We start from the raw sequence: 131,569 nt of genomic DNA, 5'->3' as shown, positions 1-131,569 counted from the left end.
TTTAGAGATGTATGCTCGCGATCACAATTTTAATGTGAGTGATCAGTGATTGTCAAAAATGCTTCTGCTCTGCCAGAGATTTATACCCCTGCTGTTAAGCTTTTCGGTTGTACACCGCTCTGATCCATAACACATCGCTGTTCAGCTGTCATATCTGCTGCTCGTATTTCCTCTTTATCTAAGCAACACATCATGAACTGAGCTGTTGGCTTTATGAGCTCTTTAACTACCCCACTGTTAGCGCTTATTGGATTCATTTCTCTTTTTAGGCTGGGTTAAGGCTTCATCCTGGGATTATTGCATCAGTCATCTTCGTCTCAGCGGTGGCGATAGCTGCTCTTATATTGATCACCCGAAAGTACTGCTTTGCAGTCAAGTAAGCAAATGTTATTAATGAGCCTTAATTAGATTTAGTCTAAATGCACCATGCGGTGAAAACACATCAACCGGGTCTATCGTCTCTAACTCCATTTCAGTGATGTGACATACAGATACTCACTGCTGAGGCGGATGGAGGATCAGAGTTCAGCGGTGACAGATGAGGATGGCGACAGGGGGCTGTGCACAGTGGGAGAGGAGTCAGACGAGGTCAGTGCTTCCTGATTTTTCTGTTTGTAGCATTCACTGTCATCTGTCGTACACTACAGGTTAACGCACCTGTAACCTTCCTCATCACATCACACGCCATTTGTAACGTCCCTTTTTCTTGTGACAGGATCTTCTGGAGTGATCTCATATCAATGGAGAACGGAAAGAAATAATTGTGAATTTTTTATTATTTTTCCATTCACTTGGTGTGTTCAATGTCACTGAACGATTTAGATATAACCAACAAATTCTGCTTTAATTTGAGGACAAGATTATATCATTTTTTGTGTGTCTTTTTTTGCTGAGCAAAATCTAATTGGTTGAAGTAGTTAAATAGTTGGGGATAAATTTTTTGTCAATCGATTAAATACTTATGCAAACCGGTTGCAGCTGGAGTCCAGAATATGCTTCAGAATTTGCATTGATCATCTGGCTTACATTCATGTTATCTTGAGCATTATCTCTTTATGCTTCATGCTTATTGATCTTAACCTGACCTTAAAGAAACACATGTTGCAAAGAATGGCATGAAAAGAGACGAGCAGTCTGGGAAATGGATCTGAGTATTTCCCTGCCTCTATAACTCTCCTGCATCTCCCAGCTTTGTTGAGGTTCATGACCGGCAAACTAAAAAAGCTTATTATCTTGTAGATGTCTATTTATGTACATAACACATAACACTCACAATGTCTTTATAAAGTTACATGAAGAAAAATGGCTCCTGGTCTCACTGAGCATCAACAATGCACTGATTGATTTCATTTCAGTGTTGAAACACAATCTACTTAGTGTATTTTAGCCTGCACTTGAATATGCTTAAATATGCCTCAAAATAATAAATCAAACTGCCTAAACACTATCAGAGTAGTAGATGTCATGAATTGGCCCTTGTTGTTTCAAAAGTAATGTACACCTTTACATTTAATTGTCGATCAGGCTATCACCAAATAACATCAACTATCAGCTATCAAATACATGTTATGAGAAAACATCACATGGAGATTTGATATTTCAGATATTTAAGGCACTTGAACTGACCCACAGGTAAAATTGGTCTCACCAACACACAGCAATCTACTAGTTGGCCTGCTCCCTTTGAAATCTATTTCCCATGTCATGCTCACGTTCACCTGCTTAAGATAAATTTCCTTCAGAGTCCATTGATAGATAAATGGAGTTCTGCATTGAGTGACGCTGCTGGATACGCTTTGGCAGTGACTTTTGCCGCAAAAACAACAACAACAACAGCTAAAAATTACGAAAAACAGCAACTCCACCTGCTAAGGAGTCATCATTATGTGCCACAGGATGCCAGCGACAGCTCAAACTGATTAATCACTCATTGTCAGATATCATTTCATGATGGTTTTTTTTAATTATTGTTAGTAGGATTAAAAAATTATGCAGTGAAACCACTTTGTCATCAATCTGTTCTTCTTGTCACTCTGAAGTATTATTAAAAAATTTTCAGATATCCAATGAAAGTGTTTGCTTTACTGTTACTGATGGTGGGGTGCATGATACTGATGACTAATATTTATAACCTTTAATTTTGTCATACATTTATGAAACGTGTGATGAGAATAAATTATGTTTGTCCTGTGTACTGACTGATGTGTTTAGATTGCACTTTATTTAATTTCTTTGTGTCTAATGAAAACTTGCGCTGGCAAGAAAATCTGTCATTTTTAGAACTATGACAATTCTGGTCAATTCTCAGTAGCAGATGTGCAATGGAGTGAAGGAAGCAATTTGAAATTTATATTGTTATTCCAGTCAAACTGAACATTCTTAACAAAAACATAACAAAACATGGATACTTACTGTTCTGCTCATTTCCTTTCCTTTGATTCTCCCAATCCTTCACATTTTATCTGACATGTAAACGGTGCACAAAGACCCTCTGCTGGTTCTCTTTGGTGTTGCATCAGGTTTTTAAAGCCAAACAGAGCCATGAATTAATTAAAAAAACAATAATTAAAGAAATCCCTAACTGGGTGTTTACCTGTCAGGACCAGTTCAATGCTGTTCCAGGATCATTAGGGCGGATGCTGAGAAAACATGAGAGTAGACCTCTGCTTGTAGTTAAACATCAGTAACCACTAAATCCTCTGCAAACAGCGTGACCTTCAAGTCAGAGCTGCATTAAAATACCTTATGTCCTCACCAAAATACTGAATCCCATTTCAGTCTATTTATGTCGTCTATTTCCAATAATTGAAATTACGAGAATGCTTTGCTTGATAAATGAGTTCCTAATTTGATTAAATTCTACTACTATTACTACTTTAATTATTTCTTCTTCATGGAGCGTTTGTTTGTGTCTGTTACACGCTGACAATGTTGAGACGCACGACAGAATGTTTTGTCTTATTTTTTTCATGTATAGTTTGAAATAAGAGATTTATGGCCTCTTTCTCTCCTTGTTCTCCAGGTTTCCTGTTCTTGTTTACACAACAGCCAAACATAATATGCTCTTCATAAATCTTTTGTTCACCACAAAACAGTATCCGCTACTGGTGGACACCCTCCCATATTTGACATTGCAAACAAGGGGAACATTGTGCTCTAGTTCCCAGTGGGTGTGTGAATATCTGAAGCCACATCGTTTTTATATAACAAAGGTAAATATATTTTGCTTAACCAGACCTACAAGGTCTAACTGTGGTAATTACAGGGGAGTTGACTCGCCACAGCTCCTTCTTTTAGGATCAGAAAGATCTGATGTTGCAGATATGAGATATCAAGGTGAGCTTTTCCAACATATTTAAAAAACGGATGGTCCATTCTGTGTTTGTAAATCTGCATTTATGTAATCTTTGTGGTTGATAGCTGTTCTGTACCATGGTGCTGTAATGGCTTTTCTCCTAATGACATGGATCATCGTCAACAACTTATCTGATCAGAAAAAGTTTGTAGGTGAGCGTTGTTTTGTTTTTTCTTTCTTCATATTTGATCTTAAAACCTGAGCTACAGTTTAATTTGCTGCTTCAGTTGCTTCCTTTTTATGTGACATTGTCTCCTCTCATTTATTTCAGCACTTTCCGGCAGAGATAAAATGAAAGAAAAACTCCAAAGAGGTACGACAGACGTTAGGTTTTTTTTGGCCCACTCACATGAGTGATTAATCCTCTTTCAAGTTACATTCGATAATGTTACAACTCATATTTGTAACACTACACAATTCCAAACTGCATTTTTGTTTTGTTTGTTTGGGTTTGTTTTTCTTTTTTTGTTTAGCTGTGGTTCCACAGAGGCCAGAGTGCAATGTTTCCAAAGTTTGCCTACCTGACCATGTTGCTTTACACATCAGGAGTGGAGCAGCTAATGTTGTTGGACCAAGGATCTGTTTTGCTGGTAAAATGTACGCATTCCTTAATTAACCAAGGATGAAAAGTTGGATTAACAGTCTTGAAGGGAAATTAAACCTTGCTGGTATCTCAACAGCATCATGAGTCATGTTATGAATAATGTGGGACCAGGACTGAACATTGTGGTAATAGAAGGTGAGAAAAATACTCTCTGACATTGCCTCAATGTACTGAAAAACCAATCTTATAAAGTCCTAATTAGTAGTAATATAATTTTACAAGTTTCTGATCACGATTCATGTTATTCTGCAGCAGATAGATTTTATTAACAAGTAAAGTTTTCATTAAATTTCTATTTCAGGAGAAAGTGGAGTTGTGGAAAAAGCTGGCTACCTTAATATGAGAAGTGGAAGTAGGTTTTTTTGTGTTAAAAACAACACCAAAAAAAAAAAAAAACTCAATCCTATTTCAAAGTTTCTGAAGCTGTTAAATTAGGTTGATTTTTATTGTTATTTTTAATTATGCTAACAAAAGACCCAGAAGACATACTATCGTACCTGAAGGAGATTAAACCTGGCAGGATTGTTTTGGTGGCTTCGTTTGATGATGTGACAGAAAAGTGAGTCCAAATCTCAGTGATTCAACTGCTAAAGCTATTTAATATCACGCAGTGTGACCAGCTCTGTTCGTTTGTGGCAGAATGACAGATGAAATGAGGGAGATATTTGTTGGAATGGGAAGCACTTTGATCAAGTCTGTAAAACAACGAGACAGCTGGGTGTTTGCGGGAAAAGCAGGGACAGAACACAAAAGCCTCTTTGAGAAGGTTCGTGCTCCCGCTCGTTGCACTTTTTGTTCTTTTGTTCTATTTGTCAGGAAAAAAAGAAAACACATCTATTTTACAATATGCCAAAAGTTAGAACACATGATAATTGATGGAAAACTGAACGTTTTCCTCCCTGTTCACCTGACAGCATGTTGCTAATGATGAAAAAACCAACATTTTTGAAGGATGGCCAGAGGTGGTGGAGGTCGCTGGCTGTTTCCCAAAAAAAACACAACCAAACGGATTGAAGACACTACAGACCTGAAGAACGCTACTTAGCTACTTCCATGGAAAAACAATGTCAAGTTCATTCATTATTACGATGGTTATTATAAATTAAGCCTTTTTCTGCCCTGTCAAATTTTTCACACATAAAACTACAGAAGTTCTTTGTGTGTTCTGACTCTCAAATAAAGAATACCATTCGAAACACTGACAGTGCAAATCTTTGCTTATTTTGGTGACCTTTGACCTCTGGGTCTTAGTACAACTGTTACAAAGTAAATTATCTCCCTGATTTGCTGACTGTGGCAGAGATCGCCAACTAGATCAAGCTCCTTTAAACGGAGCCAAGCCAATGGTAGGAATGCAAAGTCTGAATTTTAAAATTAACCAATAACTAGAGTTGTGAGATAGAAAGTACAATATTCCCATCTGAAATATGAAAAAGTAGCAGTATAAAGTAAAAGAAGATCAGACATACTGAGAGTACATGTACCTTATTGTTCTGCATAAATAAAGTAGGATTTGAGTAAATTTGCTATGTTGTTTTTCTACCAACTGCTGCGCTCTGAATATCCCCACAGCCCTTTTGGCCTGATCTCCAGGGTTTGTCTTCCACTTGGTTGGTGCTTCCCTAAGAGCATAATCATTGGTCCAAACACAGCACAGCTTCCTCTATCTGGTATTCTTCACTGCCAGAGTATGCATTCACACACACACACACACACACACACACACAATACCCTCAAATGAATTGATGAGACTGTCCTCTCTGGGGCAAGGAAGTGTGCAGATCTCACACTGAGGACATGGGAGTCACCTATGGAAAGAAGGTAAGAGATGAGATTTTGCTTCATTTTCCTCTAACACATCACTTCTCATGTCTCATTGCAAGAAAATCTGCAGATGTATCTATTAAGAAAATATACACCACTTTTAGCCTGCTGTGTCCTTGAGAGAGTAAAGAGAACGGTAAACATGAAAAAGCAGACATTGTTGGATCATCTGTCATCATGGAAATATTATTTCTATACACCCAACTGTACTGAAGCGTTTTTCTGTTACTTCTAGTTGATCTCTTTGCATTATTTCTTCCCGGAGAGAGTGAATTCTTGCGCCAAATGCATGTCTTTATTCATCTTTAAAAAAAAAAAAAAAAAAAAAAAAAAAAAAAAAGAGCCTTGCCAGCAGTGAAGAGTGGGCCTTGGAGACTGTTTATCCCGTCACGTCCTATTAATTCTTCTCTGCACAATATCCACAGTGCAAGATTTAGCTGAACAGCAGGACTCTCCCCTCATCAACTACACAGCAGCTGGCAGCAGAGTTGTCATTTAAAATGCCTCACGCAGTTCGCATGTTTCTCAGCATACCCAGAAACTGCTATCCTGTCTTCCCCTACTACTGTATATGAAGTTCTGGATTTGGACATATTTATTCTTGTTTCCATTTTTATTTTTAAATTTTTGCATGCAGCTGAGATGGAATTGATGCCAAGACTACAACATTATCCTGCAGATGAAGCTGAGAGCGAGCGTCCTTTTTGTGCCACAAATTTTAAAGCAGCGATTCTTGTTCTCAGCGATTGTTAATTCTGCTCAAACTCCAGCTAATGAGGAACTGGAGTGGGAATCAAAGTGTGTTTTGTCTGATGCTGTCGTTAATGAGGTGAAGGCCTGCACTTGGCTGTACATGTGGAACAGGACCTGACACTTCATTTGTCCGTCAGCATCATAATACAGCTTTGTGCTGCTTGAACTGTATTGTTGACCTAACTGGGAGATTAATTTATCCATATATGTAAATGAACATGTAAATGTATATGTACATAGGTGTAATTTATGAGGAGGAGGGGGGGGGGGGTTGGGTTGCAACCCACCAAATAATCCAAAGCACCCACAACAGCCCCCGTAATGTCACATTTTAATGATCAATAATGAATGTTAAGTATTATAAACATGGCAATGTGGTAGATTCTCTCAGTTTAGCAGGGAAGAAGGAATAGAGACCCCCCCATCTCAGACCTGTGAGTCTCTCCCCTCATGTAAACATCAGTGAGCCTGACGGCGACACAGTGTGATGGAAAGAGCAGGAGTAAAAAAAGAAAGCCCAACAACCAGAGGGACAGAGTACACAAGGTCACTACTTCAGTACAAGTACAGACACTCCTGTCAAATATTATCCCAATACAATTAAAGGTAGTTTCGTCAAAATATTACCAGTGTATATATATATATATCAGAAAATACAGGAAACTGGCTTTATTGTCTGATGTGATTCTACAGACATGTCTCTGGAGGGCCACGGTCCTGTCCTGCTCCAATTGCTTCATTGGTTAGGAGTAATGGGGGATAATGTAAGATAAGGTGCCCCCCAGAATGGAAAAGAGAATAAGAAAATAAAGGGTTTAGAAATTTTCTGAACAAATGGAAAAAAAAAAAAGGTGACGGTGAAGCTGGGACCAGAAATGGTCAGAAACAGGGCTGTTAGCTTGTAACGTAAGCTAACTGTCCAGCTCTAATGCTAACGTCCATTAGCCTAGCTTGTATTAAAGCCCGACACAAAACATTATCTTTGACAGAAACAGTTCGGTAGCTCCATCAGAAAGGAAGAGACAGAGAGGAGAGGGCTGCAGCTGCTGTCATGTCACAGAGACAGTGACATGGGGGGCAGAGGAATTTATTTAACTTGTTGGCTTTATTTCTGCACAAAGGTATTGACCGCAAATTTAGAAGAAGTACTCCACCGCTTCAAACACAACAACACATACAGGGACCGGGACATTACTCGTTGTTAATGTGTGAGTGTGTGTGCAGAGAGACAGACCTGTATTCAGCTGTGAGTGATGAGGAGTTTGACCTTGTTGTTGTCAGTGATGTCCACAGAAGACATCCAAACTCTGGATACAAGCTAATGCGTGTTCAGGTAATAATACGGCCACGATGTATAATGAAGAAGGAGCCGATCGTTATGGAGAAATAATCCAGGTCGGATGAGGATTATACATCGTGGCCATATTCTTACCTGGAGCACACACACAGAGGTGTGTGTGTTACAAAAACAATTACAATTACAACAATGAACATTAATGTTACACTAACAAGAACAACAATAGAAATGTTGTGGAGTAAAAAAGTACATTTGTCTTTCACATGTAGTGAAAGTGTGTGAAACAACATAACAACAACAGCAATGATTATTGATTAATTGATTAATCTATTTCAATTTTTTAGTTGGAAAACATGTTATGAAAAAAACTTAAATAAATGAAGTTTATGTTACTAATTTGATCAAGTTTTCTTTTATTCCTCAAAAAAGTATTGAAACCCTAACCCTAACCCTTAATCACACATTCAAACTTGAAAAAAAAAAACAAAAAACAAAACAGTTTTAAGGGGCAGCGTATCTGACAGGGGCCTCAGTATCCTCAAACCTGGAAATCTCAACCCCCCCCAATGTCTAACTCAAAGTTACGCCGTTGTATGTGTATAGTCTTGTATTTTGAAGAAGCAAATGAAGAACTTTGAGCTCTACTATGTTCTCTGTGATTTTTCATTAACAGCGAGACCTGCAGCAGTTTCCAGGTAGGAGTGAGACAAACCCAGAAAAGTTGGGTGAGAAATCTTTTTTTTTTCATATGATATAGATTTCTGGGACACCTTTAACATATTCAGTCCGATGTATCTGATATAACACATTATATGGAGTATTGTAATCTTGTGCATCCTGCTGTTTAAATGTCCTGTAAGCCTTTTGTCGTGATGCAGGTATGAATTGCATGTTGTCGTTTTTTCCTTTTGGCCTCAGTGATGCACGCACACCAAAATCAGCAGGAAGATCAATACCTAAAGCTTCAGGCTTTTCCGCAACAGCTTCAGTATGAGGTGGAGAAGGTTAACCTCATCACACCAAGAAAACCTCTCAGCCCTTTAATTGGCTTGAGGAGCCACCAAGAGCTTCACAAAGAACTGAAGATGACCCACAATAGGTTAGACAGACACGCACTTATCGTTCAGCCGCCTTGTTTATATAAAAAGTAAAATTATTCCATGTTTCTACCAGGAGATTGTCTCAGGAAAGAAAAACGGAACTCCAGCGAGCTCTAGAAGAGAGGAAATGGGGCCAAATGAAGAAAGCAAGCAGGGACCAGGAGGAGGCGAAGAAGAACAGATCACCGCTCCGTCAAGAGCTGATGAAAAGACATCACAGGCTACAAGTAGTGTGTCCCGAAAACCACCGGGGATAGCTGTCTCCTCTGAGAGCATTATTGTGGTGATGATATTATTGTATCTTATGAGATGTAAAGAATTTATACAAAGGCCCGAAATCAACACAACAATGACGTTGTTCTGTCGTTGGCCAGCAGAGAGCAGCGCAGACAGTCTGTGTGCCAAATCCATTTCTCTGCTGGACATCACACATTCATCACCGCCTTCTCTGCTTTAATGCAACTTCCTGTAACATCACCTTTTGTGAAGATAATCAGCATTTATGCTTATGGAGCTTCAGGGCAGGGTATTTACAGATGTGGAGGACTATGATTTATGTGGCTGAGTGCACGCATAATATCTGTATTACATCTGGTGGAGTGTGAATGTTTTTTATATTTAATATTCATTTGCAAAGTAAGTTGGAATAGAAGTATAAAGTGGCCTGTCATGGAAAGGCCCAGCTGAAGTCTGAATATCTCAGATGATTTAACTGCAGTACATGTAATTAACCCTATTGTAGCGGTGCTACACAACTGGCTGTAAAGTATCTGTGAATGTGCTCGTTGATTTTTTCATATCTCCACAGCTGGAGAGAGAGGAGCAGCGAGAGGAGCCAGAGTTCCTGCGAGTGAAAGAAAGACTGAGGAGGACGGCAGTGCAGGATGCTGGAGAAAAAGAGGCGTGACTCTTATGAATGGTGACAGCATGTTCTCTGTTGGACCAATGGGAAGGAGGATACAGCACTGAACTTAGCTTTGGTGGAGCAGCAGTCTTCACTGTAAAAACCTGTAGAATAAATATCACCGCCTTCTCCGCTTTAATGCAACATCACCTTTATATGAGGATAATCTGATACTCACTCCATGAAATATGTATATTCCTGTTAAAAACAAAATAAATCATAAGGCTCAATTACTAACATGGAAATGTGTTTTTATTAATTTTATTGATTACAGGAAAAGACTCCACGTTTTAGAACCATTCAGATGATGTTTATGAAGTGTTAACAATAATATACACCTGGTTATTGTACTGTGATTATCGTAGATAATATTTTTTCAATTACATGTGATAATTGTGTCGGCTATACAGCTAACATGATGGTTTTTGCATATTGTTTCCTCAGCACGATAGTAGAAGAATTAGTTAAATAACAGAAGTGGTAAAGACGGAAGAAGAAAGTAAATAATTATACTTTTTTAAAAAAGTTTTTTTGTTTGCTTTTCTGAAGACATTTGTATTCACCCCATTTCATGTGTTGGGGTTTTCTGGGTAAAGTACATCTAACTTATTGAGCAATGACAGAACACACAATGCATAGACAAGTAGGTTTTATTTCATTTCCTGCAATCATATCTCTGCGGGTACAAATCCTTGTATTTTCTTACATCTTGTTCAATAACCCATGATGCATTGCATCCATACATTTGTAGCTCAAAACAGCTTTTACAAAAAAGGATATACAATATATACTTATATTTATATATATAATATACAGGTGTTTTTATGCATTTAGATGTGTTATTAATGGGTAAAATAAGCTTTCTTTAAAAAAACAAAAACAAAAACAACCCAAATAAATAATTAAAAAATAAATGTACAGCCAAATTGAAAGAAATCCCAAGAAAGGTTCAACAGAAGATCATTACCAAACAAAATAGAGCTAGATTATCAAATTCATCAACATTGGCTAGCTAACAGTTAACATGAAGCCCTTCAGACACAGTTTGCATATTTTCCATAATTACAGTCCTGTAAATCCAGAGTGGTCGCCCTCTGCTACTGTACTAAGGATCTGTATGCATCAATGACAGATCTATGGACTCGGTTTAACGTTGGCAACAAAAGTAATCAAACTGAACAAAATGCTACAAACTGGTTCTCTACAGCAAAATAATAACTAATACAGTCATATGTCATGACGTACCTTAAATGAATAATGCTATGGTATGATTAATATCAGAATTAAAGTACCTTTCTCGACTAGTTGTCTCATCTGTCTTTTCTGTGCTAAACCTCTTACAGAATCCTTCATCTGAGTCGCCCCAAAAACTTTCCCACTTCTCTGTCTAACTTTAGTTACTGCAGTGCTTTAACCCAGGATGACAAATGGAGAGTTTGCACACTGGCGGACAGGTGCTGTTTCCAGCATGATAATTATTTCTGTCATCTTTTGTAGGGTGCTTGGAACATTTTAAAATTGGGATATGTTTTTTTTTTCTCTCTCTTTTTGTGTCTTGGTATCAGTTAGGAATAAATAGTTGGAAAGACTCTACATGAAAAAAAAAAACCAAAACAGATATAAATAATTACCCTAGATTTAAATAAACATAGTACAGGAGAAATGTCACTCAGGTAGACACTTGACTATCAGAGTCAATGCAAATGAAAAGTCCACTGTGCCGTGTTGTACTTTTGTCAACAGCATTACTTCTGGTGTTACTCACTTCACATTATATAGCTCAAAATTACAGTATTACATCTTTTTTTTTTTTCAATACAACAGAGTAATAATAATCATGTGTGTTTATACTAATTGATCATCATTCATGTAAACATATTTAACCAGGTCATGCAAACAGTAGACCAAAACTTCTTCCACTAGAGGTGCACAGCACAGAGCAGGCGGAGTGCCCAGACTGAGATCCCTCTGACTCAGTGTGAGACAGGCCTGAGCTTGGCCGAGAGCCTGAGAGCCGGCGGATTGTCAGGAACGGAACAGGGAGGATGAGTGTGACGCAAGTATTAACCTTTTTCCCCCCCCATGCATTGTGGATTCATAGCTTAACTCTGCCTTCAAAATACCTCCTCTCGCGCTGGGAGGAAGGTCAGATTCTTGTGTTTGACAAACGAACAGGGATCTCAGTTTGTGCCTCTGATAACAGAACAGCCATACAACAAAAACAAAACAAAAATAAGTCTCCTTTTGATATTCATACATTTCTTTGTTTTCCCCAACAGAAGCATGCAGACACTCCAGGTCAGAACCACTCTTCACAAACCCAGTCTGAGCCAGAATATAGAGTCCATAACCCCCAGAAGTACTCTCCACTTTCAAGTATCTCTTTTCCAAAAGGGATTTTAAAAAAAGGAGTAAATATGGAAACACTTAGTAATGAAACCCAATGAAGAAAAAAAAAAAGAGCGATCGACAGAACAAATGGGCAGGTGGAATCAATCGATGCCTTGAGATTAACTCTATTCAACTAAACAGCTACTTGGTTGGTGACCGAACTGAGCCACATTGATATGTAAAGCATTTAAAGACATGCAGGCGCAGCTTTCAGCATCGCTTCCCTTTAAGAAGAAGTTTTCCCCTCTTCCATGTGCCCTGTCTGGCGAGATATTTGGAGTAAGCTGCCAGCAATAGATAGAGTGTGTGGGCCAGATGGATGTGGACACAGAGTAATTGGGATAATTGTGATTAGAGGTAGATGTGACGGACAATGTGAGAACAAAAATAATGGAGGAGACTGCCTTTAGGCCACTGTCTTGTCTTTCATTAAGACCCCAGAGGCTCCGATCCTTCCTGAGGGCAACATCCAGAAGTCCTTGTGGTGATGTACATGCCGCCAAGTTATCACTGTCAGCTACAGCTGCACAAAGGACAACCACATGTTAGGGCTGACTCTGGGAGGGGGAGGGGGGGGTTATTTCAGGATAATCATGCAGACAACCGCACCCCCACTTTTTTTAAATCATAAACTGTCTGTCCGTTCGGAGCTGCTGTGCAAACTGTTCAGCGTCAACGTTACAACATGTGTATCTCTGAGTCAGGATGTGGTTTTGGACAAAGACTTGGACGGTGAGTTTCCCCCACAACATAACAGTGACCTGCTTGCTGTGGATGTACTCTGGTGGATGTTACTGCCTGATAACTACTCTGCATTCCTGGCCAGACTGGGCGGGTGGGCTCTGAGTGCTTCGGGGACACAATGTCACCAATGACGATGGAGGGTTGTGCTCAGACGCGACTGGCCGGCCTGCAGCAGTAGGTGCAGCTCCTCAGGCTGTCCTGATCTGTGCTGCCCTCATTGCTCCCACGCCGGCCGTCCTCATAGTGAGACACTGAATATTAAACCAAAACAGAGGGGATATTAATATAAAGGGAAATTCCAAGCTGTGGGAGAGTGGACTTAACAGATAAAGCAGTATATACTGGGGCTCCTCTTGAGTTTTCCTAATAAATGTTCTCAAATGCTTGTCTTTGAAACCAAAAGTAAAACAGCCCCCTGCATTAGATAATGTTTCTAACTGTTTATTTCCAGTATAACAGGTCACCAAACCAAATAGTTTTTCCTATCATTTTTTCATCTGAGAGCATATAAGAAAAATACTGCAATGGTTGGGCAAGTAAATAGAGGATGTCATTTTACTTCACATTTTACAAGGTTGTCGGTTTTATTTAGTGGTGCCAGAGTTTGAGGAACAGCTACACTGGAAAAGTGATAATGGCTGTATATCTAAAAAAAAAAAACACCAAAGACATTGTTTAATTTAACCAAGTTCAAATCACCCAGAGTCTTTTAGGAATTTTTTGTAATATCTGTTTAACTCTCTTCAAATAAATATGTATGTCATGAAAGATAATAAAGCATAACTGTTCTTGGTTAAGTTATGGTAAGGATCTGAGTCATGGGTAAAGCTGTAGTGTAAAATATCAGTTTATTTAAAAAGAGGCTTCGACAGACATGGTGCTGTGAGTCTTCTTGAATTTCGACCACACAAGTGGGAAGCACAAAATGAGCAGGTCCAAATGTTTCAATTATGAGTATCAGTGTTTTCCAAAAAACACCTGACTATCTATTATAATTAGGAATAAATGTAAATGCTATTTACCTGTCAAAAACTGGTAGTTATTGGAACTGCAATATATGGGGAATATAGCTTAAGTCTATCATCCATCCATTCATGTATGTCAACTGCTTCCATTTAATTATTAAATGGTTAACCTCAAGTTGTTGTGGGATGTCCCCTGCCTTTGAGTTCAGCCATGCGTCAGAAATCGATTCAAAGCGAACGCTTTTTCATTCACTGTGAACTTACAGCTCTCTTCCTCCCCATTTCCCAAATCATCGTCCTCCTCCTCCTCCTCCTCTTCCTCTGGGAGCAGATGTCCATGGCAGGGACTGGTGGGAGTTATCTGACTAGGTCCCTCGAGGCTAGTGCCCAGCTGCAACTTCCTCATGTGGCGCACCACCGCGGTGGCATTAAATGCTTGCTACATAAACAAAGACGTCGAAGTTAAAACAAAAAACAGAACAAAGAATGCTTCACATCCAACAGCCACTTAGAGAGGAACAGCAAAGACTTCTTCGATCTTAACTCTGCTCTTTCAGCAGGTGGCTGTGACCTAGCCAAGGAACTCACCTTCCATTTACTTTTGGCAAAGTTCTTCTTAATTTGAGCGCTGACGGATTCATGGATATTCTTGTCCAGAGCTGTGTCTCCACAAATCCTGAAAAGCGTGTTAGAATTCAGCAATATTTTTGTCTACACTGATAATTATTCATCAACCATTTTGAAAAACCTGTCGATCATTTTTCAAGCAAAAATGCTAAATATTGGTTCAAACCTCTGAAAAGTGAAGATTTGAAAAAACTGTCCTTTTTCGTCTGACAGAATTTAATAAATATTAATTTGATAGCTGCAGTTATATTGTCACTTATTTCATCAAAATCATGCTCAATGTGATGTCCAAGTGGCAAAAATCTATCCGCAATTATAGAAAATGCAAAACTTGTAAATCCTTCGTTGGCACTAGAAAACTAACCTTGTTTTAACTGAGAGATTGGTGACTTTCTTACCATGGATGCTGGAGGGCCTGCTCACACGTGTATCTCTTCAAAGGGTCTTTCTCCATCAGGTGACAGATGAAGTCTTTGGCTGTGGACACAAAAAAATGCACTGTAAATGTAACTTCTTCGCTTTTAGTGTTGGATCTTCAGAAGATATTTGTCGTAACTGATTGTACCTGAATCTGAAATGTCATCCCAGTACGGAGAGTCAAATTCATACTCTGCTTTCAGAATCTGCTCAAATAACTTGGCATCGTTTTCGTCATAAAACGGAGGATATCCACATAACCTGAGGGGGAGATATTGGAGCCAAATTAAAAATATAAAAGTATCCATTTTCACAGTTCCCAGGAATGAATGAGTGCAGACTTACAGAATATAAGAAATAACTCCTATGGACCAGCAATCCACTGCCTTGCTGTACGGCTTCTGAGCGAGCACCTCGGGAGCTATGAAACACAGAGAGAGCACATTCCAAGAGTAAAAAATAAATATGAGCAGCAGCACAGCACTGAGGGGGAACTGAAGTAATCTTCAGCTTTCGGTAATGCCATGTGATCCGTCATGTAAAAACAGGTAGAGAGTACTTTGGAAACACTTACAATTGACTCAGTTGTGGTTCTCGGTTGAAAGAACCCCTCACAATGCAATGAATAGAGAGGATATCAGCTGATACGGAAAGAACTACGCTCACACAATAGAGAGAGAAGAGAAGTGAAAGTCTTACCTACATATCCAGGAGTGCCACAGGCTGTGGACATGACACTGCCTGCCCCTTCGATCTTTGACAATCCAAAGTCACTGATCATGATCTTGGAGTCCTCCTCCATGCTGTAATACAGCAAATTCTCCGGCTGCAAGCACAAGAGGAGAGGATCAAAGACGAGGGAATGGGAATGGGGGATGGATGGCCAAACCGTAAGACAGATTGACCTGCGATATTTCTGTCTCTCCTGAAGTCCAATACCTTCAAGTCTCTGTGGACGATCCCCATGTCGTGAAGGTATTTGACTGCGTCTAGAATCTGGTGGATGAGCTGGCTGGCATCTCTCTCTGTGTAGAAACCTTTCTCCACGATCCGATCGAACAGCTCTCCTCCAGAGACCCTGGCAGGTGAAAATCAATATATAGCTCTTTAGAACAGTTTTTATAAATAAATCATCAATAACAAATTTCACATTCGGACAAAACACTGATAAAAATCTCCCTTTCACAATTCTAGAGGTTGAAGTTACTCATTGAATTTGCTGTAATTAAAATGAAAGCAGTATAAAGCTTATTCAACACACAAACAAGAAAAACAGCAAACACTGCGGTGGCTTTGCTTGACTTATTGAAATGAATTTACTTTTTATCACAATGATTGTAAAAATCTAATGTTTCATCTCTAATTTATATAAATGGCCCTTGTCTAAGATAAAGAGGGAGGAGGAGAACTCACAGCTGCATGACAAGATATAGATGAGATGTACTCTCGAAGATGTCCTCAAGTGAAACAATGTTGGCGTGCTTGATTCTGAGGAAAATGTGCACAGAAATCAGTCAAACCAGTCAAAACTGTGCTATTCTTGTGTCACCTTTCTTTGGTGTTTACTGTCAAACAGTCACCAGATGGCATTCTTGTTGCATAATTCAAATTCAGAGAGCCTTTTCCGTCTTTTTCTCTCTTTTTTTTTTTTTTTTTTTGGGGGGGGGGGGGGGGGCATGTTCCCCATAAATACAAAATGACAAAACTGTGAGAAGAAATACATCAAAGGTACAGATGGAAAACGTGAACAGAATGACAGTGACTGGCACCTACAGCTGCACTGGAAACGAGTGGCTTTGGAGATTATACCAACAGCTTGACAAAATGGCAGTAAAAAAAAAAAAAAAGAAAAAGAAAAAAGGGCCATTCTTGCATACAGTAACTAGATTTGGATCACTTGTTAAAAAACCAGTCAACAGACCATCAAGCATCACTCTTTGCTCTTCAGAGCTGAGCTGAGAGCGTGTGAACTAAGCATCGCTTTAACACAGCAGCAGCTGAAAGGTCTAATGTGGGTTTTTTTTTTTTTTGCTTTTGTTTTTTTTTTTGAATGAGAGAATCCATCTCTGTTTCTCTCTGATTATTTTTTTATAATTATAATGATTTTTTTGTCTCCTGCTCTCCCAGCTGTCTGTCGAATCTGTTTGATATGGACTTGGGTTGTTTGGTTAAACTCCATTCTTCCACATATTTTTCCTTCTGTCACCCCACCACCACCATTTCTCCGCTCTCTATGTCTCTTTCTTTTTCTTCAATACACTGCTGCGGGGAACTCCACACCATCTCCGCCTCTGTGTGCTGTTACCCTGGCAACAGGGACACTAAAAATAGTTCTATCTTCTTTACTCCTGACATTTCTGGTGCACAATCCTACTGTTTCTACTGGCACCATGTATTTAGTCACTCATACAATTGACCCCTTGCACGTATATTCTGCAATTCTACATGCATTGTTGTATGAGGCTGCACTGACTAATTCCTGCTGGACGTGAAGTGACAGCCGAGGCATCTCGGACTGTTTTCGAGGCGGCATTACCTGTGCAGTACGGCAATCTCATTTTCAATATTGTTCTCTTTGCCTTCCAATGCTTTCTTGGGGATGCACTTGATGGCCACCAACCTCTGGGTCCTCTTCTCCTCAGCTAGAACCACCTCAGAGAAAGCACCCCTGAAAGAGAAGCAGTGGAAACACAAACACACAAATGTTAGTGATAGAATGAGAAATGTGTGGGAGTGTGAGGTGAAAGCTTAAAGAAAGCAGGACTCATTCTTCCTCAGCTGCAGGCCATGACAGCTTGAGAGCGATGCACGAACGCTTTTAAATATTTTTGTTACCTCATGAAGCTGATTCTAAACTAACCCTAACTTGCATTTCTCCTATATGTTGCAATCAAACATCTGTGTGTGTGGTTGTGAGATGAATAATTCAAAACAAGGACATTACTGAGAGGTTTTTCGAAAAGAGGAAAAAGGCACGGGAGGTGAAGCAACAATCACATAGAGACATTTATAGCAATAGCAGTTGCTTTGAAAAAAGAAAAAAGAAACTATTTTAAATCCATTCAATAATAGAAGCAGTAAATGTAGTGTGGCTGTTTCTGAGGGAGACTAGACTGCATTATGGATCATGGTCTGGTGATGATGAGAGCGAGAATAGTGTGTATTTACACAGTCTCCCCACAGGAACGTGGGAGGAAGCTCAGGAGGAGGCCTGAGCACACCAACATTGTCAGCAACCACAGGGATCCTTTACATGCGTATGAAAAAGCACTGTCATGCAATGCACAGCGGACGCTCCGAGTAGCAAATATTTTACCTTCCTTTCCATTTCTCTCACTGTGGACCATCTTAACTTAACACTTAAGTATGCGGACTTACTGTGCCAGTAGCAACCCTAAGAGTAGAAGGCAAACATCTCTCGCTTAGTGGTTAGTATCACTTAAGCTGAAGAATTATTTTTATCGTGGAACCTGATGGTTAGAAAAATTAATTTCACGTCACCGTGTATAATAAACGCTCTGTGTGAATCTTTGCTAAAAGGTTGAAATGGCTTTGTAGCGTGGCCATCTTGAGAAAGATTACTCTCACGCATTCGTTCTTTCTTTTTCTTTTTTTACACAGTTCTTAAAATGATCACAAAAGCAGAATCACATAAAGCTCCAATTCCCTTATACCCATAAAAGCATTTTAATGTGTTTATAACAGTAGCTCCTACAGCCAGAGCGCCAGGAGAGCCCAACTTCTATTATCGGTCAGTGATAATCTCTTTAGTCTTATTGGCTGTTTGAAAAAGGATCGCCAGTGGGCTGAAACATGGACTGAAAGGTCTGAAGGTGATGACTGATGTGTGAATATATCATCAAAATTGCGGAAACAAAATCTCACTGAAAACATCATTTCTGTTGTTGGAAGATTAAATCACCGACAGATATGTCTCAGATAGAGAGGAAGTGATCCTTGTTAGCCTTTCAAATTTTGATTAAGAAAAATTATATTAGATTCATTCAAGGCTGAAAAATGGGGCAATGAGAGCAATGAAATTATCAGAATGCAGCTAGATTTTGCTTTCATGCTACCCCTGCGGCTGGCCTGGAGAAATAGTAATGTGAGTCAGCCCACCATATTAGTCCCGACCTAAATATCTCAACAGCTGCTGGATGACTGTTGATGACATTTTGTTAAGATATTCATGGGAGGAGGGCTGCTCTACAACTGTTATTTGATATCCACAACTTTTTATAAGGACTGTGTACATCCACCCCATCCTAAACTGTGATGATCTGGACCAACGCAGATCTAGCATGTTTATTCTCTGCCTTTTGTGTGGACATCATGGTGAACGATTTATTTCAGTGAGGATATAGAGATGAGTTTCAAATGAACAGATAATTCTGATATGGAACTAAAAGATGTCTAAACAGGATTTGTCCCCATTAAAAGAAACATGAGTCGTGGATTTGGCCGCATCTGTGGCTGCATACTTAATTATTGTGCAAAAGAACTGAGCCTGCAGGGAGAGAATGTAGGCAAGGTCAGGACGGATGACCTTAATACTGTCACTGATCTTAGACCAGTGCATAATATAACTTCATAAAATTTACAAATGAAAGTAGCTGAACTTAAGGTATTTAGATCGATATGTCTGCATCAATTCATACTATACTTGTGACAGAATGACTGAGAGCATATGAAAGAACTAAGAGACACACACACATGCATTCACACACACTTTTCTACTGTTGCCGTGAGACACACTGTAATTAACCATCCAGTTGCTCATTTCTCCTTGGAGACGTAGCGGGGGGGGGTGTTCTCAGCGGGTTTGGGAGAGGAACACAGAATCATGGAAGAGAGGACGCTACTGTAGCTGCTACTCTGAACTAATGAGGTTTCATGAAGCACTGATGTGTACAATGTCTGCATCAAACATGAGGAAAATTGGTTGGTGTTAACACCAAGCCATGGTCTCACATTAGAAGGCACAGTCTCTTCTATCCCACAAGATATTGACAACAAGCCACTGAGATTTTTTTGACACATCATATAATCTATTTTATGCCAGGAGAATCTTGGCACGCATGTTAACCTGCTGCGAATAAATTTAAATAAATAAATTTTGCATGAGTCACTGGTCTCAAGACTCATATCTGACGCATCTGTCAGCTTGGCTGTTTCGATGGACATGAACAAGAAGCATCTTCAGAGAATAGATAGATAGGTAGGTAGATAAATAGATAGATCTAGGTGCATTGGCTCATAAGTATAAAGTATGATAAGACAAATGAAAATACTAATCAGTTAACTGGGGTACTTATTCATACTATCAGAAAAATTAGTATATTTAGCACGTGAAGTTTGGGGAAAATACCTTCAGGCACCTATCACGTGCTTCAGCAAACAAAAGGAGAGGCTGAGCAGGATCTGACCCAGCGCTCAAATACTTTGCTCTAAAAGGAGACTTTTTCAACATGTTACCTGTGACTCACTGATCGGCATGTACAGTATTATCAAGCTAGTAATAACTCTGTTAGTTATATCATTGAGTTACACAACAGTTCCAGCTGTCAGTTAAACGCTCCAGGTAAGAAGTAAGTGTGTGGTTCGCAGATGTTTGGTTCATGGTGAACGTATAAAGTGCAACTCCTCTATGCCCTCCTGTCTGTGTTTAAAAGCGTACGCAACAAAACCACTTCAGTAACTGTGAAGGAACCATTGTGGTCTTAGTTAAATGATCATTAACACGTTTTGTCTGAAGTTGTTCAGAACTTTTTCTTTATGAGGCTATGATTGTAAGGCATAGTGTTTCTGACATTATAACACTACAAAGTTTGGCGTTATGATCAGCTGCTGCAACACACAATCAAGAGTGTGATGTAATTCAAGCCCACAGCAACTCACAATGATGAATGTTTGCTGCAAATCATAATTTTATTACATTTTTTGCATTAGAGAGATGTGCAATCAATCAGAGGGAGTCAGGCCAGTTGGACCTGCTGCAGACAGCCTGGACCATCCATCAGTGTATCGATCTCGTGATGGCGAGTGCACCCTACAAGCCTAACATGCCTCCAAGTCCCACAAAAAGCTTTCTCTTTTTAATCCATTTTGTGTGTATGCTCTGGTTGGAAGTTGTGCCTGCGTGTGTGTGTGTGTGAGTCTGAGTTGGAAAAAGGAGTGGTCTTGTTTATGTGTGTATGTACTCCATGTTGCTCAGGTCTGGGACATCCTTTGTATAAATGCATGAGTTTCATCTACTCTGCTAAAGTCACATGTAGGCCAAACCTTTAAATATTACCACGTTACACACAAAAAACTACCTGCTCTCCAAGTGTTTAGTCCTGCACAGACACACTGTTTATGTCCCTATACACAGTCCACTTGGATCTAAGTAGTTGTTGAAATTGTCCTACATACGTTTTGGGTCTTTTTATAAACTAATGACATTAAAGAACAAGTATTTAGGTATCCTTTAGTTTACTTTTAAATGAAACAGCAACAGTTCAGCAGCTAATGGCTGCTGGTACTGCCAATCCTGCTGAGAACACACACCAGATTCTGCAGTTCTCTGCAGTTTTTGTTGTTGTAGGCTCATTATTTTGTGTGTTCACGTTACTTTGGCCCTGTCACAAAACTAAAACTCGACAGTTTTGTGATAGAGAATTCTGATAGGAGACTTGAGCATCAGCAATACGCTAACGAAGTACTCAGCTGTGGATGTCCTGCTGTGTTTCAATCTGAAGTTGTTTCGTTAACGGACCCCTCTCTCCTCATTTCTGTCAGACAAGCTGCCAACTCACCAGCATATCTCTGTCCACTGGACTTGTAAACTGAACTAATGTCTGCGCATCAATGCCACGACTCCTAACTAACCCTCTGAGTACAGGAAAACACCAAACAACAGAAAACGTTATGATCTCTTCCAAGATGCGTTTAATGAAATTGAAATATTATCGATATTGATGACGGTGCTAAGACAAGTAATTAAACTGATAGCACCCAGCAGTGATGGGTGAGTTGATCCACTTTTATTGTACCTAAAGCAAGAAGACCGTGTTAAAATATAGTATATGTCGCCTACTATTGTCAATGGCCGCAACTAAAAACTGCTGTTAAAGTGTGTAAATCTTACTGAAGCACAATCCCATGCTCCCAGAAACACCTGGTGACTCTCTCCAATGAGAAACAGCACAGATTTGTTCAAAGAGCTGCCAGATTTGTCACTAGGTGTTCATTTGTAAGAACGTTGCTCAAAGGAGTCTGAAAAGTTGGTAACTTTGCCTCGAAACACCCCAGATGACGTAATAAGAGTTATGCCTCCTTAGGAGCAATGAGGTCTCCATGTGGAAAGTCCTACCACGCGAGTTAATATATCTTCTTTATTGGAATAAAAACAGAAGTGTAAAACCTTTTCTGACAGGTTGTGGGCTGTGCTATTTGTGGTGATGACAAGACTTCCAAAATGCTGAGTCAATCCTTTGATTGTCAGTCACACACCACAACAGCATAGAGGTGCTTATAGATGGTATGCATTACCTTTGGTAACTCCATCAAGCGGTGTGATTTACTTTGCAATTACAATAATCGGATCTCGTAACTTCCAGCAAGAAAGCACATTGGGAAGCATTTTTACGAAGATGTCAAAACTTTGCTCTAGCAGTTCTAATCAACAATATTCATTATTATTATGATAGAAACGTATTGATTCACTTTAGGCCTTTAATGATCTGTGGTCCTGAAACATGTCTGTAGTAAGGTAGTGAAAACACTAAAAAGAGTTTAATCAAAGCTGTGTGTTGTACTGTTTATTACCTCCCTTAGCGAATAGCATTGTTAATGAGCCAGTGTTAACCGGAATGACAAAGTAAAGTCAGAACATGTGTCATCAAAGAATGACAGTCATGATAGCTGAAGGGCGAGGGGATAGTTTTCATTTGCTCACCGCACCTTTAGGACAGCATGTCCTGAAGTGGACTCCATACAGCTGTGAGGATTAGTCGGCTCTCAATATAATATTTCAACATAAATCAATTAACTTCACATTCCTGGATAAAGCTTCCCTGTAATCTTCTCTCCGAGCATAAGGAGCTTTCCGTCAACACATTAATTCTGCCCTATGCCAGGTCCAGCTATAGTGACAGAAGAGAAAGAATATTACGGCAGCTTTTTCTCTTCTTTTTTTTTTATTTAACGAGAACATACTATCGTAGCAATTGACTCTTTCAATCCTCGTTACATAATCCTCAATATCATCCTTCTAAATTACAGTCTCTTTTTTAACTTTTTGTAAAGTCTCAGTGGAATCATAACAGAAGTTATCAGTCTTCAGCAGCAGTCATGAATTCTCAAATATACAGTTTGCTGGGCAAAGAGCAGTGCACACAGCATGTGCAGCTCTGAGACAGACTGATGGAGTCTTCTTTGCCGTCCTCCTACAGGACTCAACAAAACCAGACAGCCTCATCTACCCACTGATATTTGGCTTTTCCTGGATGTGGACCAGAGTTGCACAGTCATTAATATCTGATTCTGTGCTGCCTCTCTGGGGAAGCAGGTGTGATTCCAAGAAGTAAGAAAACAACCACACTCCATATGGCACACTCATGTCATCACAGGTGGACAAGCGCTAGGTCACTTGTACTTGGTTATGGAGAGTGGGGTAAGGGGGGGGGGGTTGCCCATCGACCATCTGGGCTCAAGCCTACCCCCCTAGAGCCTGCAGTCACAGGTCTGTGTGAATCCCAGCCCTCATCATTAGTGTCTGCAGGGAAACCCTCCCCTAGCTGAATGTAGATTTGTTTCGCTTTTCAATAGAAGAGTCCAAATTTTAATGGAAATATTTACTTTGGATTCCAGATTGCTTAGCAACTAAGCACACAACAATAAGTTGCCACCAGGTTTTATGGATTGAACTGGAATTTCTCAGGCAGATTTCAGACAGCGGTCACACAAGCAGGTCTGTGTCCTCTTTAATCCAAACCGTTCTCTGGAACAGTTTCTTCCATGGTCCCAGTCTATCCCCATGTGATCAATCGAAGGTGTAGCTGCTCCCCACAAACAAAATCTGTCATCTGTCACTCTGTCAATTTTACCAGTTCACTTTAGACTTTAAGGAGTATAATGACCATAAGTTTGGTTTAATAAAAACACAATGCAATTGGCCACAAATACCTGCATGTACAGACACAATGTTGTCGTTTTTTAAGTTCTTGATCAAAAACAGCAATAGGATCCAAGCCAGGGCAAAAAAATAAAAAGAAATAAAAAACCCTTTTATTTGTTTACTTGTAATTACTTTACATTATAACATAGCTGGAATTGAACTTTTGTACCTCTTAGAGAAAAGGTAAGTTGGCAAGAGCAAACAGATGAAAAGAACTGCACTTTTGACGAGTGGGAAATAGCTGAGTCAGCTTCAAAGAGCGGTTAAGAATAAAAAGTTAGTATGGACACAAGTGAAGGGCACATCAGGAGTGTCTGTCAAGTTTCTTGCGACAGACTCCAGAGCTCAGATTTAAAGTCTGCTGCCCCGGTAGCATGGACAGATGGGGAATGATTGAGTGATGAGTCTGTTTTGACTCCTTGGCTTCTTCAGCACCATGTAAATGGCATTTTGTGGGTTCAGGGATGAACCCATGGCAGCTTCAGAAACCAATCAGTGTGAGCACATGTGTACTCTAACTGTTCTTAGGTTTACTGTTTGTCAATTTGTCAGTCTTTGTGTTAAAAGTCTAATCCATGTAAGAACAACAAATTTCACAAAAACATGGCCCTCAGACTAACCCATATTTTTGTTTGTTTGTTATGACAACACAAAAACATTGTTATGTTGTTAGTGTTTATCTATTTATGTTTTTGATTATTCCTCAAGCTTCACTACTGAAAAGAAGATCGCGTCTTCGCATAACGGAATCAGTCTGATGAACATAAATGGTACGACACTGACAGGCACTGACAGACACAATGTCCCAGTTATGTAATGCACCAACTGACACCCAGTGAGATCACGGGCCCCTGAGGGTCCGGGGCCACTGGTAGCCCCCGTTGACCGGGCTTGTACTGATAGCAGTGCTAAATTTACAGCAAAAAACTTACGTTCCCAGCACTTCTTTGAAGTCATAATGTTCTTTGATGTCTGATGTCTTCTTCTTCCATCCATTTCCATCCTCTCCAAGAGGCATCCTCTAACGCTGATAGGATTCGCCACACTACAGCTAAGGGGCAAGAAGAACAGAGCAGAGAAACTTTGAGTGGACTACATGAGCTTTGTAAGAGCTTTTCGTATCTTTGAAAGGGCATCTGTATTGCAAATAAGATTCCAACACATAGTGGGGACGTCATTGATCAGACCTGATTTGAAATATTATACCACAATTCACTCGCGCTCTGTTTAATGTGCTTAATTAATAGTATATAGATTGAAAGAAATATTCTGCCTCTACCTCCGTTCAATGCACCCATTACAGTTTGACTGATGTGACTGTAAAAACCTGCCCTCATTAAATAAATCATTGATTTTCCTGATGAAGTGCTCTGGTCTCTGCATTTAATGCATTTTTTTTAACCATTAAGTTGCCCACATTGAAGCTGTTTCTTGCTACATTTTTTAAATATATATTTGCTCTTCAAATATTTAATTTATCACAGTTTGATAAATCTGAACATCATGTTGATAATGGTAAGAGCAGTGACAGAAAACAGACATTGATAAGAAAAAAAAAAGCAACAAAACAAAAACTTGCACACCGATTGACATACATAACCCCCCCCCATCCTAAAAACAACAACAACAACAAAAAACACAATACGGGTCAAGAATATATTTCACTGCAGCTGAGTACAATGAACAGAAACAAATAACAGGCTGAAAGTAGGGCAAATAGTGCAGCAGAGACAGTCGCAAGAAAGGGACCATGTAGTCTGTCGTCGCAAAACAAACGCGTGGTCAGTAGAAGCAGATACCTGTGCTGTGTTTAACAATTGGACATTTAAACTTTGATCTTTGCTCTCAAGTGAGTCGAAAATAACTCAAAATAGCCAAGAACAAACTGTTTTCCAGTGAGAAACACTGGATGACCTGCTCTGCACTGAGGCTGCAGGGCGTGAATGACAATCAGGGAGGGTGGTGATGGTGGTGGTGGGGGTGCTCTAAATTAAGGGTTTTCTCGGTGCAATTTATCTGCAACGTGAATTTGAGTCCGTTTTTCTGTCGTGGTGATCGTGCAAGTGAGCTCCGGTGCAGAAAAGAAGGTATGGGTGTGAGCAGCACAGCTTAGACCGCAGCGCTCAAGGGTACGGCAGTCAAACGGAGGCAGCATCCTTAGGTTGGATCAGGAGGCTGCAGACATGCGACACCAAAGCGCACCCTGAAGTTTAGATTGCTTCGAGCAAAATGAAACAAAACGCCGAGCTGAAAGGTATACCTGGAGGAGGAAACGTACCTAAATGGCAATCTGTGGCTGGGATGTGCTCGCCTTCCCTCTGGGAGCGATGTGGTGCTTGGGCTCGGGCGCAGCGCTCGGTCCGTTCAGACGTCTCCTGACGTCAAGAGAAGCAGACGTCTGTGGACGTAGTGCAGCACAAAAATCACTCTGTGCTCACCTCATCACAGCCCAGCCTCCCCCTGTTGCTTCTTTTTTTTTTTTTTTCTTTTCTTTTGTTGATTTTAAAATGGTTACTTATTTTTAACACTTATTCTTGCTGTCCCTGTGTGTGTGTGTGTGTGTGTTCTGAATAACCTGTCCCTGTGAGGAGCTGATCACTGACATTAACAGAATGTAGACAGGATAGTTGTTTTCAGGTTCATAATGCAGTCTATACTGTGAGGTCCAATTGGATGCTTAAAAACAAAAACTATCAGGGATCTATTTCCCGAAGTCCATCAGAGCTGTGGGCGGACTAATCATATGATATATACAGAAGATGGACAAAAGAAAAGGGAGGAAATCTTCATAAAGTGTAACATAACACGGCCAACCCAGGATGTGGTCTTTAACGGGGTGTCAGTAGTAATAATTCGTGAACGATTAGTTTTGTGTGACTCCAGAGTAAGTCATGTCAGTCTGTTATTTAGATCTAGTCTCCAGTCCCTGGAAAGGTCTGGTCTCTGTGGAGGGGTCCGGCAGCAGCCCCCGGTTTCCAACAGGTTGTCCCCACCCGCTGAAAAGCCGGCTGTAGCGATCTGTGATTCTGTTCTGAGGAACGTGAAGTTAGCGACACCAGCGGCCATTAACGGTGTGAACATTTCGTTTATTCTGATCTTTTTTTAATGACTCGGGAGTAACAAGTCATCTCAGTGGGCCATTTGCTCGTTTTTGTGTTTTTTTTTTTTTTTTATCCGCGCATGCGCACTACAGGCTCAGATTCGTTCACGAACGGGTCTTTCTGCCGCACATTCTCTGTGCAGGAATGGCTGATTCGTTCATGACTCATAACTACGGGTCTTCGGGTCCGATTCTCTCGTTCACTTGTCACATGACCCACGGCCCATCCTCGGTGTAGAAATTGGTGATTCGTTCACGACTCATAACTACGGGTCTTCGGGTCTTGTTCATAACAGCATTGGTCAGGTTACTGCTGTAAACACGTGAATATGTTTACAGCAGTAACCTGACCAATGCTGGAGAGCTATCTGACGTTAACGTTAGCTATGTAGCTATGGGACGGATGTTTAATTTGCCTTTCTGTTGGAACAAATTCATACACTACAGGTCTTCATTTACCAGGTAGGCTGAAGTGAACAGCCATCACAGAATGAGAAATTTTTAATGATAGGCGAAGCGCTCTCCTACTGGAAAATCAAGAAATCAGTCATTTTAACTTCATTAGGCTTTGGCCCAAAAGGGTGCTCAATAGTTTAACCACTTCCTGTTGTATGACAATATAACACTGTAGCTTACTTACGTGTTGAATTAAAGCAACTTGATTGTACCCAGATCATACTTTTGTTGGCTTTGATACTTTTAATCTTTTAATCTACTTGACATATTTTCTCATATAAAGCAGGTTGTATGTTTACATTTGTCACTCCTTTTATAGTTGCAAGCCTGCAAAGCACTTTGTAAACTTATTAACTCATATAATCAAGAATCATTTTTTTTAACACCAATAGCTGAAATGTGTTTTGCGCTCCACTCAATAAACCACAGCGCCTTGGACTACATATTCTGTTGGTTACCACTAGCCACTGTGTTCATAGTTTACGCAGCCTTTTACACTTTTCAAACTTGTTAAAGGAAGAACAATTCTTATCGCTGTTGCTGTGAAAACTTCCTGGCTACCTGTTCCTGAAATGATTTCTTATACTTTGGTTTACAAGGCAGTGGCCAAAGACAAATTTCTTGATCTATCTCTATATAGTCGTTTATTGCTTTTATTAGCATTGATATGCATTTTTATAGTATCCAATTTCTGTATTTCCTTAACATATTTTTAAATGCCTCTCTGTTGTTAAATTGTGTTTTACAAATAAACTTACTTCAGCTTCAGTGTTATAATGTTCAATAGCCACAGATTCTTTCTGAAAATAAAATATTATGTAAAATCTAGAACTCCACTTTAATAGAGCTGTTGAAACTTGCATGAAAAAGAAAAATACACAGGCCTACTTTTTTCATTTTAATTGTGCACACCTACCGACGCAGCTCATATTAGTGGGTGCAGTACCTCTCCTCGCCTTCGGGGGCAGCACCAGCTCACGAGGCGCTTCACTTCACTTCCGGACAGGAGTTTTCAAACAAAACTAGCTAGCCAAGTAGCCGCTACACATTTCTGCTCAGGGAACTACGACAAACTTCGCTGCGCTTTGGGTAAGAATTAAAGAAATTACGAATTAAAAAAAATATTTTCCTTCTTTCGATTAAATTAAAATCACCCTTTACCCCGAGTCGCACGTCTCTTCGCCTACTTTGTGTTATTTGGCTGGCCTGTTTTGGCAGGAAAGCGACAAAGCAGCTAGGTTAACATGCTAACAGCCGCTCGTCTGTTTGCTTTGTTTCATACATTCAGGAGATGCTATCAGCGCCCTCACTTCGCACTCGTCCTGTTTCTTAGAGATTGAGAGATCCGTCGACATGCTCTGACACTCTTTAGTCAATTGCGCTTGAGTCTGATTAAAATTCAGAATGGGCTTTACTTATTTTGTGTTGTTTTCCAGCTAGCGGGCTAGCTTGTTGTTGAGCGATGTCAGCCAGCTCTAAGAGGAGAAGAGCCACTTCGCCCTCTAGCAGCGTCAGCGGAGGGGGAGACCTCGACGATGCCTCCTCCTCCACTCCTGGAAGTGGCAGGAAGAGAAGAAGGACCTCTAATGTCCCCTCTGTTGATATGGTAATCACATTTCCACGCATGAAGGTTTGTGTGCATGTCTCTCTCCTCCATTTGCACTGTGGTCTCCAATGGCTCCTCTCGTCCTGTCCAGATCGCTGTATGCCATGAGTTGTTTAATGCTGTCAGGGACCACAAGGATGATCAAGGACGACAACTTTGTGATGTTTTTCTAAGAGCACCAAAGAGAAGGTATCTTGGCGCCGAAATCAGATAAAACATCACAGTTAACGTGAATACAGACTGTTGCAGGAGTTTCTTATTAATGCAGAAATTTGGCTCGTGAGTGTATATTGCGCCAAATCTCGTAAATAATTTAGTTTACTTTTGTTTCCTCTTGTTTCTTTTTCAGGAATCAGCCTGATTATTATGATGTTGTGACGCAGCCTATAGATATGACAAAAATTCAATATAAGCTGAAGTCAGAGGATTATACTGATGTGGAACAACTCACTGCAGATTTCCAGCTCATGTTCAACAATGCCAAATTATTCTACAAGGTAAAGAAAATCACTTTTTTCTCACTTGGGAGTATTCCAAGGGTCAAAGTGTGTATTTCCATTTTGCTTAGGTTTATAGTCCTGTGATAGGTTTATAGTAAAACTGTGCAGTGTTAGTGTTGTTCATTTCAATAAATGCCAATACAGTTCATTCACAACTGTTCATACTTAACTTCAGTATTTCATAAGAAAATTTGTTTGTTTTCTGGGTTGTTAAAGGGCCTCCAATTTACAATTTTAAAATTTTCTATTTTCTTTTTCATGTTCAATAAATCAGAGTGATAGTGAGGAGTATCAAGCTGCATGCAAGCTCTGGGAGGTATATTTACAAACAAGGAATGAGTTTGTACAGTCTGGTGATGGAGATGAAGATGATGAAGATGGGGATGAAATGATGGATAATCAAGGAATGTCAGCTGAGGATGAGGTGAGTGGCTCTAACATTTATAGACCTGTGGTTAATTTAAACAAAGACCTAGCAACTAAACATGTAGAAAAGTCCAGGTTGGGGGGTCTTTAAATGTTATAGATTAACATACTTATAATATGCTTTTGTAGAAACTTGCATGTATTACAATCAGTAACGAGAACTGCAAGAGGAGGCATAAATTGTGCCTATTTATCTTTTAGACCTCAACTGGCAGTTTGAAGGAGGTGCTGGAGCAACTCTTGGAGGCAATAGTGTCCCACACTGATTCCTCAGGGAGACTGGTCAGCGAACTATTTCAGAAACTGCCTTCCAAAGTGGTAAGTACCCGTATATGTTTTTGGCTTTGGTAATCAAAGCTAGGGGTGGGAATCTTTTACTATCTTATGATTTGATTCGATTCCGATATTTGGGGCTACGATTTGATTCATAATTATTTCTGCTTCAATCTATGTGTGTGCAAAGGATCCTCATGATCTATTCCAGTATGCTTTGCAATTGTTGCATAAAAGCAATATCTCACATTGCTTAAGTTACAAAAATAAAAGTGTCTCTTTATAAAAAAAAAATAAATACAAATAGTGCAGTTAAACATGGTTTCCCGAAGTGTGTAATCCTCATTTTGCAAACCTTGGACACTATTAAACTCATGTCAAGCTCAGTCTTTCTGGGCACTTGGTAAATAGGGCCCTTTAAAATCCATGATCATGAAAAAAACGAAATCCATTATAAACATGGAACTGGCCAACATTTTACATAAGCGTTTTTTTTTTGCGGGGGGGGTTCCGAAAAAAAAAATCAATGTATCTGTTGGGAAAATGATCCGAGGGGGGTCACTAATGCACTCAGAATGAATAAATAAATAAATGTGGTGGCTAGAGAGTAGTGGGCGTGGTTCGATTCCCAGTGGGGGCATCTGAACGTGTCTAAGTTAATTGGTCAATTGGTGGCGAGTAAGGGACAGGGATTTTAAATCAATTCTGAATCGTCGTACGTGAGCATCACAATTCTTAAATGAATTGCTTTTTTGGTACACCCCTAATCAAAGCCCTCGAACAACAGCCTGTAATCCATGAACCATTAATGAAGTTCCACTCTGCCAGAGCATTCAATTCAGATTTTTACTATAATTGCGCCAGGCATTATTTATTTATTTTTTTTATGCCAGTGTTCATGTTCTTTTTTTTTTTTTTGTTTGTTTGTTTGTCTCTCTTTTCCAGCATTACCCGGACTACTATGCCATTATCAAGGAGCCAATAGATTTGAGAACAATCGCTCAGAGAATACAGGTAGTCAATTGACTAAATTCACTGATTGGAAAAACTTTATGAATTTTAAATTGAACCATCACTAATGTGTTTCATACTCCATAGATTGGATTCTATAAAAATGTTAATGCCATGGCCAAGGACATTGATCTGATGGCCAAAAATGCCAAAACATACAATGAACCAGGATCTCAGGTTTTTAAGGTAATCACTATTGTTATTTTTTTTATATAATTTTTTATATAAAGATTTAACAACTTAAATAATAGTTTTTCAATTGTGTAGGATGCTAACACCATAAAGAAAGTCTTCATCCAGCGCAAGACTGACCTTGAGCACAGTGAACCCACGAAATCTAGTATTCGTATCAGGTATTAAAATAATATTTTAAGATACATGGATTATGACAGTTTGTATTTCTTTATTTCATTTAATTTTTATTACAAGTCACCACATTTTACGATAAAACAAAATTTATTCTTTAAAGATTTACGTGTGCATTGCGTCTTTATTGTTACCATTCAGAAATCGCAGGTCTGGCCAGGGGGATCGGCTTTCTGGAGTCAGCGTATCTCTTCACTATGGTTCAGAGAGTGAGGATGACCCTGTTCTCTCTGGTAAGTATGTTTGCAAAGAAAGTAGAAAAGTTACTTAGTGTTTAACTTGTTTAACCAACTAACTGTATACCTCTTTGCAGGCACTGTGTGCTATGATGAGGGAGAGTCAGAGGCTGAGAGTCAGAGTTCTAGTATGGAGATGAGCAACCCAATCTTCCAGCTGTATGAAGCTGTGAGGGGTGCCAGAAATAACCAGGGCCAAGTCTTCTCTGAACCTTTCCAGCAACTGCCCTCTCGCAGGGAATATCCTGATTATTATCAGCAGATAAAACAGCCCATCGCCCTGCAGCAGATCAGGTAAGGATCAGTCATGCAATATGTTTAATCAGCATTGTGCCAGAAGGCAAAATTGTGGATGAAAGATGTCCTAACATTTTGTGTGGGGTTTCTGTTGTGATATGTGGTATCTTGTAAGAATTCACCAGTGCTATCCTAAGTTTAGGTGTCTAAAACTTTTGGTTCTATTTTAGGACAAGGATGAAGAATGGGGAGTATGAAAGTGTGGACCATATGGAGGCTGATCTTAATCTGATGTTTGAGAATGCAAAACGCTACAACATGCCTAACTCAAGCATTTACAAAAGGGCTTTCCGGCTTCATCAAATCATGCAGGTAATAACTTGTTCTGAATTATTCTGTTAGGTTTTACTGGCAGATGTTTTCACGCTACAGTCAAGCCAAACCGGGGCATTCTGCAGGCATACATACATACATACATAAACAGGTGTCTGCTGAGGAACTCTATTCATCAGCTTACTTTTTTTTTTTTTTTTTGTGTAAAGGCAAAAAAGAGAGAGCTTCTAAGAAGGGATGATGAGGACGGAGACAGCATTCTGTCATCTGATGCTGGGAGCATCAAGAGGAAAAGGTATATTGCTTTTTCACATTACTCTTAAAAGGTATTTTGTATTCTTGCATTTACTGACTCTATTCTGCCACCAGCCCTTATTCTTTGATATTTCTCTTTCTTTTTCAAGCCACAAGAAAAATGTTAAAAAGAACCGAATGAAAATGCTATACGTTGCTGTGACAGATGCCAGGGAGGCAGGCACCAATCGACGTCTCTGTGACCTTTTTATGGTTAAACCATCCAAAAAGGACTACCCTGACTATTACAAAGTCATTCTCGAACCAATGGACCTCAAGACCATTGAGCACAACATCCGAAATGAGCGCTATGTCACAGAGGAGGCTCTGATGGAAGACATGAAGTTGATGTTCCGTAATGCACGACATTATAATGAAGAGGGATCTCAGGTATACAGTGAGAATCTGTTCGGGGAAAAATATAAAACTTGAATTTTTGCTTACTTCATGCATAACAAACTTGTAATGCGCTAACTTCTGACACCCACATTTCATAAGGTATACAATGATGCTGATATTCTTGAGAAGATACTGAAGGATAAGCGCAAGGAGTTGGGACCTCCACCAGAAGAAGAAGATGTGGGATCACCGAAACTGAAACTCAGTAAGTTTGTTTACATCAATTGTTTTTATAGTTGATTTACCAAAAACTACCTGGACTTAGTAAAACGTGTTATTTTTGTGTATTTTAATGTGTTTAGGAAAAAGCGGTGTTTCTCCAAAAAAGTCCAAATACCTCACCCCCCTCCAACAAAGGTTGAATGAACTCTATGATTCTGTACGAAACTTCACTGATCGCCGAGGACGGCGGTTGAGCACCATCTTCCTCCGTCTCCCATCTCGTGCTGAATTGCCTGACTACTATGCTACCATCAAGAGGCCAATTGATATGGAGCGCTTGCGAAGCCATATGGCGGCAGGTCGTTACCAAGATGTTGAGGCCTTGGTGGAGGACTTTGCTCTCATGTTCAACAATGCCTGCATCTACAATGAGCCTGAGTCACTGATCTATCGGGATGCCCTCGTGTTGCATCGGGTGCTGCTGGAGACACGTAAGCAGCAGGAGGGAGGTGAGGACTCTGGGCCTCCTGCTGTGGGAGCCACGGTGCGAGAGCTGATCAGGAACCTGTTTGTGTCTGTGCTGGGCCACCAGGATGAAGAAGGGCGGTGCTACAGTGATTCCCTGGCAGAGATTTCTGCTGTGGATCCAGCTGCTCCTGAGAAACCACCTCTTAACTTTGATATCATCAGGATGAACGTGGACAGAGGCCGTTACAGGAGACTGGACGTTTTCCAGGAACACATGTTCGAAGTGCTGGAGAAAGCACGAAGGTTACACAGGTACCCAAATTATTTTAGAAAGAGGATGTGATATAAAAATAGTTGGGAGATAAATGAATAAAATCATTGTTTCTGTCTTATAATTTCACAAGAAATTTTGTTCCTTAAAACATTTTCAGGTTACATTTTTAATCCCCTTTTTCATGTTTGCAGAACTGACTCAGAGATATTTGAGGATGCGGTGGAGCTGCAGCAGTTTTTCATTAAGATCAGGGATGAGCTCTGCAAAAATGGAGAGATTCTGCTTTCATCTGCTCTCAACTACACGTTAAAACACCTCCACAGCGACGTGGATCAGGAAAGGAGGGAGAAAATTCCCAAAGAGATTGAGGAGGACAAGAAAAAGAAGGAAGAAGAAGAGGAAGAAAATAAAGGTATTAAACTTTTGGAATAGTAACAGCAACAAGTCACAAATGTTGATGTGGTACTAATTTGTAACATTGCACACATTCTCTTCCAAAGATGGTGAGAAAGCAGAGGACATGCCAGAAGCATGGCAGTCAGAATCCGAGACCGAGCGTGTGTACAGTCAGAACTGCAGCTTTGAAAACAGCACCTACCATGTTGGGGACTTTGTCTATGTGGAGCCATCCGAGCCAAAACTGAAGCCACACATTGTTTGTATTGAACGTCTCTGGGAGGATGAAACGGGTAAAAACTCTTTCTGCAACTTCATGCTATTGTAGATACTAAACAGCAAATAAACTTTTTTTATGCTGCAATCAAATTATTATAATAAAGGCTTTTGAAATGTGTATAGCTGGTGGTTTGTTTTTATTTTACTCAGCAGATATTGAGATGTTTACAGATTATCCTTTTTTTTTTTTTTTTAACTTATACTGACTAATCGCTTGTTTTTGTGTTTGCAGGTGGGAAGTGGCTCTATGGTTGCTGGTTCTATAGGCCCAGTGAAACTTTCCACCTCGCCACACGCAAGTTTTTGGAAAAAGAAGTCTTTAAAAGCGACTACTCCAACAAAGTGTCCATCAGTAAAGTCATGGGGAAATGTGTGGTCATGTTTGTGAAGGTAGGACTCAACCACATTCAGAAAACAGCAATTTAGTTTAACGCAAAAGTCCTCAGGCTATCTAAAAAAAAATCTAAATTTTTTTCTGTATCCTGTAGGATTATTTCAAAATGCAACCAGAGGGCTGCAGAGCTGAGGATGTGTATGTCTGTGAATCCCGCTACACTGCCAGGAACAAGTCCTTCAAGAAGATCAAAATATGGGCCATGCCTGAGAGCTCTGTGAAATTCATGCCACGGGAGGTGCCTCTGCCTGTTGTTCGAGTAGCCTCCATGTTTGCTAAGCCTGACCAGGACAAGCTGGCAATTCAGTCATATACAGAAAGTGGTTTTGTGGATAAGGTAACAACATTGTTTCATCAGTTCATACAATTTTCAAGTTATGATAGATTGATAGGTATTTGAGAAGAGGAATTTATAAATACCGTATTTTGCGGACCATAAGGCGCACCGCAGTATAAGGCACAATATCAATGAACAGGTCTATTTTCATACATAAAGTGCACCGGGTTATAAGGCGCATGATAAAACATATATAAAGCGAAGCACAGCATGTACCGGTATTACAAAAAATGGCGGAGGTAAGCGTACTTTTCTCTGTTTGCTTTATCGTTGCCAGCGATAGCAAACACCTGAAGTTAGTGTGACGTTGGAAAAATGTTGTAAAACATTTTTAATTATAATTGGATTATGATATGAATTTGAAAATTGGGTTTACGTTAAAAACCTAACGTTGGCTTGACATCTAATTATAGTAAGGGAACACTAACTAAATGTTGAATGGTGGTTGGTTGCCAGCACTACATAATTAGTTATCTAACGTTGACCGATATTGCAACCCCTTTCCAACCAGGGACCAACGTTAATACAATGTCCTTGTGTCAGTTGGGAATGCTCCAACAATCCAAAAGTCCCACTAATACATTTTGACAGATTTTTGAGCACAGTGTACCACATGGTTTGAGCTCAGTAAACACAAGAATTCATACATAAAGTGCACCTGATTATAAGACGCACTGCGGAATTTTGAGAAAATGTAAGGCTTTTAAGGGCGCCTTTTAGTGCGAAAAATACAGTAATGCCTTGTATTTTCTTTGTGCTGCTCATAATCCCAAGACAGCCTGTTAATTTTACTTCTGTGGGTCATTGTAGCAGCAAAAACACCAAAAACAAATTATAGGCATAGATAACGGGCATGATACTAGACTAGATTAGTGTTGAGATACCTTAGGCTAAATCCCAAAAGGCCAAGAGAATAGGGACACCTTCCCTAAAGTCAAATTCAGAGTAGAGGACATGGAGATATACCTAGAGTTCAGGCATAAATGATCGTAAATCAAATCCACCCTGTGTTGTTGCCAAGCAAAGGTTTTGCTGCTCCTTGGTTGTTGGCGTATCATGACAAGAATCCTGGTGGCATGGGAGATAGTACTTCCAGGTAAGTTTGTCACAGTATAAACAAACACCTGGGTCCTCTTGTGTGTGCATGTTTATTCATTTAGGAGAGAGAGGATGTCCCCATGGAGATAAGCGGAGCTGAGCCTGGCTGTCAGTATTATGAACAGTTGCGGTACAACAATGTGTGGTTTAAAGTGGGAGACTGTGTTTACATCCAGTCACATGGCCTGTCAAAGCCCCGGGTTGCCAGGTGGGTGAAAGTGCATTTTGTTCCCTAATGTAAAGAGACCTCTTAGTGAAATGTGGTCTGATGTGACATACGTGCTTTATGATTATTATTGACTGTTGGCAACATGGCTGCAGGTTAGAGAAGCTGTGGGTGCAGAATGGAACTACTTTCTTCTTTGGACCAATCTTCATTCATCCTGAGGAAACGGAGCATGAGCCCACAAAGATGTTCTACAAAAGAGAAGTTTTCCTGAGTCACCTGGAGGAGACCTTGCCCATGACCTGTGTCATAGGTATTACTTCCTACTACTTGTTCTCAAACATCACAGTAAACCGTTACATCTTTCATATAACGTACTTAAATCAATAAGAAGAATTATGGAAAAGAGCAAAATCTTCTGTTAAGGAGGAAAGTTAAAAATGGTAGTTTAGGGTGTATACTTGTGAATAAGATGTCACAACAATTTGGTTCCACTTTAAAGCGGTACTTACATTTTGTTTTGCACTTTATTTTTACACATGAACGGTGGTGGCCTCTTCCTGCTAAATTGAACTTTGAAATTCATCAACAGTACGATCACTGAACAAGTTTTATTCTTCCTTTCTGCACAGGCAAATGTATGGTTTCCTCCTTTAAGGACTACCTCTCATGCAGACCTACAGAGATTTCAGAAGATGACATCTTGCTGTGCGAGAGTCGCTACATTGACTCTGAGAAGCAGATGAAAAAGTTCAAGGGTCTAAAACGCTTCTCATACTCTGCCAAAGTGGTGGAGGATGAGATCTACTACTTCAAGTTAGTTGGAGAAGCAGAAAACTCATTTATACTAATATTCAATCTTTTAAAAATTGTAGCCTAGTCTGAATGTCCAATGCTTTGCTCTGAAATCTTCCGAAGGAAACTGATTGTGCCACAGAAGGAAGCCTCACCCTTTTTAGACAAGAAGATAGATGAGCTTGAAGTTAAGTTGGCAGACATGGAGGATGCAGATGATGATATGGAGGATATGGATGATGAGGAGGAGGCTCCAGAAACACCTTCAATGCCTCAAACACAAACACCACTTATAAACGATATGGATATAATGCCATACACCCCTTCTCAGGTACCCCAACAACTTCTGTCTCCAACTCCAAATCTGTCCAATGTTTTCGAAACCGTTCGACATATATTAACACAAACACAACTTCTTGGGGTGTTTTTTTTTTTTTTTTTTTTTTTTCTTTTCCCATGCAGTCCACTCCCAAAGTGAAGGGTCTATCAAAGAAGGAAGGAGCCAAGAGAAAGATCAACATGAGTGGTTACATCTTGTTCAGCAGTGAAATGAGAGCAGTCATCAAAGCCCGACACCCAGACTTCTCCTTTGGGGAGCTGAGTCGGCTTGTGGGGACCGAGTGGAGGAACCTAGAAGCTTCCAAAAAAGCAGAGTATGAAGGTAAAATGAAACACTACATGGATGACGGAGGAAGTCCTCCTGGTGTGAGGGGTTAATATCATTAAATTTCTTTGATTTTTATTTTTTTTTTTTTTTCCCCCCCAGAACGTGCAGCTAAAATAGTGGAGCAACAAGAACGCGAGAGGCCACCTCAGAAGCAAGCATCCCCTAGAGCAGGTACCCCAGTGGGGGCACTGATGGGGGTGGTGCCTTCGCCTAGCACTATGGGAATGATAAACCAGACCATGACACCTGTGTCAGGTAACCCCTCTCAGAGACAGCACGAGTGTTTGACAACAAGGCAGCAGGGAAATGAGGCCGGACTTTTAAAGACTGTAATCCTCCAATTTTCTAACCATGTTAACTCAACGCTACAAAAGACATTTTCTTTCTTCTTTTGCTGATGTTTTAATTTTTTTTACTTTTTTAGTTCTATTCCCACTAGCTTCATAACTGAATTGCATGATGTTGACTGCATGATTTTTTTAATTTGTTTTTTTTTTTTTTTTACAACAAACAACTTTTTTATTAGGAATTCATTTTACTTTGATGCTTGTTTGGCTAACATTCAAACCCATTTTTATTGCATGCCTCTTTCACACACTGAACCTCTCCAGTCAGTTGATTTGGTAGATACACTGCTTTTTATCACCTATATCATAGTGCATACTGTGCACATGTTTCTTTTATCTTTTTTGGAGATGGACAGCTAAAGTTGCAATAGAAAGTCATAATGATTTTTTTAGTCTACACAAATTATTACTTTTGATCATATCAACTCTTATTACATTTATGTAAAATTGCATATACATTATTTTACATAATCATGATTTTGTAACTATTATTCTGGGATATTTTCTAATTCTGTTTCCACTAGAGTTAGTGACACATTTTGAGATTTCTTAGTATTCATGAGCAAACATGGAAAACAAGCCAAACACAGAAAATCTACGACTTTTGGTGCATGTGTGAAAGAGGCCACTGTGTACAGTAGTAGTGCATGTTATTTTAGAGTCAGCTGCATGTGACTTATGCATGGATTTGTTGTTGTCCTCTCCTCGCCTTCTTCCCCAAGGCATGATGGGAGCTTACGGCCCACCTTACATGCCCATGCAGGGCCCCCATGAGGGCTTGTTGAGTGTGGCCCCAATGCCACCTCACCCTGCAGGGGGGGCCCACCTGCCTCCTCACCATCTACAGCAAGGTATGCCTGGATACCCTGGCATGCCCCATCAGGGTAAGGACCACTGTCCTAGCCACACCTGCTCAGTCACATCCAGTCGTGTCTCTCCTGCTGGAGGGGTTTACCTGGTCCACAGGCTGCACAGCCTGATCCACTCAGCGAGCAGTCAGAGCTCTCTGGTCTACCACAAACTCTTTCACTGTATTTATATCCAACACCTAACACATACAGGAACCATGCACACCTTGACATAACGCATGTGAATACTGGTGCCAAAAAAAAAAACAAACTAACATTCAACTGGTACTTAAACTAACATTTCCATAAGGTATTGAGAAACATCGCTGTAGATCTTAACACAAATAAAACCAGCTTGCATTTACTATAGTTATTAAATGCACAGGAACTTAAAATTGTCATTTAACAGGTATGATGGGGGTTGGTATGAATGGCATGGCAGGAAGCCCTGCACCAGGAAACTATATGCAACAGGTGAGTGTTACAAGATGGAGTAGAAATAACAAAATGAGAAAAGGGAAAACCTCATGGTTCATTATACATGAGTTGTGCATGTTTATTAAATTGGTATTTAACGTACTATTTTGGATACATTTATATTTTACCAATTGTCCATGTGCTAAAAAGTGTTGTCACTGTTTTAGCCTGGGATGTTCAGCCCAGGACAGCATGCTCCTCCTCCATATCCAGGACAGGGTCAGTTAGGCCAGCCCTCACACCTGCAGCCCACCACCCCCATATTTGTGGCTCCACCACCAAAGACCCAAAGGGTGCTCCACTCTGAGGCCTACCTGAAGTACATAGAGGGCTTGAATTCAGATTCCACTACTGTCAGTAAGTGGGATCAAACACTTAAAGGTGATGTACAGTATTTCTTTTTTTTTTTTAATGTTTGTTTTTAGTCACTTTCACTTTTTATTTGTATCACGGGTGTGAACAGAAGATTGACAATATTAAAAATATATTTTTACTTGATTGCTCCTCACATATAAATCAAGTTATTTTAAAATGTACCTTAATAATTAATTCTATTTTTCTAAAGCAGCTCAAAGGCGAGATGCTCACCTGACCAAAGAGCAGGAAAGCAGACTGCCAGCTCACTGGCTAAAGAGCAAAGGAGCCCACACCACCATGGCAGATGCATTGTGGCGCCTGCGTGACCTGATGCTTAGAGACTCTCTAAACATCTGTCAGGCATACAACCTGTAACCCCTTAGGACACCCAAACCACTATAACCAGCTGTCTCACTGCTCCTTTTCCTCAAGCTGCAGAGTCTAGGAAGGACCATAGAAGCTAGAAGCAATATTTTATAGTGAATCATGATCAATTTTATATTTATTAGCTAACATAAGCTTGATAGTTATTTGTGTGCATTTTGATTTATTTTTTTTTTTACACCATTTAATGATTTAATTATGCTGTGTGTTGGCTTCTTGATACTTCTCAAATAAAATTTCCGAATACAGTATTCACACCTTTCTTTTGACTTCTAAGTGTGTTTGCACTCACATCTGCTGTATTTTGAAACTACTTCCTGTCTGGGGACGTCACTTCCTGAGGAGAGAACCAAGACTGGGCCATTCTCTTTAGTGTTTGCCGTGTCTTCCCAATGCCCACCTCCTCACCGCCCGCATTTTGACACCAAAATAACACGGACTGACCCCTGAACCCGGCCACAGACGAAAGGATACGTTGTCAAACTGCCGAGTCCCATGGAGTAACTAAAAATTGAACGAAGGGACGGCCGAGGTGAGGCTTATTCCGCGCTGTGACTGCACGGGGCTTTTTAAGCTAGCTAGCAGTTTCACCGGCTGTGTCCAGACTCACGGGAATTAATGAGAGACACGTCCCGGATTCACTCAGTAAACTCATGTCAGGTAATGCAGTCTGTCACCTGAAAGCTCATCGGCCTGGAAACACAGTTGTCACAGTTTTGTTTTGTTGTATGAGTGAAGGAGTCCGTTTCTGCAGAGGCTGTCTCATGATTTCTCTCCAGCCCGACCACTGTAGCCAGGAAGCCCGCTAGCTAACGTGTTCGTCGGGGAGAAAGCCCGTAAGAGTCACCCGGCGGCCTGGCTCGGCTGAGAGCCGGGTAATGTCACATCGGCAGTGAATCCTTCATTGAGATGGTGAAACCGTTTGGTAATAAAAGTCAAGCGAAGCGAGAGTTAAACGTCCAGCGGTCTGTTCTTCGTGTTTTGCACCAGCTAGCTAGCTCGGTGGGTTGCAGCGGTTATTAAAACAAGCTAAAATTTGAGTTAACATTGCCTTGACAAGTTTGTGCATGTTGTCAGGAAAATATTATTCAGCGGAATGCACGTTGTAAAATCAGCGCATTTTACTTTAAATTGTTCGATCACGGTTAGCAAAGGCTGTAATGGCTCCTCCAACACCCAGTCAGGGACCGACACATCCCAACCCTGACTGTGATTGATGAGACCAAAAGGATATTCGGGGTTTTGGATGTTTGTTGATGTTTGTGAGGAAGCCGTTCAATCTCGGCTGTCAGTGCGGGTGGTGTCTCTGCAGACACACAACATGCAGTGTTGTTGCTGACACACATCTGGCTGCATTGTTTGATTGTCCTTGTCGGCTGTGACTGATATATGAGGCCGACCTTTTAATCTTCACACGATGAACTGACTCAGTAGACACACTGTGCAAATCACTGCTGTGTCGATTTGTCCTTTATCAACAAAGTGTGCATTGTCTTTAAATACCTTAACTCATGTTTAATGCAAAGTTTATAAACATTTGTAAAGGCCAGCTAAGCAGATTTATCATATGGCCTTGCGTTTCTGTCAGAAGGAAAATTAATATGTAAAACCTATTGTGCAGCAACTGAGGTCATTTTGAATCTTCTTACTATTACCTTAGTGTTTTTTTTTTTAGTAGTTAGTAAAAAGAAGAAACCAGAGCAACACTGAAACATAAATTTAGTATTTTTCCCATTTAGCTTACAGGTTTGTTTTTTTCTGGACTGTCTAGATATTCAGTCTAGATATTCATTGCACTTGATGGTTCCCACTTTATTTTAAACAATTACAAACAGTCTTAGTATTAGTTTAGTATTTTTGATAATGATTTCAGTTGCAAAGTACCAAGGTCGAAAGAAAACTGAGCTTGCAGAAGCGCAGTGGGCCCAGTGGGGAGCATTGTTGTTTCACAGCAGCAAGGTGCTGGTTAGAAACCTGATCCCACCAGCAGAGGCCTCTCTGTCTTGATTGCCGATGTTCTCCCCATCTCTGCATCATTTTATTCCAATAATCAAAGTGCATTCACTGTGTAGTCCATAGATATAGACATATAAATGTGGTTGTAGACGCAAGGGGGGGGGGTAGATGGGATTCATAGAAATATTGTAACTTACCCCCCTTTTTTGTAAAAACTGCTGTATTTTTTCTTTCCCTTCAGGCAGAGTTTACATTGGGACCTCCTCAAGCAGCAGTTCCTCCAACTCAAGCATTCAACATTGCGGCACAGAAAATTTCTTATCTTGACCACAGCATACTAAGCTAGACCAACAGGGATGTCGCAGCTCCAGTTTCAATGTCCAGCTAGCCCCATTCCTGCTGCTCCTGCCCCACTGCAGCTGGGGCAGCCACAGCCTGGCTACAGCATCCCCTGTGCCTCGGGCACTTTGCCCTCAGAGAGCGCCAGCCAGCCCATCAGGAGCTCTGCTCTCCCTGCGGGCTCAGCCACTCCCTACAGCACCACCACAGGTCTGTTTGGACAGAAAGATTTTTTTTTTTCTTTTTAATTTAGATTTTAGTTTGGATGAACAGTAAATTGGTATTTTTTTGTTTAACCCATTGAGTGGTGGTTGTAAATGCCGCGTGCAATGTTTTTATTTGTGTTTTTTTTTTACTCAGTTTTTATAAATGTAGCATTGTGAATATCCTCCCCTTGAAATATTTCCAATATTATATAACTTTTTTGAAATAATCATCAAGTTGTTGTATCTCCTTCTCTGAAGACTGTGCTTTCCCCCAGATTTTATAAAGAATAGCTGTGTTTTTACACATATGTGCTTAGTTGGAGCATTTTGGATGTGTTTGTGTTGTAGTATCTAACATGGCAAACCCTAAAGAGAAGACCCCCATGTGTTTGGTGAATGAGTTAGCCCGTTTCAACAAGATCCAACCTGAGTATAAGCTGCTTTGTGAGCAAGGACCAGCTCACTCCAAGGTATGTTGAGAAATAACATTAACAAATGTATGACAAGATTTAATCTTTGCTGGCCGCTTACTTTTTAGGTGATGTAATTCATTGAGAATCTGTTCTGTGTCAGATTTTCTCAGTAAGGCTGACATTGGGAGATCAACACTGGGAAGCAGAGGGGACAAGCATCAAGAAAGCCCAGCATTCAGCTGCTGCTTCTGCCCTCTCTGAAACCACACTACCCAAGCCCACCATCAGGACTCCCCGTAATACAGGCAAGAACCCAGGTGGGCTGTTCCCACTGTCTCAGTGTCTTACTTGAGCTTTATATGATGCTTTGTAGAAAAGGGGTTTGTTCATTTCTATTTTGCATACGTTTATTTTATAGCTGATGGCATGACACACATGATGGAGCTGAATGCACTTTGTATGAAGCTTGGTAAAAAGCCTATGTATAAACCTATTGACCCATACCCGGGAATGAGACCGCCAAACTTCAACTACAGCGTCCGGGCTCCAGGGCCTTACCAGCGCTCTATGCAACAGTGAGTTTCCTTTATTTGGAAATTAAATGAGAACATTCAACCTTTCGTTCCAGGTCTTTCTATAGTTTCATTAATTCTTCGTATGAGATGGAAAAATGAGCTTTCTCGTGTATCTAGGTACTACTACCCATTTCCTCCAGTGGGACCAATGTTATACCACATGGAGCTCTCCATCGGAGGCCAGCAGTTTATAGGGAAGGGACGCACACGGCAATTAGCCAAACATGACGCTGCTGCCAAGGCCCTGAAAGTGCTGCAGAAAGAACCAATACTGCAACAGTTGCCAGTGGTGAGAAAAGAAATTTATATTTAACATAAAATGGTTCTTTTTGTGCATAATTTTTTCCAATAATCGAAAGTGTATGGCTATTTTTGTAAAATGCATTCTTCTCTTGATAGATGAACGGAGAGCAGGAGGAAGAAAATCTCAACAAATCAGAAATCAGTCAAGTATTTGAAATTGCACTTAAGCGCAATTTACCAGTCAACTTTGAGGTGATTTCTACATTTATTTTTCTCTAAGTTGATAATAGACATTATTTCAATAAAATACAGCTCAGATGGCAAATATCTGGACAGCTATACATTCTCTTTGCCTCAGCACAGCCCAGTTGTCCAATTAGTTTTGAACCCTTATAATTGGGGCACTACATAGCTCAATATCTGACACATTTTTTTCTATATTGAGCAAGGCTTTAATTATTTATTATTGTTATTTCAAATTGAATGGTACACAGAAAACTTTGGTAAACAGGTAGTTGACCAAATACATGCTTTCCTTACTGTATGTGGATCACATGCACGACTTAGCCCAGTTTTTTATCCAGTTCATTTATAGAACATCAGTGCTTTGCTATCCCTAATTTGAGAAAGCTGTTTCCCAGGTTTTAAAGGAAGAAGGCCCTCCACACATGAAAAGCTTTGTAGTGCGTGTCACAGTTGGGGAATTCACGGGTGAGGGCGAGGGAAAGAGTAAAAAGATTGCCAAGAAGCTGGCAGCTGCAGCAGTGCTGAGGGAGTTGAAGAGGCTGCCTCATATACCCAGTGTGGAAAAAACGCTGCCACGCATCAAAAAGAAAACCAAGTCCATCATCAAGGTGATGCAATCAGTCGGGTGGAATGAGGCTGTTTAATACAGATCTAAAGACTGTTGAGCAACTAATGATCAATCTTGTCACACCAACAGCTGCAGACCAGTCCAGAGTACGGTCAGGGTATGAATCCTATCAGCCGCCTGGCTCAGATCCAGCAGGCCAAAAAGGAGAAGGAACCAGAGTACAGCATGGTGACGGAGAGAGGACTACCACGGCGCAGAGAGTTTGTCATGCAGGTTAGTCAACAGTGCTGTTGGCGTGAGGCTGGAATAATGTATGCAGTTTATAGCTCCGTCTTCCTCAGCATTCGCATGTTGATTTCTCTACTATTCACTTCTTCGCATGTTGCACTTTATGTGGTCCAGGTGACCGTGTGTGGCCAGTCTGCAGAGGGAATGGGGCCCAGCAAGAAGGTGGCCAAAAGGAATGCAGCAGAGAAAATGCTGGAGCTTTTAGGATACAAAGTGCCTCAGCCTCAGCCCCCTAAACCGGCACTCAAAACCGAGGAAAAGGTACCACCAGACCTTTATCAGGCAAATATTGTTGACAAGGCACACATAATGTGTCCTGTGTTAAACTTCCATTTACGTTTATTGTGTTTAATTCTTAGACTCCTGTGAAAAAAGCTGGCGATGGGCGCAAAGTGACCTTCTTTGAACCTGGCTCTGTAGACGAGGTGGCATTAGGTAAACGTTTTTCTTTTTTCTTGTTTTTTCCTTGTTTGGTGCTTGTCACCGATTTTTGATGTGGTTTTTTAAAAATGTTCTTATTAGTTATCTACTAATTTTAATAAATGCACTTTGCCTTTGAAGGTCCTAAGGAGGAGGACTACCGGCTGCCTTATCTGAGTCACCAGCAGCTGCCTGCAGGTATCCTGCCCATGGTTCCTGAAGTGGCTCAAGCAGTCGGGGCCTGCCAGGGATCCCAGGCCAAGGACTACAGCCGAGCTATCCCTAACCCTGGCAAAGCCACGATCACTGCCATGATTGCAAACGAGCTGCTTTATGCAGGGACATCTCTGACTGCTGAGACTATCCTAAAGAACAAAAATAACCTGAACCAACTTCCCCACGGACCCCTCACCAGGCCTTCAGAACAGCTTGGCTATCTTGCATCTGTGCAAGGCCTACAGGTAACCAAGAGCTTGCTCCGCTGTGATTTGTGTGCATGCACTTTAGACTAAATGACAGCTCACAGAAATATTTAATTTGCTTGCAGGTGGAATACAAAGATTTCCCCAAAAACAATAAGAATGAATTTGTGTCACTGATTAACTGCTCCTCCCAGCCACCACTCATCAGTCATGGGATTGGGAAAGATGTAGAGTCTTGTCATGATATGGTGAGCCTTTCAACATCTACAAAATGTGTTGTCCTGGTTTTTTCATCACATTCAACTAGCAAGCAGAACTAAGCAGCAGCACATACTTCGCTCAACTGACAACTGCAGTAACTTTAATATTTCACCTTTTGCAGGCTGCACTGAATATACTGAAATTGCTATCAGAGTTGGACCAGCAGTCAAATGAAAGGACAGGAAATGGACCAGTCTCTGGGTAAGCTACAACACAATCTTTCTAGCCACCAATATGTGTTTGTACTAAACTGTTATGTGTAATAGCAACTCCATCGTATTAAAACTACATCTTAAGTTATGAGTGCCTCAACCTGAAAGGCATTTTAATCAGTTTGAAAGGGGTCAGTCAAGCTTATTAGAACTTAACCAAAGACACTCTGTTGAAATTCTGTAAAAATATGGAAGTGAGTTGCTCTGTAGCTACTTCTTGTCACCGTCACTTGTAGACTGGTGGCTTTAGGCTAGATTAGCTGCAATTAGTAAAACTCATCTGAATCTCCAACCACGTTTAAGTTGTATTGAAAGACTTAGTTTTATACCTCTTTTTTACCTGCAGAAGTACTTTCACACTGATTTAACATGTAGACAGTGACACTAAATTTAACCTATTTTTCACAGGTGTGGCAAGCAGGAAATCGAAGGTGACATGCACATCAAACAGGCTAACTCAAGCACATTGGCACAGACCCTGGATGGCACTGTTTAGCTGATCAGGTTGTCTGGTAAAAGCACTAGAGAAAACTCAGACACTGTGTTCTTTGTCAGTTTTAGATTTCTTCAGAAAGCCTTGGGCTCCACAGGCTCTAAAATTCATACACATTGTTCACAGTTAAACAAGACTGATAGGTAACATAGTTTCTTCTCCTTGACGTCATTTAATTGTTCACATTATTTATTTTTTTGCTTTGTAGGAAAACATAGCTGCATCCTAGTCAACGAGTTTGGAGTTTACTTGGCGGGGGGGAATAACTGTGAGCTCTTCTCTTTTGCTAGGACTTGTTTACTCTCTGTGAGACCTGCGAACTCTTGTTTTTAAGTGTTTTATGTTTTATCCCCTGCTGAAATGGTTTATTAATCGTTTTGGTGTTCCGGATTGGACATCGTCTTTGTCTAGGGTGCAGCTGGTGAACCTCTGTTGATTTTCCTAGAGTGCTTTATATCAACAACCACAAGTGAAGTGTTATCAACATTACCATGTAGGGGTGGGAAGAATTTGTGACTAAATGTTGCGTGTTATGTAATGTGATATTGTCTCTGCCGCGTGTGGCAGGGATGTTTCCCTGTTGATACTCCTGTTCCCTCCCTTATGTCAGCCCCCCGATCCCCGCCCCCACCCCTGCTCCACATGGTAATTAAATGTGCTTTCATGCACAAAACAAACACTTTCCGTTATCTTGTTTGTTGCTTTATCTATCAGTGGGTGAGTATGTAGATAATCAAAGGCTGGGTGATTTGATCTTATAATTTACCAGCTCTCCTTGGTATCATCATATTTTAATGATATAGTCGCATTGTGTCAACATTTATAAAATACCCACCAAACCATAGTACTAAGCAATGTCTGAGTAAAAGCTAACATGAGAAGTTACCAAAGCTAAACCAGCCTCAACCTTTGCTGCAGCATCGTCTGGTCAGTTCCCTGTGTTGGCCAGTATAATATATGTGAGCACACTTTCAGTGGATTCATTTGAGACAGGAACTCAATGTTTTTAATATGGACCTCACGAAGAAAGAGAGTGCTGACTCCAAAGTTCGAGCATTTCAAATTCACCTCTTTTTTAGTTTATTTGCTTATCCTCCGCAGTTAAAGAGTGAAACACTTTATTTGCTCTGTTTACAGCAGTAGTTTTCTGTCATTATATTTTTTGTAAACATGCCCATCTCTATTTTGATGGATCCAGGATTTAATCACTGCTCTGTCACTTTACAGCTTTGTGGTGAAAATGTTTGGAAAGGATTTTGAACTTCACTGAACATTGAAATCTTTTCGGTGTGCAGATGAACACTTGGCTGAGTAGTCATCGAGTACAGACTTCAGAAAGATCAGTTATAAAATCTAAAGTCCCTTCTGTTTGGCAGCTATTGACTTTCCTTATGTTGTGACTGAATCCTGGATGTTGCTAACCATTTCAGCCACTGCTAGTCATGCAGGCAGAAACTTTTTTTTTTTCCATGAAAAACTGTTAACCCTTATTCTAATAAAACTGTATGTTTTTACCCCCCAAAGTTGTTCTAAATGTACTTAAATATGACTATGCAGCCGTAATGGAGCTATTAGTCACTTGTTTCCTCATGGTATCAATAAAGGGGTACATGCACTTGTCGGAGCCCATGAAGCGATATACAACCACATTGGATTCCCATGGCAGCAACCTGAAAAGGAGCGTGCGCAATTAAACATGTGACAATAGAGCAGAATAGTGTTCAGAAATCGATGTATTTCTGGTTTTTAATAAATGTGATGATGCGACTTTGTACTCACGCTCTGGAGAGGAAAGGCAGGTAGGTGAGGCGGGGGATGCAGACCAGGGGTTGGTCTATCAGGATGGCGTTCATGGCCTGCTCAACACAGTACTGAGGCTCCAGAGGAGGCAGGAGCAGTTCCATTTCCTCCCTAACAGTGGCACCAAAGCATTATCAATCAGAGTGGGACATCAGTGAAGTAGGTGTAGCTGCTGCTCCTATGACAGAGTCCACAGCTGATGGCGTTGGTTTTTTCAGTCACTTGCAGTATTTTAGTAAATTGTCACAATGGTTAGATGAATGTTGTATTGTGATGTATGTTTGTTAGCAGAGTATCTTCAATTTGAAATACAGATGCTGCTCGATATCTGTCTTTTATTCTAATAATAGTTTCAACTTCTGTTCAGTCAGTCAGTCAGTCCACCCAGAGGAACTACTGAAGCAAACTGTGGTTGACTACGCTGACTCCGTACCGTATCTTGCAGCCTTCGAACATGCCGGTGTCGACGATGTAGGGACACACCAGAGTGGTCTTCACTCCTTCAACCTCCTCAGCCAGCAACTCATGGGCCAGAGACTCGTGAAAGCCCACTGCAGCAAACTTACTGGCACAGTAATCCTGTCAAAAATCAGACAAGAAACGCGGGAGAGTTTGCAGTGAACTGTTATTTCCATTTTTCAAAAACCCTGTCAGAGTGCGATAGGCAATTTAAGGTTGTTTCAGGATTTGTAGGCCTCCGCTGAGAGTTGTGTTTAAGGGTGTATCTGTAAAGCTGTCATATCTCTTAGTGTCGCAGAGATGTGTTCCCTCCGTGGTTTACCTCCACACAAGCCGTGCTGAAGAGGCCAAGGACGCTGGCAATGGTCACGATGTGTCCGTGATTGTGGGCCTTCATCTGGGGGAGGAAGGCCTTCACTGTCTGAGAAACACACACATTGTTATTTTGCAGTAAGTTACGAGGCCGCGCGCCGTGCGACGTTCATATGACTTGTGGTGACTTAAATATTGCTCAATATCGGGAAAGCTTATGTCGCACGAGCAGCTTCACATTAAGAGGATTTATGTGGGAATCCTATGGTCCATAGTGTGAAGGGGATAAACCGAATGCATTTTACATGCCACGTGTCGCAACACACAATAACCTACTGTTTCACATCGTAACTTTTACATTTTGCAATTCCAATGCTCAAGCCAGCTTTTCAAATTTGAGTCAGTCTTATACAAATAGGTTTCTATGTTTTCCCTCATGACTGCACTAATAATTATGCTTCAGTACAGGTGGTCCACTGCCAATTTGTTTGGAATATTTCTTTGTCATCATAGCATCAGCTACTGTAAATCTGTAAATGTGGATGATTAGGAAAAACTCCAGAGGCAAATTTTCTTCTCAATGAATTGATTCAGCAAAACAATTTTAGAAAAAAATCCCATTGCATCCATGCTGTATTTCATAGAAAATAATCCAAATGAGAGAGAGAGAGATATCTAAAAATATAATAATTTAAATGAGTTTAGTTTCAAATACTGAAGGTGGCATACAAATCAGTTCTCTTCTTTTCTTTTACTTCATACGCCAATGCCACATTGAGTTAAGAGTTCTCACCCAGAAAAGGGCATGGCAGTTGACTTTCATCGTCCTTTCCATCAGTTCGTCCGGACAGTCGAGCATCTGCTCCCCGGCCACCACTCCAGCATTGTTCACCAGTATGGTGACATCTCGGCCCAGGTCCTTTCTGACAAGATCGGCGCTGCGATACACTTCCTCCCGGTTGGTCACATCCACCGTGTAGGTGTACGCCTTGCCCCCCATCTCACGCACCAGCTTGGCTGTCTGCTCATTGGAACTGCTGCTGATGTCCCATAACACCACGTCTGCTCCGTGCTTGCTGAATTCCTGAGCAAAGAGGCGACCCAGGCCGCCACCAGCTCCAGTGATCAGCACCAGCTCGCCGTCAATCGGCTTGGTACGTGGGCGCATGATGATCCGCACAGAGTTGCGTAGGATGAAATAAATCACATCCAGCAACATCATTTGGAGGTCCATTAAAAAAATCATTTTGATCTAATTTGAGGTTTCTGGTGGTCTTGATGTTGTGGGAAAAAAAATGGCTTGGACTTCACACCTGCGACCTGTGATGGTTTGTGTCCTGCTGCCAGTGTTGGATGAGTGCTCTCCCTCTGTGGCCCTCAGCCTCCATCCTTGGTTCATTTAAAGACTCTCCTCCTGGATTAGAAATATCTAAGCTCCCAGTAAAACCACTTTAACTGTAAGCTGTGGATGTTTGCATTTTCATCATTACTGAGGAAAGCAACATGCGCAAGATTTCATTCCAGCTAATTCTTCAAGTTTGAAGGTCATTGTAGGAAACCTTTTATGGTTCACAGCTTTGACTTACTGTACACGTGAAACTTTCCGATCTACTAGCTCCAATCACAGCCCCCGTAAACGATATAAAACACCAATCATTTAACTGTTGACTGTCAGTTTCCATTATGGGAAACAGAAGCAAATCAGTTGCAACCTGGAAAGTAATTAGTAAGTGTTGAAAATTAATTTGCTTATTTAAACCTCTTTATCTGATGACAAAGTGAAACTAGGAAGTTATATGAACGTCAACCAACAGCTTGGATGAAAGGACATATCAGTGACTCGGAGGTAATTTGTGGTAAAGGTGACGCAGTGAAGTCAAATTTGATTCGGTGTTCAGCGAGGAAGCACCATTAAAGGATAAGGTTTGGTCCCATCCAGCTCCCCTGCTGTAGTCAGAATCATATCGAATGAGAACTTAAGGAGATTATGAATATACACTGTAAATCTCTGCATTGTTAATTAAGTTCCAAGAAGGCTTCTTATTGTATATCACGTTCCTGTTTTCTAGGTGAACACAGCCGGCCTTGTTTGCTCACAGGGTCCTTATGTGAGGCCGAGTTATCGGTCCTTACTGGTGAAAGAGTATGGCAAACTGAATATCGGGGTGGGCCCGCAGCGCCTGAGGGAGTGCCAGCCGCCTGCAGGTGCTGCTGGACAGAAACACTGTGCCAGAGACAGAGAGGAAAATGTCCAGGCCAGGTAAGAACAGTATGAGACTGCAGAATGTGGCTCACAACAACATAAGCTGACATGTTTCCTTGCATTATAACACGGGCGCAGCAGAACTTACTGCTTGTTTTCTTTCGCAAAGACTTACATTTAATTGAGCTTGTGTTATTCAGAAAATGCAATGACCATAACAGCCAGATAAAGTGTTTGTTTTTAAACTCAGCTTAGAGCTTATTCAGCCATGAAATTAGCTTGAAGATCACCATATGAATAAAGAGTGACCTCTCCGTCCCTGTGGCACAGTTAAAATATCAGCTAAAAACAGCATGTGTCACAGGAGACAATCAAATCACGCCCAGTATTACCCATCCGTCACGCACATCTCTTATTCTTAAGCAGATATGATGATGAAAAGTAATGAAATAATGACAATAATAAGAAAATCTGCTTCTGAACTATACACTCTTGGCAACACGCTTCTTCGGAAGTGAAACACTCCCTAATGAGATACCTGTTTTCTGGTTCCTACTGTGTCCCCACAGTAGGAACTCAGCATTTTGTTGTCGACTTTGGTTCGAAGATTTATTCCGCTCTCACGTCTGCACAACAAATGTGATGAACCTGCAGGCAGCTGGTTAACTTATCTTAGCACCCAGACTGGAAACTGGGTTAAATCGTACTCACATTTATCAAATCCAAATTCTTTTATTTAGGGTTAAATAAATGAAAATAAACCCGGTCCTCCACATGAGAGGCGGTGACACCGTCCACCAATGTTGGGCGAAAAGTCATTAGTTATTGTGACTAGTTACTTCTCTCAAGAAAAATTGAGTTAATAGCTAAGTTGCAGCATTATAAAAGTAACTCGTTACCAAGGAAAGTAACTATTGCATTAGAAATGTTTTAATTTACCAGTATTTTTTTTTTATTATTGATTTTATTTTTTTTTTGCCCTTTAATGGAACTTCACCTTGGACAGCTCAGCCGGTCATTCACAGGGCTGACGAGCAGAGACAACACATTTACGCCTACAGACAATTTAGAGTCACACATGGGGACTGGAAGGAAGGAAGCCAGAATACACAGAGGTTAGGACCCAGGCCCCAGGCCCCAGAATCGAGCCCCAAAAAGTCCTTACTGTGCAGCGCCGGCACTAACCTCTCATTCTTTCTACTTCGCTGCATGCCATTGTATTCGCATGAGTGCATGCATAGTATGTGCTCCCGGTGGTTATATTAAAGTTTATTCTTTTTACAACTCATTTCATTTTTATTACTCATATTATCTTTCTGAATCAGCACCATTAATTATAATTTATGCCCCGCAGAGTCAGGTTGGCTGTTTCCATTAAGCTAACGGGCTACTGCATGTGACTTCATATTTACCATTCAGACTTCAGAGTAATAACACTTCTTATCTAAAATCACGGCACAAAAACAGAATGGAAAGTAGATTTCACAACAGTTTTTCTAAGGATGCACTTACTGATCATTTGTAATTTTTATTAAGATAACCCTGTCCCATTTACTGTATGGCACGCCTGCAAAGCCACATGGCTGGACAAATATTTTTTCTGTCATTTAATTGTTAGGAGAGGAAACATGGTTTTAGCTTGCAAAATCTTTGTATTGTATAGATTGTTGAAAAACACAAAAAGGTATGCACCAGGTGGAGGCCCTGGCATCTGCTGAAAGCTCAGCACTTAAAACACTGCTCTTTTATACAAGATTGAATTGTGTGCTTTGCACTGATATCAGGCAGATCTAAGTCCTGTAACAAAGAGAACAACCACTAGATGGCAACATTGCTCATCACATGAATGAAGGAGGACTCTTGTGGGCACTGACCAGCCTTCCCTTCTCCCTCCTGCTTGCAGAGGTGTGTGGAGACTTGGGGGGGTAGACAGGAAGTCTGCTCAGGCCCAACAGCCCTCAGCTTTCTCGTCATCTGACCTCCTCCTCCCTTCTGTTAGACCCCATCCTTTACATATTTTCCAAGAACAACTTCTGACTCTCATAATTACGCTTGTATATTCCTGAGAATATAACAGATCTTCTATGTGTTACTCCACAAAACAAGTTCCTTTCTCCTGCAATTCAAAAAATGTAAAAATAAAAGTCAGTGATTCCTAATCAAAATGTAAAGTGATCTGATTTATTTCATTTTGAGTCAACAAAGGGAAATGTTGCTTTTCTTAAGAAATAGAAATATCTTGGGACATTGAGACACTTTATGTTTTCTTAACATGACCAATACTGGCTCTGTGTGAATCACAACCAGTTACAACGCCAAAGTTACAACATGCACTGAACAATAGAACATTTATACAGAAACAACAGCATAGAAAGTCAACAGGTAAAAATGTTTTGTTTGTTTGTTTTTTTTTTGTTTTGTTTCATTTTGTTTTTTTGTTTTTTTTTTACAAAACAGACAGCCTCGGGACCTACAAACAACATTATATAAGAGCTGGCAAGGGTCGTTCAAATATCTTTTTTTCAATTCCCTGGAAACAGTGTACTTTACAAAGACTGATGGCTTAGGCAAGGTTGGGGTCAATTCCATTGAGAACTTAAAATTTAGTAAAAATATAGTTTAGATTTTTTTTTTTTTTTTTGTTCTAGATTTAATTTGACTCGTGCTCTAATACTGGTTTATCTCATGGTATCATGTGTGATGTGAGTTTTACTTAATCAAGGCATCTTGAATAGACCCCAACCCTGGAATACAGTGATAGATTCCGAGTGTGTGGAATTGGGCTACTAAAGCAGTGGATCTCACTGGGTTTTTCAAACTACCACATGTCCCTGAAAGGGTCCTATGGGGAACTAAACCTAACCCTAAGCCTAACTGAAGAAGACTTGAAACTCTTTACACTTAAATTTAGCAGCAGGTGCAACAACCAAATGTCAGCTAAATGCGTTTACTGTACAATTGGGAGTCTTTTAATGGAAAACTACGAGAATCTGTGCTCTTTGTCCTAGTTTGTATCAATAAATGAGAAATAAAACAAATCACTTGATTGTGTTTTCTCCATAAAAGATGATGGTTTAGTGCTTTGATTCATATAAGCGTTTTTCCACAGGGATGTCAGTGTGTAAATTTAAATGGGCCCCTTGTAAAATGAAGGGGAGTAAAGTGCCCAAGAAAAGAAAAACAAAGAATGACTTGTAAAAATAATTGTTAGTTTTTTTTGTGTTGTGTTGGTAACATATCACAGTATCGCAGTCTAGGTATCAAATCACAACATCATGCTTGGTGTTTCTTTGCCCTAACCTGCCAGAAATCTGAAAATACCTGTACTAATGTCAACATTTCACCAACCTGTGTGTGTATGCACATGGCCGTACGTTTGTGTACTATGTGCCCATAATGAATAATCTCTATTCTCTACAGTAGTGTTTGCTGCCTGTTCATGAACTATTGATTGTCATCATTTTTGAGAGATATTCCAGTGAATAATGGTCCCTGACTACCGTAATATAGTAAACCTAGATGATGGGACCGGAGCTCACAGGATGCTTCAGGAGAGGGTTGTATAAACTGGCTGCCCTTTACATTAGAGTTTTTTAAACGATGTTATGCAGTCAGAACAAAATCTGAAAACCTTTTGACGTCGGTGCAGATGTAACAGGGTAAAACATGATGAAATGTTTGGCATACATTGGCCTTGACTTTTCATGAGGTACAGATAAACATGTAAGAGAGAGAAAGTTCATCAGAAAAACCTGACCCCAATGTTCTTCTGATCTCATCTGAACAAAACAGAAGTAATTTTTTCATTGTGGTATTGAACCCATAGCACTCCAACCTCACAACAATATATGAAGAATCATATATTTTTTCATATCAGGGAAAACATTAAATCTTGCATGAATATGAAGGAGCAACTATTAACAGCATGTTTTTTTAGGGGAGACTTTTCTAGAGACTGTCTGCACTCAGCTAGTTAGCATGAAGATTTCATTTTAGAACACCTCTTTACAGACGACACCATAGCTTATGTTTTAGAAATCCTCTTGAATGTGATTGCAATTCTTTTTTGTGAACTTTGCCTCTGAACACTTGGGTTTTATTTTCAACCAAGAATAATCATAACTAATTTCACTTGCGCACATAAACGAGGTCACAGTACAAAGCTGCATAAAATTAATTTCTCTGGCTCCAAAACATCCAACCTTGCGTAATTATTTGTGAATTAGTTTTGTTGCTAAATAAAAACACTCCTCCTATCCCTTTATCCTGAGCTGTAAGTGGAGCACCACTTCAAAAATTAAATGTGTGTGAAAGTAATGTTCATTTCTCATATGGTTAGCGTTCTCTTGGTAATTAAATCTGCTACAGATGCATTTTACAGCCACCACTACAGCTGGAGTTTAGAGAAAACAAAAGCAGGACTCCCCACCAACATGATTATGTTCATCCCAGAAACACTTCATTCTTTTACATCATTATATGGCTGCCACGCTGCTCTAATGCCCTGCCTTTACAGCAGTCACACACACAGCTCCATCTGCCTCTCACAGTCATTGCTATTCCTTTCACACCCTGGCTTCCCTCACCATGGGAGAGCAACATGAAATGGTTCAACTCTGTGATTAAAACAGGAAATAGAATCAGGGCTTGTGATAGGACTCTTAACCACAGTACTAAAAAAATGTTTGTCAACCACCTTCCGTTGACTCCGAACAAACATTTGGAATAGTGCAACTACTTCTTTGATAGCATCCTCTACTGTTGTATTTGTGCCAAAAGGTGAGCTGGCAGTGGAAGAGATTGTAAAAGTTCAGGTGTTGAGAGAGAAACTGTATTTGTAACTCTGTTCATGCCACAATGTCTTTCATGGACATAAACAAAATCAATGTTTATATTTCACTGAAAATGATCAAGATGTGTCTTTAATGTGTTCGTAAAATGTATTTTGTTGCTGTTCTATCTTACTTCCAAATGGAATTTATGCTCTTCCCCTTCACAGGAAGAACATGTTCATACTTTGGATACCAGTATAACAACTATGCAGTTTTTTTTTTCCACTGTGCTAACATACACATATATGTAATATAAGACTGTTTCTCTTTGCAGTGTGGTGATATAGAAAGACAAAAGAGAATGCATTGTGGGTTCCTACCAGCCAAGAAACTCAAACTCATTTATATCATTTATAGTATGCTGAATTATGAGATGTCACAAAGATTTAAGACAAACATGACAATGTACAAGGTCCTCAGATCCTAACTCTGCATTTACACACCAGTTATGAATGTGCACAGTGAGCAGTTGCTCTGCTAACATGTAACTACTGTGTATACTGTTGACATAATGGATGCACGCCTGTGTGTGTCTGTGTATTGTATGATGAGCACACATTACATGCAATCAGACTAACCTGCCCCAACCAGCGAACCATTGGTGCACCGCTGTCACCATGGGAACTAAGTATATCTATGTATGCTGCAGATCGTCTACGAAAACTGTACGTGTCTTCTGTGGGAATGAGCGTGTGCTCAGTTCTGATGTTACAGCTGAGTTACAGTGAAGTTATCCTGGTTAGGTATATTCAGTGCTATTGGACTTTATTTTGACACTTTGAGGATCATAGTAGAGGTGGACAACTGTCCTGCTTCGGGTAAATTGTACACAAACAGTAGCTTCCTTTATCAGAAGTTTCAAGATCTCTTTGGCTGCTATTGTGTTGGTTAAAGGAAGGCCAATGCATGCTGAACATCTATTAATGGAATCTAAACTTCTTGTCAGTAAGCTGTATATATAGATATATATATCTATATATATATATAGATATATATTAAAGTATTTTCTCATACTTAACTATTTCTTTAGATATGAAGAACAAGCAACTTATTATGTTTTTGTGTGTTGGCCAGTTGGGCACGAACATGCTTCGTAAATTTGCACTTTATGCAGCAATCAAGAAAATGATGTGTGGCTCTTATGTTAGCCCTTATCAGAAATTCTTGGTCCACCGCTATTAACCTTGAAGATAACACTCGGGTAAGACAACATTAACGGGCAGAGATTTGATAGACATGGTAATATAGGGAATAGGAAACTACTGTTCAAGGGGTGCGCATTGTAATGGATGATAGGCTGAAGCCTCTGATAACTGCAGCCTCTGTGTCAGGACATTGAACCTTATACAGGATTACTCTTCACATATGATTAGGACACAGGAGACTAGCAAATCACATATTTCTATAAGGAGCTTTCTCTTAGCTATATAAAAATAAATCAGGTAAGACAATCTCAAGAGTATGTATACAGTAATTATAGTTACATCACTCATTGGCATTCACACTCTCTCACACATGCACGCACAAACAAATAATCACATCCTAACAAATGTAAATGACTAAGGCCAGGTTTGGGAATGGAGGGCACAAGTAAGTAGCTTATAGGCTTCTAGGTCCTCTCCTGTATCTCTGTGACTATATAATGAGCCGACTCTGTAACGGGACAGTCAGGAGCTGGGATAGTTTCCCTCCTGGAGAACATATAAATAACCCCCTGCTGCTGAAAGCACATCATCCAGTTGGGTTAGACCAGTTTCAGCCCCAACACTGGATTTATCTGACACACCTGCGTCCAGGGGGATTTCTGAAGAGAGCTTTTGGCTACCAAGGAGTGCTCCTTTTTTTGTGGGTGTGGAATGAGCTGAAGGAGGGGCAGTGACATCGTCCAATTTTGAAATGTTTTTCTCCCAGAGTATTTATCACACCTATTCACCTTATTATGGCATTGGGGCTATCGCCCAATGGCATGCTCAGGTATTTGTGGAACATTTCAGTGAGACCCTTGTCTCTCCCTCTTCCTTTGTCTCTGGCTCTGGACTGTTTTCAGTCTGTCTAATGCTTGTATTACACCCTGGTCCCAGGTTCCCGCTTGTTTCTGCTCCACTTTTACCTCAGAGATTTTTATCCAAAGCATTTTGACGCCCCCTCTCAACCTTTGGTCTACGTGCTACCTCGTGTCCTACATGGTTCTCTTGAGCGACCCCACGAATCCCTTCAAACAGACAATTCTGGCCCAACATTTTCTGGGCTGCTTCTAAATGGTTGGTGCCCCTCTGGTAATTTATGTTGACGCGTTTTGGGCTTGACCCCGCCAACAAACGCTCCGAGGGACTTGCATCAGAGTTATCACGAAGGTGCTCATCATCATCTGTATCAGCGTCAATGTATTTGCTGATGGAGGAGTCATGGAAGGTGAAGACTGTTGGTGCCAGGGCTGTGTTTTCTGGAGACTTTGGTGGTGTCCTGCTGCTGGCAGTTGTGTAGACCGACACCTCAGGACTCAACAGGGAGTGGTCTGACATGATTGAGTTGTCTGAGAATGGGGACCGGCCTGACTCCCCGTCACTGTGACAGCCTCCTTTAGGGATAAGGCTTTTTGAGGAGTTGCCAGAAAAGAAGAATTTCCTCGCGTTCTCTGCACATGAAGGCTTTGTGACGGACATAGAAGTCAGCATAGGCTCACGTGCTCCAGTGGGCTGGTGGCCTGTTTTCGTGGCAGCATGCTGGGACAAAGCAGCCATCGGACTGTGGGAGAACTGGTTGCCTTCCTGAACACCAAGTTCGATTGCTGGACTGTGGGAGAAGCGTGGATTCTCCTGGAAGTCTGTAGCACAACTTATGTAGCTGTCAATGCTGGACAAGCTTTTCATGTCCCCGACCCCCTCTCTGGTTCCAAGGACCGGTGGTCGGTGGTCTTGGATGGCCCCCATTTCTATCTCATCCCTCTGTTTGCTGACTCGAGAGCCTCTGTCTTTAGCATTGAGGTTAGGTTGTGACTGCGTCTTTGCCATCTGGTTGTACATCTCTTCTAGCGTCTGAACATTTAGCCGCTGCGGACTGTTAGCACGGCCCTTGCTTGGAGAGCCTGACTCTTGGGCGTTGAAGGAACGGTTTGAGCTTGTTTCTGACGCAGCCCTCTTGGGGGTCCATTTCCATCGACTTGGAGACAGGTGGTTGTCCTGAGGCCTCTCACTCTTCTCTACAACCACATCCATCAGTTCTGCACTACGAGCAAATGCCTCTTTCAAGTTCATTGATACAATGCTACCGTTTCTCTTTGCCCTTTCCAGGGCCTCTCTTCTTTTAAGTGCTTTTTCCTGCCTCTTCTGCTCCTTATAGAATTCAGAGAAATTATTTACAATAATGGGAATAGGCAGGGCAATCACCAGTACTCCAGCTATACAGCACAACCCACCCACAATCTTTCCCAGAAGAGTTTTGGGGTAAATGTCTCCATAACCAACTGTGGTCATGGTAATTGTAGCCCACCAGAAAGAAGCTGGAATGCTTTTAAACTTTGTATCCTCCTCGTCTTTCTCGGCAAAAAACACCAGACTGGAGAAAATCATGATGCCCATGGCCAAGAAGAGAATGAGGAGGCCCAGCTCGTTGTAACTCCTCCTCAGGGTAAAGCCCAGAGACTGGAGGCCTGTGGAGTGGCGTGCCAGCTTCAGAATACGCAGGATACGCATGATCCGAAAAATCTGAACCACGCGGCGGACGTTCTGAAATTGCAGCACACTTTTGTTGGATTCTGTCAGAAAGATAGTGACATAGTAGGGCAGGATAGCCAGCAGGTCGATGACATTTAGAGGCCCTTTAAAAAACTTCCACTTGTTGGGAGAGGACAGGAAGCGAAGCAGGTACTCCATGGTAAACCAGGCGATACACACAGCCTCCACGTGGGCCAGTTGTGGGTTGTCTGTTGAATGGCCATATTCATCTGTGGCTTGTAACTCTGGAAGAGTGTTCAGAGACAATGCAATGGTGGAAAGCACGATGAAGAGTATGGAGATGATGGCCAGGATCTGAAAAACAAATGTAGGTAATATGAGGGTTGAGACTGAGATTGTAGGAGCAGAGAATAACATCCATTATGTATAAGTCTAATATCAGATATCAAATACATACTTAGTATATATTAATAAGCATATGTTTCCAATTCTGATGAGATAATTACATCCTATGCAAAGTAAGACCTATGGTGCATTTATTAAAGATTCTGATTACAGCATGAAAGTACAGACAGTAAATGAATTCCAATAACCTCACAGGAACCTTCAATAAATCTCTTACTAAGTAGGTGATTGGCTCAGCACTAATGGAGCGAACTGACTTAGAAGACTTAATTATTCATGACTTATTTATCGGGCTTATCCCCATGAGTAACTTGCATTGAGTGGAAAATAACATTAGGAAATCAATAAACAAAAGCAAAAGGACACAGAATACAGAATATCTGAAATTGGTATCAGTACACCGTCAGTGACGGTGACATTTTCACAGCTATTGTCACTGTACTTTTTATGTTCACAATAACAACGCGAATGCTGATTATCAGCGGGTACAATGTTTACAATGTTAGCATGTTGGAACTTTGCTGACTTGCGAAAAACAAAAGATACGGCTGAGGATGATGGGACGTTTGCTTTGAAGGTATTTTTAAGTTTAGACAAAATGAATTTTGACCTCATGATGGTGCTAGAAGAGAAAACAGGAGTTCACCTGAAAACCTCTACGATCACCGACAGAGCTCTCGAATGACCTCTTTAACATCGTCTCATTATCTCAGCTAATCAGAGGAGTACTCCGTTTCCGCAGAGTGCTGACCCTGCTCACTAGTTAGTGACCCAGCAGGCACCGGGCTTCATCGTGATGTCAGAAACATATTGGACAGACGGTAAATTTTGGTCGGATAAAATAATTAGTTTGGTGTCAAAGTCCACTGACTAATCGGAATAGTTATGGTCAAGCACTGTTCGGTTTCGCTCATAACTAAAATATACATAATCATGTCACACAATGACATTAGATTTTGGTCACTGAAGAACACAACTTAAAACCATCATCATGCGGTTGCTAAATATTATCTTCATGCAGTTTCACACAGCTTTCAACCTCCAGATTGAGAGGAAAGGGGGCTGTCACTGTCCGTCACTGCTCCGACTGTTGTGACAGCACAACATACAGAGTTGGACATGCAAAATCACGTGTTTTAGGAATTTCACTAGGTGATGTCTTTACAATATAAAGAGCAGATAAGTGAGATGTCTGTCAGAAAACATCATTGCAACATCAAGCACAAACACACACCACCTACACTCTACCAATCATGCCAACAAGCAAGTTCTTGTTGGAAGACTACATCTCTTTTATGACAGATCCCCTGCAATCACAGCAATTACTTTGAAGTTTTTTTATTTTTAGGCTTGTGTGATATGAATAAGTGACGACTCTGTTATACAACAATGAGCGATGCCAGCAAAAAAGTTGCATTACTCTTCAGTCCTTCAATCGTGTACTTCCATCCATTATCTATACCGTTTATCTACAGAGCCTCTCGGGGAGCTGGAGCCAATCCCAGCCGACACAAGGAGAGGGCAGGCTTCACCCGGCAATGGGTAGTCTATCAGAGGGTAAAAATACGGAGACAAACAACCACACATATTCACACTTAGAGTCAGTTCCCCTAATGTGCATGTTTTTGGACCCATGCAGACAAAGAACATGCAAACTCTCCACAAAGCACAAAAAGACCTGTGAATAAAGGTATATGGTCTGATATTCTGTTTCCCAATCATTGCTACACAATATTAGAATCTGCTCCTTTAGTGGACAAAGGACAGAAGTATTTCATGAAATAACTGTCAATACTTGTTCTAAACATCCGGAATGACTCTAAAATATTCAGATACAGGACTAAACAGCACAACTTAGAGGACGTGTGGGAGGATGGATTTGGAACACAGATCCTGTTTTGGCAAAAGCCCACACAAATGAGGTTAGGGTGTTATATGATGAAATAAATCACAAAATGTAGTTTTATAAGACACCTGCGACACTTAGAAAGTGACTATTTGATTTGAATTAGAAACCAGAATAATAATTTCATACTTGGTCAAGCTCGACCACAGCCTCGTCCATGAATTGTTTACACTGGTCAAACAGTCATTTGTGTAAACAAACGGAGCGGAACACGTGATGCAGGGTTTCCCCATAAACTGTCCAGAGGAAATGAAGGCACACTGGCAGAAATAAGGCAATAGCAACAGTTGTTAGGAGGTGATTGACAACATGGGCTAATATATTTGAAATCTATATTCCCAAGAGTTAAAGTGATGGCAACCTTATCTATGACCAATCAGAGCAGGAGGACACTGTTGCCATAGCGTCATGGCAGACATGAATAATGACCCTATCTGTTTATTTCCTTCCCTTTGTGCTCCTCTCCTTCAGCCCTGGAGGAAATCTATTTGAATCAAAGAGTTGAAGAGCAGAGAGGTGCTGGGGTCGGCACACTTATGGTGGAGCTGACGAGGGCTGCATGAAAATGCAGAGGGAGAGAATGGACAGTACTGTCAAGAAGAGAAAAGAATGTGCTAACTTACAAAATAATTAACAACCTAATAAAATTCACTCCTAGGGTACGAAGCACACGCAAAAAAATATGCAACGAGTGAGAAAAAATAGATAGAGATGCTGCTGACGAATCCCAAACTTGAAGCCAGGGGAGATCTTAGCTATTGCAGAACAGGATGAAAAAAGGGCAGCGGTAATAGGATTGTGATGCTATAAAAAGGTCGCTAATGAAGGCACACTGATGCTGCTGTGTAGCATCATGGTGATGAGGTCAAGTTCCACAAGGAATCCCTGCACATTTCCCACTGGTCTACGTCCCTGTTGACTCTAGCTTCTTCTTTCTTTTTTTTTTTTTTTTAAATCCTGGATTGTTTAATGTGGTAATTTCATGAGACCGTTGCACTTCACATATGAAATAAAGCTTTCAGTGCACATAAAAGAAGCCACAAAGAAAATATATGATGAGCAAAAGGTCGAATGGAGTCCACATGGGATAATGCATACAAGTCATGGCATCAATAGGATTACTGGTTATTTATAGACTCAGTGGAAACAGTATGGCACATAACAAAGCATATGCTAATAGTGTCCACACACAAGAATATGTCTTGTATGTTTTGCCAGAACTGCGTGATGAAGACTTATAACCCGCCCCCCCCCCCCCCAAAAAAAAATAAAAAAATAAAAAAATTGACACTAAGTGTGTGCCCATGGAGGGAGGGGATATTTTTCAAGAGGAAAGGAAAAGATGATTAAGATAGACAGAGAGCAAGAGAGAGCACAACCTGTCAGGAAATCACTCTTTCACAAACAAACAAAGCCAGATCGCACCGGATTTTGTCTCTCGTGGCTGGACAAGGTGATACCTACTTTCATTACGCTATCTGAACAGATATCTTGGACAAGAATTGGAGTGAGGAATAATACCTAACCGCCTCCCATAAAAAAAAAACCCAAAACAAAACAAAAGCACACACAGCCCTGTGCTGTGGACTATGACATTCATTACACAGAATGGCACATTATATATATACAAAGCAAATTACCCAGAGGCATCCACACTTGAGACTCAAGAGAGGAAGAAAGTGATTTGTAATGATTCCTGGGCAAGTGAGGTTGTATTTGTTGTTTGCTCTCTCACCAGCGTTTTTACTTTCAGTGGCCTGTTTTTATGTTGGCTACGTCCCCGCAGATGTGATTAATTTTCTTTGTGCTGGTTTTGTCAGGATTGTGTGTATTCATCTGTGTATCCAGTGCTTGTCCAACAAGGATGGAACCTTGAACCTTGCTTTTTGTTGGTAGACTTATTTGTAATATTTACAAATGTTAGTACTGTAGCCCCACAACAAGAAGGTTACAGGTTCACTTCCTGTGCAGACTTTGCATGTTCTCATGCATAGGACATGCATATTTGGGTTTAAATGGTCTGTAGGTAGTGTGTGTAGTGTGAGTGTGAGTGGTTGTTGGTCTCTGTCTGTCTCTATGTGTTGGCAATGTGATGGACTGGTGATCAGTCCAGGTTTTACCCCGCCCTCACCTAATGTGAGCATGGATTGGCTCCAGCACTTCCACGACCTGGAAACAGATAAGCAGTAGAAGATGTCGAATGTTGATAAGAAGAACTCCTAAAATGTCAGCATTCTGGTCCAGTGTTTTTGCTTCTTGGCCGCACAATTAGCTGACTGAACGATGAAACTATAAAAGCAGTATTTAGAAAATGAAAATAAATGCTGAACCAGAGCAATTAATTTAGAGAGTGGCTACTAGCACTCTTAATGCTAGCCACACATAAGATTTATGTGAACCCGCTGTTCAGGTTGCTCAGGAATTCCCAGACTCCCAGCAGAAGACATAATTTCATCCATTTGTACTTCTTGTGCTGTTATTTCTGTGCCGCTAAGGTTAATGTTAAAACTGTGAAGAATACGCAGCCAGAGCAAATAATATGAATTGGTGATTTGCGTTTACGTCTAGGTTGATTGTGCATCGATCGTTCAGTAATGCCTCAGTGCTCAGATAAGGGAAGGCGCGCGCTCCTCTCCCTCAAGTTCAGTGCAGCAGAGTGTGTGCGTTTCTTCATCCTGTCGTCTCACTATTTTCTCCATTTTCAGGTAACTACTGTACACAAATCACTATTAACCTAGCGACATATGTTGTTTATCGTCACTAGCAGTATTGTTCACTGTGAGAAAGACGTTGTGTAACTTTTATTGCGTTAAACCACTTCGGGTTAGCTCCGTCACCGTGTAAGCTAAGCTAGCTACTGATGTCGTCCGACTGTAGTTTCGTCATCGTTTGTATTTCAGATAAGTTACTGTGACTTTCTGCGAGGTGCTTAAAACCAGAATGTCATCGCATTTCAAGTGTAGTAAGTCAGCTAACGTGTCAGCTAAAATATGCCAGTTAAAGTAAATGTAACGTATTTCATTGTTTCAGTTCATGTTGTGTATACAGTTTAAAAACCCAATTTTCATTATGCAGAAGTGTATAAGGATAGCCATGGCCCTGAGACTGACTGTATTCGCAGAGGCGTTTGGATTTATTTGTAGTTAATGTGAGCAAAATACATTCAGTGCAGACGAGTGAAGGCGAGAGCTGTGTGTGTTTTCATCCCTCTCATCTCACTGTTTTCCTGTTTCAGGGCACAACACAGGCACCTCTCTCACAAGTGCTGTGCAGTGGAAGCTCCTGTTCCTGTGAGTCCTAGCACCGTTGTCCCAGCTCTCACCATCACATCATCACATTTTCCTGATCATGACAAGTCATAAACCTCAACTTCTATTTGGCAATTAAATAGCCATGGCCTGATAAGGTTTTGGTCGTGGTGCGTTCACGCTGAGGTGAATAAAATTATTAACACTAAGACCCCTGACTAGTTGACTCGCTATCCCATCATCCCCTGAGCCACATCTGAGACCACAGGGATACCATGCAACACTCTCCAAGCCCTGACTGCCAGCCACTGTCACCATGACAACCCCCTTGAAGCTCGACAGGAGGTGGCTACGTGGACCTGCTTGTGAAAAGCAAGTCTGACAGAGTCTCCTTCTCTCTGCCTCTCCCACCCCCTTCTCTCTCCTTCCCTCAATCCCTGATTTGTACCTTATTTGAAGCTCACCCAGCCTTGAACCATCTGTACTGTTCCAGTCTCCAGGATTTTCTTTTATTTGTGTCAGACAGTTTGCGTCTCGGTTGCTGGGATACCTTGTTTAAGTGCTGGATGGCTTATCAGTTCAGTTGGTTAACATTGATCAATGGCACTTTGGCTTAGTTTCTCATATTAAAGTAATATCCCTCATTACAATCAGAAAAGGGAAGAAATACTTCATGAAGAAGTCTTTAAAACTGCCCGACGCCCTCCTCAGGTGCAGCTGTTGCCATACATTCATACCACTTGGACAAACAGGCATCGCATGACGACATGATGGATCTTCATCAAGACGTTAATGTCAGCGGTTGGCTGTGTGTGTATAATATTGTGAGCATTGAATAATGTGGAATAATTCACACCCCTGATTCTGAATGTTGAAGGGCTCTGCCTCTCTGCCTGTGAAAGAGATGGGGTTTCCATGGAGACGGGAGGAGATTGTGTCTTCCACGTTTCCCCCAGCATGATAGCTTGAAACACACACGCACTTTTGCAGTGGCTTGGCTGTATCCTTCCCACCCTGCATCACTTCTGGCTCCAACTTTGAGCTGCAGGCTCATGTTTTTCTAAACCGTCCCACAACATCTTTCCAAAATGAACAAGTTGTACGTGATGACTCGTCACAGGAGATGTGGTCAGTTTTGGCTGGTCGATGCAAGCTGGTGACCTGGTGGTCATGACATTGCTTCTCTAACATTCAGGCGACTACATTTAAAACCTTGTATGTGTCTTTTTCTTTTTAACCCTTTTGCATGATATTTTTCTGAAATAATCTGCACATGAACTCAAAATCATACTGGTGTGCTTGATTTGTCATTCGGACCACTTAATGAATTTAGGAAACAGCCCATTTAACCTTGTTTCCACTAACACACCTGACACACCTGCAATATTCTGTCGTTTATGATTTTCACAAGATTGAAAGCAAGTAGGAGCATTCAAATGATCACCAACATTTAGTAATACATTAGCTCTCTAAATATTTATTCTGTCATTCAACACAATCTAAGGTTTGAGGCCAGGGAGTCTGAACAAGCCATTTTTTGGGCTTCCTTCATCAAACTTGTCCCTCACTCATGCAGACCTTGCATGCACAAAGCACACTGCAACCCCATTCAGCAAACCATTAATGTAGGTAGGAAATCTATGCCTGGACATCCATCTCTTGAATGAATCCCACCTCATCTCCTCTCCCTCTCAATTATTCATGCATTTCAGAGAATCCAGACTCAGCATCTATATTTAAACTCAGCCTGGTCTATGGTGACTGTATAAATAGAAACATCATAGGGCCTGGTCTGGAACACCAAAGGAGACTGTTTTCATCAAGAATTTCAACTTGGAGTACAGAGCATTTTTGAGGACTGCAGAGACGTGAAAAACATTGCGGACATTGTTGTGCAGGGGCATATCTGAATTGAGGAAAATGTATAGAGAGCTATTGGATATAAGGCAATGTGTGAAAAAGATTGTTTTGCTTCAACTGGTCATTAAATGCAGGGGAAAAAAAATCCCAATGAAAGCTCCCCCACTGCACAAATAACTTGTTCTAGACATGATGAGCAGTCATATTTCACATCCGTCAGGGCTACTGCTATGATATTGTGTAATAATGAGTCATGCAGTCTTGCAGTCCATGAGAGTTTACATATTGCAGAAATCAGCGAATGTCATGTTGAACTCTGCATAGCACAAAGTAGCACAGAATGAAAAAGGAAAAATCTGAGAAATTCAAAGAAAGGTAAAAACTGAGAATGTGCACTGTATAAATCCTTTACACACATATGTCCACGCAGATCCAACTCCAAGTTTTTGTAAATGAAGCACCACTGTAAAACCCTTCTCTGATAAAAAAAAATCTTAAAAATATTAAATAGATGTAGATATATTTAAATAAGTATATTGAGCAAAGATTGACTTCACAAATGATAACTTGATTATATCATCATACTATCTACTCAGGCTCTAGTAGAGGAGATGAGTAGATGCATAAGCCTTGTCCATAATGTAAATTATGGACTAACTCAATTTAGCGAGCAAACATTGGAAGTGGGTGGAATACACACACAGCAAGGACAGCAAGGGCAGCAAAGAAGTCAGGAATGCGGAAGGTTGGTTGGGCGTAAATCTTCGGTTGAAAAATCCGTAGAAATGATGTGATGCAATTGCTTCAACACTGACCAGGAAGGAAACTCTAAAGTAAGAATAACATTTTCCAGAAAATATGCCACATAGAATTGGTGTTGGTGTGAGTCTATAACACTTACACATCTTGCATTTTTGGATGCAATTCAATAATAATCATACTTCCGATCGTCATCTCATTGTCATCTGATTTTCTTATTGTGTGAACAAAAACTAGCATGCAGGTAAAGTTTGTGTTTCTATTTTTCCAACAGAAGACACGTGTACCTACCACTTTGGAGTGCATGAACGCACAAGGATAAGTATAGTACTGACACGTTTTAAGGCCTAAAGTCAGTTGTGGGTTGATTTCCAACCATAAAACACTAATCGGTGCAGCATTTGGTTATAAACCTGCAGCTTTGCACTAATATTGCAAAAAAAAAAAAAAGAAAAAAAAAAAGAAAACTGTCTTCCTGTTTCTTAAAGTGACTTGAAAGAGTGTTGGACACCAGCTCTTGCTCACACACACCCTGTCAGGCAACAATGATGCCAGAAAAGAAGACAGCTGCAAGTCTCAGCATCACAGAAATGACAGTTGCCATGGCAATAGTGACAGCAAACTTGTAAACAGGTTGGTGATGGCAGCTGAAGGGAAATTGAGAGAAATGGGAAGAGGACAAAAGCATGGGGGGAAAGAAAATCATACAATAAGACAAGTCTTGAACAACTTCCACTGGAAGATGTGAACATGTCATATTGGATTCGCAGAACAAGAACAAGGTTAGTTTTGACACCCAACTCAGCTTTCTTGGTCAAATCTGAAGGAGCCTGCAAAGTGGGACAACTTATTCATGCTGCTGTGACACAATCGGTCATCACACTGCCCTTGGAAGAGGGGCCCCCTGAATTAAGACACAGCTAAGGCATGATGGAAAATACTGTAATTGTGATGATGTAGTGCGTGTTTGCGTGCGTGTTAGAGAGAGAAAGACAGCATGTGAGTGTCTCCGCATTTGGGTGTGCAGAAACTTGAAAGCAGTCCCAGAAAGTGCTCATCAAGGTGAACGGCTTCTCGCTCCAGCAGTCAAGTGCTACTCTCACAATCAGCTGCTGGCATGATGGATGCTTCTCCTTCACCTTAGTGGATTCTATTTCTGCCTCTGGCCTTCACACTTTCCACAATGTCATTCATTCACCTTTCCACACAACCTGCACGGTGCAATAAAATCCGCCAATGATCCACCAGTGGCAACAACAAGTGGAGCAGCTTCCAGACCAGTGAGTTCAGATTTACAGCCTGTGTTGCTCTGTGCACAGATACACATGTTTAAGATTGGTTATGGTGTGCAGGAGTGTCACAGTAAATGTGACGTGGTCTCTGCAGCGCCACTCATGTTGTGTGTGTAAGATATGATAAAGGGAAGAAAGAAAGAATTTATATTCACTAAATTACCATACAGCACATAGAAAATGTCATAAGATGCACTGGGGCCCTCAACTTTTATGCTCGTACTCATTTGCAGCAATATAACAACACAGATACATTTTTTTTAAGTGGTAGTTCAAGCTGTATGAATTTACAGTGTTTTGTGACTTTTTCCAGGGAATTCAGAATACCCTGCAGGCGTGTATGAAGATACTTACAGTGACAGAGGCAGGATGGGAGAGAGAGGGGAAGACATGACAAAAGGCCACAGGTCCAACTCGACATGTAACCCTTAGTCCCGATTCTACATAGTACTTCCCCTGTATGGGCCTATATCTGTATCTAACATTTCCCTGTTCCTTTTCAGTTTCAACCTTCATCCAGTTCCTCGGCTTTCTCCTTCTGCTTCCAAACTGATGGATCTAACCGCTCAACTGGATCTGGCTCACGCACTGGGAGAGACATAGGTCAGCACGCACCGCACGCAGTTCAGACTGGCACAGCAAAATAGCCTACTTTTTCTATCACAATATTGTGAAGCTGCAAAAAGTGTGTAATCAGTGTAGCCCAAAATGCCAACAGCTCAGTGGGAATTCAACAGAAGCCCCGTTTACCACTAAAATTGGCTTTTCATTTTCATTTGATTTGAAAACATTGCCATTCAAATCTTCCTCATATTCCTGCGCAAAGTCGCACCTTGGTGTATAGCTTTAATTTGCTATTTGCATCTCCGTCAGTGAGACAGAGAAAACCAGTGCTGTCTCGCCAACCAGCAATAGTTGTGAAATCCACATAACTCAAACTCTCAGTTTCCCGACTGACTGTCAGAGTTGGGAAGATTGTTGCTCAGTCATAATGGCATCAGAGTTTCCCTTCATACCATCATGGGTTGGTGTGTGATTCAGCAGCTGTGACACGTCGACGTGCGCTCTCCTTGAGGCTGAGCCGAGCTTTTGCAGAACTGACAGAGAGTTTCCACTGTAATCACTCACTCACAGACTTCGACAGCATAGTCTGTGTTTCATTGTACAGTATGACCTATGCGTCACTCCAATTGTACGATTAAAACTAACACATCCGCGATAAAACGTAAACTACCCATCACACAGCCAAGAAGAAAGAACGAAGGTTGATCACTGCTTTTTATTTATTTTTTTGGATAGATTTTGCAATGTATCAAATTTAGCTGAGACATAGAAAGGAATTACATAAATCTTCTTTCCTAAACTCAGATTGCTTTAGAAGTCTTTTCTCTCACAAAATGCTGAATATTTTACAATTATTTTAACTATGCATGTTTTCTCTACAGGGCATCTATGTTCTAACCTGACTTTGTAGCAAAATATGCATCTATAGAGACACCTCATAATTAGAGTGAATTTTTGTGTTTTCAATGCTGCATTTTTGTTTTTCACTCTCAAAGCATTAACAAAATACTAAACAGATGCTTTTGTTCCTGTAGCCTCTGGGAATGTGTCCTGTGTTTGAGCATGATTCTTTACAATTTTATTTGGTTTGAAGGCAAACACAGAATCATATGGCTAGTTTTCTCAATGGAAGCAATTCATTAAATTTCCCCCAAAGTTTTTAGGTCATTCGTGTTCAGCTAACTCTAATTTTTGTGTAGCTGTTAAACTTGGTCAAGTGATCTTTGAGGTTATGTCCCATTTTGTGCCGGTTTTTCTGTTTCTTTTAATTAATTTCAATTACCTAAAGACATTTGATATTATGAATGCGCCTCAGAAAGCAGAGTGAGTGTTTCATTCCAAAATTAAAACTGCACTGTACTAATCCTTATTATAATATTTAGAATTGCGACCCAATGTGATGACAGGTGTTGACTCATGCCGTGCAAATTGCAGCCACAACCTTATGAACTAGCAACCTGGAATTTGCAGATCCTTCCGGAGGCTATAAGAGTGAATGCTCAATAGTCATCTTCATCCACTAGTTTCTAGGTTTTTCCCTGAGTCATAAACCATCTTCTTCATTTTATGTTTCTCTGGATCAGATTCAACCAACACGGCACACAATTATTTTCTCTTTTGTTTTTACATTCTCCATCTCTCCAGATCTTTTGATCTAGCTTTGTTTTTTTGCACTCACACTCTTTGCTCCTCAGGCTTCCCTCCTCTTGGGGACGGTGATGTCTTAGTGTCTTTCACTCAGTGCTCACATAACCACTCAACGCCAAATTGAATGAACAAAGGAGCCGTCTAGCTCTGCAGATGCAATGCAGGTTTCTTGACCTGCCCCTGTGTCTCACTGTCCACGTCACAAGATGTTTTTTGAGCAATGATGGTGTTTTCAGCGATTAAATCATGTTTCAGATTTAAAATACATTCTTATTTTTTGTTAAGCCTTTCTTTTCAAATACTCTTTGCAGTCACTTCGCTATTTGACCTTCATTGCTTTGACAACTGATATTTAATTCATGACACATGCAACCCATATTTTTCGCAACCGAATAGTTAGAACACATAGACCTCATAGTAAATGAGGATGTAACACAAAGAACAGAAACCTGTTCTGCAGCAGTGAAACGTACCATAACAGTGCCCAAATGGAAACTAGCAAAGCTGAGACAACATCACAACCCTTGATCTAATCTCTATGGAATGCATGACATGACTTGTAGAATGCTAAAAAACACACATCAGCCGTGAGAAACTAAATGGTGAGTGAGCACCAAAATATTGAGCTCAATGTCAAACCAGCTATTGAATAGTACTTATTTCTTTCCAAAACCTCTGTTCAGCATTAACAAATTCTATAAGATAATTGATCACCTCAGTTCCCTCATTTCTTTCACTGTTTATGCTCACCGTTGAATTTTTCAGGAATATTTAAGTGAAATTATGAAATGAAATTATACTGAGAATCCCATCATCTTTCCCGCACTGTTGCCATGTGCTGGTGTTGTATAATCTACCCAGCAGACTGTTGACTGTGACAAAAACAGCTAAAACCTGGGGATTATCAGGACTTAGCGGACTTCTGCATGTTTTGTAGGGTTTCTTGGTTAAATAGTATGTATTTTTACTTAAGAGGCATAAAAACCAAAATGTGCCGTTATGATTTCATCTGTGATTTTTCCTCTAACAGTAAAACTTGAGCCTGCAGATTGTTACATTCAATACTGTATGCAAATGTATGCAAATGCATCAACATAAAACTATGCAGTGTAGAGATTCAACTCTGCAAGATATCAGTACCTAAATATGACAAAATGAATCACACGGCTTTGTGAAAATGATCACTTGTGCCATGAATTAACATTCCACTTTGTAGTTTCCATCAACTGCAAGGTCCATCTTAACATGTTTCAACCCATTCTTTTGGTTTTCTATCCATCCATTTAAGTGTTTTGCTTTAATTCCACTACCTTCAGCATTATTTTCAGTTACAGCCAGAGGTGGAGAGAGTACACAACTTCACTACTTGAGTAAAAGTACAGATACTCCTTGTCAAATATTAGTCCAATACAAGTAAGAGTAGCTTCGTCAAAATATTACTTAAGTAAAAGTATATATATGAAAAAATACGTCAGGAAATAAAGGAAAGGAAAGTAGCTTTATTGTCATTATACAATACAGTGACGTGTTTCTGCTACAGACATGTTTATAGATCAAAAATACCTTCAGTTAAAGAGGCCCTCCAAGAACCGGTCTCTGGAGGGATCCGGTCCAGTCCAGAGGTCTCCAGCTCCGGTCCTGGAGGGACACTGTCCTGCAGGTTTTAGATGTTTCCTGCTCCAACACACCTGATTCAAATGATCAGCTCGTCATCAAGCTCTGCTGAAGTCTGATCAGGAGTCACTCATTGGAATCAGGAACCATCCAGGACCGGATTTGGAGACCTCTGGTCTCGTCTCTAGTCTCTGGTCTAGTCTCTCATCTGTACAAAACATATTTTATATGGACACAATGAACACAGTCTCAAACTCTGGAGGTCTGTGGGGGTCCGGTCTCTGACGGTTTGCTGTGTGTTACCTTGTGTTTCTGTCTCTGCTATTCACCTTGATTAATAGACTGTCCTGTGTGCTCCATGTCTAGTTCCTCCTCTGCCTCCTTTTATGATTGTACCTTTTGTCATAGATGCAGGATGACGGCAAAAATGGAGGCGAGAATTAGTGAGTTAGAATCACAGCTCCGCACTTTAGCTAGCTCAGCTTATTCTAGTGTAGCTAGCTATCAAGCTAAGTATGTTTCACCTTAGCTTGGCTTGTGGATGCTGGTTACCATGGTAACTGGCAGCTGATTTCGCACACACAGAAGAGGAGAGATGAAGTACCTGAACACATGGACCGGCTTTATTCAGCTCTTTTCTTCCTTCAACATCACAACACAGTACTTGAGTTTCATCACACTGACTATAAAGCTTACAGCAGCTACAGCTGGCGTTACTTCTCACACCATTCACCGGAGAGAGATACAAACACACAACACAACATGGCTACGTGCTGACTACGTCACACATTACCCACAAAGCCACACACTGCGCAGCGGCCATGGGACAAGTGAATGTGAGACTCAGGGCAGATCCCCTAAAGTGGAGCTGTGTGGATATTAAACAGCTGTTTTAGCACCTCATGTGCCACAAGTATCAACACACATTTTAATATAGTTCCTCCATTGCTGAGCCTGTTTTGTGTTTGTAAACCTTTCATCATCTAATCTCTACAAAAACGAGCTGTGTGTCAGTCATGTTGGGAAGTAAAGCACATTGCAGTGTAAAGGTGAGGCAGCATGTCTCTGTGTGTCTTATTGTCTGTCTGTTGTGCGTGTTGCATGTAAGTAAATTTCCCTCAGGTTAAATAAAGTAGATATCTATCATATATATCATATTTATAATAAAAAATACATTAAAAAATATGTCATATTTTTATTTCCCACTTTGGTATGTAAAAGAGAAATACAGATGGAGGATGCTGATCTACCGATTTTTTTCTGCTGTTTAAATGAACAGCATGGTGGTGCGGTGGTTAGCACTGCCACCCTGCCAGGCTGTTTTCTGTAGTCTGAAGTTCGGTAGGAAAATGCCCAGTCAGCATCAGTCTGGTGCCCAGAAAGGAAAATAAAAGAGGATAAGAAAATAAAGGGTTAAGAAATTTTCTAAAAAAGGTGAAAAGGTGGCGACGGTGAAGCTGGGACCAGAAACGTAGAGCAAGGTAAGAAACAGCGCAGTTAGCTTGTAACGTAAGCTAACTGGTCAGCTCTAATGCTAACGTCCACTAGCCTAGCTTGTATTAAAGCCCGACACAAAACGTTATCTTTGACAGAAACAGCTGAGTTTGGTAGCTCCATCTGAAAGGAAGAGACAGAGAGGAGAGGGCTGCAGCTGCTGTCAGGTCACAGAGACAGTGAAGATGAATTTATTGAAGTTGTTGGCGTTATTTCCTCACTTTCCGACAAAGATATTGGCTGCAAATTTAGAAGAAGTACTCCACCGCTTTGGACACAACCACACACACAGGAACATTACTCGTTGTTAATGTTTTTTGGTGCAGAAAGACAGACCTGTATTCAGCTGTGAGTGATGAGGAGTTGGACCGTGTGCATCCAGATGTCCAACAGGATAAAATGCTGCTCTGCAGAATGTGCAAAGATTGCAAGAGTTTGACAAAGAACATCAGCTTTTAAGGTGATAGCAGTTCAATCTTATGTTTACAACATATTTGGTATGCTGTTAAAATGAATGAATGCAGGTTTGAGTTTGGATGGCAATAAAACAAAATCTAACAAATGTGTTTGTGTCTTTTTAACCAAATTAACTTGGCTGCCAGTCTGAGTCAAAAATATTATTATTATTTTTTCTTTAACTTGTGCTCCCACAAACTTGATTCAATCCTCACCATATGGGAGGAGAGACATTCTCTGGAGGAGGCCAAATCAGATATTAATTCCTTTTTTTTTCTGGGGAGGGGGGGTTCTAAAAGTGTTGGCTGTGGCTGTGATATGCAGACGAATTTGGCAGTAAGGACTCAGGATAAGGAAGCAAGCCATCTCTGCATTATAAGATCATGATCATAATTGCTCAGCAGTTACACAAATCCTCTGCAAGCAACCATCCATCTGGTCAAAAGTTAGCTCCCTATCTGCCTCAAAACTTTACTGGAAACTCTGAGCCCACCCCCCCACCAAAAAAAAAAACCAAAACAAAACATAGTCATTGTCAGTCCAAAGTCCAAACGTCAATTTTGTCATTACCTCTTTGTCCTATTTGATTTAGACTGAAATAGCAGTAAAATACTGGTATGTTCAGAAAGGGCTGTTACCATCTCAATTTTACAATCAGCAACTTCATACTATGCAAATGAAGGTGTGTGGGTGTGTTTGTTTTTGTTCCTGTGGAAATTGGTCATAAGTCAGAGCTGTTGATTCATTTTCTCAGCCTTCTCAGCCACTAATTAAGCACTCTATAGCCACAACATAGACAAGGACTAAATCAAGTTTGACAGGTTGAGTTTAAGTGAACATTGACCGGAGGTTGCAGTCAAATTATATTATTATTTATAGTTGCATTTCATATAGCTGTACACTTCAGGGCAAGTTAGAAGAGACACAACCACTGCTGTTGATGAGCAGACAGTGTGACAAGCATGGAGGGCAACTGGCATTGAAAGCATTCGCTGAGGCACTCAGTCGCTGGGCGCACGTGATCCCATTTCATATCACTGCACTGCACAAAAACAGACAACAATCCTCAAATGGTATTTCTCCTTCATCCCCTATCGAGCATAAGTTTGTGACTTGCACGGTCACCATGCAGCTTCTTGCAAGCTACAAATGACACTTGATACTCGGAGGATGCGTATTTTCTCTTCGCTCTTTCTAACATTCCCAGACACAAGCAATATGTGACCAAGTAACAGCAACTTCAGGGATGTTTTGAAAGCACCATCTCACAATTTAAATGTTGGATGATGATAGGAAATTTGACAAAGGGGTTAAATTATTCATCATTGTGCTCTGTATTTGTTCTGAGGACTTTGTTTAGCAATTAGAAATGCACTTTGTTCTATGTATATGAGCGTGCAGTGTTTGTGCTTTGTCTTACATAATCATGCCCTCATACAAATATATCCCTGACAAGAAAATATTATGCCGGGCAGACTTGAGAGGCCCATATGCTTGATATACTTAATACAACTTTTACTCACTGCTATACTACTTAATTCACAAACTTCTTCTCCTTGTTTTTCATTGTGTAAAATACTCTGCTAATACCAATAACAACAGCGCCTTCATTTTTGTTGCTGTGATGGAAGACGTCCGGTACATTTGCATGGGTTGTGTTTGAGGTTAAGAAAAGGATAAAGGAACTGAAAGGAATAAGGAAGGTTAAAAGGAATTGTTGAAAACACACATTGCATTCTTGGTTGTTTTGACAAGCTGCATAACTTGCTGATGAATCAGTTTTTGAAAGGTTTTTGGACATCTAACCTATGATACCATTAAGGATGGTGTGAAGCTACACTACAAGGACCATGGTATGCCATTCAAGGTATATGCACAAGCATAATAATGGAATACCATTTATGAAAAAATAAAGCTAAAACAGGAAACAACAGTGGGCCGAAAATTGACCCTTGGGGAACATCACAATTTTTTTTTTCCTGCAACAGGCATTTGTCATTGCTATAGAGAAAGTCCTGTCATAGAGGACCTAAAAATTAACTGCACCTTTAAGTCCTGACCGTGTTTTTAGATGATCTGGCAAATCAGTTTGATAACCTGTTATAAGCAGTGCCAAAAAATAACTCTTAAATACTCACCATGAAAACAACACTGGCATAGACCTTGATAATGTCTTTCCCCTGCAAACTTAAAAGCTATTTAAAGCCAATTCAGGCCTGGTTCTCCTTGAGGACACAAAAGGCCAGACTGAACCGGTTCCTCCTAGATGTTAAAAAATGTTTCAGGAAACTGCCTGAGGGGCAGTGCGGCAGCAGAGTGGTTAGCGTAGTTGCCCCAGAACAGCAGAAGGTCGCGCGTTTGGTTCCCACCAGACTCCACAGATTGGTTTATGGGATTTTGAAAATATGTCCAAAGCTATTCAGTCTTGAAAAAGCAGACTCTGAATGATGTGAGACATGACATTCCTGTCTGGCTCTTATGTTACCTCCTATACAGTAAGCTCCATTTAAGTGTCTGTGAATTTCCAGCTGTCAGAAATAATGATGGATTCTAGTCTTGTTGATGCTTTGGATTCTCCTGCAGACTGATTTATGAGTAGGCCTCTAGCCAAACTGCGGTTATATGTCATCTTAAGTGTAACATGAGAGGAGCATAATTGGAATTTGTTGCCTGCCATTTTGAAAACAATACTGATGGGCACAGAATTGAAAGCAGGAGAACATAAATGACAGCCAAATTCATGTTTAGTTTTAATTTTCTCCATAAAATGTTTGAAGCTGAACAATCTTGACACTGGATGAAATTTTTCAACTCAGCATTCAAACAGAATTTGATAAATGTTCATCTCAAAGGCAGTTAAATACATTGGATGTCTAAGAAGAAGCAAATATTGAACAATGGCAAACTGAGTGAAATTTCAAATAAATTTTCTTCAGAATTATAAATCTTCTAGTTACTGAGGAGATTCATGCATTTCACATTCAAATGAATTTGTATATGACAGTCTTATACTCACGGCCTCTTAATCTAATACTAATGACATAAACCAGTCAAATCTAATATGACGTTACATAAATGCTCCTGCAGGTGGAAAGCCTTTTATTGGCGGCAATCTGACGGCTAGGCACTGGTTTGCCAGCGGTTAGACACAATCCCATTTTATGGTGATTCAAATCTGATTTGAGACAGAGGGAGACGGACAATGCTGTGGCTTACAAAGAACGTAAACAGAGAGAGAGGGGAGCTTCAAATTGGGGCTGAAGTCTTCTGGAGAATAATTAATGTGACATTTCCCTGACATTTAGTTGGAGGTAAAGCAGAGGAGCCCGAAGAAGGGTAGGAAGGAAACAGAGACATCAGCCAGTGAGGGGATAGAGAGGCAGGAAGGAACAGATGCAGCAACAATGACTATTTCCTTCAAAATCTTGACAAATACTGCAGCTGCTACTCACTCTCCTCTGCTGCTCTGCACAGACATTAAAATATGGACGAGATGAGAAGTGTAATTTAACACACTCACACACACACAAAGTGAGAGCGAAACACAAACAAACTCAGCACCCACTCCTTCGGTGGGGATAAAATTGTACTTTTGTTGCCTGGTAACGGTTTGTTTTGTGCTTGTTTCTCCCATTTACCATCTGTTTATGGGCTGTAACACATACATTTTCATGTCTGACCCAGGATAAGGGAGCACAGCTGCTGAGCTAGCACCGGGGCAGTCTATAGTCAGAGATGGACCACTGGACAATCCCACAGTTTGTTCCAGCATGTTAAAAAAACTGTTTGGTTTTTGCTTACACATTTCCCTTAAAGTCTGCTCCTTACTGTGCTGATCTGTTTTTCTTGGCACTCCACCTTTCGCGACGCCAACAGAAGTAATGATAAAGACTTTATTGACATGCTATTGAGAGCTATATATATATATGTATATATAATTGCTGGAGACAATATGCACAAGCACTTTGCTGTGTCATTATTCCAAATGAGGAGCACCCATCTTGGATGAGCACCTCAAATCTGTTTTACAGTGATATTTTGATAAATTGCAGCTATCAGGATGTGATAATGGATACAGCAACATATGGTCGACTCAGAGTGGTCATCTCCTTTTTGTAGGCTACCGCACTTTCTTAGCACTAACACAATAAACATTGATTTTACATTGCTTTGATACCTTTGAAGAAGACACTCACTGACAGACTTACAGCACTCAGTCCGTTTGCACAGCAGTGCTGACAGTTCTCACAAATCTTCGCCGTAACAGCATCTGCCAGCACAAACTGCTAATAGTTTCATTCCCATTTCCCATTCCTGATTGCTGCAGGCCACAAAAAGGCGTGGCGCTCCTTTCAAAAGAGTGGTGGAAAAAGACAGCCCCTTTGATCTCTCTGATTCAGCCAAGGAGAGTGTGATCAAAGGCTGCTTGTATTTAACACTGCTGTGGTCTCCCAGGTTGCAGTCGCAGGTACGGCTCTCTCAGGGCCAACTCTTTGTTCACAGACTAAAGGTGAGCACAGCTAATAGTCACAAAATATGGCCTTGAGATAAAGAAATAATGCGCAGCAGAATGAGACCTTCAACATCTAATTATGACCAGGGGGCTTTCCAGACTTGGCTGTTAAAAACAAAATGCTCATTCACCCAAATTGTGCCCAACATTAACACACAGCAACATAGGCTTTGAATCCTTGTAGCTGCTGTGCTCTCATTTTTCTTGCTACTTAGTTCCTTTATAATAAACTGCCTGAACTGTGTGCCCTGAATGACTTCTTACTAATAATTGACTTAATCAAGAGTTACACGCCACATTTAATAACTCAGCTTCTTCTGAGGTTTCTATATCTATCTCTTGTTCATTAAAATATGCACAGTAATGACATGTAACAGCCTTTTCCAATTGATCAAAATTATTGATTGATACAATTAATGATTGATACAAATGAAATCCAACAAGCCTAAGTCAGTTTTTAAGTTCATTTTCTGACATTTGATATTTTTTTCAGGGCGCAAAGATGTAAAGCATCATCTAAGCCTCCCACAGAATATCTCTAACATAATTAGCTGAAGACGATGGAAGGTGGGGTTGTCATAAACTAACGACTGACCAAATTCAGGGATAACACCAGAGATATTACATCCGGAGTCAAAATGTATTTCATGTAGTACGTGAAGGGAGCCAAAAGATATGTGATTTACATGGTGAATGACTAATCTGGCACAGTGTGAAAGTGCACGTCCATTTGAACATGAAAGTGCTTGAAGCTTTTGTTGGAGAATGAGACACATCTTCGAAGGGGAGGTAACGATATCACGTTGAACCTGTGCACAGAACAAGTTTTCAGCATTGCCATGTTCATCCATCTGCGAAGACTTCTTCTGGTTCTGGGACAACAATAATAGCAGCAACCCACACTGATAAATCAGTAGCTGTTCCTGTCTCTCGCTTGGTGGAACAATCAAAACATAAACAAACAATAACTGCAAAGCAAAAGAAAAATGCTCAACTGTACCCTGATTAGACTGTTTGGTACAACCACGAAGGTTCTTTAAAAAATGTAAATCCTGCAATGGCCCAATATCTGCTGGGCTTGATTCCAGCCTTGTCATAATCCTGACAGATAGGCTAAGCGTAATAGATGATTGTTGAAAGTGCTACTCCCTCAGAATATTTGTACACATGCAGCTTCACGTTAGCCACGTTGAAAACGATTCAGTGGTCAATAGACTGCAACAACAGTGCTTTATAAATGCTAATATTAGCATGTCAACCTGCTCACAAAATATATATTTGCACTTTAAAAATTATGCTTTAACCAGTTCATTTCGATTAATTAATTGCCTAAAAAAAAAAAAAAACATCGTTTAAAAAAATATGGAAACATTTTAATAGCACTTTAATTTGCGCCGCGGAACTTTTCTCATTGCCCGAGTTCCAGACAGACAGATTACACCGACGCACAGCGTGAGCGCATGATGGACAAGGCAGGTGAGTTTGCCCTGGTTGAAGGGGAATTTAAATTCAAGCTACTTCCAGATGGAAGTGTCAACAAAAATGCTGTTTCTTTGCACTTTATGCGCGGAGGAGTTTGCGTGTCACAGAAGCACTTCCGCCTTCGTTACGACCTCAACTCAAAACATGTCGGTGCGAGCAGGTCAACTATGCTGCGGAAGATAACAGCATTGAAAATACGTGTCAAATGTTGGAATGCGATTAAACTGCCACGATTTTCAATTAATTAACTACAAAATCCCAAATTAATTATGCATAGTAGCACTTTAATTGTGAGCAGGCTGAAATGGTAATATAAAATAGGTACTCAAAATCCCAGAGGTCAAAATTATGTTGGTGCTAAATAATACGCCAGAGGATCACCACATGTTGGCACAGTGAAAATATCACGGCATTCCATCCAGTAATTGATCTGATATTTGTGTCTGGTCAACCTGGTGGATTAAACAAATTAAAGGCAGTGAGAGCTCAATCCATAGAACCGCGCTTCTGAAAAAATTAGCATTTCATTAGTGTTTACATAGTTGCATGTGTGTGTCTTAGTGTGACAGTGGGTGGGCCTGTGCAAATTAGCATCAGACTGTTTGAGGATTACTCCAATTAATCACACACGCATCTCTTTCAGCTAACCCCCATTGACAGTTACCTTTGCTGCAACAGATGAGCTGGGCTTTTCCAAGAGATCCCAAAGTTTCTTTCGTTTCTCCGCACAGCAGGTGTTGTCAAATTCTTCTCCCTCTCTGTCTTTTAAATTGTCTGCCTCTCTTTTGAGCTCCTCATTCATTTGTTCCTTTTTCTGATGGTACCTGGCCTGGCAACACGATTCCAGGTAGATCTCGTCAATGCCCCAGTAATCAAGTTCCTGACTGAATGACAGGGCGCACATTTCCTCCATCATGTGCAGCTTGCCCGTTCGGTAGAAGTTCAGAATGGATGTGAAAGCCCCCGGATGTCGGTCAAAAAAGTACTCATTCTCATCAAGGTTGTAGTCATCACACACTTCCATCAGAGTTTCGTGGGTGTTGCAATCTCTTAACTTTCCCAAACGTGTTCTTGGTAGCCTATCTAACGTTCGCCACAAGACTTCATGTGGGAGACCTCCAACATTCAGCCTGACTCTGCGGAAACATGATTTGCTGCGCACGATGTCCACTGGTTCAGGTGGCAGTGACGATGTTGAGCGGGAGCCAGCTTTATTTAACTCTGTCAAGGACTTCTCCATGATGTCTTTTGTTGTGGGAGCATACAAATATCCACAGCTATGGACTACAGTTGGTCCTGTTTTCTTTCATTGCTGTATCTAAAAAAAATGAAGGAAAAAAAAAATAACATAATTAGTTTTCCAGGATTAGGCCAAAATCTCAGAGATTACCAGCCTGGAGGTCAGGATCCTAAAAGGGCCCCAAAATATTTGCTTAAAATTTCTCTGTAATGACCTGAATAAACTAAATTCCTTAGTCAATGTAATGCCATCTCTCAGAATTTAAACAATTGTATTTCAGACACTGAAACACAAAGCGATTCAGACATGATGCTAATGAAAACGATAGTTGCCTGCTGCCTCAGTTCTTCCATAATGGAGGTAAAATAATTTCACTTTTTTAAAGTATGACTTGACAGAAAGAAAAAGTTTCGACTAAAGTGCAGCTTTGCAGCAAATGCAAACTAAACAACTTCGGCCTTAAAGTCCGATTATGTACACTGAAAGGTCATGGAGTACAATTTTAGGCTTTGGTTGCCCCAGGGCAGCTGACAGGTCTGACTGCTTTTGAATGATATTACAATACAACATGAGATAGCCTTGATGACACAGACTGTTTGCCTAAAGAGCTGCTGTGTGTTTGTCTGTGTGAGGCCTGTGAAGAGGTGTCCCAGCCCCTGGCTGTCGTTCCGCAGAACGGAGCGCTGTCCAGTGTGATGGTGCTGAAACACCAGGAAGCCTCTCTGTCTGTTCACGGCGGACTGCGAGGAGAAAAATGGGCATCTCCTCCTGACTGAAGGGTCAGAGCACATCATGAAACGGTTTACGTCCACAGGCGTGGCACAAGCTCCACGTTTCGCATGTTCTTTTTCTGTGTGTAAAATAAAGACGAGAGCCTGGCAGCTCAGCAGCACCTCAGGCCTGCAGATGTGATCCCCGATCGGCGCCACACAAAGTTTCTAATACTTCACAAACACAATCAGATCCAAACACAACGGCAACATACGGAACAAAGCACGTGCAATGCAGAAACACAATCAGAGACTGACTCACTTAATACGCTGCCATACCGGCTTCGGGTCATGCAGAACCGAGCAGTGAAAGGAATGGATTTGATCAAGTCATTTTGCCATAAAACGAACCAAAAAAAAAAAAAAAATCAAGAAGCCTTTCCTCCCGTGCAGCCTACACACTGCAGCCGACTCTTCTGCGCAGCTAAACTGAGAATCATAATGAGCCCAGTGAAACGTTTGGTCATGTAAAAACAGCAATCTTATGAAGGCTCCATATTGGTGCCGTTCTAACGCACAGACAAGCCATTACAATTCACAGGGTACACATGATTTAAAGTCCAGAAACGCAAACAAGCTAAAAAAAAAACAAAAACAAAAACAGAACCCAAACAAACAAAAAAATAAATAATAAATAACAACAAAATAAAAAATACCGTAGTGAGTTGTTGTAGCTTGTACTGAATCAAACCGGTTCTGTGGACAGTCATTCCGCTGGCACAAATGGAGATGAATGAATAGCAATAGAAGAAAAAAAAAAAAAGGAGGCGCCTTTATTCGTTCCCAAATGCCAGGGTGCTAAGCCCATCCATTTCCCCCTCCTCCGCCTCCGACATGGCAGAGGGATCCCAGCTCGATCTACTGCCTACCCGCCGCTTTCCTGCTCCGCATTATCGGCCGAAGATCAACAAGTCTGCCCGGAGCCCCGATCGGACTCAGCTACCTGAGCTGCCCGTCAGCTGTGCCAGGAGGCGCCGCATCTCTCTGAAGGTGGATCCGCGGCGGCTCAGCGCCCCACTAAACATCACATTAACTCTTTCAGCACCGCGTCTCGACGTCTGGCTGGCTGATTTAAAAAAAAAAAAGAAAAGAAAAGAGACTTCTCCTGAAACAACAATGTACATGAAAATAGCTGCAGACCTTTGAATGATCTCAAAAGGCGAAGAGCCAACGTGAGAAAATCAATGGCAGTCAGACTTCACTGGAGAGGACTCTGGTCTGCCTCCTGCTCCTCCCACATGCAAGGATCTTCGACTTTGGTAGAACTACCAGTTCATGAGAGCAAAAGTACTCTGTTACAAGTAGTAGCCTGGCATTCAAAATCCTGAAAGCATACATCCGGAGGCAATAGCAGGAAAATGAGCGACTGGAGTTTCAATGCAGAAGGAAATGTTTACCGTGGATCGTTGACTTTTAACTTCTTTATAGCAGCTTTTTATCCAGAATTCAGGGCATCTTTCCCAGGGTCAAAAAGAAAGGCTTTGATTTTTTTGTGTGTGTGGTTTTGAGCTGATACTGAATCTTTTCTGCTTCATGAAAACACTGATGGTGTAAAGTCTTTGGGAAAGGACAGTAGCAGTGAAACGTTTGGATACACTTTCCTGTTAATTTGAATGGGAAAGTGTGTCCAACCTTTTGACTGGTACTGTAAATGAAATCTAAGTATAAAGGGGAAATTCCTCTTGATGGAAATGCTAGCATCTCACAAACATCTGACACTGTACAAAGGAAAATGGCCTCTAACCCAAAAGGTTAAAAGAACCACTGAATTACTCCAACAGCAGATTGTGTTTGTTAAATTTTTAATTCACAATCATCACAAATAAATTATGTAATGTGATATAAAATATCTTAAACTAGACGTACATATGTAAAGAGCCTTGTAATTAGTGAAGTGCAAAAGAACATGGAAATAACATTTTTCTCCTCTATTTAAGATAAACTTGACAAGAGTAGCTTTATACTGTAGTTAGTGGCATTTCATATTCACCATTTAGCTAAAGTCAAGGCCATTTGAATTGAAAAAAAACAAACAAAACAAATGTAAAGTGTAATTAGTTTTTCCTTTTTTTTTTAGTAAACATATGACTTAAACACAACAAACATGTGATAGGTAAACAATACAAATACATTGTATATATTTATATACATATAAAATAAATAATAGTCCACTAGATAAGGCGAAAAAGGCTGATCAATCAACAGTTTTGCAAGCCTGATTGAATTATCAAGTCATATTTTATGCTGTGTCCTCTTCAGTCGGTATCGGACCTCCAGATCTCCATCGGGCTGGAGCATCCCGAAGCCGTAGCGACTGGGATTCACTGGTGGCAGTTTCCCCTCCGGATCGCACATCTCAATATCAAGATGGGTCAAGAGCAAGAACACGAATCTAGAAAGACACAAGAGGCAGAGCAGTTTATAACAGGCAGCAAAGCCCATGTTGATAAACATGACTTGTCAGACTCATAGCTGTATCACAGAGCCCATGCAGGTAAATCTGTAAATTATGATGAGATTAAAAAAAAAAAAGTCTCATCCTGTAAATAAAGCGATTGGTACAGTCAGTAAAAAGCAACTGATCCCCAAAGTAAGCATTAGATAACGCCACCTCCCCCCTCATGTCTGTCAGATATGAGGTCTGACAAGCACGCCCTCCCAGCTGACTGTCCTCTGTTACCCCCAGCCTCTTTGGTACAGATCATTACAGCGTATAGGCCATTAGTAAATTACAGCCTGTTGCTAATGTTGATAGCGATAGAGAAATGATAATGGGGGGATATTATGTGGAGCTGTATTTGGCTAGTCCGATTTGGTAATCAGGATGAAATTGCAGGAAATGCTTTGATCACAAATGCATCGTTTTAAAAAGCATAATATACGTCATGGCAGAAGGGGTTTTTTTTTTTTTTTTTTCAGACGCACTGTTTAATGGCTGTAACAGCAAACTCTTTTCCAACGCAGATGTTTTTCCCTGCCCCCCAGGGCATGGTGTAGTACTTCAGTCTTCTTTCACCCTTGTAGAATATATCCTTCACTGTAAAATCTTCATTTAGGAAACGATCATACTTGAAGACCTTTTGAGAAGAGGTGGGACAGAGATGAAAACACATTAGATTGGTGCAGAATGACATCGGGAAAGCAGGGCGATGGTGTACTACTACAAATCTTCTGTTAAACATAAAGTGTAATCATCACATCTAACCATTGTAGATAAAGAAAGATAGATCTTGCTGATCTTGCTCAGTTGCGGCTGTTTAATTTCTAGACATTCGATAGATAACATCAAAGTATGTATTCAGTTTTTTGCTCCCGCTGCTCTGATTGCGGTCAGCACACTAAGTACCTGTGGATCGTGGTGTATCTCTGGGTCCATTTGGGGGCTAAGGAAAGGGAACAGACAAACTCTGTCACCCTTTCTCATGTGGTACTCCTGTCCATTGACCAATCGTAGGATCTTATCCTCCATCACCTCTCTGTTGATCATTACTGCAGCAGTGAGCCGTAAAGTTTCACTCAGGACGCTATCTGCAAAATGGAAAGGGGAGCAGAGGGAATGATGTCAGAGGGGCGCCAGCATGAATGAAATCAGAGGTGCCCACTGGTTACACTTGGAGGTGTATAAATATTTGCCCAGATATGAAGAAGGCAATCACTATTTAATTGAATCACAGTTCAAAGTTTTATTGTCACTGTCATTAATGCTTCAGCAAACGAGTCAAATGAGCTTTTTGTTTCCATCTCATTAAAGTGGCCGAACCCAAAAGTAGAGGAGCCCAAGTGACAAGTTGAAAAGGCAGCTGAAAGTTGTCATGTACCAAACACAGGTGTGTTGTGTGGCTCCAGGGGATTGATGGGGGGACGCTTTAGGGAATCGCCCTGGTGCGTCAGGCCTCTGATCTCTGTTTTAACAGCCTCCATGGCCTCAGGGTGAGTGAGCAAGAAGCCGAGAAGCCAAAAGGAAGCAGGTCCACTGTTACACTGAAATGAAAAATGGCAAACTTAGCACACATTCAGACTTACTGGCATGAAAAACCCCATATTATCTGCACATATAATGCACATGCTCTTTTACTTTGGGAAATATTTCAAGCAACAAGTATTCTTTCAAGTGACTGAATATGAGGAGTTGGTGAATCGATCCCTGCTTCGTAGTCAGTGCTGCCAACCTCTTGGTTCAGAGCCACCTGAGCCTGTCAGACAGTAATTGCTGTGGGTTAAGGGAGTTGTCCTTGTTAACTCTACCCATCTCAGGTCAACTCTATTGACAGCCAGCACAAATATGCAGAAGCAATTAGTGGCACATCACATTGTCTTTGTGCTGTCTTCAGACCACCTGATCTGATACCTGAAGTGATATTAATGCAGTTTGAGTTTTAAAGGAATAGTAATTAGATAAATAAAGCTGACTTACTGACTAAAATGCCAGTATGCTCAATATTCAGGTATTTTTGTGCAGCTTTTATACTTCCGATTTTGCACAGATTAAACAAATTAGATTGAGCATCTTGATAAGTGAATTTAAGACGAGGCTGGTTGTTCCCTCTGCTTTCACGAGAGGGATTACAGCCTTCTTATCTAACCCTCCACAATGTCAAACTATTTCTTTATATTAGTTGATTCACTGGCAGTTGCACACTGTACTTGGAAAACTATCTATGCAAGACTCATTTTACACTATTGTGGCCGTGAGTCACCTGCTTTATTTTACATTAAGGCCATTTCTTGATATGATCCAGGATTTGTTTTTACATTACAATAAATGCGTGGGGACGGTGAGAATGTACTAACACTACACATTAAATCACAATTTCTCCCAAAGGAAAGTGACAGACAGTGGTTAGCACTGTTGCCCCACAATAAGAATGTTGCGTGTTAGTTCCCAGGTACTCCAGTTTCCTCCCACCGTCGTTAACTGCTGACTCTAAACTGTCTGTAGGTCTGAGTGGTTGTTGGTGTGTTGGCCCTGTGATGGACTGGTGACCTGTCCAGGGTGACCCCGCCCTCACCCAGAGTGAGCTAGGATTGGCTGCAGCATCCCCCGTGACCCGGAAACGGGAAGACGTGACAAATACATCGATGTGCATGTATTTTGATCGATGACATTTGCAATCACATATAAATAGAAAGATGACTTGTGATGGTGTGGCTTTAGAAAAATTCCTCAGTCAGCCTGTAGCAGTCACATTCACTCTGATACCTTTCACTAGCCCAACATCTAATCCCTCTATTCCCTGCAGTGATGCTCCAGTTTTCATCCAAGCCTGCGTGCTCCCAACATCCCAGCAGACATGATAAGTGGAGGACTCTGTTTTTCCTAAACTAGCAGAACAATGGAAAAAGCCTATGGGTGTCCAGGCCAAAGGCCTCTTCTAGCTTAAACACTGCACACCCGCATTTCCGGGTAAACAACCATCCTTCCAATCAGAATGACAGTTTAACAGAGGGTTAAAGCTATTGCTTCTGAAATGCAGCTTAGATAAACAGCAAACAAGAAGACAATAAAACAGCACTTTAGCTCCACCACCTGGCAGCACAGAGCAACGACGACATGTTGCTCACAGCAGCCTCACTATAGCTAATTCTATCAACTTTGTACAAGTTGAGACTCATTAACTAATATGGTATCGCTTCATTCATAAATGAGATTAGACTGATAGACATTGGAAAGTATGCAAGATTAAATCTACTGTGCTAAACTACGTTTCCATTCATTCATTCAGGTTATACAACATTTTCAGTTGAATGTTCTTTTGTTTGTTTGTTTTGTTTTTTTTTTTTTTTAAATAAGCAGCTGCCAGAAAAATTTATAGACAGCATAGTTCTCAGGAAAAAAAAAGGGGAAGGAACTGCATCTGATAAAAAATTATCTAAAGAACTGTGTTCACATGCAATTGCTACCCTTCAAACATCAAAGGGTGTAGCGGAAAGTGATACAGATGACTTGCAACTGGCAGAACTGTGTCCTGGGTTGCACGTTGAGGCAGGTAACTCAGCTTTGCATTGTTGGCGGGCTGAGCACAATGCTGTGGAATCCCAGCATGCAATGTGGGCGTGGAGAGTGAGTGAGTGGGCTTTGGGATCATTGTGTGGGTTTTGAGTATGTTTGATGTTTGAGTGTAAACAGGGGAAAGACAGGCAATAAAGCAGATCTCACCTGTGTGGTCCACAGTTGCAACAGTAAAGCTCTTTTCTGCATTTCTGGATCCACCCCCTCCTCCTGCAGGAAGTTATGGTAACTGCGCTGCCAGGAGCTTGACTCGAAACCTCCGCCGAGGCAACTTGGGGACAACAGCTCCCACAGTCGCTCTCGAGACGAGTTGACTGCTTTGCGTTCTCCTGTTAGTGAGCCAACGTAAACACATGACTACTCTTCACATAATTGACATAAAGGCATGTTAAGAAGCTGAAAGTTAGGACAGTTGTGGTTTTGTCATATTACTCACCACGCTTGAGTGAGCAGCGAGCTAGTTTGGTGAGGAGACTGTCAAACTTGCGGAACTCCTGGTATACTGTGGCAACATTGTCTCTCCTCTCGAACAATGTCAGATATCCGGCCCTGAGACAAACAGTTTAAGTTAAAAAAACAAGAAACAAAAACGCCTTCATATCCTTAGGATATGAAAACGGCTGTAATCGAATGGCCTGTGTATGACATGCTGTCTGTTACCTGAAGAGCAGGCTATAACATAGACTGAAGAGCCCATCTTTTTTCCACTCTGTGGCTTTTCCACAGCCTCCTGCCTGGTCACTCAGCAGCAGCTTTCGAAGATGAGAGTTCATGGAACTGCTGAGCTCGTTCAGACTGACACCTTTAAAATGCCTAAAAGGATTGCAGAGCAAATATGATATTAAATTTATACCACATCTTTTTTTTTTCTTTAGAAACTGAAGCCTATTAAAAGGTGTGTTCATTACTCTTCCATCCATTTCCTCTCTTCTGTAGGCTCAATGTTTTGCAGCTTTAGACTGAAAATCCTTTCCAGAAGCTTGTTTCTGGCGTGGCTGAAGTCCAACGATGTGCCATTTATCACAGCATCAAAAGAGTTCGGGTCAAGCAGAACTGTCACGTAAAGACCAGCAACACGGACCTGTGGTGACATCATGTTAGTTGCTAAAACACTTTGTTTTTAATTGCATCAAATCTCATTAGACTTTCTTAATCCCAAAAAGAATAGTTTTCCATCTTTTTGAAGAAAAACAACTTGTGTCACTTTCTGGAGAACCAATCTCAGATATAGTCAGATTAAATATGTTCTTGTTCTCACCACTCATAAAAATATTTTATTTTAAAATGTGTAAAAAAATTATTGTTCAAGTCACATGAAAACCTTATTTTGGTGTATTTTAGATTGCAGTTCCGGAAGGAGAACAAACTTGTTTTTGTTGGGGAAAAAAATTTATCTTTCCATCCTTACCATAAAATTTATTCTGAAAACCAAGTGATAAAACCTTAAACCTTAAAAAAAGTCTTTTTTTTTTTTTTTTATTAAAATTTTATGTCATTGCTAGACAATCCCTTTCAGTACTCACCGTGAAGATATCCCCATGTTTTTCTTTCATTTGGGCCAAAAACTTTGCTGCATCACGTCCGAACTCGAGAGCGTGGCCCAACCATGGAATGAAACCTTTGTCCAGCGGTGGCTCATTTTTCTCTCTGACACATAGAAGGAAGAGTTACTCATGTGTTTCATGCAATCGTGAGCCTCATCAAACGAGTTTTGTGTTAATGCACAGACGACAACTTGTAGAACGAAATACAATTAACAACAACAAATTCAAGTTTCGTTGCTTTATAATTTATGGTTTGAATACTATGGTAGATGCAAAAATTTCTGTGTGCTTAACTTGATCAATTTCATAATTTCAGTGAAGTGCTATTCTCATATATTTCTCATATTATTGATCACAGTAGTTGATTAATGTTTATGTTTGTAAAGTAGGGGGTCTTTTTTCAGTATTTTGCATATCTGTTGACTCATACAGCTACTAAATGAACCGTTGCTAGTTATATAATATCTTCAAAAAGTCAACAAAATTAATAAATTACTTTACCTTCTGCGTGTGAGGCAAGAGAAGAGCATGAGAAGTAATATAAGCAGTCCAATAAGAGGCAAGAATATTGTCCATAACATGTTCCTGTGAAGTGTGAGCCTCGTGGAGTCCGACTGATAATTTACTCCATAGCAGCTGGCGGCTCCCTTAAGTCTGGCTCAGCTGTAACTGCTGCTTGTTGAGAGGCGTGGAAAGGTGTGGCTGGTGAAGTTAAGTGTTGCATCATACCTCAACAGCAGCAGACACAGTGAGCTGTGACAGAAACCACCACATCCACAGAAAATCGCACAAATTGATATTACACAAGGTGAGACTGAGTGTGCTTCTGCTTTTAGCACCTTTACTCACTTTAATTTCAGGTTTGCAGGATACAGGGTAGAGGAGATGTTTAATTTTAAAATTGATTCAGCAAAAAAAAAAAAACAAAAAAACAACTAACACTTGCCAGCATGTTTCACAGAAATGACATCATCAAGGCAGAGGGGCTCGTGTTTCGTAATATAAAGGGTGATGTCAGGGCTCAGATATTTTATAGGAGCCACTGCCCCACACAGGCCTTGCTGATGTGAAATATTCACGACAACATTCAAATTTCCTAATGTCTATTTTTACTCACTGCAGTCACGGGTTCACTATCTACTAACGACAATCTGACACACCGAAACAATGATTAATTTCCCTGTTCTAGAGAACAGATAAGATCTGTGGTTATACAATTGGACGTAATTCCAACTGTTTTTCACATTAATGAATGTGGTGGCATTTTACTCAAGGTGAAAGACAACTATACAAACAAACAGCAGTAATCGTAAAAAAAAATAATAATAATAATAATCATGGTGCAGGTTCAGCAGAAAGTTGGCAGGTGCAGGTTGCATAATAATGTCTGATGGCTGATAGCTGTACCAGCAGAGGGTAGTCATGTACTTACAGCAGCTGGAGAGCAGGAGAAGTTCAGCAGTGCTTGACTTTCAAATAAGATTAGCATTTCAAACTCATACAGCCCAGCAGCTCAAGATAAACTGTTACCTTTCACCCATAATTGTCAAGTAATAGAACTTACCTTAAAAGAATGAATTGTCCTCGTAAATTTAAATGGGTATTTTGAGAGTGAATCACTTGCATCGAATGTAGCTGCTGGATTACTACAGCTAGTGCTAACATTATTTGAAAGCTGAATAGCAACAACAATATTCAGCTGAAGTTCCGGCAGGAAACAGTCACTGTAGTTAATGTTCAGGAAAATTAATAGGATAAACAAAATACTCCACTTAGTAAACTGAATTCATATGCAATGCTGTTCCTTGACATGATATCTGTATGCATATCTTTATCACATTTCTCTCTTTCTCACTGGACAACTTCTGACCTAAGCTAAATGTAGTGGTTTATACAAAAAAGAAATAGTATTGTAAGTTTATTTAAGACAATGAAACATATATCATACGTCTATGTATATAATATCTTAAAGCAAAACATTCCAGCACGACTAGTAATGCAGCATTAGCATATGAATTTGCATGAAAGCGTATAAAAGCCAAACTGTGTCTGTACTAATTGAGCAATACAGGCGAGCAGTTCTTCAGATTTGAAAAGTTCCTTTCCAGATCCCTACAGATGTGTCCAACTTAATGAAGCTCAGGAACAGAAATATTGACGCATTTCCTGTGAATTTCTCACCTAACGCTTGCTTGAAAAGGCCTCATCAGCCAAGTTTTTCAATCACTAAAACGGACCAAGAATAGAAGAAAATACAATGTATGGCACGAGTACTACACTGTGCTGTGCAATACTGTTCATCATTTCCCTGCAGCAGACTCCATAAATGATATACTCTGATCTAAATGAAGAAGCCATACCCATGACAAGATTCAGTTCTTTGTGTTCTGCCAAGTATTTATCAATATCATTCGATTTGATAGACCAAACGGCTGCTAAGGGTCATCATACATTAGAAGAAGAAGTAATAATAACTCTACGTCTTTCACTCTGTTGGTACAATCCCAGGGAAGGGAAGATCAGCGTCTCAGGAATAATGCTGTTATTAAGTTAATTATCCTAAACTGCCTGCCTGTGGGTGTGGCACAGTCGAAGCCAGATTACTTAGAACAAACTGCCTGGTGTATTAATGGTGTCACATATAACATGGGGCAACATAACATATGTACATAAACATTTACACAACATATTTAACAGTGCACCAGAACACATACAGAAAACAACCACTGTTTTAAATTTCAAATCCACTTTCAAAACACTTCACTGCTATCACCTTTTGTCATTGTCGTGGACGCAATCTTTATGAGGTGCAATCTTTGTGATGTCACTAACCCTGATTTATCATTTTATCAAGCACATGTGTATAATATTGTGCAATACAGGACAAAAAGGCTGAGATTCAAATAGCTTTTGGTCCAACTTTATCCGTAGTTAAACAGGTAGCAGCAAGTCATTAAGAGTTCAATTATAAAACATGGTGAGCAGTATGCATGATGTGAGTAACTAGACTACTGTAACTGTTGCATGAACACAGTCAGAAGTCTTAATTAGCCTCCTGAAGGAACTCCTTTCTAGTTGGATCATGTGATGATTGTTTGTCCAGTAAAGACTAAAGTTGGTGGTGTTAAAATGGTCCAACTTCTCTGATGTGGCTCTGTGGCTAAGGGCTGGGGAGTAACATTAGCTCAGGAAATTAGAGGTTGGAGTGAAGATTGTGTGGTCACAACTGAACAATCTCTCTCTCTCTCTCTCTCTCGCTCCTCCAGTTGAAATGTTTGTCACCGGCTGACACAAACCCACAGATTTCCTCAGAATTTAGTGCAATGGTGGACCTGGAAATCTGGACGCAGGACAAAACATAGTCTTTTCAGAAACGGGTTCAAGACACAAAAGTTTGATTTTTCCATTCCTGTTGGCCATTTCACATTCCTTCATGACCACACAAACAAGTTTTTGGAAAGACTGAAAGGTCAAAAATGTAACACGCAACTGCATTTTAGAAGTTGAAGTCACTTGGTCGTACTTGTCGGCCAACTGTGCTGAGAAGAAACGCTCCAAGGACGCTGAATGATGAATTGAATCTTAATTGTTTTCTTCAATCCAGCGTTAGCCCCAGAAGCACCCATCCAACCTTGTGATCTGGAGATTGGCTCATATTACTGCGGATGGTTCCTGAATCTGAACCATCCGTGTGCTCCTGCAGCTGCGGACTCAGATTAGTAACAGCACATTGGCAAAGGTTTGGGGATCAGTTCAGTCAGTAGAACCTTAAATCATCCATGTGAAGAAAAGTGTTGAAGAAAAAGGGGGGGGGGGCGTGTGTTGATGGCGGGGAGGAGTCTCAAACTGACTTTCGCATCCATTCAGTCTTTTCTGCAGCAGCAGAGAGGGGGGGGGGAGAAAAGAAAAGAAAGCAGAAGAAGAAGAAGAAGAAGAAGAAGAAGAAGAAGAAGAAGAAGAAGAAGAAGAAGAAGAAGAAGAAGAAGAAGAAGAAGAAGAAGAAGAAGAAGAAGAAGAAGAAGAAGAAGAAGAAGAAGAAGAAGAAACCCAGTGCTACCATCGCACAGGCTGCGGTTTGTTGCTCAGCTCACTGCTCTTTCTGAGAAATGCACATCAAACGTGAATTGTGTGGTGAATCAGCGAAGAGCAGCGGTGGTGTAGAGGAGTGGTCGGGGACGGAGGGCAGTATGTACTTATAGATCGACGGCGCCTTGAACGCACCATCACCAGCAGCAGCAGCAGCTACAACAACAACAACAACAGCAACAACACCTCGGAGCCTGAAGTGCGTTTAATCCCCGCAAGTTGTGTCGATGATCGGCGTCTGATTGTTGCTCAACTATCCGAAGAGGGCTGCGGAGTGGAGTGGAGGGGAGGAGGGGGAGGAGGAGGAGGAGGAGGAGGGGGCAGACGCTGCATTGTGGCGAGCTGAGACGCTGATTCCTCCCGGTGGGGGGGGAGGATTTCGCACGATCCGCTCTTGCCCCCCAAAATGTCATCTCAGGCCAAAGTCAAGAAGGACAAAGAGATCATTGCCGAATATGAGACCCAAGTGAAAGGTTGGTACCGCGCAGGGCCGCATTGTTGTTCGGCGTGTCAAGTCACTATTGCGTAACTTTACCACAAGCTCCGAGGCTGTGTGTCTGTGTGCCGTGTGGTGGGGTGGGACGGATCGTGTAGTAGCTGTGCTTGACAGTCGTGTCGTTATTATTATTTTTTTTAGACACATTCTGTATTAAATGTCTCATAAAGTGCTAATCAGCCATTGATGGTCGGGATTATTATTAACTGAATCCTTCGGTGTGACAGTGACGGGGGCTTTATTTGGTTGGTTGTTTTTTTGTTGTTGTTGGTGGTGGTGGTGCTTTTTTCGACTCAGCAGGAGTGTGTGCACTGATCACACAGATATAGCATGCTTTGCCCTGCATGTGTGGCCCTGAAAACCCTGAGCCCTGAGCTTCACAATTAGTTTTTTAAAGTGTTGCTGGTGTGTCAGTGAGGCTGAGCCAACACTGTGCACCCAAAGAAACGCCACAGCACACTGGAGGTCACAGATCCGAGGTGCCCAAACAATATTCCCGGAAACAGCTGTGTGTTTTCCAACAGATTTTTGAATGGGGAATATTAACGCTTTACATGAGATGATATGATTGTTATGTTCTGCAGGGAGTATTTCCCTGACTCTCCTGTACAAAGTGTAATGTCAGGAGGATGAGGGAATGCCAGAGAAGGTCACACAGCAAACAGTTCAGAAAGTCCATAAATAATGTATGCTGTCTGCATGAATTATGGACCATGAAAGGATTTTACTGTCTGCTGCTAAATATGTGACTGGATAAACCCACCCAGAGAAGGAGGCTCTGAACACTGACACTGTATCAGGCTGTGTAGCTGTGGGCTGTCTTCTCAGACTCTGCCAGCTCTTCACACTTTGTGCATCTCCTTCCTCCAGATGTGCACTGTAGTACCTGTCAGCTAAATCGTTTTCAACAACGTACTGATGGTAACGTCTATTCGCAGGGAGTTTGAGCAGCAAACTTTTTTTGGTCATGGTGTAATGCTTGAAACGCTGAAAGAAAAATCTCCTCCCCAAAATCTATTCATGCAAATACTATTTCATGATTTTGATGATTAGTTGCAGATTGATAAATAAGAATTTAGAATATACATCATGCGCCATCAGTGGAAGAGTGGATCTCAACCTTGTATTGGAAATCTCATCAAAGATGCAATTAAGTTAAATCCACTTTTGTTCATCATTCATCATTCATCATTATTCATTATCAGTGATGGTATCCCCGTTGACAAAGCTCTCCATGTTACATGGTGTTGATTTGCATAATTAATGATTAGAGACTTGGACCTGATATGGTGTTCCTTAACGCGTTATGTCAGCCTTATTTGCATTGCAGTTCTTCAGGTGAGAGGGTCAAGTGCATTAGTGTAGGTGAAAGTGCCACACGTGCTGCAATTAAAATGTAAATCATGTAGAATCTAACAGCCATGAACTGCATTTTAGATTTTATGTGTGCACCAAAAGAGTTTTATTTCATGCTTATGTGCTGAAATAGAATCTTAAGTCCCGTGTCTGTCAATCAACTATGAATTTACAGTTAACAACTGCTTGTACTTGGTGTATCTTGAAGAATCTAAACAGAAGGACGCAGACAATTTCTTAGCCAGAAGGCAGAGTTGGTTTATAGCTAATAATCCCAACCTGTTTTATGTTTGGGGGGGGGGTTGGATGGACCATAATTCGTTGGTTGGATGCTGTTAAGAAAATATTGGTGCTTTTGGTTTGCCAGGCTAACCGTTTCCCCTGCTTTCACTTTTAATGTGTTAATCTGCAACAAATTGCAATTTGACTGAAAAATCAGAACCAGAACGGCGCCATCTTTTAGTTAGGGTTTACTTTAACTGCAGCAATGCAACTGTGTTATTATTATTTTTATTTTCCGGACTAATACACATCTGTTCACATCTATTTGCATAGCTATTCATTATTTTCGGATGATATCAGCACAGCAGTCAAAGAAAAAAGCTAATTTTAAATATCTCCAATCTAAAGCTTATCAAACTGGGCTTTATGATGACCTAAACTGACAGAATGTGTCTTGAAAGAGCGGTAAGATAAGTATTTGTACAGAGAATACAATCTTCCTGTTTCTGTTTATTTGTTTGACTCCTTCACAGTATTTCTTTTGCTCTCTCGCTCTCTCGCCCTCTCTCTGGTCTGCACACCAGCTTTGCAGCTGTGAGAGAGCCATCACAGCTCTGTCTCTCGTCTCAGTTTCAGGAAAAGCTTTTAAGCTGACATCTTAAGCTCATTTGCAAACTGGGCTTAGATGAGTTTGGAGCTGTGGGGGCTTTACTCTGACACTGACACTGGGCTCCAATAATGCTGAGTCGCTGACTGCACAGAAGTTCAGACACAGACCTGAGACACTTTGCAGTATTTCTGAACATGGCTTATTTCGACAACCGTGGTTTTTTTCATTGCTGTTGTGCTGAAGAGTCTCACAGGTCTGGACCTGTGCTGATGTTATTGTCACATGCAATTTCTGATTCACTGATGACAGAAGAGTCAATCAGGGACAAAGCAAACTGCTTTGTTGCTGAGAACCAATTAAAAAGGTTTGCTTTCCAAGGTGTCTAGGTGACAGATCTGTTACTGTTCATTCAAAAAGCTAGTGTCTTACTGCTCAGGAAATCCTCCAGGATTTGTCCAACGTAACCATGACTTTAAAGGGATGGCTGTCCCCAAAACATCAGAACAAAATACACAAAACGAAATACATAAGAAATCCAGTCATTTTTGTTCTATAAAAACTTTGCTGTTTTGTTGTAGAAATTGATCTTGGTTATATGGTGCGGTTGTTTTTCTGATAACAAGACTCTAACCAAATTGCATCTTACTATTCTGTAGGCACTCAGGCCAATGTATTTGTTGCAAATATGCATTCCATTAGGACCAAGTAGACACACCCCGTAATGTGCATCATAATGAAAGAATGCTTAGACTGATACTGCCTGGAAATGTCAGGATTGCGTTGCGACAGTGAAACAATATCTTTATTGTCTACGTCTTGCTAACATGTTTGCGATGCCATTGCTGTGCCGACAGAAATATTTTTTGAATCCCGGATTTTCCTTTCCTGTGGTTGAACAAACAGTAATGCCTTTCCTTGTTGGAAATGTTTGTGTGTGTGAGAAGAGAGATGAAGAAATGTGAACTTAAACAAATATGACTGTAGAGACATGCCATAGTCATTAACGCATTCAGAAGACGAGCGCTCACAGAGCGCAGCTTTGATTTGTACCAAATTATGTCAACGTGTCCGTCTGGGTTAGACCACATGTGACTAGTCACGCATGGCAAACTGCAGACACAGCCCCGGAGACTTAGTGGCCACTGCAATAGCTGTGGTTGGCGACTGTAGTAACAATGGCCTCTCACTAGGTGATATTCGCTGCTCTGAGCTGCAGTAATGCAGGAACACTAACGCAAGCGACTTTATTCTGCTTCGGTTTTGCTCTCACATCTCTGGAAGCCATATACTTGCCCTCAAAATGCTTGTTAAACTCTCCAAAACAAGCCAAGCAGTTAACTGTATGGGTAAGGAAAAAAAAATAAACATCATAAATGTTTTATGCCCTATTAAGGAAATTTCCACAAGCTTTTTTGGGTGTGGAGCATCATTCAATCAACATAGACAGAGAATCTGAAGTATCATGTGACTCACTGTATTGAAGGAACGCTTTACTCTTATGAAATCAATAAGAAGGATAGGAATTACAACTTGAGGCATACTTCTTTGTATGTTATTCACTCGGCCTCTTTGCCAGCTTCCTCGTGATTATGCATTGCTCTGCAAAGACTTGAATCATTCATTGAATGCAGTGCAGTATTGCACAGTCCCTAGTAACAGTTTAAGTTCTAAAAATAAAACACTCACTGGAGAGCAAATGCAAATGTCATGAATCTATTTGATGTCTTGCTGATAAAATTGTGCATTTAAATTGGTTTAGATTTGCTCGTTATATTGCGTGCTTGTTGTCACTGTGTGATTAAGATGATTAAAGTTACATAGGCCGACAAATTGCGTTGTTTAGTGGTCTATTTTAGCCGACGAGTACATAGCGATGACATTTATTTCTATTTTGAACTTGATTGCTGACTTCTTCTTCAGTTCAGGCTGTTCATCGAGGATGGATTCAGAGAACAGAAAGTTGCTCTTGTCTGTGGTCATTATGCTAAACAGACTGACTGCTGTGACTGTCAGAAGAGGGAACTGGCCTGCTCACATTCAGATGCCTCCAGAGGCATGTAACCTGGCAACTGGGAAACTATGGGGACCGTGAGGGGTACATCTCCAAGCAGCAAGGGACTACATATTTATTCTGTCTTCTTCATTTTTGCTCATTCATTCATATTTTCATGCACACCCTCTCAGACAATTTGGAGGACGGGGCATTTTTGAAATCCTTTATTCTAGATACAGAATCAGCATTTAGAAGTAAACAAAGGGCCTTTTCATCCACTGGGATGTCTTTTCCATTCATACATTTCTAAAGAGTTCTTTGCAGCTCAGAGCAATCATATGCATGGTTGAAACAGTTTGTCATAATGGAATCTTCAGCCATCTCAAGGTTGCTAAACTTCTTTTCATTGTCTTCTAGAGAGAGCAGCTTTGTTTAACCCCCTGTGGGTGTGTGTTATAGTGTGTAATTTGCATGTTTGCCATATATTTATAGACAACGTGTGATGGAGTTTATCAGCATTAATATTGTCATACTTGAAGCTAAGCTTGAGTAAAACTCAGGTGTAGTTTCTGATTTATGGTTGATTTGAGGAGCCACTTAGCTGCTGGATTTATGACAGCGCTTGCAATAAACAGTAAATGGATGAAATAAAATGAGACCTGTATTCCCTTTCAGTGTTAATGTAAACCATAAAAGTGTTATTATTACTTTGCTGTACGTTTATCTCCTGAGATCCCAAAGGTGTTTACAGCCAACTAGAGTACCAGCTGTATAAAACAGAGAGAGCCAGTATTTATTTATTATTGGTCGTTTGGAAAAACCTAGTCAGACTAATGACACTCTAAACGAAAGCTGAATGAGTTAGAATAATTAATGAGGTAACTTACTTTTAACTAACTTAAAGAATAACTAGATAAAAGCACCTCAGAGAAATTGTCATATTCCACACAGGTCAACTTCTGTTAAAATATCAGATGATGAATACCATATAAATCAAATTTTCTAAATACCGACCAAAACGTGAATTTTTCTCATTCTAAGACTATGAACATGTGCATTTCCAAACCTCACGAGCAGAACATCCACAGCAATTTCTTAATCAAAAGAATGCCTGCAATTTGTTTTTTTTTTCAAGGCAAACTTCTCTGAAGGCGTGCTCAGCACAATGCATTTTGAGAAGCTGACCTATTTTATATTTTCCGTGCTGTCTGCTGCAATCATCAGACATGCATCTCACGGCCCGTGTGCTACCCCAGCATTTAGACACCCCCACACTCTCCCCCTTCCATTTTAAACATACACACACACACACACATACAAACAGTAGACAAATGTACTGAGACATCTAGTTTTATCCAATTATGATGACTTCGTTCTTTTATTAGTGCTTGCATTGGCTTGACTGTGTCCTCACATTCTTTACTGTATTGTGTGTTTGGCTTGAATTGCTGCTGAAGGACAGTGGGTTAAAACCTGACTTGCCACACTCTTTGGCAGACTGAAGAGAAGCCCAGCATGTAAGTGTCCCCCCCCTGCCCCCAAGAGGCTCTATTTATTCTGAAGGTGGTCTCCCTTTTTCTTTTTTTTTTTTTGTTCTGCAGAGATCCGTAACCAGCTGGTGGAGCAGTTCCGTTGTCTGGAACAGCAGTCCGACTCACGGCTGCAGCTGCTGCAGGACCTGCAGGAGTTCTTCCGTCGAAAAGCTGAGCTCCAGCTTGAGTACTCCAGAGGCCTGGACAAACTGGCTGAGCGTTACTCTGCCAAGATCCGTACCTCAAGAGAGCACCAGCACTTCAAGTGAGTCTCATTGCTGTCTGTGTGCTAAGTGCTGGAACAGCTGTATCAAATGGCTTTGACTGATAAACAACTGTTACATATTTCAGACTGACCACTGGCAGAGCACAGAGATGGAAAAAGAGAAAGAGGAAAAGAAATGAGGGATAAGAAATAAAAAGGAGGGGAGGGGTAAAGCAGAAGAACTGACCTGAAATGAAGCCAGGGCTAAGGGAGCTTTGTGGCCTCAGGCTGCTGTGTTTCTCCCAACTAGGTCAGATTCTTTATCCACCCCCCCCCCCACCGTTTCTTTGTGGCTGTCATTTCATTTCCATTCTCAAATAACTTCACACGAGACTGCTACCCAAATAGTCATATTAATGGACACCGAGGAGTCTGCCGAAAGGAAAACTGGGGGATATTTAAGTGAGCCCAACAAAAATCATTTTAACTGTTGGTGTAAGCAAGATCTTTGATGATGAAACAAACATACCCTGCAGCATGTTGAGGAGACGCTCCATAGATACTGAGCAGCCTGCAGCTCTCTATGACTTAAAGATGATCTTCTTAATGTAAATGCTGTTCATGTGCATGTGGCTGGTTTGAAGCAGTGATGCTAAATAACGATCAAGCAGTTAGTATGTTCAGATAACATCTTCGGCATTACATCATTTTCTCAAGTTTGGAAATGAACCAATTAAGGTTGCAAGATGAACCCATAGTTGAATTTACAGAGGAAAATAATAAGGGACTGATATATAATAGAGTGAAAAAGAAAGAAAGCGGCAAAAAAGCAAATGGATGAGTTAAGATATATAAAACATATCCCTGCAGTTATGAAGATTATCAGTGTGAGAAGTCAAATTTGTCTTCTAGTGCAGACAGATACAGTTGACTTCTGAGTAGCTATACATAATTTAGTTCTTTGGTTTATTTAGATGTCTCCATCCCTCTTTAAGTCTCTCCAGCCGCTTGGACATAAAGCGTAATCATGGTGGCGTTCCCGTCGCTGATAAATAGAGCATTACCTCAAAGGGAGACCCCTGTCAGAGACTCTTATCTCATGACGTCTCCCCCTCACCCCGTTGTCCCAGATTATCCCCCTTCACATTAAATGGTCATCATTATTTCTCTCTGCCAAAGACTAGATTCATGCTCACAGACTACAGGAGACGGGATAACTATGTGCCATTAATAATCCCATGTGGTCTTCTCTTCTTGAGTTTCAGAGCTGTCTTGCTTTCTCTTTCTCTCATTTAATCTATCCTTCTTTTTTTTTTTTTTTTTAAACAACAAATTGTCACTGCCCTGCTCTCTTGTCCACGATGTTCACATTTTAATTTCTGGTGTCAGATTCAATAAAGCGGTTGACGGGAACATTTTCCTCTGAAAATGCTGACTGACTGCAGCAGAAACGTAACATGGCTGGTTTATAGAGTTTATATGCAGTATAAACGTAGTAGTTGGTGGCTGCAGAGTGTTTTTGTATGGTCATTGTAATGCAGCTCGACTGAGGGTAGCATTCAATCTATTTATGAAAAAATGTTGCTGAAAACCCTTTCTGTGATTTTTCCCTGAATAGGTCTACAACAATTCCTCTGTGTCCTGATAAAGTCTCAACCTTATTCAAGAGCAGCCAAACATTTAGAGTCAGGTTTCTGGCATCCAGTGTCCAGGATCAAACACCTGCTCTGCTTGACAGAAGAGCCTACAGGGATAGTTTTCCATGATTTTTTTCTATTTATCAAAGTGCTAAAGGATGAAAGCGAAATCAGAAAGAAGATGTCGATGCCCAGCACTCTGGATTACATCAAACATGACATAAGTGGAACTCTTTAAAATCCTTGCTGACAGAACTTTTCAGATTGTAGTTGAGCCAAGTTTTTCATTCAGACAGAAGGACAGACTCTTAAACTCAGCCTGCATGAAGAAGATACCAAATGTAATATCAGACCTGGAAGAGACACCGATAATTTACATATACAAATAATCTGGACTAACTAATGCAAATATTTTACTCAATATTTTACTTAGTTGTTAGCATCATCTAAAACTCTGTTACGGTGCAGACACTAGAATTAGCCGAAGATTTGAGTGAGTTTCAGCAAAGCCGTGAAACAGCCATGAATCAGTTCAAAAATAAAATGAGACCGTCAGTAAATGTTCAGAAATATCCCTCAGGGATAGAAGTGATCAAAGGCAAAAATTAACTTAACTCCCATTGTGATCAAAACTGAAACTAGAGTCAAAAATAACCTGCCTGCTACATCTCTAGCTCAAACTCCAAAGTAGGAGGCTGTTGTGTGTCAGCTCTTCATGGGGCATTTCGACAGTGAAACAAGGCAAATTCCGATTGTTTGGGATCATTTATTTGACATTCCCTTATAAATACCGTTTGATATTGCAGCATATTGAGGCATACATAGATTTGCATGTTACATTTTGCACATCAAATTAAATCCCATGTGTTTATATATTTCTAATCAAGGAGCTTGTAGAGTATAACCTGAAGTTCTCTGCTTGAGCAAAGTCTCTTTATAGGTTTCATTTTGGAAAGAATTATGATCAGCCATGTAAAAAAAAAAAACAAAACTAGACTCTCAGAGGAATCAATAGCTTCTAATGTAACCTTGAGTTACTATTACTATTTTAAGAATCCATTAGTTTTTTGTGTTAGCAGCAGCAGATGTCTTGCCATTTTGTTTCAGACTTTTGTGTCTACATGTACGTTTTAGATTTTGGGTGTGTAAACCTGTTGATCCTACAAAGTGCATGCAACACGAAATGGCAGCACCTAGTGTGCCAAATTTCTAATAAGTGAGGAATGAGGTAGGCAATGTGTGATGTAAATGGAAATACAACTAAAACAGCTGAGGGCTGGAGACATGGAATCCCAAACTGTATGTACGATAGGTATCCATCATAAAGGCATAGGTATCCCAATTAACAAAGACATTACCAAAATGCATTCATCTGACTCATGTTTCCTTTTACCTTCCATCAAAGGAGAAATGTTGGATCTGGACCAGATCACAGCACAGGGTGTTTTTACACACAGCATTTACGCCGACTGAATAACAAGTAACATGATACATCATTTTAAGTTAGCAGTCGCAGTTTGTGGAGGATAGTGGAACATTTAAATGTTCTCTGAAGACAAACAGCTCTTTAGTGTGAGGACAGTTGAATGCACATGGTCCCTTGAGCAAGGAGGCAAGTGCGGTCAGTGTGCTTTCTGTGTGTGTGCGTGTGTGTGTGTACAGCTGCCTAATTTTTTTGGCCCTGCTTCCTCACCATGTGCAGTCTCTATTTGAGGTGTAATAAATAAATCTCCAGAGCTGGTACAGCTGATAACTATCTGTATCATATAATTTCATTCATTCATTAGTCTTCTTCTGCTTATCCATTTCTGGGTTGTGGAGGGTGCTGCAGCCAATCCCAGCTCACATTGAGCTTACACCCTGGACAGGCCGCCATCACAGGGCCGACGCACAGAGACCGACAACCACTCACACTCACAGTCAGACCTACGCACAATTTAGAGTCACCAGTTAACCCAAACATGATGATGGATGATGATAGGAAACCCACGCAGGCAAACTACTTCTTTTTGCAATCAGATTCATAAACTATTAATGAAAAAATGATCCGCTTTTTCATTTTGCAGATTGGGATTTTCAATTGAATATAAAAATAATGAATGATACACACAGTTAGTCACCCTATTTCATGTTGAGTACCAGGCATGGTCATGAGGGGATAAAGCAGCTTTTTTTTTTTTAATAACTTTAGCATCTTTTGTGATTTGATTCAGGGACTAATTGAATTACTCATGTCCACCTTGAAGAATCACCTGAGAAATGTTCTCTACCAACACCTGTCTTCAGAGGTGTTGCTTTGCAGGCAACTGTGGGAAACAAAAGTGACTCTGGTACAGCAGCAAAAACCAACAAAGTCTTTCCTCTGGTGTTTCAGGAAGGACCAAAATCTCCTGTCCACTGTGAACTGCTGGTATTTGGTGTTGGACCAGACCAGACGGGAGAGCAGAGACCATGCCACTCTCAGCGACATCTACAACAACAACGTCATTGTCCGCCTGGCTCACGTGGGCGAGGATGTCATCAGACTTTTCAAAAAGGTCAGAATCGGAATTAAATGGACGGGACCATGCAACCCTGGCCATTACAAATGTGCACAGTCACATAAATCCTCTGATTACTGATGCCCACAGCTGGGAATTTGACGCCAAACCAACAAAAATATGTAAAATTATGCTTATATGTGTCAGGACATACAAACGCAGCATGATTCTTAGACAGTTTGGAGGTTAATATGATCCCTACAGTATGGTAAGATTAGTTGTGTCATTGTCTTGTGACGTAACCAATACTGTATAATGGAATCTGTAATTATCATACACATTGTGCTCACAGAGTCGCCCTCAGATAATTTATCCTGTTTTTTTTTTGTTTTTTTTGAGAGTAAAATTAGTAATTAGGTTTAACCGTCTTTCTTTGTAAAGTTGCTATAATAAAGTCCCAACACTATCCTGCAGTAGACCTTTGCTGTTGTGAGAGTAGCAAGTGTCTACAACAAAGCTTAATGCAGCTGGTGAGAGATTTAATTTCTATTTTTAACTTCGCCCATCATGGGTATAGTCATTCTCGTCACCATGCTCTCCATTGAGATCACCAACTTTTTTCCACTGCTCTCTACACCTCATTTTGTACGACTTTTGTCGTGCATGCTCCTAGTCCTAATTATTTCATTTTACACCAAATATCAGCTTCCTGCATGTTTTATTCAACACTTTAACTGGGAACTGTGTTTTGTATTTACTCTCACACATAAGACATATGTATGGTATGTGTGAAAGTAGCTTGTTGCTCACAGGCTGTGAAGAAGAATCCGCCTTGGGGAAAGTAGATCTACGTCCTTTAACAGCAGCAGGGGGCTACAGTAATTTCAGACCTCTAAGGGACTCCGCACTGTCACAATGGCAACTTTGATGATAATAGGATGGGTTGTGGCCAGCACATTTCTGCAGGACTAATAACTGCCTGCAGAAAGTCTGTCTGGGCTAACTGTCTCCCAAGATCTTAGCTCAAATTGTGATGAAGTCCTCCAAAACAATAATCCTCTAATGGTGCAGCATCCTGTTCCAGCTGCAGCACAGTCTCTCTGTTAATGAATAACACATGTTGGCATTTGGAATTTGTTGAGTCAAAGTGTGAATGTTCTGAATGTGCGCAAGTTTAATTCTTGTCCTGTGGGAACATGTGGAGGTTGATGTCTTGAGAGGTGGCAGAAAACTGGGTTGATTGCCCCAAAGTGTCGCTCCATATCCCCTTAACAGGATTTTGAGGGTCACTCACCACTGGGCCAATTCCTGCTCTTGGGCTATAAGCAATGTCACGGGACATGTTCAATTCATCATCAGCCCTTTAGCCTCTGAAGCTGTGCAGAAACTGTGACTTTACTCCTTGGGAAATGTGCTGCAAATGTTGCTGCACTGTTCTATTTTTGTCTCTTTGTGCACTTTGGGCGTTGTATTAGATCTTTTCTGGTGCAGAGTAATGACAGTGTTTCATCGCCTGCTGACATTCCTCACAAAATGTAACAGGCACAGAGCCATCGAGTTTTTCATTTGTGGAAAGGTAATTCTCTTAAATCAACCAGATGTTGGAATGACTGCCTTCATTTGTCTTTGATGTCATTATTGTCTACAGTGAACTTTTTTTCCTTTACAGAGCAAGGACATTGGGGTGCAGATGCACGAGGAGCTGGTGAAAGTCACCAATGAGCTCTATACTGTGAGTTGAACGCTTATCATTGTCCCTCCTCACCTGAGCTTTGTCTGTCTCTAGCAGGCGGCCTGTTTTACCTCCTAAAGCTGAGCTTTTTTCACATTTGCACATGTAACCTGTGAAGCAGCCGGCTCGCCTGACACTGCACACGGTAGATATGCCTTACCGCCACTGCAACCTCTAACGGGTCATTTCTTCCTCCTCCTGAGGTTGAGAGCGGAGGAAATTTGCATTCTTTCTCCTGTTGTGAATTTTGACATTAGCTGAGAGGGAGGGCGTTTTCGCCGCTGTGTGCTTCAAGCAGAATCAGCAGTGTGTGCTGCAGCGGTGCGCCGTGTTTACAGCAAACAGGAGCTGCTGTAGTGTTTTCAGCTCATTTTACAGATCATCACCTACATTGCATCTGTTTGCTTGTTATGGTAATAGCTGTCAATCTGTCCATTGTTATGGTGTCCTCCCACACGGGGAGCTGGCACGTGTCATTAAACATACACTACCAGTCAAAAGTTTGGACACACTCTCTTATTCATTTGAACGAGAAAGTTTGTCCAAACCTTTGCCTGGTAATGTACAGGAATGGTCCCTTTGGTGTGGACGACAGAGACCAGCTGTGTTCACTGACACCTCTTTATATGGCCGACGAAACTGAACTGATGCGCTGATATCATCGGCTGTATGATCATATTTCTTGTCGTTGTTCCAAAAAATAGCTGATTTGCTTGACAACTGGTAGTAAATTATAGTGAAGCTTTAAAAGGAGAAAAATGTCCACTATAACTGGCATCAAATGGGAACAACTGCATTTCAAAAGAGCATAAATAGGTTTACATTATGTTTCCTCGAGATATTTGGACTGTTTTGGGTCACACTCATAAATGGAGTATGTCTCATTATATTCAAATGTTTAGCAATTGCCAAATTGATCCCATAGGTTTTCTTTAGTCTTTACTACAAAGACATTGGATCGAATATCTTATTTTTCAGCCGACACCCGCTTTCTCACTAATCAGATATTTTATATTCAGGTTTACTGATGTGTGAAACTAACCTGCGGCTAGTTGCTTTAATCATTTGCTTACATCCTAGATGTTCTGGGGTAAGCTGACTGTAGGTGATCAGTCAAGGTAATTAAAAAACTTTGGCTAAGGTTACAACTTTTAGTTAAAGCACATTTATCATGGTGCTGAAAAATTGATTATGTCTCCAGACTATGATTAATAAAATTAATTATGAGTTTCTTCACAATATTTCTAAAGTGAAATATTCAAAGTTGTGATTTGATTGTCTTTCAGAAAGAGGAAGGAGGGAGTGAAAGCAAACAATAATCGATTATTCATTCAGTTATCATACATGAGATTCTGATCCTAGTTGGTGTTTGTCCAAATAACCTAAACGAGATAAGATAGCAATCAGCAGTAGCATAGTGTAATATCAGCCTTTATTGACCACTTAAACTCATTAAAAAAGAAGCTTGAGATATCACTGCGCAGCACAGAACAAATAGATTTGCAGTAGGAGTTCTTGCATGATATGAACCTCATGAGAAATATTCTTACATGTAACATTATACAGCACTTTGCTACTCATATTGATTTTTTTTTTTTCTTCCCTTTCTGTGTTCCATCTATTATTAAATGCTTATCTGCCACTCCCACGCACAGGAGAAAGATTACCAGTCATCTGTTGAAATTTGGGATATATAACTATTTATTGTCTGTATTATCAGTTATGTTTCATGTAAAATCTGGTATAGAGCCTTTCATAGTGCCACTGCCTTCCTCCCCTGCTGATCTGTCTCCCTGTCCTTTGCACGTTTCAGTCAAGGTTGCTAGGAAACCAAAACTTGAGAGTGAGTGATGGATGAGCGGACGCTGTTTAATTTTGCTGTAGATTCAAGGTTAATGGTTAAACATTTCCACATTTCTGCCATAACACTTAAAAGGATGCAAGGTTTGTAGTGTATCTGGAGAATAAATGACCCATGTTGGAGTAAAAGATGCGTGCATTACATATTTACCATCGCTGTGATGTTTTTCGACACTGTGGTGCAGACGAACAAGCAGAAAGGTACAGAGACATCATTCAAAATGGCTTTACTTGGAACAGGGAAACAGCATATTCTTTGAGTGAATCATATCGTGGTTATACGGTTATTTCATTTCTAACATGCTATTTTTATACATCTATTGACATACATCATTTTGTCATTCTTCTGTCAAAAAGAAGCACTTTCAAAGTGTTGACCCCAGTGCTAAGATAAAAAAAAAAAACAACAACAACAAAAAAAAAAAAGACACACACCCCTATAACTACTTCAAGCTAATGCTATTAGGATGCTGTCAAAACCACCAGCCATCAATTAGCTTTTTCTATTTTCACGACAATAAATCAGAGTTCACTTTATATTGTGCATAATAGTCAAAATGCACTTTCACTGAGACAGCTTTGGAAAGCCACTCCCATCTTAAACTATGTCCTGTTGTTTCTCGTGACTAACATAGAACATAACAAAGTTAAAATCAGGTATCAGGTAAAACAGGTATTCCAGCATGTGTGTGTGTTCGCATGTCGGACGGATAGATTGCTAACAGCAACGTTATGCTCCACAGAATAATACAAAGAGAACTGTACCGTATTTCATTTTTGGGGCATCAAATGGATTGGTTTATCTTTCCCCCCTCAATTTCTGATTCTTTTTAAAAAGGCATTTACCAGAAAGACTATGAGGCATATTGAGTGGAGTTTATACATAAATATGACCTTTTGTTCTCGCAGGTGATGAAGACGTACCACATGTACCACACTGAGAGTCTCAGTGCTGAGAGCAAACTTAAGGAGGCAGAAAAACAGGAGGAGAAGCACATTGGCAAGGCCAACGACATAAGTACCAGTTTGCTGCGTTATGGTCACGATGATCGTCCACAGCGACGAAGCTCTGTCAAGAAGATGGAGAAGATGAAGGAGAAGGTTTGTTGTAGTTTAAATGTCTGTGCATAAAGATTGTGTATGTCCTTCACGCTATTGTTGTCCAAGTGCAAATAATCTCCAAATGCATTTGGAGATAATTTGTATTTATTATTTGCTCTTCCTACAAACTCCTTGTATCTCTGCACTCGGTGTGGACACAAATGGCTGTTTAAAATCTAGTTAAAGTGGCAACGAAACCATTTCCACATTGTGCAGAGTTTTACACATATTGATCATATAGGATAAAATCAGTTTATTGTTGTAATGCGTCTTGCTGCAATGCATAATGGGACACTTCCTTTTCCACCCCAGAGACAAGCCAAGTACTCTGAAAACAAGCTGAAATGCACAAAGGCCCGGAATGATTATCTTCTCAATCTGACAGCCACCAATGCCCTGGTGGCGAAGTACTACATCCATGATGTCTCAGACATGATAGATGTAAGTTAATACTACCATCGGAATATGCAAACTTTGACAAAGAACTATTTGTTCAATCAGTTTCAAGGGAAGGAGCTTTTTTTTTTTATTGTTAATAACAATTACTATGTGCTTTTGCTTGTTGTTTTCAGTGTTGTGACTTAGGGTACCACGCAAGCCTGGCACGCACCATGAGAACCTACCTGTCTGCAGAGTATAGCCTGGAAACGTCTCGCCATGAAGGTTTGGACTTATTGGAAGGGGCAGTAGATGCCATGGACATCAGAGGAGACAAGCTGAAATTTATGGACACGCACAGCCAGATCTTCTGTCCTCCTGCGCGCTTTGACTATCAGCCACACATGGGTGACGAGGTGAGTCACCTTTGGCATTTGGATGGATGGATTTGTTCAAAGTGCATCTCATATCTGTATTAAAGTCTCTGTTTAATCTGGCTTTCTTCTTTCGTCCTAGGTGTGTCAGGTTAGTGCACAGCAGCCCGTTCAGACAGAGCTGTTGATGCGGTACCACCAGCTGCAGTCCCGCCTGGCCACGCTGAAGATAGAAAATGAAGAGGTGAGAGACATTGTGCACACAAGTCTCAAAAGAGCTGGTGGTTGCCAGAAAGCTCACTGTGAGTGGGCCGTTTGGAGTAATATCTGCTGGGAGTGAATGAAATGGATCAATATTATGAGTTGCATATTAATACGCTAGTCCTTAAATTTAGTCCCTCAGTAATTATGCAATAAAAAGAGCATCTGTGGGTCATCCTTCATACGCAGTAAAAGCTGCGCTTGTAAGTCACCCAGATCTTGACACATCACCTCATGATTAAAAATTGCAGGCGATGACCTACACAATCTCATTTTGGCTATGTGAAATTGTTACGGGAAAACCTCCCTTGCCACAGCCGTATCTACCAGAGTGTAAATGAGAAAATAATAGGTTAAAGCATGAAAGTTTGAGTGGAAAAAATAACAACATGGCCCTTGTTTGCTGTTGGGTAACATTGCGTGCACATAATAGCCTGGAGTTGTAGAATGAAATGGAAAAATGCGGAGGCTGTTTTCTGCCAGTAGATCGCTGCCAAATAGTCAAAAACTATAATCTTATCATTCGAACCATTAATCAAGTGCACTGATGTAGCAGAACAGGAAAGTGTTTTTAAGATGCATATCTGCTGCTCTGTGTGTAGAGTTGTCTATCACACAGCACGGCGTTAACAGACATTCGTGGTCTTTGAGTTGTTTGTTTGTTGTTTTTTTTTTGTTTTTGTTTGACGTGAGCTTTCAGTGAAATGTTTTACAGGTACAGTTCGGCGAACAGAGAGATAAGCTTGTTTGCACATCGTTTGATGAGGAGATTAGAACCACCATGAATGTGAAGCAGGTTTAGCTCAACGGAAAAGTTGGAAGGGGATAACAATCATGATGATTGGTTCTGTCCACTGATAACAAATTCTTCTACTAGCACCTCCACACTTGACTGATTAGCATCCCTCCTTTTACTTTAATCCATGTAAAAGACCAAAGTGGGAAAAAGAAAAATGACATTAATAAGAGGTTATTGATCAGTTCCATAAAAACACAAAAACCTTCATTTTTGTACAGATTAATGTAAAGTGTTTTTTTTTTGTGTGTGTGTAAGACAAGCTGTTGGTGTGCGCTTCATATTGACTTAAAAAACGAGACCAATATCCATCTACTCACTGGTCTATCGATCACACTAAAAGGGCAGCACCCATCCGCAGGTTGGATGTCTCTTATTCATAACGACACGTGGAATTTTAATATCGTCTCTGGGTTTGCTATATTTCAAACTGCCCTGGCAGCCGAGACACACAAATCTGTCATACTGATATGTGACAGCATGCGACAAGTCTTAATGACTGCTAGTCTGCATTTATATTTGTCTTCTTTTAATCTGACACTGACACTTGGGGCCTCACTCCTACTGCGGGTCACCCCAGCATGGTCTCTGGCATCCTACTCTGGAGTCACAAGGCCACTGTGACTCACACAGACCTGTTTAAAGGTCACCAGGGTGTGTATATGTGTTGCTGGCTGTCTGCCATGAATATGGAAATGCACGCTCCATTTCCTGTCTGTCTCACACAGGAGCGTAGTTAATCTTTCATGTCACGATGCATCATGCTAGGAAGCTAATTACTGTGTTGTGCACAATGTGTCTGTCAAGCCGCTGTGCAAGTGGCCTGCAGTGGTATAATCTTAGACTGCAGTGCGTTTTTCGCACCTACACTTTGTTCGTGATGTGAAGAAAATGTATTTGGAAAGCTATTCAAATCGCCATCTACTCCTGTTGCTGTCGCTCAGGTGAGGAAGACTCTTGACGCCACCATGCAGACCCTTCAGGACATGCTCACCGTGGAAGACTTCGATGTTTCGGACGCCTTTCAGCACAGCCAATCCACGGAGTCGGTCAAGTCAGCTTCCTCTGACTCCTACATGAGCAAGGCAAACATCGCTAAGAGACGGGCCAATCAGCAAGAGACGGAGGGCTTTTACTTCACTGTGAGTCCTCTGACAAATGAGGTTGCAAAGTCACTGCAGCATGGAGTGCACACAGTGTAACCACAGACATCCCTGTCACTGTCTCGTCTGCAGAAATACAAAGAGTACTTGAACGGCAGCAATCTCATTGTCAAACTGCAGGCAAAGCATGACCTTCTGAAACAGACACTAGGAGAAGGTGAGACTTTTTGTGTTATACAATAGCGGAGTGGGAATTGTTTGTAATACCTAAAGGTCTGTTATTTCCAATGAGTTTCGTAATCTATTTCTATTTATCTATTTTCCCTGCAAAAAGAAATCAAATGCTATACACCCGAAAACAAAATAATGTTGTATTGAATTTGTCATTTATTTGACATTTTGGGTCTAGCCAAAAGGCCATATCATGCTATTGTTTCCACATATATATACGCATTAACCTGAGCCAGGTGTTATTAAGAGCCTATTGTTTTTCTTTCCATCTCATTTCACTTTTGGTACTTCAAATCTTCCGGCATCTGCTTTTAGTTAAGCTCAATCTTAGCTTTTCGGACTCTTATGTGGACATAAGTAGCACTCGTAGTCTAAGCCAAAGCCTTTGTGCTTATGTGTGAGTTCATAAGGTAGAATTTAATCATCAAGTTTGGATTTTAGACAACAGTATGGAAATTATGGATGCAACTTTTTTGCTCAAATGGCAGCCGCAAACTTTAGTAAAGCAGACCTGGTCTTACAGTGCTGTACATTAAAGGTACTTTTGCCATTTGCTTTACTCATTTATTTCTTAGATTTAACATGCATAAACCCAAAGCCAGAAGGTTGCGTAAAAATGTAGATGTTCTCTGTCACTGTGCTTTTACTTGACTCATGCATGAGTCTGCTCTAAGATGGGTGTGTTTTGACATAAAGTAGGATTGTGCTGGAAGCTGCTTCACACATGACATGATCCTTTTAACAAACGTTTCTGACTGACTGATCAAAGTGAAGCCTAAATTTGTTTGTGTACAGTGAGACGTGTGAGCCAATGCAGTGCGGATATCATGAAATTGTCGCGCTATACAAATCAGGTCCTGCAGCCTTCCAATCTTGTTGCCCTTGGATACGTTTTCACTCTGCAGAGCAAGTAGAGAGGCCACCCCCTTCTGGGGCTCTTGTGGCGTTTCTAGGGCGACCGCTGAATGACCGCTGCCTGGCTGTGAGTCAAATGCAGCCATGGCGCTCACCTCATTGAGCATGTCTGAATGGATGCTGTTTTCTCATAACACCCCTTTCCGTCTCCATCTGCCAGCCTTGTGTAGTCGCCCAGCACTGAACCGTACCGCCAACTTCTCTGATTGTTGAACTAGTGTCTACTAATTTAGTCTTTCTCTGTATTCTTTCTTTTTTAGGGGAGAGGGCTGAATATGGAACAACAAGGTAAGGTTTGCAGTAATAACAGGGTGAATAAAGTAGGTGATGATGTGTAAAATTATTCACGTGTCTCTGGATGTGGCACAAATGAGACCGCAGTGTCTGAATAGGAGTTTAGTCTCCACTTCACCCACTTCTTGTTGAGTAATGGGTTGGATCCTAGCTAGAAAAAGTGGTACTCAGGGTTGTTCTTCCTACTTTCAATCTATAAAAGTATGTTAGGATTCAGAAATGCCAGTGAGATATCCATGTCCATGTCCTGCTGTTTGACTGATAAATGACGAAGCAGAAAACAAATACTGCGGCAGGCTCATGATTGAGTCTCATGGCATTTACTTATATTGATCCACGGGCCGTGTCATTCTAAGATGTATTTAATTTTATTTGTGTCACATCCTTGTAGCCTTTATCCCTGATGTTGATAAAGCCACAGCAGCTCTGTCTTAAGGGTGACATATTGGGAAATAAGCTTATCTGATAGTTAACTTAGGAGATTGATTCCAGTAGTGTATTTGTACTATAAATGTTAGCTTAGCTTAGCTTTTGATCCATCATCTTAGTGTGTAGCAAGTTAATCATTGTAAAGATATGCATATTTATGCTTCAGATATGAGAGTGATAGTAAGCAAGTGCACACATTTCCCAAAATGTCAAACACCAGTTTGTTTGAGGGGTGTCTGTGGTAACCGTGTGGCAAAATAATCAGTTTTAGCGGAAAATGTCAGTATGTTGATACCAACTGCATTATTATTCATATTGACCATACACCAACCGTACAACCCCACCATCTCCCCAGGCCCCCCACTCTTCCCCCTAAACCTCAGAGAATGCGGAAGTCTAGACCTCGCTCCATTTTTAACCGTAAGCTGTTTAACGGCAATATGGAGTCCTTCATTCAGGTATTAGCCCATCTGTGCTCTTTGTCTCTCCGTGAGCTCAGCTGTCTCGCTAGCAGTCCTTGGGGGTTCTGTTGCCTTTGACCACTCTTTTACCCAAATGTTGGCTCACTCATGCACTGACTTTCCTCTTGCTCATTGCCTTGTTGCCGCGGTCGTGTCATTTAAAGAACACAGGGTGTGTGTGTTTAAAAGCACCACATCATTGCCAAATACTCCCAAACTAACTCCCAAACTCTGGTTGACTTGCTTTATGAATATGAGTAGGCCTACTCCGGCCTATGCAAATAAACACGTGGCTGCTCAAATAGGGCAAGGCAGACAGTGAACCAACAACAGTGGAGCTAAATATCACAATCCAGTAGGGCCTAGGTTTGTAATCCGAAGAGATTATCTGCAACTGTATGGATAATTAATCAGTGCTCATTTTATTTGTTTTCTAAGATCACAACATCAGTGTTGTGATCTTAGAAAACAAATAACAAATCAAGTTTTCTGAAGTTATCTGAAATGACCATTTAATCTGGAAAAGAACAAACAGGTTTTAACAGCTGTTAGTTGCAGCGCTATAAAGATTTTCAGTCTTGATCAAACATTCCCCTCTAAATGGAAAAAAAGGCTTCATGCAGCCCCCACCCCCATTGTCTGGGGTAGCACCATCCCTCCCACACAATCCCCTCTGAGGCATGTCCACATATCTCACACACCACAAGGCACTGATGCTTTGGCTATTTTCTCAGGCAAGGCCTCCTTTCTGTAAAATCTGTCTCTCTCACTAACCTGTTGTGGTTGTTGTTGCTTCTCTTCCTCTGTCTACGTGCCTTACTGCTCTCTGCCCAGGGGAAGAAGAAATGTCCGTGCCAGGAGTCAGGTACTCTGTCTTATAGCAGGGCGGGATCATCGCACTGTTTTCAGTATGCTAACCAACTGAGCCTCTATCCTGTTGGGTTTCCCGATGTGTGAAAATACTGTAGTTATAACACTGTAAATGGTGATGCAATATTAACACATTTTTTTTCTGCTTATGTTGATTCTGTGTGCTAATTGTAGGTTATCTATTCATCAGTATATTATATACAGTGTTGTGTATATAATATAGTATATTATATGCAGTACTTCTGTTATACCAGGCTGGCATGATTATTTGTTGCCTTATTTTCTGTGAATACACTCAATATATTAAACATTTGATTCTCTCTGATGCTGTAGGACTCAGGCCAACCCATACCAGTGGTTGTAGAGAGCTGCATTCGATATATTAATCTATATGGTAGGCCACTGTCACGCTCACTCATTGTCTTTCCACAAATGTACACAAAATTGTATGGCGTTGCGCTTTTGCATGCCATTTTTCATCTCCCATCTTTGTGTGATACCATTTTTATTTCTCTGCCAGAGAAACGGCCAATGTCAGCTTTAGAACAGACCGGAAAGTTCTTTAGCTGGATCGTTTTTCACACACATCTTGACATGGAATGAAATCTTTCTTTTTCTTTTTCTTTTTTTTTTTTTTTTATGACTTACTTAAATTTTCGAAACAAGCGTGATTGAAATATTCATAATTCTCCACACTTTGTTGCTATTGCTGACTGCTCTGGTCTTTTAGAGGAGCTCTCATATGATCCCACTTTGAAAAGCACACACACTACTAGTGCACTTTTTAGGGGGTTATGTTTCAATGTTGTATCATTTGCAGGTTACTTTTATACATGTTAAGAAAATCTAAAATATAAACAAAATGATTGCATGTCTCATGGATGTGATGTGATACCTGTTTTTCCCATTTTACACTAACACATGCACATCTCCACAGGTCTCCAGCAACAAGGTATATTTCGGGTGCCAGGCTCCCAGGTCGAAGTCAATGACATTAAAAATGCATTTGAAAGAGGTTTGTCCCATTGAGCTTGACCATTTTCTCTTGATTGATTTTAAATTGCGTTTTGCCCACCTCAAAGCCCGCAGTCTCTCCCACAGGCCCCCAAAGTGCAAAGAGAGAGTGCCACATGTAACCTTGTAATGGACCTATTTTTTACATGCATAATACATAAGATTAGCATCTTGAGCTAATAATACATTAGGATACATAACTGCAAGTTTAATGTTTACATTAAAAATGCATCAGTGCCAAGTTACATTGTGATAGCAGTGAATGATTGATGAGTTGATTACGTGTATGTTATGTCTATAGGGGAGGATCCGCTGGTGGATGATCAGACTGATCATGACATCAACTCGGTGGCAGGTGTTCTTAAGCTCTACTTCAGGGGGTTGGAAAACCCACTGTTCCCAAAAGAGCGTTTCCTCGACCTCATATCCACAACCAGTGAGTCACATTTCAGCAGAGCACGTGAAGAGTTAAAGGCACATTATTCAATTTGATTTATTTTTTTTGTCATTTATTTATAATTTTGTTTGCTTTCTTGTTTTTAGAGCTCGACCCAGGCGCAGAAAGAGCTCATCACCTTCAGCAGATAATTGTGACTCTTCAGCGGCCTGTGATCATCGTCATGAGATATCTGTTTGCATTTCTAAATCAGTAAGTCCAATCATAAGAAAATTACAGGTGTGCGACACTGATCAAGTCATACTTAGCGCCACTGTGTTTTCAGTCTCTCTCAGTACAGTGATGAGAACATGATGGACCCCTACAACCTGGCTATTTGCTTTGGCCCCACATTGATGCCCATCCCTGATGACCAGGACCCTGTGGGATGCCAGGCGCATGTGAATGAGGTTATTAAGACCATTATCATTCACCATGAGGTCATTTTCCCAACCCAGCGAGAGTTAGATGGACCTGTGTATGAAAAGTGCATGGCAGGAGGGGAGGAGTACTGGTGAGTACAGGGCCAGGTGTCAACCCTGGTAGATAGTTTTCATACTTAAATTTATGGAGTTTAGTATTTGAAGTACTCAGTAAAATTACATATCTGATAAAGCATTTCAGTCATTGAAATTAAAATAGCGATAATAAATTGGTTTACAAATTCATTTATTCGTCTACAAACAAAGCGTCTAATGCATTTATTTATTGTACGGTTATTATTGGTGTTTACTGTCATCTTGTACATAAAGGATATCGCCACTGTCATCAGGTTTGTGTGAAAACAGCACTCCACCAGAGTTATTGGTAGCTGTGATAAATCCTCCAGTCCACACTGTAAAGAGATGCTTCCTTAGGTCAGCTGATTGTAAAACATGAGGGAAAAATAATCATAAGTGCATTCTGTAAATTAGCCCATGTTGAAATGGGACAGCAGTCTGAGTGAGAGAAATTGTGCTGGCATCTAGCTAACTTTGAGTCCTGACTGTTGCTTATGAGTTATAAATACAGATTTTAGGAGCAACATCTTATAACTTTTTTACATGCCAGATCATTATTATATTGATTATTCTTTTGCTTTTAACGGTTTGCCTCAATGTATCCTCATTCAGTGAAAGCCCCCACAGTGAGCCGGGAGCTCTCGATGAGGTAGACAACGGTACTGGCCCTAATACCAGTGATGAAGGTGAGCCACTAAAGGCCCTCAGTCCAATGTGAAGATGACAGTATGTGTAGGACATGAAACACTAACATTTTCCAAAATGGATTCGGTTGCATTCTTGCATTCTGTTGCAGAGGTGGAGCAGATCGAGGCTATAGCGAAATTTGACTATGTGGGCCGAAGTCCAAGAGAGCTCTCCTTCAAGAAGGGCGCTTCTCTGTTACTCTATCTGCGAGCCTCAGAGGACTGGTGGGAGGGCCGACATAACGGTGTGGATGGGCTCATCCCACATCAGTACATTGTGGTGCAAGACATGTAAGTAAGCTCCATTGGTGAGGGAGCCATCAGTCAGTCATTACTGTGACTCCACTACAAGACAAAGCAATGCTGATTATTGGCCATTATTCCCAAAATGCATGGGCTGTTCTTGCTGTCCCCGTGACCTGTGTGTCCTTGGCCTTATGAAACATGTCCATAGGATTAGTCTAAATAAAACAATCAAATTTTTGTATTTTCTTGTGATAAAAACAAAGTTAAATGCCCCAAACCAGCTTTACAGTTGTAAGGACAAATTTTAATTTCAAATTCTGGTATCTTTTGGTATCTTGTTTGATATCCTGCCCTTTGCCATAAGGGAGGTAAGACAATTAAAACTAAAGTAAGAGCGATGTGCGTTCATTTATATGCATGCAATGTGTACGGATGCTAATTTAAGTGGTGCTGATTTATTTCCTCTGCACAAGTTCTGTGACTCACTGTGATAATAACATTTTCATGTATCTGTTATGTCAGTAATGTAATTGTTAATGATTCAGGATTGAACGCATGAAAAAGGTTCAGTCTTTCAATGCAAATCATTTCCTGATGACAGCGACCATTAATCTAGATTGATCCGTGCCTGTCTGCCTGTATCAGAGATGATGCATTCTCAGATAGCATGCAAAGGACTGATAATGAAGCCAGCAGTGGACCGCACCACGACAGCAGAGCGTCATCCCGAAATGAACGACAGTCTCCCTGTGAACACACACCCGAGCACTGCTTTGGAGCAGCGCTGGGAAGGTACGGGCTTAGTTAATCTTCTGAGAGAGAGAGAGAACAGAAAGTAGTTCAAACTAATTCCAAAATATGAATCAGGTTTTTTTTTTTTTCCTAAAAACATATGAAATGACTTTTTAGGGTGAGAATGCGATCAGACGGAGCTGCAGTTCCACGCCACAGGAACAGTGCTGATGGCCACAGCCCACCCAGAGCTGCAGACCAGCCCCCTCGGGTAATGCCTCGGCCCTGCAGCCCACACAAAATGGTTGTCAGCAGGGGCCCAGCAGACAGCCCAGAGAAACGGCGTCTCACCACGTTTGGCAGTGCTGGATGCATCAGCCATCCCGACAGAAAGACCTTCGTTGACAGCCACTCTCAGCGATCTTCACCCAGCACCACTCGGCATGCAAGTTTGGGAGACCACAAAGCTCTTGAAGCTGAAGCCCTCGCTGAGGTCAGCAACACAACACGACAGTGTTATGAGTATTTATCCAGCTATTCAAAAGAATTGTAGTCTAGAAAATCTATTTATTTCCTAATTTATCAATGCACAAAAGGGAGTAAACCTTTATTGGCTCACCTCATCTTTTGCATTTTATTAATGTTCAATTCTAGCATCATTTTAGGAAAAGTGATTGTTTAAAAAAAAGTGGAAGATTCAAAGGCATTTTCTAATTCAACCTTCTGCTCATGTTTGTCAGGACATAGAGAAAACAATGAATACAGCTCTCCATGAGTTGCGGGAGCTGGAGCGCCAGAATGTAGCCAAACATGCCCCTGATGTTGTTCTGGACACTCTGGAGCCCCTGAAACACCCGGGTGGAGCCCAGGATCCGCCTGGCAGCCCCCTCCACACCATGGTGATACGTGATCCGGACGCAGCCCAGCGGCGTAGCAGCAACAGCTCTTCCTCCGAGACCATGACCACTTTCAAACCTGCTCTCTCGGCGCGCAGGCCGAATGCGCCCCTAAGGCCCCCTCCTGTCAGACCCGTCCGGCCCGCTCCTGTAATCGGACACAGGCAGGGACCACACCGCTCCAGCAGCTCTAGTTCCTCTGGTCTAGGTAGCCCCGGCATCACCCCCACCGACAGGGTCTTCCCTAAAGCTCCCTCCCCATCACCATCCACCTCCTCTTCCTCCTCAGACAAACAGGGTAACATGTAGCTCCAGTCGGTCACAAGCCAACTGGATGAAGAACATTGTGGATATTGAGTGATTGTGATTACAGTCATACCCCTACACCTCTGTACTGACACCTGGTCTGTATGATGATACCCACTAATCTTGTAATTTGAAGAATGGCTACTGGTCTCTGCCCACACATTGACTTTTTGGTGGACAAGTCAGTGTACTATATTACAGTGATGTATTACGCAGAAATAGGATTAAAATATTAGACAGTTGTATCGTACAATACCACCATGCTGCATTGCCATGCTGGATAACAAAGGGTTGCACTGGAAAATACTTCTGTTTATTGAACTCAGACAGTGAGACATCTCATCGAATTGTTATTAGGTTACAGAGTTGTTGTTAGCTTGGACTTCATGTCTGGTTTTCTTGTTCTGTTACAAGGGAATACTTAGGAGGACATTTCATCACATTATGTAGACACCCAGTCTGTGCTAAAGGTCCATGTAGTCTCTGATAACTCTGGGCGCCTTTTATATTAATAAATAATCCTCTCCAAGAGTGTCATTTGGGTCATAGATGACCAGTGAAATCTGTGTGCAATTGCCTGATGCTGCGTTTCTTCTAATGGCCACTAGATGCTGGATCCAAGGAAATAATGCGCCAGAGCCACCCTGAGCAGATTTTTTTTTTTTTTTTTTTTTCCAATGGTAATATAAAATTAATATAAAACACAGAGATGTTTTTTTTCATTTCAAACAAAAAAAAACAAAAAACAAAACAAACATGCCATGAATAAGAGATGCTCACACAATCATTCCACGCATATGGGCTGTTAAACAAAATGAGATCCTCGTACTTGTTAACCTCACTGCAGCAAAGGAATTTGGTTGGCATGAGTTGACTCCTTGCAGTTTTGTCACCCTGTTTCTTGGAGTCGATTCGTGCGGATCGGTTTGGAGGAAGTAACCTGAATTAGCTGTTAGCAGTGCAGCAGCATTATCATCAATGCCATAAGCGTTTGCATCTTGTTGTTAGATTTTGAAGTGATGCTGTTGACTGTCAGTGCTGACAAGTAATTCCAAAACATACTTTTCAAGTCTGATGACAACAGAGAAGAAATTCACTCTTTCATCAATCCATTTGAAAGCATACGTAAACCAGACCACAGCACCATCAAAACCAAATTATTTATAGCCACGCCACTCCTATAACTAATACATGTTAATACAGATTTAAATCAACAAAATGTTCTTATACTCTAGTCTCTTAATAAAGGAAAATTAGCTGTTACCTCAACAACTAAGCAAGACTTTCTCCTTCAGTTCAAATGACTAATGCACTTCTAAGCACCGCAGGGAACTGTGCTGCATATGTAGTTTCTGTGTTTCTGTGTTTTCTAATTGTACTACAAACAAGATATAGCACATCAGTACCATTGAAGCTTACGTAATGTCTAGATTGCACATGGTCAGTTCAGGCTCTGTGGCTGTTAAGATGAACTTGTCTGCTGTTGGTGATGTTTGTTGTCTGTCTTATGAGGATGATCAATATATCTTTAAAGTGTAACAGGTACATCGGAATAAATATATACATACTGTTAAAGGATACTTGTATAAATAACATTGTATAATAGGAACAGGATATATTATCATCTCTAGTGTGTAGATTTTTTTGTAATTCTTATCCTTGCACAAACATTAACAGAACAATAAATACATGAAACCTCACAGAGAAATTCTTCATCTGGTGGAATCTGTTTCTGATTAAAGACGCGCAGAACGGAGATGACTGAAGATGAGTAGGGGTCACCGACACCACATTTTAAAACATTTGACCCTGGAATGAAATGTTGCAGTCACATCCATCTCAGTGCAACACGTGCAATAACTAGAATGGGTTTGCAGTGCCACCTACTGGTAAGAATGGATTTTAGTCATCATGTTTAAAAGAAAAAAACAAAAAAAAAAACAAAAAACAGCAGTGCTCTGACAAGAAGTCTGACAAGAATTTGGGGTTTTGGTAACATAATGGGAGACAGATTATATCTCCTTGTAATACCAATACAGCACAATTAACTTTGCACATCTATCTTTTCTTAACAATTTTCCTATTTTTTTCTCTCCCCCCCCCCCTTCCTTTTATTTCTCTTTTTCCTTCCCCTTGCTCTCACATCTTTCCCTCTGTATTGTCAATTACATTTAAAATATGTTTAATTTGGAAAATATGGATAATTTTTTTTAATAATGGTGGTAAAATAAACAAACAAACAACAAACAAAAAAAACAATTTTCCCAAGTAAATGTTCTGATACAGGAATGGGAAAATTCCCTGTTTTCACATAAAATGGCTGCATCAGAAGTTTTACTGAAATAGTTTTATGCAAAATCTCTATGGCAGATCGGTTTTCACCCATCTCCGCCCCCAAACCAAACTTCCAAGAAATCTCAATCTGAAAGAAATACTTGTTGATAATATCTGATTTACTACAGATAAATCACATGGTTTAGATAAAAATGAATCAGAAAACATAATTGAGAATTGAATAGTATCCTTTCTGGCCTCAAAAATTACAAAAAAAAACCCAAAAAGTTTTTTTTGGATATGGTGTTTTTCATATCTTAATCAAAGTAATCCTGGCAGCCTTATTTATTTCTTTCATGGCCTAAGCTAAGTGCCAGGTTTAATTCAATTTGGCGTGTTTACTGAGATTAAAGTGGGAATATAATCAGATTACGACCTTGCCAGAGGCCTGAATGGCTGCCAAGAGGGAATGGACCACCCATGCACTAACACCCAACTTTCCGCTGCGGCTTCCTAGTTCAAAGGACCTTTTCTTTAATGCAGTGATATGATTAGTGAGGGCGCCATAGTTGTAGTTAACACCATGTTAGATTTGTGGTATTAATCTTGCCAGTACTTTCAAACAGTTTATCGTTCAGACACCACGGAATTAACAGAAATTCCCTGTATTTTTTATTTGGTGCAGGCTAGGTGGCTTGGAGTGGGTTTATCACAGGTTTGCAGTTGAAATCAGCTGATGGCAGCATTGATAGAAAATTGAAACAGCGTGTTTATTTTGCGGAAAACCAAGAGAATGACTGGAAAGATGCTAAAAAAAGATCCGAAGAGTTTATCAGACGAGCAAAGATGGACAATATAGGTTTGTCACTGTCTTCAGAACTCTTACCAAACAGGGGCACGTCTGTAAGTGACTTAACCTTGTAGGAATGTTATTGTAGTATGAGCAACGGAGAAGCATTTCCCTGAGACATTTAGCCATCAGAATTTAGATGTAATTAATGAGAATCATATTTTATTCAATAAAAAATATGTCTGTTGTTAGAGCTGGTCTGTTTGTGTGCTGGTTGGCACGCTCCTGTTGGTTGTTAAATTAGTTTGACATGCAGATTACAGACTTGAAGTGCTGCTCTGTTGATGCAATGGCTCGCATGAACGTTTATCAGGTTTTTGTTTTTAACTTTCAGCAGAACCCACCGGGCTCATCGAAAATGCAATTAATTGATAAAATGCCAATTATAGGCTAAGATTTGGATGTGTAGCGTCGCTGTGCTGCGAGAGTGTCAGAAATTGGTTCATTAAGCTTGTAATATGTAGCAGCCTATAAGCTACACTTTACTCTGGGTCACAATTTATGTCTCGGTCACACTGTATTTCCTGTCATTTGTTTTTCAATACACGAACCATTTTTCGGATTTATCACTGAAGTGCAACTTAAGTGAGTTACTGAAACAGAATATGATGCTTTGATTGGTGTCCAATCTCTTATGCTGCTTATGCTGTTGCATTGCGTACAATGTACCTGAAAATGAACTGATCTCCCATGCTTGTCTTTCCAGTGTCACATCTGTTTTACAGCTTCGATAGTTTCACTCACTGCATTCGTGCAAATACTCCAGAGTCATCCCGGTGTCACAAATGTGATTAACTCCATGTTGCCGTTTGATCAGTGCATTTTTAGCAGTGTTCACCCTGACGGAAAAAAAGTTTCTGTTTCACACAACATTTCAAAGTAATTGGAATGATTATGCTCCAGGCTAAATTGCTAAACTCCGTGCGTGTCCTGTGTCATGACTTAAGCACTCAAATTCCAACGCTGTGGACTAATGACACAGACAATTATGTGCAATGTTTTCCATTTATTGTTAAGATGGCTCATTTCCTGGCAGTGTATAGTTTCAACTGACCTGAGCTAGTTGTAAGTCAGAGACCAACAAACTGATAATGTGATCCGTTACAAACTTTTGCATCAGTCACGTCCTGTAATCACAAAACTGATGAAATTGATCACACCGGCAGTGTGTTAGTGCCTGTCGCATGCCTTTTAACACCTTTGCATTATTTCTCAATATGGTTTCATTTTCCACACTGGTTGAATAAACAGACTGTGGAGCGTTTCCATTTTTTTAAGTTTCTAAGATGAGTTTCAGGTCGTGAGATTGGGTCAATTTGGAAATTCTTTGTCTTGCAATAATTTATCTCATAGGTACTGTCTGTGTTTGTTATCTGTCAAACTCTAAGTTTCCCTTGCTCTCCTTCCTTTGTGAATATTATGCAACCTTTTTGTTTTTGGGAAAGTCACAAAAACACAAAAAAAAAAACGCTGACTATAGGCTGTGATTGTCTTAAAAATGGAATGCAGACTTGTGCCTATATCTCATTTCATATACATTCCCTTGTCAAGGCTGTTTTTTTACACTATATACAAGGTCAGTATGACTTTCGGTCATGGTCAAGGACAGCTGCCAACATTAGTTTTGTTAGCTTGTTTCATTCCCAGCAGCAACAAGGCCTGAACACTGGAAGCTCCCTTTCATCTTTACCCTCCCTAACCGACTGACTGAGTGAGCCTCAACACGAAGCTGCTGTCAGTGCTCACAGTTTTCATCTGCTATCTATCTGATTGTTTAACTTTAACTCAATCGGGCAAGTAAGCAAATCTTACTTAAGCTTTGTAGAACTCTAAAAAAAAAAAAAAAAAAAAAAAAAGGTTTCAGGCAGATGGAGGCAAAATGCAACGTAGAGTATGATTCAGTTAAAACAGTTCAGCTCAATGACAAACTAAAGGGCTCGGACCGTTGAAAAGTAAATGCACGTGTTTCATATTCAAACTAAATCTTGTCATCTTTAGTTTGAGCATCAAAAGAAAGTATGTTTTGCACAAAACTTACATTTTAACATCCTGTAATTTTATGAATAACACAATTATATACATTACATATAACATTGTTGAAGGTCTAACTTATGAGAAAGTAGCAAAATAAGCTGCCTCCTTGTTCTGTCCACTACACCAGTGTTCATACCTTAATATATGCCAACGGTCGACAGTTTAAAGAGCTCTACTTATTCACTTTCTCTCCATTAGATTAAAGGATCGATAACATTTTATTTTAAGTACAGACCAAAGACCAGGAGGCTTTTAAAGGGATTAGTACACCCAGGTCAAACTGCTTCACGGAGGCTTGGATAGCTGTGAAACCTCCTCAGATCGGTATCCTTTTGTCAACCCAAACATTTTAAAAAGTCATACAACATAAATGTTGGCGTCACCTGTTACTTGCTGATTATATGAGTAGTAACACAAAGGCAGGTATGGGATGCAGCAGCACTGCAGTAATTCCACTTTGTGTTTCCATTTTACCAATTTATGTCCAACTACAGCCATTTATAGTAAAAAAGTAAAGGTGGCAAATGATAAATTAGTGCTTTTCTTCTGCTTACATAACTGTGTTAAAGTGCTGCCTCAGATGGGTACATTTTGTGAAACCAAAATATATAATGTGAACGAGAGAGGGTGATGTGGGGTTAATTGTGCTTAAATCCTGTCCCGTTTTATCACACTGAATGAAAAAGTACATTATGAGGACAGCCGGAAAAAAGCTATTACTTACTGAACTGCAGGGAACTGAAGGGGGGGACGTGGGAAAATATTTGCAGATTGTAGTAATGCTGTTTTTTTGTTTTTGTTGTTTTTTTTAAATGGTAAAATTCTTCCAATGAAACCTAAGCGATGGAATGAGCCCTACCATGCAACCTCTGATAGGAGTAACACATCCAGGTATCTGTTTCAAATCAGAGGAACGAAGAGAGGTGAGTCAGCCTCCCCCTCCCATCTGCACCCTGGCTTGGGCAGATATTACGACAACTTGAAGGTGCTGAGGTTAATGACGGGAGATGCCGAGGTCTTATCAACTAAATCCTCCAGACGATGGGAATTTTAGCCCAAAAGAGTGTTGGGGAGAATGGACAGATGATAACTGGCTGATGTCAAAGGCGCAGAAATATTCCTGCAGGTCACAGTGATGAATATCTCATTCGGTGAATCTCAGTATCCACCGCCAACGGAACTAATGCACTTACGGAAAAATGCAGGCTGTTTGTGTTCTGACAACAAAAAGGATAGAGCTGCCAATAAAACAAATTTCCTTCGCTCAAAGTCAAATAAAATCATACTTGTTCTTTGGACTCAAAAAGGAAAAAAAATAAAAAAATAAATCAGGAAATGTTTCACCCAAAAACTACAGAAGTGTAGCAGCAACCGGTACTTAAGAATATTTACTTATGTATTGAAATAACAGTGTAAAGTACAGATAGTTAGGGTCTTTCAGCGGTTTTGTTTTTTTTTTTTTTTTTTTAAACCTTGCCCCCTCCCTGGTTTGTTTCACAGATATCGTTCTCATTTGTTCTAAGTTCAGCTAGTGGAGTCCCAGCTGTAATGGACTCTCTACACAGTGAGTATTGCAGAGCGATCGCACAAAACTTGTTAGATATAAAGTCAATTTATTGGAGAGTGACTCAAGAAATAAATATTACTTCAAAACTTGGACACTAAAAGAGAGCATAAAGAGTAGCAGAGTAATCTTGGATTTTATTTTACATTCATTTGTTTTAAATAATTGCCGGATAGGTAAAATAATGACTTGCATTTAAAATGCATTTATAATGTATAAGGATGATAACACTTCCATTTTATTTTTATTGCTTTTTTTTCTTTGTCCTCAGGTTACACAGACTTTCTTTTGCACATCTTTCTTTGATCTTTTGAATTCTTTAGCACTGCTAGAGTGTGAAGTAAAGGTCGTGCATTTTTTGAGGGAATTAAGGAGATACTTCCTCTCTGATTTGCTCGAATATGCTCTGTTATCTCAGAAACCAATGTGTCAATTACACAAATCAGTTTTGGTTTCACATTCATGACTGTGAACATGTTTTGGCACAATTACACCAGGGGATTATCTCACTTCTTGAGAATTTACCAACCTCCATCTGTTGGACATTTTAAATGGAATTTCTGTCCATCAAGCCTAAAGTCCAGATGAACTATTGTTGCCGGGAGCAGCACAGATTGAGATCTGATATGGATAGAGTTTCCCAAGTCTCATGCGTAGCTTGAAGACTTGTTACTACATTTCATTGCTGAGAGCTTCTCCAGTATTGATTTCATGGCTATCATCCGTCTCTGTTTATTATGGGATACAGATGTAGAATCTATTTCCCACATTTAAGATACAGTGGATTACAGTGGTGTACTGTACCAAGGGATTGTTTATTTGCTTGGCCTTTGGGCTTCCTGTGGGCATGCAGGCAGTCAGTGTCCAGTGGCATCAGACTGTCAGTGTCATGAGGAAGAAATAAGCTTTAGGGAAGGGGATTAAAACTGTTTAGACATTCAAACAAATATACAAAACAAAATGAAACAAAACAAAACAAAACAAAACAAAAAAAAAAACTTGAGAAAGAAACTAACTGATGATTCCATATTTCCATAAATATATTTTCTTTTTAAACGGTGATGAACTGTATGCTCACTTTTTCTGACCAGGTTAAAGGGTTGCTTTACTGGAAAGATTGCTGTTTGGATAAATCTCTCATGCTAAATTCAAACAAACTTTATTTAGAATATTTATTGACTTCCCAAGACTAAAAAGTAATTTAAATGTTTTTAAGGCTTTGGTGGTCATGCTGAAGAATACAGATCCCATCAAACTCCATTCAGAGGTTAGAAATTAAATGCAGAGCTTAAAAGAGAACTGCTATCCATCTGACTAGAGATCAGAAATAACGAGGGTCCGCAGTATCAGATTCCAGCTGAATGACCATACAATACAATTTCCTGCAAACCGTTTGTGTTACAGAGCTTCTAAATATTTACAATAAGTTACGAAGAATTGAAGGCAGAAATGCCAAAGGGCTTTACTTGATTCTTCTGCTTCTCAATGCATATCCAAAATGTAAACTTTTTCAGCAGACACATACGCTGCAGCTACAAACACTGTCCAGACTCAGGCCTGAAATGTTATGTAAGAAAAAAACTGCTCCTTCCACTAAAGCTCCTGTCATGTCGTCTGAAGCTAGTTTGGCAGGTGACACAGCAGATCAACTTGAATGCTTTGTCAGCAGTTGGAGGTTTAATATTTGATAAAATGCACAAATTGTTTCCCTGTAAGGATTTTCATATTAAAATCTGGTAGCTTATGCGTTTGAAGATTTTTCTGAAGAAAATGCTGTATTATCTTCAGAATACAAATGCAGATGTTTATTTGTATATGCCAAAAATGAAAGTTTGGTAGATTTATCCAGGCCATTTTGCTACAGTGTGCTTGTGATTAGCCTGAAGGTGGCTGTTTAGTGTCTGAAATTGTTCTAAGGGATCTAAGGGAGGCACAACTGGGAGAACTGATTATTTACTATGCTTGCTTTTTGAGCCAATGACTACAGTTTGATGGATCTGCTGGGTAGAAACTCAGTGAAATACACAACACCAGACGTGAGGAATATGTTTAGATTTTCTCCGGTGGAAGGATTCCACGTCACCTGAATGAGGTTACATAAACGAGAAATGACTTTTGCTTAGATCTTACTAATTATCTTAGACCAGGTTATGGTGTCTGATCGAACGGATTGTATGTGCAAACAATGAATCAACTGTTATTTATACAAAAAAAATAAAAAATTGAGGTGAGACATCTCTGAGATTTCAGTGCATAGAGAAACACAATGAGGTCTGTCAGAAAAAAATGTTTCCTGTTTCTGGGCTCTCTGGGTGAGAAGGTGTCCATAATTCATTTCTTCTCCTTATATCAACACCATCTTGTCAATTCCTTAAATCTTAGTTCTGTACTGTATCCAAGGGAGGAAAATAATCCAGCTGCAGTGTCAGTGTAGCTCAGGCCATTGATATGAGTTTCACAAATCACATCCCAGATGCTTTGTTATGAACTCCAAAATGGTATTTCTAACCGCAGGAGAAGCAGAAGGAAATCATTAAAATTAGTAGCGTAAAAGAAGAATGCCCATGCTCTACGCTCGCTATCAATATTCATATCTGCTGCATCAATCTAGTGAAACTAAATTCAGGCTTTGCTTGTGGATAAGATGCTACATTGGTGTGAATGAAAGCTGAAGTGAAAAATTACCCGCTCCTAACGATCAGCAGATATGTATAATTGTCTGTCCTCTAGAGATGGCTGATAGCATGCAGTCTCTGCTCTGTGTCAGACAGACTGGAGGGGACCGATGTCCTCTGTATGTTTAGGCTGACTTTTCTTGGTCCCAAAAAATATTTTCTCAAGTCAATGTCTGGATGTCATTAGAGGAAAATGCCCATTAGTGGCTTGTCACACTATATCTAAGGAAAACAATGACAAATTTAAATACATATCAGCTGCCAACCACCTTTCATCACAACCAAGCTGATAAGCGGACGTGTTATTTAGCTTCCTATATTTGTTGACATGTGAAAGGTCTTAGTTTTAAGTTAAGACTTATTCAAAACTGTACACCCGTA

At 40.6% G+C, this 131,569-nt stretch overlaps 9 protein-coding genes across 18 annotated transcripts; 5 read left to right on the top strand and 4 right to left on the bottom strand.

The window, feature by feature from the left end:
* The first annotated feature begins 2,266 nt into the window (after positions 1 to 2,266).
* Positions 2,267 to 5,155, top strand: LOC115043599 (protein FAM3C). Of its 2 annotated transcripts, none has more exons than XM_029502203.1 (9): positions 2,267 to 3,336; positions 3,421 to 3,507; positions 3,627 to 3,668; positions 3,829 to 3,952; positions 4,036 to 4,094; positions 4,261 to 4,311; positions 4,434 to 4,518; positions 4,599 to 4,725; positions 4,911 to 5,155. In XM_029502203.1, the coding sequence occupies exons 1-9, from the start codon at positions 3,060 to 3,062 to the stop codon at positions 4,971 to 4,973; spliced, it is 915 nt and encodes a 304-aa protein (XP_029358063.1). In that variant the 5' UTR covers positions 2,267 to 3,059; the 3' UTR covers positions 4,974 to 5,155. The 2 variants fall into 2 exon arrangements, with proteins under 2 accessions (XP_029358063.1, XP_029358062.1); XM_029502202.1 differs by having other exon boundaries at positions 2,280 to 3,336; positions 4,874 to 5,155.
* A 601-nt stretch (positions 5,156 to 5,756) lies between these two features.
* Positions 5,757 to 9,840, top strand: LOC115044081 (actin-associated protein FAM107A). Its single transcript, XM_029502922.1, has 5 exons — positions 5,757 to 5,780; positions 8,507 to 8,558; positions 8,752 to 8,932; positions 9,007 to 9,163; positions 9,742 to 9,840. Exons 1-5 carry the CDS (start codon positions 5,757 to 5,759, stop codon positions 9,838 to 9,840), a joined length of 513 nt encoding a protein of 170 aa, XP_029358782.1.
* A 2,951-nt stretch (positions 9,841 to 12,791) lies between these two features.
* Positions 12,792 to 25,159, bottom strand: camk1a (calcium/calmodulin-dependent protein kinase Ia). Its single transcript, XM_029501221.1, has 11 exons — positions 25,074 to 25,159; positions 17,518 to 17,649; positions 16,395 to 16,469; positions 15,921 to 16,059; positions 15,681 to 15,807; positions 15,327 to 15,402; positions 15,130 to 15,242; positions 14,963 to 15,041; positions 14,526 to 14,613; positions 14,202 to 14,376; positions 12,792 to 13,223 (listed from the first exon to the last, which is right to left on the bottom strand). The coding sequence occupies exons 1-11, from the start codon at positions 25,157 to 25,159 to the stop codon at positions 13,120 to 13,122; spliced, it is 1,194 nt and encodes a 397-aa protein (XP_029357081.1). The 3' UTR covers positions 12,792 to 13,119.
* A 3,548-nt stretch (positions 25,160 to 28,707) lies between these two features.
* Positions 28,708 to 41,078, top strand: pbrm1l (polybromo 1, like). Of its 6 annotated transcripts, none has more exons than XM_029501217.1 (30): positions 28,708 to 28,786; positions 29,134 to 29,303; positions 29,395 to 29,492; positions 29,653 to 29,800; positions 30,078 to 30,227; positions 30,431 to 30,547; positions 31,448 to 31,516; positions 31,601 to 31,699; positions 31,781 to 31,866; positions 32,021 to 32,112; positions 32,193 to 32,409; positions 32,583 to 32,724; positions 32,895 to 32,980; positions 33,090 to 33,369; positions 33,478 to 33,583; positions 33,681 to 34,320; positions 34,474 to 34,694; positions 34,783 to 34,971; positions 35,190 to 35,347; positions 35,446 to 35,688; positions 36,849 to 36,994; positions 37,108 to 37,265; positions 37,585 to 37,768; positions 37,871 to 38,078; positions 38,210 to 38,408; positions 38,514 to 38,585; positions 39,484 to 39,645; positions 40,019 to 40,083; positions 40,254 to 40,467; positions 40,652 to 41,078. In XM_029501217.1, exons 2-30 carry the CDS (start codon positions 29,160 to 29,162, stop codon positions 40,816 to 40,818), a joined length of 4,860 nt encoding a protein of 1,619 aa, XP_029357077.1. In that variant the 5' UTR covers positions 28,708 to 28,786; positions 29,134 to 29,159; the 3' UTR covers positions 40,819 to 41,078. The 6 variants fall into 6 exon arrangements, with proteins under 6 accessions (XP_029357077.1, XP_029357076.1, XP_029357075.1 ...); XM_029501216.1 differs by having other exon boundaries at positions 38,514 to 38,669; positions 39,484 to 39,612; XM_029501215.1 differs by having other exon boundaries at positions 38,514 to 38,669; positions 40,655 to 41,078.
* Positions 41,079 to 41,182: 104 nt separating this feature from the next.
* Positions 41,183 to 48,942, top strand: stau1 (staufen double-stranded RNA binding protein 1). 2 transcript variants are annotated; one of them, XM_029501672.1, is made up of 15 exons: positions 41,183 to 41,359; positions 43,025 to 43,332; positions 43,677 to 43,798; positions 43,902 to 44,058; positions 44,160 to 44,316; positions 44,434 to 44,605; positions 44,716 to 44,811; positions 45,201 to 45,413; positions 45,503 to 45,646; positions 45,776 to 45,922; positions 46,021 to 46,096; positions 46,223 to 46,542; positions 46,629 to 46,751; positions 46,886 to 46,965; positions 47,385 to 48,942. In XM_029501672.1, the coding sequence occupies exons 2-15, from the start codon at positions 43,140 to 43,142 to the stop codon at positions 47,470 to 47,472; spliced, it is 2,088 nt and encodes a 695-aa protein (XP_029357532.1). In that variant the 5' UTR covers positions 41,183 to 41,359; positions 43,025 to 43,139; the 3' UTR covers positions 47,473 to 48,942. The 2 variants fall into 2 exon arrangements, with proteins under 2 accessions (XP_029357532.1, XP_029357533.1); XM_029501673.1 differs by having other exon boundaries at positions 43,902 to 44,046; positions 47,385 to 48,941.
* A 76-nt stretch (positions 48,943 to 49,018) lies between these two features.
* rdh20 (retinol dehydrogenase 20) lies at positions 49,019 to 51,286 on the bottom strand. Its single transcript, XM_029502916.1, has 5 exons — positions 50,834 to 51,286; positions 50,051 to 50,149; positions 49,703 to 49,848; positions 49,249 to 49,380; positions 49,019 to 49,139 (listed from the first exon to the last, which is right to left on the bottom strand). The coding sequence occupies exons 1-5, from the start codon at positions 51,284 to 51,286 to the stop codon at positions 49,019 to 49,021; spliced, it is 951 nt and encodes a 316-aa protein (XP_029358776.1).
* Positions 51,287 to 54,402: 3,116 nt separating this feature from the next.
* Positions 54,403 to 85,194, bottom strand: kcnb1 (potassium voltage-gated channel, Shab-related subfamily, member 1). 2 transcript variants are annotated; one of them, XM_029502856.1, is made up of 3 exons: positions 85,140 to 85,194; positions 82,654 to 83,307; positions 54,403 to 61,103 (listed from the first exon to the last, which is right to left on the bottom strand). In XM_029502856.1, exons 2-3 carry the CDS (start codon positions 83,227 to 83,229, stop codon positions 59,187 to 59,189), a joined length of 2,493 nt encoding a protein of 830 aa, XP_029358716.1. In that variant the 5' UTR covers positions 83,230 to 83,307; positions 85,140 to 85,194; the 3' UTR covers positions 54,403 to 59,186. The 2 variants fall into 2 exon arrangements, with proteins under 2 accessions (XP_029358716.1, XP_029358715.1); XM_029502855.1 differs by lacking the exon at positions 85,140 to 85,194 and adding an exon at positions 84,869 to 85,066.
* Positions 85,195 to 85,790: 596 nt separating this feature from the next.
* On the bottom strand, positions 85,791 to 92,210 carry ptgis (prostaglandin I2 (prostacyclin) synthase). The gene is made up of 10 exons (XM_029503112.1): positions 92,055 to 92,210; positions 91,533 to 91,656; positions 90,918 to 91,090; positions 90,670 to 90,822; positions 90,446 to 90,558; positions 90,157 to 90,338; positions 87,818 to 87,980; positions 87,346 to 87,527; positions 86,925 to 87,076; positions 85,791 to 86,391 (listed from the first exon to the last, which is right to left on the bottom strand). The coding sequence occupies exons 1-10, from the start codon at positions 92,132 to 92,134 to the stop codon at positions 86,232 to 86,234; spliced, it is 1,482 nt and encodes a 493-aa protein (XP_029358972.1). The 5' UTR covers positions 92,135 to 92,210; the 3' UTR covers positions 85,791 to 86,231.
* A 3,265-nt stretch (positions 92,211 to 95,475) lies between these two features.
* On the top strand, positions 95,476 to 123,495 carry LOC115043179 (SLIT-ROBO Rho GTPase-activating protein 3-like). Of its 2 annotated transcripts, none has more exons than XM_029501416.1 (22): positions 95,476 to 96,112; positions 101,918 to 102,113; positions 106,065 to 106,227; positions 107,840 to 107,902; positions 110,672 to 110,863; positions 111,176 to 111,304; positions 111,436 to 111,657; positions 111,758 to 111,859; positions 113,617 to 113,814; positions 113,908 to 113,992; positions 115,182 to 115,209; positions 116,940 to 116,970; positions 117,309 to 117,369; positions 117,913 to 117,990; positions 118,291 to 118,425; positions 118,533 to 118,638; positions 118,712 to 118,939; positions 119,538 to 119,611; positions 119,722 to 119,902; positions 120,503 to 120,649; positions 120,767 to 121,082; positions 121,330 to 123,495. In XM_029501416.1, exons 1-22 carry the CDS (start codon positions 96,046 to 96,048, stop codon positions 121,792 to 121,794), a joined length of 3,267 nt encoding a protein of 1,088 aa, XP_029357276.1. In that variant the 5' UTR covers positions 95,476 to 96,045; the 3' UTR covers positions 121,795 to 123,495. The 2 variants fall into 2 exon arrangements, with proteins under 2 accessions (XP_029357276.1, XP_029357275.1); XM_029501415.1 differs by lacking the exon at positions 116,940 to 116,970 and adding an exon at positions 116,000 to 116,102.
* The last annotated feature ends 8,074 nt before the right edge of the window (positions 123,496 to 131,569 follow it).

The sequence above is a fragment of the Echeneis naucrates genome, chromosome 5, assembly GCF_900963305.1.
Source record: "Echeneis naucrates chromosome 5, fEcheNa1.1, whole genome shotgun sequence".
Lineage (NCBI taxonomy): Eukaryota > Metazoa > Chordata > Actinopteri > Carangiformes > Echeneidae > Echeneis > Echeneis naucrates.
The sequence above is the reverse complement of the archived record's forward strand: the minus strand, read 5'-3'. Positions and strand labels throughout refer to the sequence as shown.

What these genes read in the sequence shown, in the direction of transcription:
- stau1 (XM_029501672.1), top strand. Translation starts at nt 43,140, where the DNA reads ATGTCGCAGCTCCAGTTTCAATGTCCAGCTAGCCCCATTCCTGCTGCT. An exon ending in ATTTACCAGTCAACTTTGAG is followed by an intron (nt 44,812 to 45,200) that starts GTGATTTCTACA and finishes GCTGTTTCCCAG; the next exon opens with GTTTTAAAGGAAGAAGGCCC. An exon ending in CATCTGTGCAAGGCCTACAG is followed by an intron (nt 46,543 to 46,628) that starts GTAACCAAGAGC and finishes ATTTGCTTGCAG; the next exon opens with GTGGAATACAAAGATTTCCC.
- LOC115044081 (XM_029502922.1), top strand. Translation starts at nt 5,757, where the DNA reads ATGGGAGTCACCTATGGAAAGAAG. An exon ending in GAGTCACCTATGGAAAGAAG is followed by an intron (nt 5,781 to 8,506) that starts GTAAGAGATGAG and finishes TTTCATTAACAG; the next exon opens with CGAGACCTGCAGCAGTTTCC. An exon ending in GACATCACAGGCTACAAGTA is followed by an intron (nt 9,164 to 9,741) that starts GTGTGTCCCGAA and finishes ATATCTCCACAG; the next exon opens with CTGGAGAGAGAGGAGCAGCG.
- rdh20 (XM_029502916.1), bottom strand. Translation starts at nt 51,286, where the DNA reads ATGATTTTTTTAATGGACCTCCAAATGATGTTGCTGGATGTGATTTAT. An exon ending in TTCGAAGGCTGCAAGATACG is followed by an intron (nt 49,381 to 49,702) that starts GTACGGAGTCAG and finishes TGCCACTGTTAG; the next exon opens with GGAGGAAATGGAACTGCTCC. An exon ending in CTGCCTTTCCTCTCCAGAGC is followed by an intron (nt 49,140 to 49,248) that starts GTGAGTACAAAG and finishes GCTCCTTTTCAG; the next exon opens with GTTGCTGCCATGGGAATCCA.
- camk1a (XM_029501221.1), bottom strand. Translation starts at nt 25,159, where the DNA reads ATGCCTCTTGGAGAGGATGGAAATGGATGGAAGAAGAAGACATCAGAC. An exon ending in CTATATCTTGTCATGCAGCT is followed by an intron (nt 16,060 to 16,394) that starts GTGAGTTCTCCT and finishes TTCACCTGCCAG; the next exon opens with GGTCTCTGGAGGAGAGCTGT. An exon ending in AAATGGGGAGGAAGAGAGCT is followed by an intron (nt 13,224 to 14,201) that starts GTAAGTTCACAG and finishes TTTAATATTCAG; the next exon opens with TGTCTCACTATGAGGACGGC.
- kcnb1 (XM_029502856.1), bottom strand. Translation starts at nt 83,229, where the DNA reads ATGGAGAAGTCCTTGACAGAGTTAAATAAAGCTGGCTCCCGCTCAACA. An exon ending in GCTCATCTGTTGCAGCAAAG is followed by an intron (nt 61,104 to 82,653) that starts GTAACTGTCAAT and finishes TTTGTTTTTCAG; the next exon opens with ATCCTGGCCATCATCTCCAT.
- ptgis (XM_029503112.1), bottom strand. Translation starts at nt 92,134, where the DNA reads ATGTTATGGACAATATTCTTGCCTCTTATTGGACTGCTTATATTACTT. An exon ending in GAGAGGAAATGGATGGAAGA is followed by an intron (nt 90,823 to 90,917) that starts GTAATGAACACA and finishes CAATCCTTTTAG; the next exon opens with GCATTTTAAAGGTGTCAGTC. An exon ending in AGATACACCACGATCCACAG is followed by an intron (nt 87,077 to 87,345) that starts GTACTTAGTGTG and finishes TCTTCTCAAAAG; the next exon opens with GTCTTCAAGTATGATCGTTT.
- pbrm1l (XM_029501214.1), top strand. Translation starts at nt 29,160, where the DNA reads ATGTCAGCCAGCTCTAAGAGGAGAAGAGCCACTTCGCCCTCTAGCAGC. An exon ending in ATGCCAAATTATTCTACAAG is followed by an intron (nt 29,801 to 30,077) that starts GTAAAGAAAATC and finishes TCAATAAATCAG; the next exon opens with AGTGATAGTGAGGAGTATCA. An exon ending in GTGGGATCAAACACTTAAAG is followed by an intron (nt 40,468 to 40,651) that starts GTGATGTACAGT and finishes ATTTTTCTAAAG; the next exon opens with CAGCTCAAAGGCGAGATGCT.
- LOC115043599 (XM_029502202.1), top strand. Translation starts at nt 3,060, where the DNA reads ATGCTCTTCATAAATCTTTTGTTCACCACAAAACAGTATCCGCTACTG. An exon ending in GAAAGAAAAACTCCAAAGAG is followed by an intron (nt 3,669 to 3,828) that starts GTACGACAGACG and finishes TTTTTTGTTTAG; the next exon opens with CTGTGGTTCCACAGAGGCCA. An exon ending in CCTTAATATGAGAAGTGGAA is followed by an intron (nt 4,312 to 4,433) that starts GTAGGTTTTTTT and finishes TGCTAACAAAAG; the next exon opens with ACCCAGAAGACATACTATCG.
- LOC115043179 (XM_029501415.1), top strand. Translation starts at nt 96,046, where the DNA reads ATGTCATCTCAGGCCAAAGTCAAGAAGGACAAAGAGATCATTGCCGAA. An exon ending in CGACCTCATATCCACAACCA is followed by an intron (nt 118,426 to 118,532) that starts GTGAGTCACATT and finishes TCTTGTTTTTAG; the next exon opens with AGCTCGACCCAGGCGCAGAA. An exon ending in TACATTGTGGTGCAAGACAT is followed by an intron (nt 119,903 to 120,502) that starts GTAAGTAAGCTC and finishes TGCCTGTATCAG; the next exon opens with AGATGATGCATTCTCAGATA.